This window comes from Centrocercus urophasianus, unplaced genomic scaffold (assembly GCF_019232065.1).
Source record: "Centrocercus urophasianus isolate 14NV4802_14NV808 unplaced genomic scaffold, USGS_Curo_1.0 seq_73, whole genome shotgun sequence".
Classification (NCBI taxonomy): Eukaryota; Metazoa; Chordata; class Aves; order Galliformes; family Phasianidae; genus Centrocercus; species Centrocercus urophasianus.
In genome coordinates this window covers 10,290,681-10,412,576 of record NW_024885344.1, presented here as the reverse complement: position 1 = coordinate 10,412,576, position 121,896 = coordinate 10,290,681, and the positions used below count along the sequence as shown (strand labels likewise).

The 121,896-nt window shown below is 43.1% G+C and overlaps 4 protein-coding genes across 8 annotated transcripts in view; 3 read left to right on the top strand and 1 right to left on the bottom strand.

Annotated features, from left to right (window-relative positions):
* Positions 1-4,447: 4,447 nt before the first annotated feature.
* On the bottom strand, positions 4,448-18,761 carry CCDC77 (coiled-coil domain containing 77). Its single transcript, XM_042838009.1, has 11 exons — positions 18,170-18,761; positions 16,529-16,745; positions 15,668-15,810; positions 14,748-14,844; positions 12,107-12,173; positions 11,249-11,343; positions 10,306-10,454; positions 9,724-9,961; positions 8,669-8,794; positions 8,432-8,584; positions 4,448-6,408 (listed from the first exon to the last, which is right to left on the bottom strand). Exons 1-11 carry the CDS (start codon positions 18,214-18,216, stop codon positions 6,262-6,264), a joined length of 1,479 nt encoding a protein of 492 aa, XP_042693943.1. The 5' UTR covers positions 18,217-18,761; the 3' UTR covers positions 4,448-6,261.
* A 2,517-nt stretch (positions 18,762-21,278) lies between these two features.
* Positions 21,279-71,883, top strand: KDM5A (lysine demethylase 5A). 2 transcript variants are annotated; one of them, XM_042837730.1, is made up of 28 exons: positions 21,279-21,454; positions 23,359-23,436; positions 24,481-24,603; positions 26,712-26,882; positions 27,568-27,702; positions 32,341-32,446; positions 33,001-33,089; positions 36,497-36,655; positions 39,469-39,588; positions 40,676-40,834; positions 42,267-42,448; positions 43,943-44,105; positions 44,910-45,029; positions 45,985-46,179; positions 46,298-46,479; positions 46,746-46,870; positions 47,093-47,243; positions 50,648-50,762; positions 53,931-54,286; positions 54,813-54,951; positions 55,911-56,090; positions 56,347-56,508; positions 57,651-58,202; positions 58,936-59,079; positions 61,886-62,045; positions 62,342-62,562; positions 67,535-67,945; positions 68,853-71,883. In XM_042837730.1, exons 1-28 carry the CDS (start codon positions 21,290-21,292, stop codon positions 69,063-69,065), a joined length of 5,076 nt encoding a protein of 1,691 aa, XP_042693664.1. In that variant the 5' UTR covers positions 21,279-21,289; the 3' UTR covers positions 69,066-71,883. The 2 variants fall into 2 exon arrangements, with proteins under 2 accessions (XP_042693664.1, XP_042693663.1); XM_042837729.1 differs by having other exon boundaries at positions 50,645-50,762.
* Positions 71,884-78,164: 6,281 nt separating this feature from the next.
* On the top strand, positions 78,165-107,443 carry LOC122170694 (sodium- and chloride-dependent GABA transporter 2). 2 transcript variants are annotated; one of them, XM_042837808.1, is made up of 15 exons: positions 78,165-78,467; positions 82,303-82,515; positions 85,222-85,356; positions 86,438-86,578; positions 87,047-87,131; positions 89,735-89,867; positions 92,781-92,915; positions 100,698-100,801; positions 103,416-103,540; positions 104,068-104,180; positions 104,321-104,458; positions 105,371-105,473; positions 106,121-106,221; positions 106,415-106,585; positions 107,067-107,443. In XM_042837808.1, exons 2-15 carry the CDS (start codon positions 82,308-82,310, stop codon positions 107,184-107,186), a joined length of 1,812 nt encoding a protein of 603 aa, XP_042693742.1. In that variant the 5' UTR covers positions 78,165-78,467; positions 82,303-82,307; the 3' UTR covers positions 107,187-107,443. The 2 variants fall into 2 exon arrangements, with proteins under 2 accessions (XP_042693742.1, XP_042693741.1); XM_042837807.1 differs by lacking the exon at positions 78,165-78,467 and having other exon boundaries at positions 82,099-82,515.
* A 4,264-nt stretch (positions 107,444-111,707) lies between these two features.
* LOC122170696 (sodium- and chloride-dependent betaine transporter-like) overlaps positions 111,708-121,896 on the top strand; it is a 22,364-nt gene continuing 12,175 nt past the window's right edge. Inside the window, exons 1-2 of one of the 3 annotated variants that reach the window (XM_042837812.1) lie at positions 111,708-111,926; positions 119,455-119,651. In XM_042837812.1, coding sequence (XP_042693746.1) covers positions 119,459-119,651 — 193 coding nt within the window. In that variant the 5' untranslated portion in view covers positions 111,708-111,926; positions 119,455-119,458. Of the gene's footprint in view, positions 111,927-112,348; positions 112,497-119,454; positions 119,652-121,896 lie in introns of those variants that run through there. The other 2 variants (XM_042837813.1, XM_042837811.1) reach the window with 2 other exon arrangements.

The window sequence follows — 121,896 nt, the reverse complement described above, 5'->3', positions numbered from 1 at the left end:
AGTGGAAATGAAACTCTACACTAACAAAGGGACTGCCTACCCAGAGCACCCTCTTCACACTGGGCATTCTCAGTGAGCATCCACTAGTTCTGTCAACAAGGTATTTTGTGCTTTGCTTGGGGTTTTGTTTATTGTCTATTTCGGCTGTGTTTCCCCACAGTAATACAACACTTAAGGACATGCATCTCCTGTTCCTCTCCGGCTGCATCTCTGCGCATCCCTCCTTTGTTCTATTACACTTGTGCCTTTGGTCATCTAACAACTGTTTCTCTGTTCTGTAAGTTACTTTTAGCTCTGTGCCAACATCCTTTCTCTGCAGTCTCCCCAAAGGTTCAATTATCTGCCTCTTGCTCCTTTCCTTTTTTCTTCCCATGTAACTTTCACTTTAACACCAATTACCAGCCCCACACCCAGTACACCCAAGCATCCTTTACCATCACCAGCCCTGGTAACTGCAGGGCCTCCCTGCTGCCCGCAGCCACGCTCTCAAGCACAATTCCTGACTTCATCTCAACATTTGTACCTGAAATGGCTGAAGTGCTTCTCAGAAAAGGCAGTTCTGAAGATGCTGTTGCCCATTATTTCCCCTCTTGGCTTTTTGGTACCGGACTCCATAAACACGTTGCTGATAGGCTATGCTGGTAAAATCCACACTGATGCTTTGCAGCACAGTAGCAGAATCCACTGGTTCCTCAGTTAAACTCTTGGCAAAAGCACCTTTTTGACCAGTAAAGTTGCAGTGACAGCCCAGGTGTGACTGACAGCAGTAGCAGTCACACCACTGTCTTCCTACAGCTCTGCTGTCTGGGTAGGAAACCTCACCCATGCTTCTGTCTTTTCACAGCGTAACTTTTAATACATCTCAAATTCTAGTTGTGCAGACAAAATGGCATAGAAATGACCCGGCCTTCCTCCTCAGCTGCGAAGAGGACACATTTTGGCGTGACCTTAAATGCAGCCCAGTGCCTCGAGGAACATATCCTTGATATCCATCCTGCCCTAGGAATGGGCCTCAACTGCCTTCTGAGCCTCAGAACTCTCTCAATATTCACAGCACGTTTGCACTTCCAGAAAAAAGAAAAAAAAATTACCTAGTCCATGGTGAGATCTTTCAAAAGACTTTTTAGGATTTATCAAAGTCTATGGTCATTTTGGACATCCACCTCTCTTCAAATCTGACTATAATTTTTCCTGACCTTTCTCCTTTCCTTTCTTAAAAGCACCAGGACTTGCTTTATAATTTAAGCAATCGTGCTCATCACCCTTATGTTTCAGAGGAGCTCTGAAGATACGCCACAGTCATTTTATTATGGACACCACTGAGCATAAAGCCAAACAGCTTCCCCTGGGACGATGCTGATCAGACCTTTCCCCAGCCAAGCTAGCACTAAAGGGAAAGAGTGTTTTACTGAGCAGTCTGGGAGTGACTCATTGCTGAGATAAATGTTTACACTGAAAGAGAGTCAATTTGATCCCTGAATCAATATAGGAGAATTCAGCACATCCTGGATGTGCTTCACCAGGGTAAATCCAGAGCTTTTTATTCAAATTGAACCCATTTCAGCAATTAAGCCCTTCCTAACGGAGCAGTTAAGATTTCCTTGCTTTGACATTGAAACTGGCTGGTGTATAGAAAGCCTCTGTGGGTTTTCTGAATCAAAGCAGGTAATCCCTATTTACACATGTGTAATTTGTCCATGACCCAACAGCATCGTAATTCATAAAACATGCAATTTAGCCTAAGTGAATGCTCAGCCCTTCTGAGGGCCTCATTAATAAAGCTGCGTTTGGAGCTTACTTGAAGCACAGCCACACTAACTCCTGCTCAGAGACATCCTTTCTGCAAATAGTTAATTTGGTACTACATGGCCAGCATCAGAACTCCATCCCCACTATTCTCATGCCAGAAGCATTTTCCCCCAGTAGGTTAAATTCCAGTTACACCTATGGCATGTCTCAAAAAAAAAAAAAAAAAAAAAAAAAAAAAACCCTTAAAGATTTGATGCTACCTAAAGATTGAAACAGTTTTTGTTCCTTACACCAAATCTTATGAATGCAGCCATCAGGAGTTACTGCACTTTCAGCTCTCATCCCTTCTACGAAGCATCTGAGTGTGTTTTGGTACACATGCTAACAGTGTGCTTCTACAGCTAGACTTGCAAGTGTAAGAACAGCTTTTTAAGGGAGCAAAGTGAGCATTTATTACAACCTCGGAATATGAAAGCAAAGTGTTACCAAAAAATAGTAAAAAGAAAAATCTTAAAATGTCCCTTATATGCAAATGAGCTGTTATGCTGCTTTGAATGGGGACAGAAGTGACATCTTTAGTCAGATTTTGACTAAGCAGGCATGAATATGTTCCAGTGTCGCAAAACTAGATGTATTTGTGAGCTGTAATGAAAAGTCTGACCAACATAGTTTTCATCAGTTCATGATAGAACTGATCTAACAAAATGCACGGGATGTTGCTCCCAGCTAGTCTCAAAAACAAGTGTCTCATTATTTACCAAAGAAATACTTCCTGGCCTATGTACAGAGGCATTACAGTTCCAGATTAGGTGCCCAGAGAGTCCACCCATACTGACAAAACGTGTCTCTGAACAAAAATGCAAGCAACTTAAGTTGCATGTGAGCATATATTCTTATCATTTAGGTCCATTCTAAAAGCATTGATTAATTACGCTCAAATTATGGTATAGGAAAAACATGAGGTTACATGGGTTGTTCTTTTCTCCTCCTTTTGTAACCTTGCTGTGTAGGGCAAGCTGACACAGTATACTTTCCTATAATAAAAGCAGTAGAACAAGTGCTGAAAAAAAACCCTACTAATATTGCCCACAAAAAAAAAAATTAAAAAAAAAAATCCTATCTCTAAAGGCACAAGGGACCATTAAATCATTTCCTGTTATTTCACATCATTATATTTCATTACGGTCCAACACGTCAAGCCTGGTAACTTATTAAAACAAGTCATCTTTTCCAGAGGCACAATCTTTTTTTTGTTTTGTTTTGTTTCAGAGACAGAGAATTCATTATCTCCAGAAGTAGTTTGTCATAATGAAAGAAAAAGAACCATCTTTCTGATCAAATGTGCTCTTTTTTCTTTTTACATTGAATCTCCAGGGTCAAGCTGCTTGTTCTTTCTCAGCCTCTCTGCTAAGATAAAGAGGCCTCTGGTAGTTTTTCATCACTGTACATGTATATTAATCAGCCCTAATGAAATACAGTATGAGCTCTTACACAACCTCCTCATCTCTGCTAAATCATCTTTAGTTCTGTGCCTTGCCCAATACTTCAACACCCTTTCTAAAATGCACACACTCCTAAGTAATGCTACACAACTTGTTTTCACCTTCCGCTCACATTTCCCCTGTGTGCAACACTTTTGCACCCCAGTCCCCAATAAGCTTGTTTGTCCTGTTCCAATCCTTAATCCTTGGACTGTCTCCATATTCCAAGAGTCAGCCATTTGAGAGGTAGGTTACAAATTGTTTGCACCTACATAACACAGCACTTAGTTGTATTGAAATGATACAGATCACACATTCACATCGACTGGCCAAAAAGCTCATCTTTGGAGCAAATGATGGAAAATGGACTAACCCAGGGCTCAGAACCTTTTTCAGGAAACCTCTGGGAAATGCCAAAAATGTCTTAAAAGGCAGTTGCAGGTGGTAGAAAGTACTTGACTTTTTAAAGCAGTTCTTGGCCTGAAGGTCCCCATTTGTTTTGGCAACATGAAAGCAACATTTCACATAATCACGTGATGTCACACAGAAAAAGCACATGCAATACTCTGCACTTCCTGCCCTTGGACAAACATTCAAACTACAAATAAAACAAATTCACAGGTCAGCACTATTGTAATTTCTTCCCCTACCCAAGTCAAATAGGAAAGGTTCATAACCTAATGACAAACAAAGAATAAAGTCCAAGATGTACATTGATCCAGAAGCACCAGCAAATATTACGAATGTTGCCAGTTTATTCTGTTCAGTCTTTCAAGTAATAAGAAATATTAGTAAGGAAGACAGGAACTTCAACATTTACATCCTTCTTTCCCCAATACTTCTTCCTAACGCTAAAAATGTGAACATTTGAGCCTACAGTCTTTATCCAGATACACTGCATGGCTTTCAAGTGAGGAAAATTTAACTTAATCAGCAACTTATAGTTTGGAAAAGCTGAAAAGAAGCAGAAGACTTCTTTATACTGGTTCAAGAGGCCTTTTTGCTGGCTTCCTGTCAATTGAATTTAAGCAGATGGATCTTGCTAAGTGGCTAATACTTTATTATATAGCATTTTTTCAGAAGTTGCCTTTCAGGACCTGTAAAATATATATATATATATATCATATACTATTATATATATATTATATACTATATATATATGTATATATATATATATATAGTATTCTGTTTTCAGACTGGTAGAATATTATCTCCCATACAAGCTTCCTTTAATTAGCTAGACTTATCTGAGATAGTATTCAGCAGCTAAGGGATGAGATTAAATTATGGACAGCATAAGTTTATTAACTTCTCCCAGCTATCCACGTGGCATTGGCATCTAAGCTGCCCACGAATCAGTTTCTGAACAGGATCACCATTTTTTAGCTAAACTAGTCAGTGATAATACACTTTAAAAGAGCCTATTTTAGTAGTGGCTAAGCAACCAGATACACATCTACCCACAGTGAAGTCTGTCTGACTTCAATATGACTGAATATGACTTCAAGAATACATGTGCCCAATGAAAGCCAAAGTGTAGGACCATAAGGGACAGCAAAATTTCCAAGACAGGGTACAAAACTGAAGCAGGCCTTGACTTTCCAAAGCAATTTCCCCAGTGTATTGTTTTAGCTGGTACTGTATTAAAAAAATGCATATATTTCTTCAAATTTTGACAGCACAAGAACTCCCGTTGTGTATCTACCTCTCCCAAATACTGAATGGGGATCTCCATTGCCACTACCACATCCAAAAGAAGCTGTGGGCTATCACATGGAGTACTTTTTAAATGAGAAGAAACAGCTGGTATGCTTTAGGTGTATTCTTTAGCAAGATGATATGCTGCTTCTGCCATATTTAAGGTAGAAAAAGGTACAGTAGGAAACTTAAGCTCTGAAATTGCTTTTCTAGCACAGGCATATTCTCAGTCTACCAGGTGGACAAGATTTGCTGACACTGCAGTGAAAGCACAAATACCTTGTGATTAGAAACTGGGCTGAAGCCCACTGTAGCATCCCTCATTATTTCATCTGTTTTCTACAACTGCAATAACCTTATGCCTGCTATGGAGATAATCATTATATAGCTATATACATCACACAGCAACTAGGCAGCTGCTCTTCAACCCCAATTTCAGTTACAGCTGTGAAACAAAACCATCATGAGTGAAAAGTGATCACGACTTGTTGGTACATAACCATAGTATAGTTTAAAGCTACAGAGGCCGATAATAGTGACTAAGGAAGATAGTATGTGCCCTGTTTTTTTTTTAAATGAGCTTCCTGCAGGAGTCAAGAGGCTAGAAAAAAAGGAGATGGGAAGATGATTCTTGATAGTGTGGTATCTCACTTCCCCCAGCTATTCAAAACAAGAGTAGACATTGCTCATTCTTGCAGATAAGTTCCATAAAATGTTATCTTTTTTTACCATATTAAAATCAGTCAGGTTTGCCCCAGCTGGGTTAGAAATAATCAAAGGGAAGCTATTTAAAAGTAGTTGTATTGTAAAAGGCAGAGTTGGATATAATACATCTTAATACAAAATTAGTACAGAAGATCTGTGCAAGGTCTTTTTCAAAGAAAATTTCCAGTTACATCCTGAATTGTCTAGGTACTAAAACAGTCATCACTGAACACACTTTAAAAGCTCTTTCTCACATAGGAAAAGGTGAGCCAAGCAATTCAGATCTTGAACTAGATCTTTTAATGGCCATTAATTTATATTCCTGCTTTCTGATATGCTCCAAATGAAGTTTAAGATCAGTATACACCACTCCCTACACCACAAATATGAAAGTAATAAAAGGCATAAAAATGTTCCTGATGTATCAGTCTTCTGATACTTTCTATAGCAGACTCATCAGGTGCCTATCTACAGACATAGCAATCTAGTTTGGCATGTTAGGAATGGCTTGTATATCACTGATGGATGTTATGATGTTCCTAACTGCAGATTTCTTCAAGCCTTCTATTACTGGATGCCAGTAAACAGGCAATGTCCCATTCCGAAAACTTTGATGCCAACTAAAACCTCAGCAGACTCGTAGTTCATTCTCTAAGCCATAGATTTTTGCTTTTAAGTATTTTAATTCTTCTTGAATTTTACGAGTTAGTCTGTTTCCTTGACGAACCTCATGCAGAACTGCAAGATCCTGGTCTGGTCCAACATTCAGAGTCACCTAAGAAGAAAAGAAAAACAAATTAATTGCACAGAGTGCAATTGAGAGTATACTATGAGTATATGAGAAAGATAATTCCAAAGGAGACCTTTTGTAGCTAGCAAAGAAGATGCTTCAGCTAATGTCAGTAGGCTAATGCATGTCACCAACAGAAAGTTATTTCAGAGCCAAAGTAGCAAAGCCTTTCATTCATTAGGATGCTACAGTAGTGATAAGGAAGAAATCTCAACAGAATATTATCAAGTTTACTGTAACCCCTTGGGTTACTTTTTACTACCTGCATTATTTGGAGAATAAAATGAGGCGAGTTAAAACATTTACTTATTGATGTTTACACAGCAGTGTGTTTTTCCCCTCTTATGAAGATATTTTGTCACCTTATGCTATTAGAACTAGAAATGATCTAACTGCTGTGGCCAGCTTGCTGCCTTCTGAACTGCATACAACTCAAGGGCAGCTCAAGAACAACTCCTAAGCTCAGGTCAAGACATATAGCTGATATTGAGCTGAACTGAGGCTGTTGGATAATCATAGTTCCTGATGGCAAACTAGAAAGGGTTGACATTTCCTGTCACCCTGGAACTGAATAGCATGCCAGCCCAGTCACATTCAACATCGCAACAGCACAGACTTGAAAACTGATCGTAAAGCCCTCTTTCCTCTTGACATTTTAGGGTGTCTCATTGCCACCACGTAGTTCTTTGTCAAAGATTTTAATACATAGGTTAGGTCATTCAGTCATCTATAGCCACTTTGACCTCAAGTGATAAGAAGGATTTAAAGATCAGGGAAGATTTCTAACAAGTATTTTATTCCGCTGCCCTCTTGTGGTTGGAAGTGTGAAGAGATTATGAACACAACTAAGCATCCCCACAGTAACAAAATACACAGGTCTGTAGTAAAGATATCATAGGCAATTCCTGTCTCCCACATGCACATGTGGGAAGGTTAGCTCTTAAAAAGAAAAAAAGTAAACCCACAGTTAAAAAAAAAAATCCAAGCCTCAATTCTCTGAATCATATCTTAGATATCATAACTCAAACTCCAGACAACATCAAGTCTGTGGCTTCCTTTCTAAGCTGTACAGATGTTCGTCTGCACATCTAGAAAATGCATCTTATTTCAAAGTTACACAACCTCAACTTCCAGTCATTGCTTCTGCTGTGATTTCTGCACTATTGCACATGATATATTTACAAAATAAACAATATTCACAATACTTACATCAATATTCCATCAATATTCTATTTGGAACAAAACCAAACCCTACTGCATCCAGAAAAAAAACCAACAAAACAGCATATTCTTCGCAGAACATTCTTCTGCATCAGTCCACTTTACTGCCTTCCAATTTTAAGTCTGCTGAATGAGCCAAAGGTGTAATAAAGCTTAATAAGGCATTACAAGATTGTGGAAGGAGAAGAGAAGGCTCCAGGGAGACTTCATTATGGCCTTCCAGTGCTTGAAGGGAATGTTTAAACAGGAGGGGGAATGACAGTTTATGAGGGTGAATAGTGATTGGACAAGGGGAGATTTAAACTGACACAGAAGAGGTTTAGGTTAGATATTAGGAGGCAGTTTTTCACTCAGAGGGTGGTGACACACTGGAACAGGTTGCCCAAGGAGGCTGTGGATGCCCCATCCCTGGAGGCATTCAAGGCCAGGCTGGATGTGGCTCTGGGCAGCCTGGTCTGGTGGTTGGTGACCCTGCACACAGCAGGGGGTTGAAACTAGGTGATCATTGTGGTCCTTTTCAACCCAGGCCATTCAATGATTCTATGAGAACCTTCATAGCTAATACATAAACAGGACTGTTCCTGGACAAACTTGATGCTCAACTGATTAATGATGACAAATCTTTTTTGCTTAATAATATACAGAACAGGACAAGCTTTATCAAATATTAATATTTGAACAACCATTTAGAAAATAAATTTATTTTAACTCTAGGGAAATCTTAATTCAAATACTGAGGCTACACCTTGATTGGTTAAGCCCATAGCAATTAGCAATGAGCTATTACCTTAAAAAGCTGCTTCTCTACATCTTTCAGTTTCTGCCGGAGCTGTTTAATGTCATTCTTAAAGCCTTCCACTTCCATATTACGACGTCTTTCCAAGGCCTCGTATCGCTGAGTCACCAGCTTCAAACGCTTCCCCATCTTTTCTGAGCGTTGCTATCGAGATGAAAACTTGATGCAGTAACACAACAGAGACGGTAAGATCATGGTGCTGCTAGTCGATGGCTACAGACTAATTACCTTAAAGAGTTCTCTGCCAACATCTCTCTCTTCACAAATCCTAGCCAGCTCACTTTCCAGGGTGATACACTGTTCTCTGTACATGTTTGATAGCCGCTGCTCCTGCGTTAGTTCTTCTTGCAGCGTCTAAGACACAGAAGGAACAGAAACAACTCCAAAGCCAGCGCTCACAATGTTTCCCCTGCTCTAGAAAAACAAGTGCTACATGTAGATAGACTGACAGGCAAATAACTGAAAGCAAAGCTATGGAAGTAACAAGGTTAGGACTCCTTCCACAGTATTATAATGCCACTTCCATTACCAACACCTTTTAATGAGGTGATCAGTTTTGCACGACCGTTCAAAGAACTCTCTCCTCTTTCCCTTAAACATAATATTCTATCATAGTCTGCAGTTCTCCTTTTCACAGCTACTTGCTCAGTACTGCATTTCAGAAGAATCTGCATTCAGCATAGATGAAAACAATTCCTTACTGTCTGTTTATTTTCTACATTCTTACTGCCTCTTTGCCCACTTTGCCCACAGATCTCTCAACGGTGCACTGGAAGTGTATTAGAAGTGGAAGGAAAATCCAGACTACTATAAAAGAGCTAAGGTACACCAATTGAAAGGACTACTCACTTCTGACAACACTGTTCACTTCTGTCTCCACTCACCACTGAAAAGAGTCCGTCCTTGCCATTCTGCCCCCCACACCTTAGATATTTATAGACCTGGATCAGGTCCCCTCTCAGTCTTCTTTTCTCAAGGCTGAACAGACCCAGTTCACTCAGCCTTTCTTCATAGCAGAGATGCTCCAGGCCCTTCACCATCTTCGTGGCCCTCCGCTGGACTCTTTCCAAGAGGTCCCTGTCTTTTTTATACTGGGAAGCCCAGAACTGGACACAGTACTCCAGATTCAGTATTTTTAAACACATTAGTGTCAGCAACAATGCAACTTAGAGCAAGCCAGTAGAGCTTTGAAACAACTACTTACTGCCGAACTTGGCAAGAACCAGTCTTGCAATTTTGGAAAGACTGCTGGAGAGCCTCCCTGGGCCAAAAAATACAATTACCTTTACTTCTCTACTGTGGGGCTTCCCAGCTTCACGATCTGCTTGCAGCACCTTCTTGGTATCTCTCTGCTTCTTCTCTCCTGCCTCCCTGCTGGTAAGCTGATCTGAGTCTTTGTCAATCCTCCTCAACAGATTTTCCTTCTCTACCATCCACGCTTTCTCACTGTCTCGAACATCAGACTTCAGCTGCAGAAAGTCACGAGTACTCTCATACAAGAGATTTTGAGTCTTGTTGAGTCTATAAAAAGAGATCCAAGAGGATTTAGTTCATTTCCTCCCTAGTTCCTACCCTAATTGCCCCAGTCTTTGTTGCAAGTCAGAAGAAAGCAGACAACAAAAATACAAGCATTTTTCCCAACATACTTAGCTCTTCTCATCTCATGGAAGATATACTATACAAAACAGTTTTTCTGGTATGTTGACTACTCCATCTACTTCCACATACTGCCAAGGCCAATAGCTGCACAAAGTGCTTTTCTGCTTGCTTCAGCAAGCAACATACTGAAAGCCAACATAGTTTTGTTGTTTCCCCTCTTCTCATCTCATGACTATATTACATCATGGCCATTCTCTCACACTCACTTATCTGTTAAAGTTTTAATCTTCTCCTGGTCTCTCTGATGCTGGACCTGGGCTTCTTCCATGTGAATCCGCCTGTCCTCTAGTAATGCCTGAAGCTGTTCCTTGGATAATCGTGTCTGTTCTTCTATCTGAGCTTGCAGGGCCTCCACCTAAATAGGCAGGCAAAGATATTACTGAGGAAGATTTCACAACAGGTGGAGCCCCGACTTTGCAAGTGTCTTTAAAATTCCAGAATTCAAATCAGAGACTCTACCCGACAATAACCTTTACAGTTTTAATTTTTCATTTTTAGTTTTTGTTTCAATGCTAACTGTTTTAAATAACTAAAACATTTTAAGAAAAAAAATCATACAAATAAGCAAGATGGGGAATGATAAACAGCAGCAATAGATAAAAGACACCAGAAAGATTTAAACTGCACACAGGATGTGACAAATCCTTTGGAATATGCAAACAGACTTCTGCCTCTACGCTATCAGCTTCCAATGAAGTGGTAATCATTAACCCAAATTCTAAAAAGGCAACCAGTCTACACATCTTGAAAAAAAAGAAGTCTCTCAATGAAATATTAAATGTAAACAAAATGAGTGAAGAATAGAGATGCAAATAGTGCACGTGGTCAGGGAGACAAACTGGAACAAGTAATTGAAAAAAAACTATTTGAAAAAAAACTTTGATTACAAATTCTGTATTTAAAGGCACTACATACAAGTAGGCTCTACTGGAACATCTGCTTATGTAATGGTGCCAGAGTCAGATCCAAGTTCTTAAATCTAAGCTATTCATCACAAAGGAACAGGCAAACTGATAGGGGGAATCAGTAGTAAGAAGAGGGCACTAATAAAATTGATGTGTGTATATCTTATGTAGGCAGACAGCATATTTATCCATCAATTTCCTGAATAGGCAGAAAATAAGTCCTTCACTTAGCAAATAGTTCTACCTGAAGTAGAAGTGTTTGGTTGTCCCTCTGATATCTCTCCGGACTTTCATGTATGTCTCCTTTTCCTGCTTGTTTTGAAGTGCTCCTCTTGGTGCCTATTTGCAGAAATCAAGAAGTAGAAAAGTTGCCTCCAATGTACCTGCAGCACCTTTCCAAACACAAGATACTGTATGTGCTAGATGGCTTCCAAGAACAGGAAAAAGCTTGTAACTGCTACAGTTTCAAGGACTTACGGGAGAGATAACTGGATAGAAAACCATTCCAGAGCTTGTAGTGATTGTATTTCTTTGCCCCATACTATTAAACTTAAATATTTAGGCAACATACTGATTTTCTTGACATATACAGAAAGCAAACGTATTTTCTTAAATAAATGATGAATAAGCATAAAAAACAGCTGCTCGTTTGTCAAATCTTGAACAAGTTTTTGAGCTTGTTAGCTCATTTCAGTCTATTTGAAAATGGCAGTCCTTTCCAAATAGAAAAATCTGCAAGTAGACACAGATCCAAACTACCACCTACACTAAGTGCAAGCAGAGCACCACATCATGGAATGGACATGGGGGGGCTATCAGTCGCTACCTGCACAGTTCCTGAACAGACATTCCACAGTCATTCCAGCTTCTTCCTTAGTTGAACAGATCACGAGCATGAGAGCCAGCTCAGTTTATCTTAAAGGATTCTGAAGTGAAGCTTAGAGTAGAATATGCATAAGGATGCACATATGGATACATTTAGGAAACTTAATGGAAGCACAACAAAGTATTCACAGTAAATCATTATTTCTGTACATTGGACAAACCACAGAGAAACAAGTATCAATTGCTGAGCTGCTGTTAGGTCATCTTGGTACAGTACCTGTTCTAGAATTGTCATTTCCTTCATGTGAGTCTCTGGAACTAGCTGGCCTTTGTAGAACAGTAACCTATAGAAACAAGATTAGATAGCTCAACATCTTGACTTACCATGACTAAGAATAAATCTTAAAGAGAGAACTGAGATATCTAAGACAACAGCAATACCTCACCTCTACCACAAGAAAAGGAAGACATTCACAAGTGTAATGCCTGTGGTAAAAAGAAGTTGCCTTTGTAACAGCAGAATTTTGCCATTTCAGCCTCTATTTTTTCCAAATCAACTGGAAAGTAATCCTGCTTTTGCTGGCTCACTAGGATGAAAATCAGCATCTTCAGAAGGAAAAAGAACATTTTGGAGGCAGACGAGAATAAAGAAGGTGATAATGATAATTATGTTATTTTCTTCGCTCATACTCCTCTTAGCAGCCCAAAGAAACACGAAGAATCGTTTATCAGCACATTCACTCAAGCTATTAAACAAGCCTGGGATAAAAGCCCATACAGCTATTAATGCAAACCATCTGTTGAACAGAAGGCCACTTAAAAATAGGAGGGCAAAAGGGGACAGGTTATAACCCCAGTGTTTACCTCAACACAGATATTATGAGAGCTGCTCCCACAGTAATGCCCTCTATTTTAATATGCTGGTTCACAACATCAGAAGCAGATGTTGGCGATACGGCAGTCGAGGTTGAACCTTCCCCCAACATTCTGTTACATTTTGTTGCTGTACAGATGGCAGCAGAGGGACAGCCTGGCAAAATGGTGTCTGACACAGAAGTACGTGTGAACCAAAGGTGTGTCACTCAATTTCTCCACGTGGAGAAAATGGCACACAGTGACATTCATCAGTGTCTGTTGAATGTTAAGGGAGATCAAACAGTCGATGTGAGCATAATGAGGCAGTAGGTGGTGTTACAATACTGGTGACAGCACCATGAAAGACAAGTCATGTCCTAGACAGCTACATGTGGCTGTCACACCATGGAATGAAGTGTTTCAATCAGCTCATCCACGCTAACTGGATAACCAGAGAACTGTGTTGGAACTGAATATTGGCTTCAAAGCACTGGAGACAATGCTGGCAAGATCAGAAAATCACTAAGTTTGTGCCAGGAGGGTCCCATGAATGCTCACGTGGGAACAGAAAGAACATGACACACAAGTTTGTCTGGACCTATTGAACCACTATGAGGCTGAAGGTGACAAGACATCATTATTGGTGACAAGACATACAGTCACCACTATGAGCTAGAGTCAAAATGACAATCCATAGAGCGGCAACATGAATTCCCCATCAAAGAAAAAGTTCAACAGGTAAAGTGATTGCAGTGTCTTTTGGGACAGGATGATCTTTCTGGCTTTCCTTAATCATCAACTCTGATGCCTACAAGACAACACTAAGCTGAAGGCTTGAAATTCCAGAGTCAGGCCAGAGAAGACAATCTTTCTCTTAAAACACAATAACGCCAGGCCCCAAACCAGTTTGAAGATTGTGAATCACATGGCCAATCTTGGCTGGACTGTCCTGCTGCACCAACTCTATAGTTGGAATATGGACCTTCTGACTTTCGTCTCTCAGGCAGATGAAGGATGGACTGTGTGGGCAACACCTTCCTAGCAACAATGCTGTCGTAGCAGCTGTGAAACAGTGGGTCATCTTCACTGGTGCAGATTTTTCCAAGTTCAACATGCAGGCTTTTGTTCATCACTGGTGAAAATACAAAGCTAATGGTGGTGACTGTGCTGAAAATAGTGTTTTGTAGCTGAGAATCTGCTCCATTTAAGAGTGTTATTGTACTCTTTGTATCTGCTGTAGTTTCCAAGGAAATAAACAGGAGGCATTACTTTCAGAGCAACCTATGTATATAATAGACCTAATTTTAGAAATATCCATATTTTGGAATTTTAAAGCCACTGCAAGATTTTTCCACTGCTTTAACAATGCAGAGCAATCACAAAGAATGCAGGGATCCAGCCTTTTTCCCCTCACCTTACACGAAGAGAAATCCTAACATTCCATCATCCTCTGTATATCTGAATCATGCCATGTATGGCAAGAAAGTGCGAGTATGTTCCGCTACGCTGCTTTTCATATGCATTGCCACATAATTAGTTTGACATTATTTCTGTAACATGCAATACAACATTGCCTAGAGAGGGAGGTTCTTCTGTAATCCCCTGCCCAGGAAATCATAACAGCAACCTTAACACTTCTGCACCCTTCATGGAGGTCCCAAATGCTACTTGTGCTGTTCCAAAGATCAAATATCTTGGAGCATCACACGTACCGACTTTCTGCACTTCCTACTGCCTTTGTGCTCTTCTCTCCAGCTTCTCAATAACCACTTGCCAGATGGATTCAGACTCCTAGCTGACATTTAGGGGGTTAATCTTGAGGTATAATTTGAAGGTAGAAGGGGCTGAATGCTAACAGGACCTAGCTCTGGTGTGTTTGTTCCTACTTATCTGTCAGTAGCTATACTAAAGCCTGATGCTGCTATAAAGCTACAAATTCCTCCCTCTTTTGGGCTTATTTAGCATCTTTTGACTCGGGGGATACATTTGGTCTGTGGTCAGCCTTTGGGGTACACATCTTTTTGTAACAACGCAAAATAGCTCCACAGAAAAATTGAACTTGCCTTATGTGGTGGCTCCTTGTGAAAATATGTAACTTCTCCTACGTCTGTTCCCACTAAAGCCAGGAGATGTTGAATTTTTTTCCTATCCTCCAATTCCCTGTAATGTAAAGAAATGGATCAATACATTGTGACATGCTATATTTCCACCTTACTCATCAAAATCTCCAAGATTTCCAAACTGTCAAGTTCTTGAGAATACTTTAACAAGCTCCCTGAGACACCTCTGATGTTGCACAATAAAAAAAACACCAATTCTGTCAGCACTGAGGAGTGCTCTTCTTTTCAAATACAAGCCTGATAACTCATGGTAGTAAAGAATTTGCATTCCGCAGTTATGAACTGTACATAAAAACCTTGCAGATACTTCAGTGGATTGTATTACCCACTGTTTTTCTTAAAGTAAACTAGATTGAGGATTGTGTCAGATTTCTGTCATGCTCCAAAGAGATGCCAAAGCATACCAACACAGATTTTTTTTTTTTTTTTTTTTTTTTTTTACTTCAATCCTTAAAGCTTTAACAGAAAACATGATGATTCCCTCCTGATGAAGGAGGGAAGATTTAGGTCGGATGTTAGGGGGGAAGTTCTATACAAGGAGAGTGGTTAGGCCCTGGAACGGGCTGCCCAGGGAGGTTGTGGATGCCCCGTCCTTGGATGTGTTTAAGGCCAGGTTGGACAGGGTCCTGGGCAACCTGATCTGAATGTGTATGTTTGGTGGCCCTGCTAGGCAGGGGGGTTGGAACTACATGATCCTTGAGGTCCCTTCCAACCCGGGTGATTCTGTGAAAACTCCCACTGTGGGAAGTGCCGCTTTGCTGCTTCTCTGAATACTCCAGATCTGGATGAGAACTAGAAGGATCCATGGGAGACCCATGCAGTTTCTACTGCCAGTGCCCCAGCCCAATATCCAGACAGCGCACCTGATTTTCAGTCGGTCGTTCTCAGAGTAAAGACGGAGCACGTGTTCCCTCTCCTGGAACAGGTAGATTTGCATGTCACTCAAAGCCTTTTGCAATTCTGCAATCTCCTCTTCTCGCTGACGTACTTCCCATTGCAGTTTGTGCTAGGTAAAGACAACGAGGTACTTTCAGTGAGCACTGGGCAACATTAGAAACAACACACCACATAGGCCAGACCCTGTGTCTGTAAGTGGTGTGTTAAACTGTCAGTTTGAGTGAATTGTGTTTTCCTCTTACAACAATTGACCAGATGAAGGTAGTACTGAGAAATTAGTAAGTAGGTTTCAATAGGGAGCTTACAACACCAGTGAAAAGGCTTATGTTAGGTCTCCCATTTCCAGTGGTTGCATTTCTGCACCAATAGGCAGAAAACCTTAGCAAAGACTATGTAATAAACTTCTTTTCAAGAAGTTACAGAAGGATAAGTATTAAAAGCTTTATATAACTTAGTAGTGAAAAAAGCATTCAGTTACAAAGTTTCATTAATGATTTTCTGCCTAGTGCAGAAAACTAGCAATCCCTTCAGATGACTATTCCCCTCGGACAGATGGCACTATTTTAGAACCCATCCTCTCTTTTCCTATATATTAAATTAGTTGGGATGTCTGAGGGCTTTCAGGCCATTTCAGACATCACCAGTACTTGGGGAGGCACCATAGTCCCCTCAGAAGCGACCATTCTATTCCCAGAGGGTTAAACAAAACGACAGACAGATGCCTGAATAGGAATGAGAGAAAAGGAAGCCCCTTCTCCTCAGATGAAAAGATTTTCAAGTTTCTGATTTATTTATTTTTTTTAATCAAATAAAGCTCTTCTCCTAACCTGCTCATCGTATGTTTCTTTGTATCTCTCCAGCCTTTTTACCAAATCCTCATGCTCTTCATCAAAGTCGGCAATCTTCTTGCGGTAGTATTCCAGCAGCTCCCGGGAAGGGCGGAGGAAGGCCAGGCGTTCATTGATTGAAGGGAGAGGAGTAGAGTCCCCCTGACTCTGAGGCTGAGAACTAGAGTACCTGGATGAGCTGTGGGGGGTTGCCAGCCTAGGCATAAATATTTTCTGTTACAATCAGAAAGGTCAATGCAGTGAAAGGGCAATACAGAAGTATAGTAGCAAAAGGACTAGTGTGAATGGAATGGTGTTATAAAGGAAAACGTGCTTGTCTCCAAAGATCAAGGCTCACAAGGAAAACTGCACAAGGGAAGGAACTCTAAGCAGAGATCCTTCCTCAGTAACAGTCAGCTGTTAAATGAGGTCTAGGAGAGGTGCAGCCAGGCTCCGCCACTTCTGGTCACATAGGTGAATTGCCTCCACCTGTGCTCCCAGGGCTCCCAGGGTCCTTTCTCCAGGTGCTCAACAGTAACCATACCTTTTCTAATAGCATGTACACTTCAGACTACAAAGCATTTTTTAAGCAAAATAGGAGATTTTTGCTTTTAACTTACTAAAATTTAAATACTTTAGCTTATCTGCACTCCAAGAATCATCAGAAGAAAAAAGAAAACAGTACTTAAGAGAACCAAAAGCTTCATTCATTAAAGAACAGTTGGCAGACTTCGGGCACAGGAGATGGAGGAAGCTTATGGAAAAGGGAGAAGGACAAATTGTCAAGGAAGGGAAGTCTTGTGGCTCATTTAGATGAATTTAAAAGAAAGAGAAGGTGGTAAGTAAAGGAGAAGAGATCAAGGAGAACAAAGTCTTTTGTTTTGCAATTACAGGTAGCAACCACTACATGACAAACAGACAACCTTTCATAGTCTCTATCTGGTATATAGAGAGAAAAACACTATCTGAAGCATTTTTTATTTCACTGACTTTTCAGTAAAGATGACAATTTCAGGTTAGTTGATGCCCAAGCCATCCTAACTTTGGATGCAGGATGAGGAGTCCACATGTTTTTTTTTTTTTTTTTCTGGTGTTAACTGTGAGTAACACCCACAGTTTGCCCACCCTTCACAACGAAATGGAAAGCTAGGACTTCTTGAATTTAAATTTAATCAAGGATACATACGTGTAATCACATATTTGGCTTTAAGCAGCATTTACTGCATTCATACATTCAACCTGCTGCAACAAGTATCACGTTTGCATACATAGAGCTGTACACACCATTCAATCCCTGGGAAGAGTTAGTTACTTACATTGAGCTGACAAATACTCTTTAATAACATGATCTGTAGCAGAATTAAAGTTAAGATATCTTTAGAAGAGATCTATTCACCTTAGTAAGAACTCACTCCAAAAGCCCAAACCAGAGCCAGAGCTCTGCTCACAGGTGACACAGGGACCTGCAGGGCTGCTTAGGTCAGAATTCAGATGCACAACATCCACGAAAACCTCATACGAATCCAAGCCATTAATTCCCGACGCTCTAGCACACTAATAATCATTAGCAAAAATATACTTCCTGTAGGAACTTTCCCACGCTTAACAACACGCTTGCAGAAACAACAGCCCCCATATTACCTTCTGGAGCGCGCGGAGCGTCCCACCGAGTCTCCCGTAGCGCTCATGGAGACCGCCGCTTGTTACCCTCCCACACTCAAACAGCGGACAGACCCGCCGCCCGCCGCCTCTGCCAATCACGAGCAGCCTTCCACGCGCATCGGACCTTCTCTACCAATCGGCACTCGCGACACGGACAGCACGCATCCCGCGCTGGCGCCTCTGGGAGTTGTAGTCTTGGAAGGGAGCACTGCGCATGCGCGGCGAGCGGTGGGGCCTGCAGGGGCGGGTGGAGCGCGCAGTTCCAGTTGAGTTGTTTGTTTGGGGGGCTGTGGTTTGGGTTCCGGTGAAACAACGACAGCCTGCTGCCAGAACTTACTTCATGAACACTAGTGGCAAAAGCATGCTGTTCTCCTAATGGAAATAGTAAACAGAATGACGCACAGGAGTCAGGAATCAGTCACAAGATTCACTGTTTCAAGTAACACCTGAGTATCCAAATGTACAATTTTGTATCATCTAGGTGCTTTTCAACCTCTGCCTTCCCCCATGTATCTTCCCATACCCAGCAGCACTTCTTATCGTTGATGCAATTCAGCACTTCCTAATATAGGTACCACGTGTGCTAGAAAACAAACCTAGACTAACTTCCAAAGCTACGAAGTTCTTCATAAATTCAGAAGGCAGCAAGATGGCAGTGGATAATTCTCTGGAGGAAGGCTAGCACAGGTTGTGCTCCCCACCTCATGTAAAACAGTTGAGCACTCTGTATGAGAGGTGTAAGTCTTCAGAGAAGGAGACTCTAGAACCTCTCTGAGCAGCCTGTTCCAGTGCTCTGTCACTCTCACAGAAAAGAAATTCCTCCTTGCATTATTTTGGCACTTCCTGTGTTCCAGCTTGTGCACCTTGTTCTGTTGCTGCACACCACTGAAAAGAGTTTGGCTCTATCCATTTGATTCCCACACTTCAGATATTTTTATAAACAGTGATGAGATAATCTCTCAGTTTTCTCCAGGCTGGAGACTCCCACGTCTCTCAGCCTTTCCTTGTACAGGGGATATACCAGACCACTCATAATCTGTGTCCCTCTCTGGGACTCTTGCTAGATGTTCCATATCTTTTTGGACTGGGGAGCCCAGAATTGAACACAGTACTTCAGATGTGACCCTACCAGGGCAGAGTAGAAGGGAGGATCACTTCCCTCGACCTGATGGCCATGCCCTTTTTAATGCATCCCTTGATTCCACTGGCCTTCTGGGCCACAAGGGCACACTGCTGCTTCATGGTCAACCCATTGTCCACCAGAACACCCAGGTCCTCCTCCACAGAGCTTCTCTATCAGCAGCTCAGCCCCTAACCTGTACTGGTGCATGCAGTTATTAACTCCCCAGGTCCAAGACTCTTCATCTGCACTTGTAGAACCTTATCAGGTTCCTCTCTACCCAACTTTCCGGCCTGTCCAGGTCTTGTTGAAGCATTCTGTTTTGTCAGCCACTCCTCTCAGCTTTATATCATTAGCAAACTTGGGGGGGTGGACTTTCTCTCTTCTTCCAGATCACAGATGAAGATATAAAAAACAAACTTTTCCCAAATCTTCCCAGACTTTTCCTATCAGTATCTGCTGAAATCCTCTCACCAAAACACAGAAATGAACTTTGAACAGCCTGGAAGGAAAACAATGGGCTGTCCCTACAATGAAATTTTGACACAGATTAGGAGCTTTTTAGCATGCAGGTTTTTTTTTTCCACATAGTATTCCTGGCTGAGTCACTGCTTATCTTGGAAATGGAGTATGTTGGCGATTCAGTTGTTGGGAACAGTCTCCATACAAAAATAACCTGCTACTGCTCTTCAGAGAGACACTATGAAAAAAAAAAATATGCCAGTGTTATGTAGAAACACAATTTCTAGTGGCTGGTGGGCGAACATCTGCACTCCACATGTTCTTAGTCATAAAAATATCTGTCACCCATGTCCAGAGCCCCTGCAGAAACGTAGTGAAACATTGCCGCAGCACAGTATCCACTGGCAGGCTCATTTGATGTTTCACAAGATTGGTTTGTTCTTATAAATTTTGTCAAAATTGACCATTTGCTTCCAAACCATTTCTTTCCTGTCTGTAAAATGGGGGCACCGCCTCCTCAATCTAGCAGGGAAACGCTGCTAATGGAAGCGCGTTCATTTGTCTGACGCAGGCACGGTGAGCCTGGAGGGAGTAGGAGGAAATTACTTTCTCTGGGGCTGAAAAGATACGGTGACTGAGTATTAAACAAGGAGAATAAACAGAAGGAAAAAAAACAGAATAAACCTAAAAAAGAGCATGTCAAAAACTAACACACGGGTCCCAAACTGAGCATAGCACGGCGCCACCTGAGGGGAAGGGTCCGCCCCTCCCCCCACCCCAGAGGGCCCAACGGCCGCAAGGGGCCAGGCCTGCAAGGGGGCGGGGCTCCCAGCCTTCCTCCTGACGTCCGGCTCAGACAATGGGCGAAACGGCCCTTCAGCACCGGAAGTGAATGGTCTCAGTATCGTCGCACATTCCTCCGCGCCGGAAGTGGAGGCGGTCCCCTTCCCCCCTCGACCCCAGTTCCCCTCCCCCGGCCGCCCCCGGCGCCGCGTAGCACGATTTCTCTAGAAGCGTCGGGCCGAGCGCTTTCCTTCTCGGTTCCTCCGGAGCAGCGTCCCCGCGAGCGGGCGGGAGCGGCAGGTGGCCGTTCCCACAGTGCTGGTGGCCGCCTGGAGACTAGTGCGGCGGAGGGACTATTTTTCGGGTCGGAAGACAACAACTGCTCCCGCTTCCGGGGGAGGGCTGAAAGAGACCGCGTAACTTCCGGACGAGCTGGAACGCGAGCCAGAGGGGCTCGGCGCGGGGGGAGGTAGCCCCGGGGGACGGGGCGACGACACCCGGCAGGAGCCGCCCCGCGTGCCAGGAGGCCGCGCCGCCCCCCCTGCCCCGCCCCAGCTTGCCCTGCCCGGCCCTGCCCTGCCTCTGCCTTGCTCCGGCCGCCCGAGGATGCGCCTCGGCCGCCTGCCCTGCCCCACCGGCCGCCCCTGAGGGCCGCCCCTCTGTGCCCGTGCCTCGGTGCGCTCCCCGCCCCCCTCCCGCGCCCCGCTGTCGGCAGCGCCTTCCCCCCTTCGGCCATGGCGGGGGGCGGCGGGTCGCGCTACGCGGCCGAGTTCGTGCCCCCGCCCGAGTGCCCCGTATTTGAGCCCAGCTGGGAGGAGTTCAGCGACCCGCTCGGTTTCATCGGCCGCATCCGCGGCTTGGCCGAGAAAACCGGCATCTGCAAGATCCGGCCCCCCAAGGTACCGCCCGCCTGGCGCGGGGGCAGGGCGGGATGCGGCCGCAGCCGGGGCCCGGGGAAGCCGGCAGCTCTGGGGCGCGGCGGGTGGTTGGAGCTGAAGGGCTCTGTCCCTGGGCGGCCCCCGGGGGTCGGGAGCCCCTTCCTTCTCTCCTCGAGTGTTTCCGGCCGAGTTTGCGGTACTCGCTGCGGTTGGGACCCCCCTGGGACTGTTCAGTTCCCGTGCCCCGGTTGCTGGGGTTCCGTTTGTCCCCCTTCCTCAGGCTACGCTAGTGGCGCAGAGACCCTGCGAGGCGGTCCTTGAGCTTAGAAGTGGTTTTGGAGCGGGTGAGAAGCCTGTAGGCACGGTCAGGGCCGGGGCTTGACGCTCCTCTTGGTGTAATAACCAACAAGCTGCAGTGCGTTGTAGCTGAAAGTAGGCATTTGCATTGCAGGGAGGGGGAGGAGGAAGGACATGCCTTGTAAAGGGGCCATTGTTTGTAAACAGCCTTCAGACTGTTGGTGGAAGCATGGCCAGTCCGGTTGTGCGCAGGAGTTAAGTGTTTGTGTTAGCAGGTTAGAAGGTCGGAGCTGAACACCCCTTTCTGCACCAGGCACCAAGTGTTTTATGATGCCTTGCTCTGTGACCATTCAGACAAGAACATCAAGCAGTGTAGGAGCTCAGAGCCTCCTTGGTAATTAAGTATGAACAAACCTATAAAATAGGAGAGTGAAAAATAGCAAAAGAGAGAGAAAAAGAACATGAAAACAAGGAGCTAAGAGTAGCCTGGATATGGCGACTGCCAGTTAGATTCAGTGATCCTTCCTTTCCTGACCCGCAGGGTTGCTGGAATCTTTTTAGGTGGTTTAATGTCATGGTGAAATCTTGACCTCCATGAGGCTGCCCTTTCTAAAATAAGTAGGATGGCTTAGATTGGGGGAGAAGTCGCAAGAAACCGATCCAGATCTGATTCATTGAGAGCACCTAGAACTTTCCTAGCCACTGAAGGCTGCAGTGTTTCTCTGTGATTGTTTGGCCACTGGTGTTGCAAGGCCTTGCCAGATGTGTGCCTCAGGTTGGTTTTCGGTCTGCAAGAAAGGACTGAAAGACACCTGGTGCTAACCTTGCTGATTCGCAATCCTTTTCCATTATTAGAATCTGTAAATATTTTGCAGTTGTGCTTCAGGCCTTCAGATGCTGCAGCCATTCATACACCAAATGTGTTGCTTTTTTTTTGTCCATCTGTAATGTTGTGTCCTTACTCTGTTGTATTTACTGCCTGGCAGACTACCTACTGCAATTTTAAGATTTCTTAAGAGGTTCTAAAAAACTGATCTGTACTTGTTTTGATGTCATAATATGGTTTAGAGAGAGGAGATGGATCTGGGAGGCATGTGTGGTTGGATCTGTGTGATTGAACCAAGTACAGACTGCTCAGAAAGTCATTATTTAAGACTGCATTTCTGTTGAAGTGTTGGTCTCCTAACTGCTGTTGTTATCTTTATTGAAATATGAACGTAGGCAAACAGGGACAAGTTACATGCGTAATATTGTGTGTTATTTGGTGTTTATCGCTGTTGATAGTGACAGTTTTGCAATGTGCAGGAAATACAGAACTTTCCGTCTTTGAATAAATGCCGGCACGATGTCTCTCTCAAGTGAGAGCCCAGTAAGAGATGGGGCATACTGAAATGCACCAAGCCTTATTTTCTGGTTTATTTCTGACTTTGTGAAGGCTTCTTTCATCTGACTGAAATGTTGTAAGAACATTTTAGAAGCATGATAATAGCATAAAACTGGAAAATATGACAGATCCTGCTGAAACTCATTTAGTAGGGGGAGCTTGAATGAGCAAGTTGCTCAAACCTTTTGTGTGTTTTTCAGTGAAGTTTCTCGAGACACTGAAATGTCTTTCTGTCTCTCCTTAGGATTGGCAGCCTCCGTTTGCCTGTGAAGTACAAAGTTTTCGTTTCACTCCACGAATTCAGCGCCTGAATGAACTGGAGGTGAGCCTTTCCACTGTTGATACAGTTTTGTGTTTACACTGAAAGCTGTAGTTCTCCTTACTTGAAATTTACATCTTGTCAGGTTTCTGTGTGGGGAGACTTCAGAAACCTGTAGACCGCATCGGTGTTTATACGTGGCAGTGGCAGACTCCATAGAAAATAACTCTCAGTGGCTTTGAGAAAAGTCTGGTTTTATTTTATTACCCCAAATAACCACAAGAGTCTTTCACGTTCAACTGGAAATGTCTAAAATGAATGCCAAATGCCATGTTGCATAGTAAGAGCAGCCAGTGTCTGGCCTTCAGAGCTCTGCAGGCCATGATTTATTTATTTTTCTTAAAATATTTACTGCTGTTTTGGAGCCTCTGGTTACCTTATAGCCAGCTATCCCAGTAATGCCTCTTAAGCATTAAAATGAGGTTGCTTTGTATTTTATAAGACTAGCTATGGTTGGCTAATTTTGTTTCAAAAATGTAGGGGAGGTTTCTTGAAAACACTGTGAGTAATATTCTGTCCTGGCTTTTCCTTTTCCCTACAGCATTTCTCAAAGCCTTGCACTGTTCCTATACCAAAATGTCATATGTCGTTTGACTTATAAATGGGTCCCCTTATGGAAAGGGATTTGAGTACTCCAAAAATACTCAAGGGAAGAGCTGCTTTTGTATAGTTAAGGCATATAGAAAAGCTGTTTATAACCCTCCTGTTTCCTCCCACAGTTTTTATTAATTGCTCTTGTGTTTCTCCTCCTTGGAATTCTGACTTTAAGTGAACATTTTAGTCTGAAAATGTGAAATTTTTAGGTAAAAGTTTTGGCTTATGGGATTTCAAATATGGAGAACAAAAGCATATACAATTTTATGTTTATAAACATCTGTCTTTTTACTAAATATTCCTTTTTTTTTTTTTAATCTTTTATTTTACATACTGAATTGTGCCTTAAAAATATAAACAGTAGAAAGCTTGTGATGTTTTTTTGTCAGGTCTGAAAAGTATTGTCGTAATTTTTTGGGGATGTATGCATTCGTCTTCTCTTATTGATTGCAGGCAATGACAAGAGTGAAGCTGGACTTCTTGGACCAGTTAGCAAAATTTTGGGAACTTCAGGGATCCAATTTAAAAATTCCTGTGGTGGAGAGAAAAATACTGGATCTCTATGGTCTGAGCAAGGTGAGTAAGCAAGTATGGCAGTGCTTGGTCAGGCAGAGACTTCATTTTTCATTTGAGCCTGAGAAGCCAAGCAACATGGTGGGCTTGTTTTACAGCATCAGTCTCATAAATATGGAGATGAAATGAAAATGGGGAAAAAATTAGAGTGGAAAAAAACCTTACAAATTGCAAGGTTGCGTTAGATGTGTCTGTCACAGTTACTTCAGCTGGCTTTAGTTGAGTCATATCCAGCACACCTGAGTTGCTTGAACATCCTGATGTTAGCTGTTTGAATTCAAGTTGTCCTCTTTTATGTATGGCAGAGCTGTAGGAGTTGAGATGTTCCCTGAGAAGCGTGCATTTCAGCTCCTCACCTAGCAATTCTGTAATAAATTGCAGTAATTGCTCCCTTCTGTCTCCCGGCACAGATTTTCCATGTGACGTAAACATGCATCTTTGGGACTTTATATTGTCAACTTCTGGAATAATTATTTTAATCTGTTTCCAGTACAGGCTGTGCTTAGGGCTAGCTAAAATTTTATGTTGCTGTAGTCATCTCTGATGCGTCGTTTTTTCATATTTTCATGCAAATAAAAACTTCTGGGGTTTGCCACTAGCAAAATGTACATAGTTATAAACTTGTCTGCTAAAGAAAGGCTACTAATATAAATAGGTAGATTTGTTTGGCAAGGTGACAAATTGAGATATGGTAGTACTAACATTTTTGTGTTCAAGCGTTTGTTTCCACTCCCATATCAAGATTTCTTTCTCTTAAATCTTAACATTTTTACTTACCTTCTCTTAAAGATGAAATTACTCAGAAGTCATAGTTCTTTCAACTGTCTGAAGTTGCTGCTAGCATGCAGACAAGAGACAACAATGTCTTCCAATGTTTATTTTTGTGTGTACTGTGCTTTGCTGGGCTACACAAAACCATCATACTGGTTCTGGAAATGTCTGGGTCACTGTTATGAGCTAGAGTGTTTTAGTATGTTCCACACAGGGAGATGTATGCTGATTTTGTTAACTTATTCACTTCTCTGGCCGCAGTTCATATAAAGATAACTTCAGCAATCACATCTTCCTGGGCATGTAAAAAATAAGTTGAAGTTTAGGAATAGCTTTGTTGAAACTGATTTTATCTTTGCTGTAAGTATGAGAAAAGTAATGATCAAGAGTATCATTGTATTATGAGTGCAACTCTCTCTAATAATGAAAAGAAACAGAATTAAGTAATGTGTTTGTCACTGTCACAGACATTTGAGCTTACTGCAGCCTGAGAAATAAATTGTAAGTTTCGCTCCAGTAACCGTTGTTTTTTTGCTTTGAGGTTTTCAACTGTCTATGAAATGTTAAACATGAAATTTGATCGTATGTAAAGACATGAAATGCAAAACCATGCTGTAGTAGAAATGGTATTAGTAATATAATAATGTGAATTAAATTACAATCCATTTGGGTTTTAAACTACTTGGTGAAACCATATGAAGGGAGTGGAGGCAGTGGAAATGTGGCCAGTGTTTCAGATCAAGCAAGTAGTCATTTTTCTTTCTGTTTTCTTGCATGTAAGTAACGGTTCTGTATGTAAACTGCTAGATTCAAAACAATTGACTCCAGGTGTAAAAAGTGAATAAGTTAAATGGAAGGTTAATTCAATTTCCTCTCTTTGTACAGTAGTCTCTCTGCTGTTTGGGGTTTTCTGAGAGTTTTTGTAACTCTGAAGTCCAAAACTCCCTTCTATGTGGGGTCTGTTAGAATTGGCTTCGCTGCTGGCCAGACTTGTGTTTTGCATCAGAGTGTGAGTCTGGTGAGAGTTAACTTTTCCGTTTGCTCTGATGGTGGGTTTGTATTCTTTCCAGCTTGTCAGAAATCTTAACTGTTGAGTTCCTCCTGTCTAGAACAGAATGCAGACTGTGTTTACGAGGGAAGTTGTAATAATAAATATAATAATTAGGGAGGTTAATTGTTTAATTATGGTACTAGTCCTTCAGGAAACAAAAAGCAAACTCAGTTTTCTGCCGTTCTTTAGTAGAACCTTTTAGCATTTGATTGCTGTAGTTGATTTATGATTTATGTGGGGTGGTAAGAGCAGTTCAAAGCCCTTAACTTTTTGTGTGTGTGTGTTTCAGATTGTTGCTGGCAAAGGAGGTTTTGAGGTAGTCACTAAAGAGAAGAAATGGTCTAAAGTGGCAAGTCGGCTTGGCTACCTGCCAGGAAAAGGCACAGGATCATTACTGAAGTCTCATTATGAACGGATCTTATACCCCTATGAGCTTTTCCAGTCTGGGGTCAGCCTAATGGTGAGACACTTCTCTTTCAGGATATGAGGATGGGGTCCAAACTGCACGTGGCTGCTCGTTGCTGCATGCAAAAGTAGAACTTAGGTTCTGTGCTTTTAGAGCTATGTAGACAAATGTGTACCCACCCTAATACTTACAATACTGTCAGTTCTTGACAGGATAGTAGCAGAAGCTGTAATGTGACCTTGTGTTGTAATTTTTTCTCAGCAATTTCTTTATAAGACCAAGCCCAGCCCTATTAAGGAAAGCACCATGAGACAAGGACACCTTCCACTTGATCAGGTTGCCTGAAGCTCCATCCAGCGCTTCCAGAAATGGGGCATCCGCAGCTTCTCAAGGCAACCTGTTCTAATACTTCACCACCCTTGTTGCAAAGATATTCTTTCTTATATTTAATTTAAATCTAGCTTTTTTTTCTTATTTTGAAACCGTTATCCCTTGTCTTCTCACTAAATTGCCTGATAAAATCTGTTTATCTTTCTTGTAGGTTCCCTTTAAGTAAGGCTAGACAGTTCCCACACCCAGGGTGCCTGGATTAATCAACCCCTTGTCCAAATTGTGTATGTAACAGTGCTGTGTGACTTCAGTCATTGGCTTATTTTTCAGTAAAGAGTGGTTTACAGGCTGTAGAATGATCAGCACTACCTGACCAGTCAACTCGGTGTTCTGTGCTTTGATGTTCTAGGGCATCCAGAAGCCTAACTTGGACCTTAAGGAAAAAGTGGAGGCTGAGGACCTCAGCTCAGATGCCCAGACTTCACCAAAGCAAGGTTCAAGAATGAATGTTGTGCTGAAGAGAACCAGACGTGTCAAGTCCCAGGTACCCCTATTTCTTGGTTATTGCAGGGAATCCTTATTCCTTGTACCAGCAAAGCAATACTGGGAGTGCAACAGTCTTTGGTTGTGGAAGCCTGCTCAAAAGCACCACAAAAAATAAATCTTTACTTACATAAAATGTGGAGGAAGATGTCTCTCTGAGACTTCACTTGTGGCAGATGTGCTGTTTAAAAACTTCTAAAAGCTGCTTTTTGTTTTTTACACTTAGCCTGTGTACTTTGGTAGAGAACATAATTGAAAACTATGTGTTCACTATATTTAGTGAAAACTAAATGGTTCAGCTCTAGTGGCTCTCTGCTGACCTTTTGATAGAGCGTAAGTGAAAGGTGGATTTACCTTTAGAACAAATTCTTATTGCTTCATGTCATTCTATATTTGTTTTTAAACACTGTGAAGCAAAGTAGTTAAAATTCTGTTGTTTTTTTTTTCAATACATTTTGCTTGTTGACTGAGTTTATAAAGGGCACTTAATCTCCTCTTTGCCTCTGATGTCATGACTGATTCAGACTAAATTGTCCCTTTTGATCTGTTCTCTTTACTAACAGAAGCTGACTTGGCATTATTTATTGCAGCCACATAGCAATGCATCAGTCACATAAGCTGTCCCTGGCTTTCCAATTCTGTTGTTAGTGAGGTGTCCAAAAAAAAAAAAACCAACTTGAGAAATTCTGCAGTTCCTGCAGCAGTTATTCACTGTGTGGAATTCTGCTTTGAACCAATATTGAGAGTCAGTGCCAGTGTGACTGCTTTCCTCCTTCATGGTGTAGAAGTGTCACTGTCTAATTAAGATCCATAAGATTTTTTTCCGACACTTCTTTGTTTAGAGTAACTCTTCTCATTGGAAGAGTCACTGTGTGGTACTTCTGACACAACATAGCTGCTTAATTTCATCTAAAGATGCTGCATTTTCAAAACGAGAGAGGTGATTTCACGTGAATGATCTGCAAAAAGTTAATGCATATGTATTTAAATACTTTCTAGAAGACCTATACTCACATTATCTTTTAAGCAATTTAGTTATTAAAATAGCTGAACTTCAATAAAGGAAGAACTCAGCCTATTCACATAGCCAGAGAAGTATTTCTAGGCTGTGTTGGAAGCTATGTATAAATCTGTAACTGTGTTTAGAAATAGGGATTTGTCCTCAGGATCCCCAAACTGCAGAAGTGAAAGATCTGGAGAATGCTGAAAAATTGTCCCAGATTTCAGTACCTTGTTATTATAGACAGGACTCTGCTTATTGTTTGAAGTACACATCTGGAATTGTACCAGAAAATTACGTCTTCCTTAGAACACAGGTAATAGGCAAATAATGTAAAAACAAACAAACAAAAAACAACCCAACCTGCTAAATAAATGTCATTCTGCTCTAGCTGCTGTATCTCAGTGATTGTGTTGTTTGCTGAGTTGCCCAATGCCTGGTTAGTGAACATAGCTAATTACACTGAACACTGCATCTCAGGAGATTTTTTCCAGAGTTAAATGCATTTTTCAAAATGATTCACATCTTATTTCTGCACCTGAGAATGGGAGATACATAAGAAATGGTGAAGATGGTAACTGGAGATTACTGAAGTAAACCCAGATCCTCAGAAGAAGCTGACATTTTAGAAAAGCGAATGTTTTCATTTTTAAAGTTACAAAATAAGCGAAGGAAAATAGGGAATGAGAATTCTCCTTTGTGAAACAAGGACTTTTTATTTCCAAGAGACAGAATAGTTTGGTTATGAGATATTCTCCTTAAAAAAAAGAAAGATTAATTTTCTATTCCTTTCTTACAAAGAAAACTCTGAAATAGAATGGAGGAGGGTAACTGAAGTACTTGTGGGCAACAATAACAAAAAGAGAAATGGAATGAATTTAGGTTACGAAAAGAGATAATCTTTAAAGTCGGGTTAAATTCTTTGTTAGGAAAAAAAGGAATGTCTTTGCAAATGATCTTTTAGGATGTATTTTAACTGACAAGGGAATTTATCTAATGAGGTTACATCCTAACAGTTTCTCATAAAGTAGCACGGTGCTGGAAGAAAACTATAAAGAAGTGCTGTCTTTTCAATGGAGATCAATTTGGTTAAATAAAAAGCATATTAACGTCTAGATAAGTTTCTAAAAAAGTGAAAAGGATTATGGGTAATGTCTGCTTTCAGTATGCTGCTACAAACGTGGATGGTTTTAGAATGGCAATTAAGAAAATAAAATTCCATTTTTTAACTTGGAAAAAAAAGAAAGGCAATAATTCTGTGAAATGATAGAACTCTTGTGGATGCTGATGTGCCCACTGCACACAAATACTTGAACTCTTGATTGTAACCACTTTCATCGTATCATAGAATTGTAGACTGGCTTAAGCTGGAAAGGACCTTAAAGCCCATCCAGTTCCAACCCCCTGCCGTGGGCAGGGCTGCCACCCAACAGCTCAGCTGCCCAAGGCCCCATCCAGCCTGGCCCAAAGTGCCTCCAGGGATGTGAGCTTCTTATAAATGATTTTCCTTACAAAAGGAAAGCATTTGAGTTGTATTTTCTGTTGAGAAGGTAAAAAAACAAAGATCTCCCTAAATCTTTAGGAAGAAGAATAGAATTTCGGTATAATCAAGTTTGGTTTTGCTTTTTTTTGTTATGTAAGCAACAAAACAAAACTAAGAATGTGGAGTCTTGTGCTATTAACTGTGGAAAAAATGGAATGCTTTCACAGTTTTTGAGTTGGGTGTTTATGTGCTGTTTTGGACCATACCCCAGAGAATCCAACTGAGGCTTCTGAATGATTTTCTTTCACAACTTAAGCTATCAGACAGCCTTGCAGTATTTGTGAGTTTTATACAGAAAGCTGATTTTTTTTAATACATTTCTCTTTCAACCTGCTTTGTTGTTGTTTTTGCCTGAGTGTGAATACATTACATCCATTTTGCTTTAGTTGAATCCAAATAAATCTGAGCAGTGGAGTTATGAAAACATATTTAGGGAATGCGCTTTTAAACAAAGCTGTAAATCAAAGAGGGGTTGTTGCATGTTTGTCATTTAATTCAGTAAATATGATAGTCAAACTATTTTTCCAAATATTACTGAGAAAATTGTTTTAGATCACAATAGCAGGAGGGAAATTGTGAAGATCATTAATAAATGTTACTGAGGTAATGGAAAATTGCCCAGTGGAAACGTAATGTGAGTTGATTCTGTCAACTTCTGTTAGTTGTGAAAATGGAAAAACTTTTAATGAGTTTCAGATGGAAATAGAATGACTCCAAAGTCTGCAGGTTGTGAGCTTTCCTGTTCAGTGAAAATGTGATGGTGATCCTCTGTGGCTTGTTAGCCAAGAAGTGAAGAGTTTAGGGGGAAAAAAATCACCAGTTGGGATGTAATTTCAGACTGAACTTCAACAATCGGTAACATGTCTAAACTGAAAATAGTAACATCATAGAATTCATAAATATCAGAAATTAGAGTATCAACGTGAGTAGCTGTGCAAAGATGCAGGTTAGCATCCTGTACACAGCTCAGTGAGAGCAGAGACTCTAAATATCACTGAGAAATTCATGAGTAGTAATAACTAGGAGATTAGGTCTTTTGGAGTGTTCTTCTGGCAAGAAGAAAACCAACTGATTTAAGCTGAATAAATGGAAGTAATCAGCTTTTAACTTTGTTAAAAGTGCTTTTGAGTATCCTATTTTTAAACACTTTTTAGGAAAAGGTTTTTTTTTGTGGTGTTCTGGAGGGAATTTATATCATACCTTATTTATCAGGGTGTATTTCTGTGGATAACAGATGAAATATCCTCAGTAATTATGTAAAGGAAACCAGTTCAGAATTAGCTAGCTGCCTTCTAAATTGATGTACTTGCTGAGATCTGAACTGAATTCAATGAGTTTCAGGAGGAAGTCTGAATGGTGGGAGTACAGTGGCTTAGTATACTAGTGTTAGAAAGTGTTTTCAGTGTGTAAGGAGGCAATGTAAAATCCAAAAGATGGTTGCATTGAAGCTCTGAAAAACCAAACATGGAAGTTCTTTTTGCTGTTAGGCTAGCAGCTACAATGTGGGGAAATGAGATAGGTCAGTAATGGGAAATGGGAAGAATACTGAAATAAAATGCTTTGGCAAACAGCTGAACACTGCAGAGCTCTGGAGATGTCACCTAATTGAATGGGTCTTCTGTTCTGTGATTTTTGAGGTTGCAGGGGCACAAAGAGTAGCTGTAATCTCAGAGTTACACTCATAACATGTCATCATAAATAAATCTGGGAAATAGTTTCAAATTCATTAGTGTCAATTTATGTGTCTACTCAAGAAAGTGTGTGTGTTAACTTCCAAGCACCTCATGCTATCAGGACAGAGGAAAATATTACTGTGACATTCTTCTTGTTTTGTTATCCTAAATGTTAATGCTAGGTTTTGCTGTAGAGGTGACTTGCTGTAGTTAGTCTGTGTTACTAAGTACTTATTTGTCTTTCATTCCATTTGCTTTTGATTGTTGGCTCTAGGAAATGAGAATCATGTCTTTTCCCACCTGTTTCCTTTCTTTTGATGAGCTGACGTTGGGTACTATGGGAAAGTGAAATGCAAATGATGTTGAGAGTTGGAGCAGAAGTATTGTTAGTTTGTGCTGATCTGGCCTTCTTTTTATTCTTAGGTGGAGGCAGGAGAAATGAGTAGAAATACTGAACTAAAGAAGCTGCAGATCTTTGGAGCTGGACCCAAGATGATGGGTCTGTCACTGGGAGCAAAGGATAAAGAGGGTAATTAAATCTCAGGCTCATTGCTTTGTAAAGTAATAAGGCTATTAAATCTTTTAGCATGACTCTAGAGGCAACATTAAAAAAGAAGGTAAGGTGTTGTAACTGGAAATAGAAAGTAAATATTTTAGGTTTTAATTCATGAGAGATTTTCGGGGTGCTTCATGTAACTTGGCATAGTTGCAACTTTTTATGTACTGTATTGTAACCATAACAGTTATGCAGCTGTTGCCTGAACTGTGGCTGGAAGGAAAAACAGGACTTTTTTTTTTTTTTTTTTTTTACAATTTTGAAGCTAATCCTACTAGCTGAGTAAGCTAATTCTCTCTGTTCTTTGAGGCAATTGGGATGACCTGTGAGGATATATGAAATATGTTTTCCTAATTCCTATTTATTTTAGAATGATTGGGTACAGCAAGGCATTTTACCGTTTGCTGGGTGGCCATGTACTTTCAGATATTAAAGACAGGTTACCAAACTGGACCTCTTTGTTGTTTTTGCAAGTTGCATCTATCTTTGTATGTTATTAATAACACTTAACTTTATTTTCCTTAAAGATGAAGTGACACGAAGACGCAAAGGAAACAGATCAGAAGCATTTGGAATGCAGATGAGGCAGCGCAAAGGAACTCTTTCTGTCAACTTTGTAAGTGTGATTAGCTTGCTATGGTTTCTGATAAGAAATTCATTGATTTACTAAGGTGTTTTTTTTTTTCCAAAACAAAGAAGAGTGAACAGTGTTTTATAAAATATTGTATAGCTTTTAATTCAGGCAGGAAGGGTATTACAATGTAAAGGTTCTTGATGATTATAGGTTTAAAGACTTGCTTTGCCATGTACTTCTTGCATGTCTTCCGTAGCTTGCTTTCCATTTGAGCTCCTCTTTGTAGAGCAATAATATATATGAGATGCTCCAGTACTTCAGCTTTTTGATTATAGCAATATCAGCTTTCATCTTCATCCTTGCTGTTCTGAGTTTAAACTAGTCATTGTATCATGAAATTGAGTTGGAAGGAACCCTTAAAGGTCATCTGGTCCTGCCCCACTCAATGAACTGGACCATCTGCAGGTAGATCAGGTTGCTGAAAGCCCCATCCAGCGTGACCTTAAGTGTCTCTAGGAACAGAACACCTACCACATTTCTGGACAACGTGTGCCAGTGTCTCACCACCTATATTTTGAAAATATTCTTCCTTGTATTCAAGCTAAACTTCCCTCTTTTAGTTTGAAACCGATTTCCCTTGTTCTGTCACCACAGATCGTGCTGAAAAGTTTGCCCCCTACTTACTTACAGTCCCCCTTTAGATACTGAAAAGCTACTCCCCAGAGCCTTCTCCAGGCCAAACAGACCCAGCTGTCAGTCTGTCCTTGTAGGTGAGGTGTTCCACCCATGGGATAATTTTTATGGCCTTCCTCTGTATGCACTCCAACAGGTCCACATCTCCTGTACTGACGACTCCACACCTGGATGCAGTACTCCAGGTGAGGTCTCACCACTGCGGAATAGAGGGGCAGGGTCACCTCCCTCACCCTGCTGGCCACATTTCTTTTGATGCAGCTCAGGATACAGTTGGTTTCCTGGGCTGTGAGGGCACACAACTGGTTCATGCCCAGTTTGCTATTCATCAGTACCCGCAGGTTCTTTTTCACAGGGCTGTGCCCCATCCTTACACCCCCCAGCTTTTAGTGATAGTGGGGGCTGCCATGACCCAGCTGCAGACCTTGTGGTTGGATTTGTTGAACCTCATGGTGTTCACCTGGGGCCGTGTAAGTCCATGCAAAAGGCAATGAAGAGCAACTCTAAGGGGAGAAGTGAATTGTTTAGTGTTCTGATGTTTGACTGTCACTGTCACAGGCTGTGAAAAAGCAACAACTTTTCACTTTTGAAGTGTCAATTTAGCCTGTGTATACAACAGTGAGAGAAGATGTATGACTAATGTTTCAAGTAGTAGGCTCCTACCTACAAATTCAGCTGTTTGTTTTATCTTAGTCTGAGAACACATAGAAAAATTAATTTTAAATTAAACCACAGAAGGTCAAGGCAACCAAAAATCTCCAGTAATTACATGAAAATGCGTACTGGAGAAAGAAGATGGAGAAGTTGGACAATTTAAACAATCAAAGCATATCATTGTGATGTTGTAGCTAAGTTTGAATCTGTAACTTGAATTTCTTTTTGTCTTACTACCAAGTATACAGTATTCCTTGGCTGTTTGAGTATCATCACCATTTTGTTTAAGGATGTTTTCATTAAAAAATATATTGTCCAGTCTCTGTTTCTGTACATAAAAGGTGATATATTAGCCTTATGTAACTTCTAACTGAAGAATACTTTGCTGCAGCATTGTTTATAATTTTTCTTGATTCATTTATGCTTTTTTTTTTTTTTTTTGAGAGGTGCTGTGAAATAATGCATAACTTTTAATCACCTCCCCCTAGATACCAATCATTGTGGTTCTACTGTGTTTTAATTATGTGGGGAGGAGGCTTGTTTGTGGTTATGGTGTAATCACAGGTCTACATTTTGTGAGTAGTTTTTGTGGTGTAGTCTTTCTGTTTAACAAATCATCATCTCTTGGGCTGACAAAAAAAAAGCAACACAACAAACCAAACATACATTCATATGTAGAAAAAAAAGCATTATGAGCAGTAGCTAACTAGTGAATATCATAGATCAGCCTTGTATTGTAACTGCCATTTTAATGCTTTTTAGTTTTCGAAAGAGAGCCTGAAGATGTTTTCTGAAGCAGCCTTTCTCCCTTACATATACTTGCAACCAAAGTAACTAGTTTGGTAACTAGTTTTAGATCTGCCATATTTGTTATGTGTTTTCACTTTTTGTCTTAAAAAGAAATAACTGTGTTTCCTAATAGATCTACAACATTTAAGAACATTGTTTCTTAAGATAGTTACTGAGCAATCTTTCCCTTGAGAAGTGTACTGTTGCATATTTAGGAAGTTGCATAGGCTAACTAGGCTGACGTAACTAAGATGGGGTTTATTTCAAGTATTTAAGCTCACTGTGTGAATGTGGGTTGTTTGGTTGTTTCTTTTTTTTTTTTTTTTTTTGTGACAATGTAACAATAAAAACCCCACCTAAACAAAGAAAACTCCAAATCGAACCCACCATTTCTGGTGGGCTTTTAGCTCTGTGGGGGAAATATGCAGAACCCAAGTTGCTCGATGACTGAAGGTAGCAGTGGCAGAATTTAGAATGTGTGTTACACAGAAGACATTTTTTTTTCAGTTATGATAAAATAAGTTTCATTTAGATTACATTTGATTATGTTACAGATCTTTGGTGCTATTTTAAATGTTTATATTAAAAGTCCTTCGGACAGCACAAGATGCAGTAGCAAGCAAAATTTGAAACCCGATGATGTCTAAGAGACACATTTCCCAGTCTGTGTTGTTGTTGAGAGGTGATCATAGACCTCTGCAATTTTTTTTCTGTGGTTGTGCTGGGTTTAATTTTCTTCTAGCATCTGGAATTTCTGTCCTTTATTTTGGAGAATATGAATAAGGATTTGGTACCTTTATGTACACTTTCCTCCTCTTCTGCTTGGAATTTGATCGAAATATGCAGTCTTGGATCTTTTTTGTTATTCTTTCTTGTCCATTATAAGCATAATCACTGTACTGTTGCAAGTGATAACACGTATGTTTCTGAAACATTTCTTGAAGATATTCTTCAGTTGTGTATGACCTGTAAAGACTTTGAGTTGTTTTCAGCACATGAAATCCTAAAAGCTTTATTCTGCTCTATTGCCTTGGAATAACATAAGTGAGATGCTCCGTTGAGTTACCTGGATAATTATTACCCAACTGAAAGGAATAGTTGTTTCCAGCAGTAATTTCCAGTTGCTTCCTCTACCCCAACTGAAGCACAATTGATTGTTAGCATTGCTTCTCAACAAGCAGAGGAGGTTGCATTCATGTGTACATTGAGTTTTAGGATTACATCCTTTCTTTGTTATTTAAAGGAAGGCAGGTTCTGGATGAGGAAACTTGTTACTGCTTATAACAGTGTATGGGTTTTTTTTTTCTCCACAGGTTGATTTGTATGTTTGCTTATTCTGTGGCAGAGGAAATAATGAAGACAAACTGCTGCTCTGTGATGGATGTGATGACAGCTACCACACTTTCTGCTTGATTCCTCCTTTACCTGATGTACCTAAAGGTGACTGGAGGTGTCCAAAGTGTGTTGCAGAGGTACAGTTGAGGAAATACTCAATTTTTTGTATTTCTAGTTGTGCTCCAGAAAAGAGCAGAAGAGTTGCAGTTCAGCTCTTGTTGCTGTTCCATCTGACTAGGAGATGTAGTTTTGTTTGGGATTTTGGTCAAGATATGGGCTGTGAATCTCCAAGTGTTGCCAGCTGATGAGCTGTAAGAGAAATATTTCTCCTGGAGCTTGGGCATAACCTTTGAGACATAGCTATGTAAAAGTTAAAGCTCAGGCCTTTATATGGCCTTTAACTGGAGTTGAAACTCGCTCTGATGAGTGGGTAACAGGAAATTAGGTGAGAATTAAGGTGGCAGTAGATGTTTAAACATAACGATGAAACACTTTCTAACCAAGAAAGTAATTGAACCATGTAATGTGGGCACAACGGGGAGCTCTCTTTATTGAGAAGCCATCATGACATTGTTCAGAATAGCTTTTTGCAGGTGGTGAAAGAACTAATTTGAGGAGTAACTGTTAGTTTTGTTTTAGACTAAGAAAGGAACTGGAAAGACTTAGAAATGGAGGCCAGTTTGAATTTAATTGCTTGAGAAATACGAGTGACTGTATTCAAAGAGATAACTGATCAACAGCATAAAGGTAGAAGGCATAATTTGACTGGCTTGATATTTGTCTCAAAAATTTGCAAGTTCAGGAAGTTTGCAGATATAGAATTCATATTGAAAAAGCTTGCCATTTCTAAATCTGTAATTTTGTAACTGGCTTTAACTCTTTAAAAAAGAAGCTTTTTAGACTTTTTTTTTCAGGGAGGAGCAGTAACATACATGCACGCTTCTATATTCATTTCCCCCCCAACATCCTCCATGCCCTTTCCAGCTGTGGGTTTCTGCTGTTTTCTTTATTACAATGTTAATAGTTGTGCAGCCACATAATGATGTGGCTCTTTGCTCTCTAAATGTTCCTTAAGAAAGATTAAGTTGTTTGATGAACACAGGTTAATGCTGTTGCCAGGTGGAAATTTCTAGTTACAGGCAAGGGTGACTGACTTATCCTTTGGGCTGTTGCTCATGTAATAGATGAAGCTTCTTGTTAAACCTTCTCTTAATAGAAAATAATAACGGAGCATTAGCAAAGTAGAGCAATCTGACATGGAGGTAATGTAGAGAATATAGCAAATAACTGTGTCTGTTGTGAATGATTTAAGAATGTACAGAATCACAAAAAATTTCAGTAGTAATTGTACTGTTACTAAGGTGTCTTAACTTTGCTTTGTAGTAGTACTACTTGTAATAGGAACAAAAATGCATTGTTCCAAAGGGAAAATCACATACTGGGAAAAAAAGTGGCGAAGAGGGCCAAGTCAATTGTTGCTAGTTTGTGATACAGAAAGTATTTGAAAAATACCTTGTATAGTGAAAATGCAAAGTCGTGGCTTGAACCGGTGATTGAACACCTGGTGGGAAGGCAGGGCCATCCCAGGGGAGCTCAGGTGCATGCAGTGCACCTGAGTGACTGGAATAGTGGAGCCAGGATGCATCCCTTCCCAGACCTCATTTAAGGGTTGGTAGTGGAGGTGATGGTATCTCTCTAGAGATCTCTGCCTACCTGAGGACCTTACAGGTCTTCTGAAGGTAAGCAGCTTCTTTCCCTTATTTCTGTGCCCTTTGTTGTTGTGTCTGATTGGATCCTCATTGCTGTGGCCTGAGATCTTGTTGCACTTTCCATTACGTTACACCATGAATGCATGGGAAGTAAGAGAGAGGGGGGGAAAGAAAAGAGCGTAAGTGTGTGTGTGTGTGTATATATATATATATATATATATTTGTACCTCATAGAGATGTTTGAAATGATTAGTAGTACTTGTTGTCTCAGTTTTTACTTCAGAAACTAACTGTGCACTATTGGTTGATGTAATGTTAACACCAGAGTGCCAAAACAGAAGCAAAACAGAGGGACAGGATAAGGACTCTTTATTTGCATTGAGGTCAGCATTGTCTTAACAGTGTATAAATCTTCTCTCGCCAGCTGCATTTAAGAGCAGCTTTGATAAATGTTGGTAATAGTCTAAGGATAGTTTCTCTAGAAAAGAATGGCTGATCTCTCGCACTCCTCTTCGGACCATTTTCATTGTGATACTAAACAGCTGACTGTTAAGTTTGATGGCAAGTTTGTGATCAAATACATCTTGTAGATGTTCAAAATTGTGTCAGCCCCTTTGTCAGCAGGAACTGAAAAAGATGTAGAAATGAGTGGGGACAGCAGCAGGAGTGGTGAGCTGGTCTTCTTGGATTTTTAGGTTGATTATAGGTAGGACAATAGAAGACTTGAAGGTTTTGTCAGAGGGGCTGTATTAGTCAGCTACTTTGGTATAAGTGATGCATTGTTTTAATTTCCTTTCCTCTTTCCTCCTGTGTGCTTGTGCTAAATCATTTGATATATTTTGTTGATAGGACTGAAACACTAACAGGATTTGTTTCTGTGCATCTATTCTGCAGGTATTTGAATCCAGCGTGTTTAAAAAATGCCTTTAAGGCTAAGATTTTCTTTGTCTCACTCTGCTGCTGACAGGAATAGATGGTGAAACTTAGTTCATGCAGGAAGCAGAAGTGTGCAGTATTGGGGTTTGCTTAGATTAACTTTGATACAATTAATTCGGTTCTATTTCCATTATGGTAAGACTTCCTCAGCTGAGAAAAGCACTCAAAACTGATAGCTTATTGTGTTTGTTAAGGACTCAGATGGTCAACTGTTTTGTTTTCTTTCCTCTTTTTTAATTTTAACAGAAGTATGACTGTGTCATAATCTGCTGTAGAGAACAATGTTTTTATGTTCTGTCTTTTAGGAATGCAACAAACCCCGTGAGGCCTTTGGATTTGAACAGGCTGTCAGGGAATATACTCTCCAGAGCTTTGGTGAAATGGCTGATAACTTCAAGTCTGATTATTTCAACATGCCAGTCCATGTGAGTTCAACTTTCGTTGTCATTCTTTGTAGGGGGAAAAGAGGTTTCAGCTGATCCTGGACTTCTGCTGAGGCATCTTAGCTTTCTGTGAAGAGGCACAATAAACTCCAAACATGTGAACGAATGATATAACTTCCTGGCATCTGGTCTTGCTTCAACTTCATTTAACTTTTTTCCCCTGATCAATAGACAACTTTATTGTTTGTAAAGGCTATACTCCATTTCAGTTTTTTCCCTTTTTGATTATTTGAACCAAATCTAGAATTGTTCTTCTGAGACATTGGGATCTTTCCACTGTCCTTTCTGTGGCTTTTGTCTTGATTGTTCAGTGAACATACCATTATTTTCTTCCCTATTAGATTCTTTTCTTGCAGATGTATCAGTAGATGAAGTCTATCTGATAATTCTTTTCCCCCTGCATCTCAGCAGCATTTTTAAAACTGATGTGTCTCTGTTGGCACACTTCTGTGATTCCATTGTCCTACAGACTGCATGAAATGACAAGCTTCTTCTCTCACGGTTTTTGAGTAATTTGTGGACAGTCTTCTCAAAACTTCCAGCTTTTGAGATCTCTGCTTCATTTCAAGACATTAGGGGACAGATCAAAACAAGAAATAAAGCTTATTTTATAAACAGACTTTAATTAAATGCATGTAAAAAAATATGAAATATATGCAGACTACAATCTTGAACACATTTATCTGAATTTCCTTTCTGTTTTTCAGATTTTGGTTATTATTCTCTGAAATAGTTTGGAATATTCGTATTCTTCATTCTTTTTGCTGCTTGGCTTCTGCTGTACTCCCTTTCTAGTTTTCAAGAATATTCCTAAGCTGTACTCCTGAAAATCCCTTTTTTTTTTTTTTTTTCCTTCATTCCATCTTTCATGGTGTGGCATTTTATTTCTATTGTGCTGCAGCTGCTAGTAAGGAAAACAAACCAAACTGTGCGACAGTGAAGAGATGGAGTGAGGGAATTTGAATTGGAATTTGAGGATATCCCAGGGGTTGCTAACAGTATATATCCTGAATGATAGTTTTCAGGATGGATCTAATCTGTGCAAACCCTAACAACGTCTTGCTTTCAGATGGTTCCCACTGAGCTGGTAGAGAAAGAATTCTGGAGATTGGTGAGCAGCATAGAAGAAGATGTCATTGTAGAATATGGAGCTGATATATCATCCAAGGACTTTGGAAGTGGCTTTCCAGTGAAAGACGGCCGACGAAAGCTGATGCCAGAGGAGGAAGTAAGTAATAGAATGTGCAAGCTGACCCTGTTCTTTGCTCTCCATGAGATTTCACAGTAAGAATTTGAGTCTGAGATCGTTGTGAATTTTTTTTTTATGAAGATACTAAGACTCACACTGAACATTCTTCTTGAGCAGGGCATTAATCTGATAGTGTATGTTCTTTTTGCAGATCTTTGTTTCTGATAGCTAAGCTGCTTGTAATGATCGAAGTTACACCTGTTTTGTATCACTAAATAGGCAAAGATATGCAAATTGTTACAGTATAGCCAAATATGAGGAAACATCTGATAAGATTTTCCTTTCTTGTTTTGAGGAGTTAACTACTGAAACATAATACATACCTCCTTAGGAGATTTGTAATAGATAAAACAGACTAATCAGATTTAGCTTGTCCCTCTGACTGTGCATACTGTAAGAGTGAAAAAGCTTTGATACAGCATCAGTTACAGGAAATTAAATAAAGAATGTCTGGTGAGTGTGTTGCTTATTTTCCCTCAGACTGTATTGTAGAATATCCATTTTTTGTCTGCTTATTTGTTTAAATTCAGATTAAAGGGGAGAGTAAGATGTGATTTCATGGTTATGCAGGCTCAAACTGGTTCGTACCAATCTCTGAAAAATGTTATTTTGCTTACTGTTCAATCCATGTCTGCACCTTCTTACTTGTACTTTTTGTCTTGGTGGTGCAGAGATTGGCTGTCTACTCGCTGAGTGAGAACTGCTTGTTGATCTCTTTGTATAAAAGTAGTAATTTAAAACAAACAACCAGCCACAATAACTTTCTAGCCTGGTCATCATCTCTCTCTGTTGTCTTTATGTCAGTGCAGAGGAAACAAAGTAGAGGCAATCTGAATTTATCTTTTTTTCTTTTATAGAAACTGGGTGCATTTTGAAGGAAAGGATGAATTTCTTAACTGGTGGTGCTGATTTCCGTGAAGTAAATGTAGAAGTTTATTCTATTGAGGGATTTCTAAAATAATTTATAGAGATCAAGTTAAGCTATAGTGCAGTAAAACAAATTTCTCACAAGAAATCTCATTATTATTTCAGCTTTTGATGTTTGCGGTCATTGTATCCAGTTTTAGGGAAGAGGTCTGTCTTTGTTTGCTAATGTTACTGGTACTGTTTTTCTTTTCAGTCAGAAAAGCATGAAAGTTAGGCATAGGATGGAATCAAAGTCTGTCAGCACTGATCCAAAGAATGTGTTGAAATACTAGGATTGGCCTTAAATGTTAGTTGTATTGAATGCTGGCTAAAGAGTTTAAATCTTTCCTTCTTTACGTGCTTCACTGTTGCGGAATACTGTGCATCATCTGCAACAGGAATGGATAAGTTGATCTCTTAGTATTTTCCTTGTCTAGAGATGGTGTCCTTATGGTCTTCTGATTTGCTCAGAATTCTCTCCTTTTTCTTTTTCTTTTTTTTGCAGGATTATGCACTTTCTGGTTGGAATTTAAATAACATGCCAATTCTAGAACAGTCAGTCCTTGCTCACATTAATGCAGATATCTCTGGCATGAAGGTACCTTGGCTATATGTGGGGATGTGCTTCTCCTCATTTTGCTGGCATATCGAAGACCACTGGAGCTATTCCATCAACTACCTGCATTGGTATGGACTCTCCTTTGCACATCTGTGTTATACTGCTTTCTTTACTGTTAGTAAATTTGTAATTTTATTTGAAAATATCTATTCATGCTGATGACTTTTAACCAAAAAGCTGTATGTGATAAGTAGCCCATATTCTTAGCTGAACTTGATTAAAAGAGAACACAAATACTGCTTTAATGGTGTTGGTATTTTTCATTAACTGATTGAATATTCTTGTGTTGCAAGCAATCTAGTACCACTGTAAAATAATTTTTTAGAGGCTCACATCTTTTCTAACAACTTCTTTTGTTTTAAATTGAATTACAGTTCACTGGAGTGGAATGTGCTTTGTGTTCTAAAGTTGGTAATCCCCTGCTGGAAATGAAGGCTGCTGTCTAGTGGCTTATGCAGGCATCAAAACTGAAAGTTCATGAGCAGAGTTATGCATACACAAAGTATCCCTACTTCAGAGAACAGAAATTTGAAAGTAATTCTGACTTCCAGAACATTTCTTATAGTGTTCTGGTGTTTGTTTTGTATTTGAGAAGAATCATGACAGATTAATTCTTTGCACTGCAGTCAGTCTTCATGAGAGGAGACAGTGGGAAGCACTCCTTCAGAATAGGAAGTTAGCTGTGTGCTAAAGATGAGTTTTGATAGCCTTTGGCTTATCAGTGCACATTTCTGAAGAACTGTTTGCTAATGGATCTGGTCCACAGGCTGCGAGGGAGTATTTCATTTGTTTTGAGTTCACTTATGGTCCTCAGCATTCTATTGACTGGGTCGGTGTGTGAAAGTCTTGTCAGCTGGTGAATTCCAGCAGCTCAGCCAGAAACAGCAGTATTTCCTGAGGCTTGCTAGTTCTGTCTTACCAGCAGGTGTCACTAAAGCCTGCAGGAATCATAGAAAACAGCATTATCTAAACTTCTGGGATGTTTGGTGTCAGGGTAATTAATATTGTTACCTATTGTGCTATTGCTACATAAGTGATATGCAAATTGATTCAGATATTTTAACAGACTACTAGTGGTACTTAAAAAATTAAAATAAAAACATAATACAAACCTATGAACTACAGATTCTAGATCATTACAGCTCCCTTTCGTTGAGACAGGACTGGAAGGTCTAGAATAATACATTCTCAAGATGTTCTCTGTTATTGGTCCTATTTGTCACGTTTTTCCCCCATTCTTAAATAATTCATGTGATTAGGTATCTTCTGTCTTCAGAATCTAGTGAACTACTGGTTTTCAGTAACTGGTTATGTGTATTAGAAGGGCACGTCTGCTTATGTGGTATAATATACCTTTTGTTTCAGACATAAGACTTCTCCAAGGTCGATTGAGAGAGTGGACAAGTACCACAGTGTATTTCTATTAAGGGTGTTTTTTGTGTCTTCACAGAAAAAATATTTGGCTTACACTTTTAACTTCACTGTTCACATACTTTGCAGTTGGGTGCCATCGTTTGTTTCCTTTAAGTAATGCATCTGTTTCTGTGGTATTTTTTTGGTAGGGGAGAGCCAAAAACGTGGTATGGTGTGCCCTCTCACGCAGCTGAGCAACTGGAAGATGTGATGAAGGAGTTGGCTCCTGAGCTATTTGAATCCCAGCCTGATCTCCTGCATCAGTTGGTCACTATCATGAACCCCAACGTGCTGATGGAACATGGTGTACCAGTGAGTAGTACATGGGCGTTTTATCCACTCAGTTTCATTTTGTGCCAGACTTGTGTTAACAGTAGTTTGATGCAACTCTGAAGAACTTTTGTGGTGGCCACCTACATCTCCAGTTCATTAGTTATGAGGTGGCACTGAAGTCTATTTTTTGAATCCTTTTCGAGCCTCACCATGAAATCCAATTATCTCACATCAGAAGAGGATGTGTCAGGCTTCTTACTTAAAATATCTTACAGAATAAATGTACATTGTGTTACAGTTCATTTCAATGGAAAAAACCCTTCTACTGTATTTGTCTGTGAATTAGTTCTAATATCTTTTGACAGTCAAACACTGTTTTATAGAAATTTCAGTTTTACAAACTGCTTTGACCTAGCCTTACTGACAGCAGACCTTTAAGCAGCAGTCACTTTGACTTGCTTTTTGTGTTTTTAGGATAAATTTTAGGATAAATTGCTTTACTGACAAATACTCTGGCAAAGCAAATCATAAAGTGTTTCTAGAAGCCTTTGCAGGTTGTGATGCGGTGGATTAAATAGTGATAGTCAATAATCCTTTTTTGGAATTCATGAGGAGAATTTTAAGCTGCTGGATTAGATATCTAGTTTTTACTTTTTTTTTTTTTGATTGACACTATAAACTGAGGATTCATTTTAAGAAGACAGAATCAAACTTTACCACTTAGCTGCATTGACTCTGTTGTGTTCTACAGGTAATGCAAATGATGTTCAATATGTTCTAACCTCTCTTGCAAGTTTTTTAGTGCTTTTTTTTTTCTCCCCTTTTTTTCTTCACTTACATTAGGTGTACAGAACCAACCAGTGTGCTGGCGAGTTTGTCGTGACCTTTCCTCGTGCCTATCACTCTGGATTTAACCAGGGATACAACTTTGCTGAAGCTGTGAACTTCTGCACTGCTGACTGGGTCTGCTCTTCTGTATATGTTTTTTGTGTCTCTACTAGTTGTCCTTTGCAAGGAGACTGTTAATCATTTCTTATCTGAAAAGTAGTCTTTTATGCTGCACAGTGTGTTTTATACTTATAGTTCCTGGAACAACTGTGAGACTGTTGTTAATTTTCATAGCAGAAAATGCTTTTGATCTTCACACTATTTTAAGCAGCTTCAAAATGAAACTTTTTCATGTGGTCTTCCTTTTCAAATATTGATCTTGTAGTACTCCAGCTAGTTTTTCTCTAACGCATCTTCCTGGATTTCATATAGATTATTGTACTGTTTTGAATAGCTGTTGTCATTTGCATCTTGGAGGTAGGCATATAACTCTTTTGTTCTCCTTCTGTGTCAGCTCATTGCATCTTTTAATTGTGTTAATCCATACTCTAATAGCCATGACACACCAGAACATAACTTACATGGATTCCTCAGTAAGTTGATAAAAGTGCCTCATCACTATTCAGAGTTTACAGATGAAAGATAGGATCCCATCTGTAGTTTATCTGTATCCAACTTCTGCTTTGATACATTGAAATATAAATTCTAGAAGTTAAGACATTTATTTGTTTATCAGATAAATTGTTTGTGGAATTGTCAGATTTCTTCTATGCTCATGATATAATCTGTGTGTCTAGGAAAACTCCTCGTCTGACACTATGCAAAATGTAACCCAGAATTGCACAGCAAATTTATCTAGTAATACTTTCTTTTTGTGCTTTAAAAGACACAAAGTGATTGATGCTAGCTTTGGTTAACTTCAGTGCCAGCATAGTTATTTCTAGACGGCAGTGCGTTGCACCTTTTTCCCATAATATATTTTTCTGTTTCTTAGTCTGTCTTTCCCCAGATTTTGTGAAGGAAAGTGGGTGGTGAGAGGTTGTCTCAAAATGTTTTGTCCCAGAATGATGAATGACGTTGATTTTTGTAGCTTCCGATTGGACGTCAGTGTGTGAGTCACTACCGAAGGCTTGGGCGTCATTGCGTTTTCTCCCATGAAGAACTGATCTTCAAGATGGCTGCAGATCCAGAGTGCTTGGATGTCGGACTGGCTGCCATGGTCTGCAAAGAGATGACTCTGATGATAGAAGAAGAAACACGCTTAAGGGAAACTGTTGTACAGATGGTAAGTAATGAAAGGCAACTCTTTTGCTTTACCTGCAAAAGAAATTTTGCTCCCTTTCCCCATTTCCTCTGCTTTGTCTGTGCTAGCGTTTCTAACAGGTGTCTAATTTTTTTTTAAGGGAGTGTTGATGTCTGAAGAAGAGGTGTTTGAATTGGTTCCAGATGATGAACGTCAGTGCACAGCTTGCAGAACAACGTGCTTCTTGTCAGCTCTTACGTGTTCCTGTAATCCCGAGCGCTTGGTCTGCCTATACCACCCATCTGATTTATGTCCGTGCCCCATGCAGAACAAGTGTTTAAGGTATGCCAGCAGTTGGTTTTTTTCCCTTTCCAGATCAATGCTGTATTGAAGACTGATTGCCAGATTTGACATTTGGCCACTCTTTTCTCTTCCTTTATTTAAGGAGTGCTTTTATCCTCTTTGTTTGATTCTTGAGTTCAAGGCAGAGGATATTATACGTATTCTGTCCTGACCTTATTTTAGCTGAGAAAACTCGACAGTAAGCAATATCCTAGGTATTGTGCAAGCATTAATATTCTTGCTTTATTTTCCTTTCGTATCTCCAGGTATCGGTATCCACTGGAAGACCTTCCTTCTTTGCTGTATGGAGTGAAAGTTAGAGCACAGTCTTATGACACTTGGGTCAGTAGAGTTACAGAAGCTCTGTCTGCTAACCTCAACCACAAAAAAGGTTAGACTTCTGTTCTTTGTTGCAGGAGTTGAAAGGCATCCTACTTACTCTTTTTCTGATTTAATGAGAGAAAACGCTGTGTTGTTTAGTGAAAAAAGAAATGAGAAACTCATCTTTGTGTGTTTGAAATTGAACTAGCCTGTTGGAACCTTGATGTAAGGGTTGGGAAGCAGTCTAAAATGTCTTTTGTTTCTACATTCAAACTGTATGCTGTTACTACAGATGTAATTGAGTTGAGAGTGATGTTGGAAGATGCTGAAGACAGGAAATACCCGGAAAATGATCTCTTCCGTAAGCTTAGAGATGCTGTGAAAGAAGCAGAGACCTGTGCTTCAGTAGCACAGCTGCTTCTGAGTAAAAAGCAAAAACATAGGTAAGACTGATTTTTTTTTTTATTTTTTTTTTTTTTTTAATACAGTTTTTATCTATCTGTTTTGTTACTTGGTTGGACCTGGAAATGTAAGAAAACTGAGCTCTCACTGTCTACTAATTACCTCTAGTGTTTGCCTTTAGTGCTGTGACTCATTGAGAGACTGGGGAGACATACACTTGTAACAAAGATCCAAAAAGCAAACTTGAAATGCATTAAATATACTGTTTTGAGCTGACTTATGTACTGAAATGTGAAATCCTTTGGAAAAATTGTTTGATCTCTGATCAGGCATTTGTTTAAATGTATGAGAGAGTTGTAGGAAAAGACAGCTGGAAGAAAAAAATGCGATGGAAGTAAGTTCTTGACATGAATGTTTATATTTTAGTCAGCATGGCTAAGTATATAGCTTAAATAAAAAATGAGTTGATAAAACTGCTTTAGGAAAGAAAATTGTTAAAACGTTGTACTGCAAAGCTGAGTGTAAGGAAACTAGGAAATGGCAATTATGATTGGTGAGGCAAGCTTAGTTATGCCTTCTGGTGCAGCATTTCTCAAAAATGTTTGATTTTTGCCAGCTGCTTACAAGTGAATTGCAGAATGTGTTGGTATGCTGGTGGAATTACTGGAAGATGAAGAGGAAATGTCTTGCCAGCAATGACTAGGAGGATGGGATCCTGAGGAGCAAAGCAGTGCAGAGAGCAAAAATTGATTCCCTAGTTGCAGGCAGTGATGTCTGGCTGAACAGTAGTGCCTTCTCTTTATATCTTCTGGCTCCCTTAGGTCTTTGTATTGCCTGCCTTGCTTATGACCCTTCTGGAATGTTTTGCTGTCACTACCTCAGCATTTTCCTTGTTGCATATATAGTTTTTGGTGTTAAGCTTAAGGCTTCTTTAAGGAATGGGGTGCAAAGTAAATTCTTAGCTAGTTGTAATACCCTGCTTTCCTACACAGGACATAATGGAGTGTTCAAATGCAAGCCATGATGATGAAATGTTGTATCATAGATCCAATTACACTTCTCAACAGACATGCCTTAAGTTAATTAGTGAGTTTCCAGGGTTTTCTCAAGAAGTAGAATGGAGGGAACTGGCAACTTTCAATGATGTATCTGAACTAGAAATTAATCAAATCCCATGGGGCAAAGAAAGAAACTTGTGTAGTCTAAGACTACTGTTGTATGCTAAACCATAACATGATATAAAGTAGAGGTTTGAGAATTTTTCAGAAGATCTTAAATCCTCCTTAAACAACACTAGGAAATTTAAATCAGAAATTGCCTTCAGCTAGTTCTTTAGCACTTGTATTCGTGTTTAATACAGTGAGAGGGATCACATTTACACTAAGGATAAGGTTAGAAATGCATTAAAAATGAGTGCTGAAACAGAACAACTTGGCAGAGAATAAAGCACCAATAGAGTTGTGATCCAAATGTAGCTAATGATGTTGCACTTGTTTTTGGTTTTATGTATAGTCAGATGGCACAGAACTATGGAGTTGGCTTCAGTATATCCACATTTTCTCTCCCCCTTATTAATGCTGAAAGTTGTGAGTTTTTATAGGCAGGGATATGTGAATGCTTGTGTGACACATAGTGCTGTGGCAATGTATGGCTGCACTAGGGTTGGAGTGCTTAGGAGGTGGGTCCAAGTGCAGCTACCATTCCTTCTCACTGTCTGCTGCAGTAAATCAAAGTCTGCAGTATTCTTTTTTTCTCTGTGACTTTTACACAGTGTAATTATATTTGATGACTCATCTACATTTTCTTTTTAAGTCCACAGAATGAAAGATTAAATTTACTACTTATTTAATGTGATAAAATGTATATTGATTAGCAGGGAACAGCTATTCAGTGTTTAAAATCTGTCCTGCTCATGAGATTGCTGTGCCTGCAGTGATTATTATACCAAATATTGCATTAGTGTAGAGCCACTTAGCTTTTCCTGCATTCAGTGGGCTTGTAACACTTGCTTCTAGTGGTACTTAATGGAAGGATGTGTCGTATGCAGTACCAGTCTTTTTCTTCTGCAAGTTTCAGTGGTTCTCTGCCTGCAAGAGTGGCGACTCTAGCAAACAAGATTTATTTTCACAGCATGTTGCTGTTGTATATCGGAGACCTTTTGCCAGTGCCTGTCATGGCCATTAACTGCTTGAGCAAGTATAGATCTTCACATGGCTCTTGTGAACAGTCCCATCTGTCAAGTTGACCGGAAAGGGAGGTTCACTGCTGAAATCAGTTCCTTAGCAATGGGTTCCCCTTATCAACTTAAAGACAGAGAGTCAGCGTTACCTTTTTTCCTTTAAATGTTTTGGCCCGTGTGGTTTCCTCCATATTGTTGTCAGCGTTACTCTGTCTCTTGATCAAAATCTGAATTAATGACAGAGGTTCCCCCAGAAGCTGTGGCATCAGTGCCACTGATCATGTTTTTTAACTCCATACCTTTCACTTCCCAAAGCAGTTCTTGGTTCCCACAGATTGGTTACCGCGGTTTGAAACAATATCCTTGTAGGTAGAGACATTCCTTATTAGCAGTGCTGAGGACTTGAATTCTGAAGATGCTTATTTCAAATACCAAGTCTGCAGAGACTTCTTCAGTTTCAATATTTTTGGAAGAGGCTTCTATGTTTGAATAGCGAGCTGCTTTGGTTTTTGATTTTTACTGTATGTAGTATAGTAGACTCTTAGGAAAACAGTTTCTGCTTTGGATGTGTCTTCCAGTATATGGAACATCTTGTAGATCTTGTGCTTCAGAGCAGTCTTGTTTTTTTGTTTCTGTTTTCAGAAACTTGTCTTTCTCCCTGTTCTGATCAGCCTTAGTAAGTTTTGAAAGAATTTCACCTTTTATTTCCTTTTCAGTCACATCTAAGGCATCTTGTTTGACTTTGTATTTGAGCACTTGAAACTGTGTGTAGTTTGTAGCTTTGTGTAGTTTGTTCAGTAGTTTCTTTTCTTTACCTGTTTCAACCTCTACTATTTTGCACCCAATCCATTTGCTTATGTGAGGAACAACTGGAATTCTGTCATCCTTGCTTGCCCTGGTCATGATAAGGAGCTGTGGCCAATATTTTACCTAAGATAATCTTGAGTTTCTGAAGAATCAAGCATTTCTACTGGAAAAAAGAAGCAACACAAAAAACCCTGACCTCTTCGTGCTTTTGTTTGTTTAGTTGGAGCAAAAAAACCAATTAGAAAGTCAAAGAGTAGAGTAAATTCTCTTTATAGCAGAGTGTTTTACATTAAATCTAGTTTTCAAGGGTTTAAATTCTTGGAGATGTTTTGTTTTGTTTTGATTGGCCTTTTTTCTTGGGGTTCTTGAGTGATTTTGATACGTGTCTCTTACTGGGAGTAAACCTAGGTGTCATTGTGTCTTTCATATAATGTTTTCTTGTGTTCATTCATACAGCAGACAGAGCCAAGATAGTGGAAGGACACGGACCAAGCTGACTATGGAGGAGCTGAAAGCATTTGTACATCAGTTATTTAGCTTGCCCTGTGTTATCAGCCAGGCCCGACAAGTAAAGGTAGGTTTACATCTGTGTATCTTTATGTCTGTATATCCTTGGATATACTGTAAGCATTGTGCTTTTTTTCTGGATTTTTTTTTTTGTCTGTTAGTTTTGATTTTCATGTTTTGTTTATTTTGTGTATGTGTGTTTTGGTTGCTTTTTGTTTTTTTTTTGTTAGGTTTGTTAGTTTGACTGATGTACAGGACTTCAGCTTTTACTGTAAAGCAGATAACTGCTTCATGGTGATATTTGTGGCCTCAAGAAGGAAAATACTCTGGATTCATTTAGCTCAGTGTCTTCCTGCTTCAAGTAATCTTACTATTGTGATTGAAGTTTTGCTGATTACATGATGCTATTTATCCACGATAGAATTAATGATAACGTGTAATTTCTTCTCGTTTTCCTGCTTAAAGCACCTAAGTGGGCAAATATGGTGTTTGTACTACAATAGTATGCTCATGTAGTCATAACAGCTTGATACGTAGGGCTCAATGTTATTGCCTAAGCATGGATGTCTAATGCCCTGTGAATGACTCAAACCTATGCCATCTGGCCTTCGTTCCCATTTTGGAAGAATACTGCTGGTCTTGTGTGGCCTTCATGTGGCACATGACAGCTTTTAGGCTACGGAACCAAAGTGTTTTATGTGAATAGACATACACTTTTCAAGATGGTTGTTACGATGGATGCAGTCCGATGTGGTGGTTTCAGGGTTAAACTAAGAGAAAAGATTGCTTGTGTCTGTCACTGACCAAGCAGCCCAATTTTATCTCAGTGAACCAGTTGCTTTTCTTCCAGCATCATTAAAGCTATCTATAGCAGTGACATTTCCTGTTAAATCCTACCCTTCATATGTTTTTGCAGGAACTTCAGAAGGCTGTATTGCTGTGCTCCTTTAGGAGAGCAGGGAGGCAGTAGCACACTGGCAATTTTGCACTTGAATCTGTAAATCTTTTTCAGCCTTTGCTTTCCAGGTTTCAGTCTCCTTAATCTGTATGCATGGCCTGTACTTCTTGTCCTTCATACATTTCTTTGCACCTGTCTTTGAGTGAATCTAGACTAGTAAGTGATCCAGATCATACTGATTCTCCTGGCTGCGATTATCATTTATCACTGTGGCAGTTTGTATTACAGCAGGAGTTTTCAGCAGTAAACTTGATTTGTTTCTGTATCTCTGATGAAATGTTAAATACTGTTTGGCCTGCTAACCAACCTCCAGGAAACACTTTAGGAATCCTTGGTAAATATTTTTTTTTCATCTTGAGAAATAGTTCTTGATGTATGTCAACCATTTATTAACTTGTGTTTTCCGTTGGTACAGTTTTAAGAAGAATGTTGTGTACTGCTAAATTGAGGTCCTAAAGTTCTAGATGTCACCATGTGTGCAGCTAATTCTATAAGCAAACATATAGTAGAGGGATTTAATATTGGGCTTTCTTCCCATCTATTTGATATTGGCACGTTGTTGTTGAAAACAAGTATCTTCAGTAAACTATAGGACTGCAGGATACAGATTATCCAAGCCGGCTGACTCTAATCTTTATCCTTCTGAGATGCTCTTTAACGTGTTTCCCAGCAGTTAATTGAGTGGAAAGTATATGATCGGAAGATATTTCCAAATATTTACTAAGTATTTTCTGCCTCATGAAATTTTATCATCATATATTAATGGACCTGTGAGACTGTTAAGAGTTCATTGATTCTAGTGCATTTGATTCTAATGTATTTAAAACCTGCTTTAAATTAAGGCATGGTCCATAGATGACAGAGCTGAAGACATCTTCTAGATTCTTTGCCAGTTTTCTGATTGCATATTATACAGCAGTTTTCTTCTGTGGCATCTATTTTCTGGGTGGCTTACGACTTTTTGTTCATATAATAAACTCTTAACAGTTCTGATTTATGTTTTATCAAAATATTTTCTCCCAGCTGGGGAGGTGTCTTTGTTTTCTGTTTCTAAGTAGCCTTAGAAAACTAATTGTGTTGAAGTACTCTGTGTGCATGTGTAAGTTCCCGTGGCTTCAGCAGTTTCTAACTAGTAAAATTGATACATCTCATAGTCTTGCTGGTTAAAAATCATAGTGTTAGTTCTTGAATGAAGTCAGATAATGATCACTTAAACCTATGTACTCACTAACTTTGAGTGTGGTTTTTGACTGCAATTATCCATCATAATGAATTAGATTGGATGATGAGTATTTTCTAACACAAAAGGCTTGATAATTACTAGACTGTAATAATTTATTGTTGTTGCTATGAAGCATTCAGCATCTGTTTCCTATATGAAAAACCCTGTAATGTGGATCATGGTTGTTTTGTTTTGGTTTTTTTTTTTTGTAAATGTCTTTGGTTTCTACATGGGCATGAAAAGCAACATCAGACAAGGGCAGTAAGCATAGGTGTAGGAAATGTTTTGTTTTTCATTGTGGCACTGACTTGCCATCAGTAGCTTCAGATTCTGATCTTTTGTTAAGATATTCAGGAGTGAATCAATCAAGTATACAGGTTGAATGTCCTTGAATAAGTCTCCCATGGAGATATTCTCCTGTCTGATCTTTGATTTTTTTTCACTGCTGTTCCAAAACATGGAAATATGGACAAGTACAGAAATGTGGTTACATTGCTGTGGAATTCTCCTTTCATTGGAGGGTGTTCGCATTTTCATATCTTTACTTTTTAAGTTAAAACTCTGTCATGCTTCAGTGGTGAGCATGCTTTAAATGATTGCAAACTTGACTATTGTTCTTTTAATGCTCCTTTAACTCTGGTTTGTTTTTTTTTCCCTTAGCATATTGTGTTCTGTTACGTATTATCAGCATTAGTGAGTGCCTCCAACAACTGATTAAATGGATGACATCTTTGCAGAAGTCCCTCCTCAGCCCACTGTTTTAAAATAAGCATTATCTGGGCAGTCGATAATATCTTGTTCTGTAGGGATCTCTAGATGGTTGCAGCTATGTTACTTCAGTTGCAGATTTTGTTATAACTAATATGTATGATGAATGAAGTAGTCCCTATGTGAGACTCATTGGCTTCTGATAGAACAGTTGACACTGTGTGTAGAAAGTTTGACCAACGATGTGATGATCACATACAAACTCATATCTGACTGATCCTACAGCCAACTTTATTTTGATTCTGTGGTCATTTTTTCTGAACGCTTTTTATTGTATGTTACTCCAGAATCTACTTGATGATGTGGAGGAATTTCACGAGCGTGCTCAAGAAGCTATGATGGATGAGGTCCCAGACTCGTCCAAGCTGCAGGAGTTGATAGACATGGGCTCTGGCCTTTATGTAGAACTTCCTGAGCTGCCAAGGCTGAAGCAGGAACTGCAGCAGGCACGGTGGCTGGATGAAGTGAGGTCCACCCTCTTGGATCCCCAGAGGGTCACCCTAGATGTGATGAAGAAGCTGATCGACTCAGGTGTGGGCTTGGCACCACATCATGCTGTAGAGAAAGCCATGGCTGAACTTCAGGAGTTGCTCACAGTTTCGGAGAGGTGGGAGGAGAAAGCCAAGGTCTGCCTGCAGGCCAGGTGAGTGTTCCTCTGTAAACTTTTCTTACAGGTCACACTCTTAAGGGATTCTCAGCCTTTGTTAATGAATTGTGAAGAGTGGTGGCTTTGAAGATGTAGTCTACTTCTGTCATTGCCCAAGAGTTGGGTTTGAGGTTATTGATGAGTTACGGAAGGGCTGATTCCCTTTTGTATTGTACAGTGGCTGGAAGGTGTGACTATTGTTGCTGCCTTTGCTATTTACTTGTCTGCCCCTAAGCAAGCAAACAAAAAAATGCTCAGTATGGTACACAACAACTTCCTCAATTTTAAGGATTTCTGATGCTGTGGCCTTTTGATGGACTTCAGACAATCAAGTTCAGCTTTCTGACCTTTGCTGTTACTTGGTATCCAGTAGCACACTCCAAGAATAGAGCCATGATATGTTCTAGGCTTCTACACATAGGGATGAAGTCCCGAATTTGCCTGTCAAATTTGTGGCTTTAGATGGCTGGCATTTTGAGAGAAGGCTGGAAATAATTTTTTGTTTGTTTGTTTTTTACTCTAGGCCACGCCAAAGCATGATGGCCCTGGAGGGCATTGTGAATGAAGCAAAGAACATCCCTGCTTACCTGCCCAATGTGCTGGCACTGAAAGAAGCCCTGCAGCGGGCTAGAGACTGGACAGCCAAAGTGGAGGCCATTCAGGTAGAGGTTACAGCAAGAATTGGACCCTTCTGTTTGCATCCTTTTGTTTAGACATAGTCTTTATTCCTAGCCCCTCTACCCACAGGTATGACCCAAAGGGAATCCTTACTGTAGTTGTTCAGTGTAGTAGTCATAGATTATGTGCTTGAATTCCTTTTCTTCTTTTTGTTTAACTGTTTCCCCATTCACTATTCCATTTTTTCCTTCCTCTTGCCCATTTCTTAGGAGATGTAAAAACTGACAATTTTGTTATGATAGAAATGTAACTCTAGAGGGCTGTATTTATTATTACTGTTCTATGTACTATCACTGGCAATACTTGCCGCAGTGGAGAATGTTCTCCTCAAAGGTCTTTACTTTTGGAGATGGTTATGGGGATGTTTTGTTTTTTTCTCCCCACTGTGTGTTGAATAGTTTTTTTTTTTTTTTTTTTTTTTGTCTCAGATGTAATGGCACTGACAGCTGTAATGCTTTTGTCTGAAATAGATTGAAGTTAGTTATTAGTTCAGTAGAGCCCCCCTTTTCTATTGCCCTATTCAGATAACATGGACTGAAATTGATGCAGTCTCTGTGATATTCACAGTATTAATCTCTGGACTGCAGCTGCTTTTCTTGTATCAAGTATTTATTGAGAACTGAAGTGAAATCTCATTTGACTTTGCATCAGCCCTTGTAGAACTCTAGATATGTAGCTTGCTATTGAGCAGGTAGGATTTAAGACTGCCAGCTTGAAATGAAGTGTCTTACTCCCTAAGCCAGTTGTCCACATCAGAATAGATGTTAAAGTAGAAACTGTATGAGAGAGAGTTTTAAAAGTAGCAGTGAGATGGCAACCCTGCTGTCCTTTCCATTCCATTTCTGTTTTTTGTCACTGACTAGAGTGGTATATGGCTTGAAATCAAACTGGCCACTGACACAATGGTGCAATCTTTGACTCAGGGAATTTTCTTTTACCCCAGAATGGGAACAACTATGCCTACTTGGAGCAACTGGAGAACTTGTCTGCCAAAGGCCGCCCGATACCAGTGCGCCTTGATGCCTTGCCACAACTGGAGTCACAGGTAGCTGCTGCGCGGGCTTGGAGAGAGCGCACAGGAAGGACCTTCCTGAAGAAGAACTCGAGCTACAGTCTGTTACAGGTAAGCAACAGGAGTACAGTGTCAGACTTCAGAAGTGGATCTTGATGCTCTTCTGCAGTATTGGAAGGCAGAATAAATTATCAAATTCCATTTGATAATAGAAAATAATAAGTTTCACCTGAACAAAGAACAAAAAAGACAAGTCTGTGTTTGGCTAGTCTTATTTCATGTATAAACAACCTCAGCTGTTGCTTTTTTAAGAAACAGATTAAACCTCCAATTCGTGGGAGTAACAGTGTAAGTTTTTTGGTTACAGGTTCTGAGCCCTCGCACTGATATTGGTGTTTATGGAAGCAGTAAGAATAGACGGAAGAGGGCAAAGGAGTTGATGGAGAAGGAAAAGGAGAAAGATCTTGATTTGGAATCCCTGAGTGAGCTGGAGGATGGGCTGGAGGAGGCCAGGGATACTGCAGCTGTGGTAAGGAGCAATGAAAGGTAGTGTCTCCTGATACGTAGATTTAACTTGTCTCTAATCTGTGTAAAAAAAATCTTCAGGGAAATCTGATAAATTTTGCTGAAGCAAATATTTAATAGTACTAGCACAGTAATATAGTTTGTTTTTTTGCAGTGAAAGTAGAGGGAAGCACAGTTCAGCAAATAAGTGCAAGTATACAATATGTATCTGGCTATGTAAATAGCTTAGATGCTCTTGGTCTAATAACGTGTGGGTGTTCTTCTAATATTCTGATAGGATTTCAATACATATGAAATGGAATGTAACTCTTAAGCAGTACCCAGCATAGTACTATTCGTGACATTTATGCATTATACTAAACTGAAGTAAATTCTGTTTTGGATTGTTTTAGCAATCGTTCCTTTGATTCTTAAGATTTATGATAGTGGTTTGCTGATAGGAGTCAACAGATTTTAAAAGTGTGCTCTAAATTTGCTGACCTTAGACATTGCCTACCATACTGTAGAAAGTCTTTTTATTTAAGCACTGTCCTTCCTTGTTCCTATGTGAAGAATGTCCGAGGGCTATCTGTAAGGCTTCATCCTGGAAAGTGGGTAGGAAACAGTGTTACATTTGTTCTTCTTTGTTGGAAGGATATTGATGCAGCTTATCAGAAGAACTTGCTGTCATTTGGCTGCCCTTCCTCCACAAACAAAGAAAATACATGCAGAATCTTTAATATGGCTTATATACAACCAGTTTTATCTTAGTATGCTGCATTATATTTATTTGAATAGAGACACTGAGGAAATAGAAGTTGCTTCAGGAAGATAAACTGTCACTCAGAGGTTCCTGCTGCTGTCAGCATTTAAACAATGAATATCTGTTTCTCTTGTGTTTTTATAATGGATTTAATTATGGATTTCGGACATTTTTTAAACAGAGAACATTATCTAATATTTGTACAGTGGTTCTGTCAGGAGGACATAGAGGAGCAATATGTAATTGAGGAGGCATTTTAAATGAAGTTTTAAATAGGTTGCACAGTCCCATAATTTTGGGCTAGTTTAACTAAGAAGATCTCCTGATGTGTTTTTTCTGTGCTGCTAATAAAAAGTGATCTCTCCTTGCTGTGGAGGTCATGAACTGTTTCTGTCTTTGGATAGGTGGCCATATTCAAGGAGCGGGAACAGAAGGAGATTGAAGCCATGCATGCTCTCAGAGCAGCTAACCTGGCCAAGATGACTATGGTGGATCGTATAGAAGAAGTCAAATTCTGTGTCTGCCGCAAAACAGCTAGTGGATTCATGCTGCAGTGTGAGCTGTGCAAAGACTGGTTTCATAGCGGCTGCGTGCCTCTCCCCAAAACAAGCTCTCAGAAGAAGGGCTCTAGTTGGCAGGCCAAAGAAGTGAAGTTTTTGTGTCCGCTTTGCATGCGTTCTCGAAGGCCACGTCTTGAGACGATACTGTCTCTGCTGGTGTCCCTGCAGAAGCTGCCTGTACGGCTGCCGGAAGGGGAGGCATTGCAGTGCTTGACAGAGCGTGCCATGAGTTGGCAGGATCGAGCACGGCAAGCTTTGGCTACTGACGAGTTGTCCTCTGCTTTGGCTAAGCTTTCTGTGCTCAGCCAGCGAATGGTGGAGCAGGCAGCACGGGAGAAAACAGAGAAAATAATCAGTGCAGAGCTACAGAAGGCAGCAGCCAACCCAGATCTTCAGGTAGGGGTGTGAATATCTTATGCGCTGTGCTAGTCGTTCTTCATTGTGTCAAAATGCCTTTCCTTGCTTGGAGAGGAGAGAGCAGTTAGGCTGAGAATTCTAGTGTTTAGGCAGTTGTTAGTTTCAGGCTGTTCCTGGCTTTTCTGGCAACAGGTCTGTTACTTTGAACTCATTGTCAGGAGCAACTGTGTAAACACAAGCAACAAGCGTAAAGGATGCTGGTTCAAACATTACAGCCAGCTAAATGGCCTGAAGATTTTTAAAGTGGTGGCTACTTTGGTGTCCAAGTTCCATCTGCCTCTGACAGAATCATAAGTATCTGTATAAGTTCTAATAGATTTCATTCTTGGGATTTTGATATCTTAGGAAACTTTGTCAAGGGGTATAGGGAATCACTGATACTTTTTGCAGTCAGCTTGCTCATCTTGAGATCAAGATCAGTAATCGGATGATGCTGTGGTGAAGAAACTTGTACAGCTCCAACATGGTATAATTTGGTACCAATGAACAACAGTAGCTGGATCTTCCTAGTCACTGTTACTCAAAAAACTTGGAAATAAAGTCTGAAAGATCCTATTTCTGTCTTTCTTCGCAACTTGCTGTGAATGGGAGCCAGACAGTTGTCTTCAGGATTAAAGAACCATCCTTTTCTTAGTGACTGTGACCTCAGTTTTTTAAACAGATTTTTCTAGAAGCTCCATTGTTTCAGCTTCTTACTCTGTTTTTCTTTCAGGGACACTTAACTAGTTTCCAGCAGTCAGCCTTTAACAGAGTGATAGGGAGTGTGTCCTCTTCTCCTCGGCAGACTTTGGATTATGATGATGAAGAGACAGATTCTGATGAAGACATCAGGGAAACATATGGCTATGACATGAAGGTAAGTAATCCAGTGTGGCTTGTCTGTGTGGAGTTAATTCAGAACACCTGTTTTCGATTTGTTTCAATTTATTCTGGAATATTTTAAGCTACTAAGTATATTCTGCCCTGGCTTCTGATGCACAAGAGGTACTTCTTAGTTTAGAATGTCTTAGCTTTGGTGTTTTGGAAAGTTCTGTAATGTTTTTGTTCAAAATCCTTAAATGTCCTGTGATTGAGTTTCAGAAGGTTCTTTCTATTGCTAAAGAAAAAACTGTTTCTCAGGGGATTGGTATTCATAATACCATTGAGATTGGACATTGTCCTTATGCCTCTTCCAGAGATGTTAGGAATCATAAATATGAGTAATATTTGGAGAGCTCTTAATTGGTTTCCACTGTAGCAAAAAATAAGTCTTTGAAAACTTTGTGCCCTGTAAGAAGCTTCCCGATGCCAGAGCTGCTCTCACGTTTTCATACCTTTATCTTCATTCAACCCACATATAAAAGGAGGTACATCTGTTGAGTTCTGATCTGTGGAACTGTTCAGGTCTCAATCTCTGGTTCACATTGTGAAACTAGTCCAGTTCAGAAATTGTCATTGTAGTTATACTTTATATACATATATTTTTTTTTCTAGAGAAAAAAAGTCATGAGAGAAAGCAATTATAGAGCTAGCCAAGCATTGTCTGTATGATGTATTTCATTTTAGTACTTCTGAAATATCTTTTTTGTATGTATACAGATGACAGTGATGTCACCGATTCTTCTTACTTTGTGGTTTCTATTTAGTGATAGTGTCATTTCTACTTTAAAGAAATGTGATTGTACAGATTCTTTTAAGGCACACTTTCTGCTTTCTAGAGGAACAGTGAATTTTTCAGATATGCTCTGCCTCAATCTCCTGTTGTTAGTAACTTGTGTCTAAGTACATAACTGCATGAAGCTACATTTGTCTTGCAGCCCTGTGAGATGCCAACAAGAGTAAATTGTATTTGAGTATTACAACTTTTATTAGAATGTCTTCATTAGAAAAATGCTGCAAACTGTTCTTTGCACTGGAAGTTGTAATAAGGCATTTCTGAAAGATGTGGCACATTCTGAGGTTGTGATGAAAGAAAGCGTATGTTGAGAAAGATGGCATATGCTTGTCAGGATGTGAGGGTATTGCAGGAGTGTAATTTCATTTCTGTTGAGTGCATTCTGTTGTCATGATTTGAAAATCTGTTACTTGTCCTTTTGATTTGGATGTCCATCGTTATAAAAATCTAAAGTAAAAATCTGTCAAAACAAATGCAGATAGGGACCAGAAATGTCTTTTGTTAGGTCAGCTAATGTGATTGGAAGAGCAGGCACATTTTTACGCAGCCAAATTACTCAGTTCTAACATAGATGCAGCAGAGTTCAAAAGAAATGGCAAAGTTACTCAGAATTTAATTCTTCATACTGTTGGCTTTCAAGTGTTTCTTCCCATTTGTGGTTTATAAATGTTTTCCGTGGGAATGATGGGTTTAAAAATAATGTATAGAGATTATGCTGTGAAAATAACTGGTTGAGGAGTTTATTAATTTCACCTGTAGGAGTGAGGAAGGGATAAGTGAATATTAGCAGATGTCAGGGTATCTACTGAGAAGGGTTTGTGCCTTCAGATTTTCTGCCTACTGTAATGCAAAATCAAAACAAAGTTTTTTCCCCACTGTTAAGGCATTCCTAACCTCTTTCTGTTTGTGGATCCACTCGCATCGATGACATGCATCACATTCATTCTATTTGTTTTTGTAACACATTTGAGATGTCAAGCAGCCAGCTTTATGCAATGCACTGAGTGCAAACCAGTGCTATCATTAGTCTTTTCCTGAAAGTATTCACAACATTCTTAAGTATTGCAGCCTTTCTCTTTTTTTAGTGTTTGTATCTTAAAATTATTCAAAATTGCCATTAAAATCCTGATTTCAGGGCAAAAATTGATTTTTATTTATTACTGCCATTTTGTGGCCATCTATCTATTGATATTTAGATCCTGAGATCCTGTGCTGGATGAAACATGCAGTTTTTTCCTTTCCCTGTAAGATCTTCAATCATTTCACAGAATCACCAAGGTTGGAAAAGACCCACAGGATCATCCAGTCCAACCATGCACCTGTCACCAATAGCTCTCACTAAACCACGTCCCTCAACACAAAATCCAAACATTCCTCAAACACTTCCAGGGTTGGTGACTCCACCACCTCTCTGGCAGCCCATTCCACTGCCTGACTGCTCTTTCAGAGAAGTAGTATTTCATAACGTCCAGCCTGAATCTCCCCTGGTGCAGCTGGAAGTCATTCCCTCCAGTCCTATCACCAGTTACACAAGAGAAGAGGCTGACCACCAGCTCACTACAGCCTCCCTTTAAGTAGTTACAGAGAGCATTTCTTTCAGTAATAACCATTATTTACTTTGCATACCTCTGCTTTATTAAAGATGCAGTCTTTATAGCCTTGCAGTCAAATTTTTCAAACAAAACTATAAGCTAAGTGAGAGTGTTGTCGTGTTGACTTCTGAAGACCTCATTTGAAGGACTGCTTAGGGAAAAAACTTGACAAATACATCTCATGACTCACTGATTAGAGAATTAGAATTCACTTGCCTCCACAGCTGCTGCGTTCTTCTATTGTTTACATAGGGATTTAATTTCTACCTTTTTCCAGCGGTGTTGGTGTCTATGGTGGGGATACTTTGAAGGAGGGTTTTAGGAACAGCAAACTGTTTGGCCTTAGTAGAATTTACTTTGAGGTAAGCATTTGTTAGAGCCAGATGTTACATTTTTTTTCTGTGGGTCTTTTTCAGGACAATGCCAGCGTAAAATCTTCTAGCAGCTTAGAACCCAATTTGTTTTGTGATGAGGAAATCCCCATTAAATCAGAGGAAGTGGTGACACATATGTGGACTGCTCCCTCATTCTGTGCCGAACATGCGTATTCATCTGCTTCTAAAAGCTGCTCTCAAGGTATCTGCTTTCCTATGCATTGGATAAAATTGAACAGACAACTGGAATGAGCAATCAGAGAGCAAGAGAGGAACTACTCTTGTTGCCTCTGCTAGTTGTAGAGGATATGCTCTCTATAAGGAGTAAGAGAATAGCATTGCAGTTGGGATGGCTGGTATATAAAGCTGTGTCCTTGATTTTTGTTTTTGTGTTTTTTCTTTTGCTTGGGATTGCCTCCGTCTTTAAGTAGCTGTTGTACAAAGTATGTAACTTCTTTTTTTGTTTTGATCTCTTGCAACTTGTGTCCTGTCTGAAAGGTTCCAGCACTCCAAGAAAGCAGCCTCGGAAAAGTCCACTGGTACCTCGCAGTTTGGAGCCCCCTGTATTGGAGCTGTCACCTGGAGCAAAGGCTCAGTTAGAAGATTTAATGATGGTAGGAGACCTACTGGAGGTATCACTGGATGAAACTCAGCACATCTGGCGGATTTTACAGGCTACTCATCCACCCTCTGAAGACAGATTCCTTCATGTAATGGAGGTATGATCTTGTAGAAGTAGTCTAGTACAGGAAAAAGATCACGTCATTTATAGCTGTTCTTTTTAAGGGTTCGTGAGGAAAGTGTTTAACATGCTTAATTTCTTTTTATGACAAGGTTACCAGTTAGCTGACCAAAGGAAATGAGTTGATTTAACCTTTCTGGATTTCAGCAAAGATTTCAGTGCTGTCTATCTTAGTATCCTTCTGGACAAAATCCCAGCCTGCAGCTAGACAAAAAGATAATGCAGTGGGTGAACATTTGGCTGGTGGGTCAGGCTGAAGGGTTATGGTAAATGAAGATGCATTAGACTGACAGGCAGACAGTAGTGGGGCTTTATTTTATAATCAAAGGATCAATTGAGCTGGGAAGCAAAGTGGCAGGTGTGGATCTCTTCTCTAATGACACCAATAGCACCTGAGGGAACAGCATGGAGCTGTGTCAGGGAGAGTGTTGTTGGGTATTAGGTGTAGAACCTTCTCCTGAGAGTGGTAGGCACTGTAACAAGCTCCCTAGGACAGTGGTCGTGGCATCAATCCTGACAGATTTCAAGAAGCATTTCAACAAATGCTTTCAGACATAGGGTCTGAATGTGGGAGGTCGTTCTGTGTGGAACCAGGTTATGCGTGGAGTGGACCTTAATAAGGACCTGACCTGAAGAACAGACCATCGAGTTTTAACCCCCTGCTGTGGACAGGGCTGCCACCCCATCCAACCTGGGCTTGAGGTCCAACAGGGATGGGGCACCCACAGCTTCTCTGGGCAGTCTCTGTGCTAGTGTCTCATAACTCTCAGAGTAAAGAATTTCTTCTTAACATCAAACCTAAATCTCCCCTCTTTTAGTTTAAAACTGGTGCCTCTTGTCCTGTCATAATCAGGCCAAGTGAAAAGTCAGTCTCCATCTTGTTTAAAAGTTCTCTTAAATTACTGGAAGGACACAGATATGTTTCCTTGAAGCCTTCTTTTCTCAGGACTGAATATGCCCAGGTCCATTAGCCATTCTTTGGGAGGTTCTCTAACCTTTTGATCATCTTTGTAACCTTGTCTGGACCTGTGCCAATAGCTGCATGTCTTTCTTGTGCTGGTGGCCACCTTTTAAGCTTGTCCAGGTACCTTTGGATGGTATCTTTACCTCTGTCATACCAGTTGCACTACTCAACTTATAGTCATCTGCATGCTTGCTGAAGGTGAAGGTTGTAATGAAGATCTTAAAGAGCACTGATCCCAAGGCCAATGGGAGTCATGACTTGTCACCAGCCTTCACCTGCCCGTGGATCTGTTGACCACAGCTGCACAGTTAGTAAGTACACAGAGGTTAGGCTTGGTAAGATGTAAGATCAATAAGTATACAGATGTTAGGCTTAGTAAGATTATCACAATGGAAAGAGAATCAAAATAAGTGAAAATGTGTGCTGATGTTGCAGTAAACTCCACAAGGAGCGGTCTTCAGAGAGAGAGATCGTTTCTCAGTGATATTCCTCAAATGGGGTCTAGAAGAGGTGGAGCCAGGCTCCACACCTTCCTGGCAGCACAAGTGAATTGCCTTCACCCATGTTGCCACGGCTGACTCGTTGCTTTCCTCAGATGGTCAATCAGAGGTTCAGGCTGTGATCAACAGTTCCCATACAACAGCACTCTGGTTGCAACCATCCAAACAATTCCTTATGCATTCAACAGTCCTTCAGATCTGTATCTCTCCAATTCTGAGGTAAGGATGTGGTGTGGGACCACATCAAAGACCTTTCAGAATTCCAGTATAGACAACACCAGTTGCTTTTCCTTTGTCTACTGATCTTGACACTCCATTGTAGAAAGCCATCAGATCAGTCAGGCACAATTCTGCCCTTGTGAAGCTGTGCTATTTAACTTGGATCACAACCTCATCCTGCATATAACTTGACATAACATCCAGGAGAATCTGATCCATGACCTTCCTAGGCACAGAGGTGAGGCTCAGTGGTTTGTAATATCTTGGGTCTTCCTTTCTACCCTTCCTAAAAACGGAAGTGATGTTCCCATTTTTGCAGTCACCAGAGGCTTCACCTGATAGCTGTGACCTTTCAAATATGATGGAGAGTAACTTGACAGCCATGTCAGTTCCTTCAGGACCCTGGGATGCAAGTTGTCTTGCTCTGTAGACTTGCACACATCCACTTCCATCAGGTGGTTCGGGACTTGCTTCTCTTACAGTGAGAGGGGTTTTGCTCTCCCCAGCCCCCACTGTAGATATTCATAGATGGTAAAAGACATGGGAAGCCTGACTGCCGGTGAAGACTGAGGCAAAGAACTTGGATACCTCAGCCTTATCTGTGTCTGTTGTAGCCATATCTCCCTTCTTGTTTATCATGGGCTAGGTGTGGGAGGGGGGAGAGACCTTGACCTTTCCCTTCTGTCCTGTGTACTTGTAGAATTCCTTCTTGTTTTTCAGATACCTCACCAAGTTTAGTTCCATTTGTGCCTTGGCTTTCCCAATTCTGTCTCTGTGTGTCTGGATAGCATCCTTGTATTCTTCTCAAGCCACATACCCATGCTTCCTCTGCCATCCAAAGGTACCTGAGCAAGCTTGAAAAGTAGGCCCATGAAAACCTAATGAGGTTCAACGAGATCAAGTGCAAGGTGCTGCACCTAGGTTGGGGCAATCCAAGATACCTTTGTAGACTGGGAGAAAGACTCATTGAGAGCAGCCCTGTGAAGAACCGTTTGGGTGTCCTGATGGAGGAAAAAGCTAGATGTGAGGCAGCAGTGTGTGCTTGCAGCATGGAAGGCCAGCATCATCCTGGGCTGCAACAAAAGTGATGGCCAGCAGGGAATGGGAAGGGATTGTCCCCCTCTGCTCTGCTTTTGTGAGGCCTGTCTGGGGTACTGCGTCCAGGCCTGGGGTCTCCAGCACAAGAAGAGACGAAGCTGTTGGCATGGGTCTAGAGGAGGGCCACAAAGATAATCAGAGAGCTGGAGCATTTCTCCTACAAAGAAAATTTGAGGATGCTGGGCTTATTCAGTCTGGAGAAGGCACCAGGGAAACCTCATTGCAACCTTCCAGTACCTGAAGTGAGCATATAAACAAGATGGAAACTGTGATAGGACATGGGAGAATGGATTTAAAACTAAAAGAGGGAGGTTTAGATTAGCTATTAGGAGGAAATTCTTTACTCAGTGAGTGGTGAGGCAGTGGTCCAAAAAGCTGAAGATGCCCCATCCCTGGAGATTCTCAAGCCTGGGTTGGAAGGGACTTCTTTAAGACCTCTTCCAAGTCAAGACATTTTATGTTCCTGTTAATATGGACAGCTTGTACTTACCTTAGATAATATTTGTACATTGCCAAGTTTCTGTTGCTGGGGAAAGAGCATTGTTTTTAATGTAGGTAAAAAGATTCCAGTTCTCGTCAAATTAGCCCACATACTCCTATTTTTTGAAAATATTCTATGAAAATGTGCTGAGTTTTCTGCTAGTACTGAATAAGTCAGGTATATATGGTGATTCTAAGGACTAGTTCAAATTGTTTATGCCTCATTCACGCTGTGGCTAACGTGTATGAATGAGGGCTGTACATTAGAAGAGAATGTAAACTCTTGTGTTGGAGCTGTACTGCCATCCATCCTTCATCCTGTGTCACCTGAATAGGGTCATTTTGACCATGTATAGTCACAGAGTACATTATTGCTGTTTCCTGTACTGAGCAGTACAGGAAATGCACTGAAGATTATTCCTTATTGACAATAGCATGCACCAACATAAAATGGGTTACATTTTTTGAACAGTAATGCATGCTGATCAGTTATCATTCTTTTGAGTGCCATCCAGTACAGTGGGTAAGTCAAGATGTTGCCAAACTGCTGGCTTGTAGGGTGGTAGCATAAAGCAGATCCTTCTTCTGGAGAAGTTCTGCATTACTATTTTTAGATCTAGGGACTTCATTACGTAAGATTAATTTTCTTTTAATGTTATGTTTTGGTTATAGGTTTTTTTGATGAACAATTTGAATGCCAGCAAATAGCACTTTATAAATAGCATGCCACAGTGTTGGACTGATAGTTAAAAACAGCTTTGTGGGTGGAGGGTAGTGTTCAACATTTTTGTGATTAAGCTCTGCGAATACTTGTTTGGCCAGAATTACTCATTTTGAGTTAAATACCTTTCTTTGTCTATTTAGATGCAAAATAGGTAGACTTCTGCAAATTAGTCTTCAGAGAACTTGTTACAGGGTGGAGAAGCTATATTAAGTCATGTACAGTAAAGAGACCCAGTCTTTACTGGCCTGTGGTATGTCCTTAATCTATTAATATAATTAACGTTAAAATACATAGCTGAACTAACTCAAACTGAATCAGTCTTGTTTGTTTGAAGTGGTTCTAAATAGGACTTGTCACCTACAATGACAGTTTGCTAATTATAAACCCAATTTTTGATCTGAATCTACTACTTAAGAGTGTTTAATAACACCAGTTTTTTTTGTAGCGTGTCCTGGTTTGGGAGCTATTCAAGTAATGGATCTGTTGCAGTCTTCTCTTGCTGGAGTTGATAATACATTTTAAGAATTCAGCAATTGTTCTGTACTAATTTCCAGGATAGCAATTGCTTTCTTCAAAAATAATTATAGGCAAGACTGACCTAGGATGAAAAACAAGCAAGAACACCTAGCCATCAATCTTCCTAACTTTTATTGAAAAGCACCGTGAGTAGGGAGTTGTGATTACTGCCTGTTTTTTCTCCTTGCTCTTGCTGGTATTTTACATTTTCCTACTGGACCTTGTAAATTCACTATGCTTCGGGTACTTAAGACTTTTTTTTTAGTATAGTGAAGATAAAGGTGAGCCTCTTTTATTTAGAATTCGTGACAGTATGTTGCTGGATAAGTTTCTTCCCCCATGTTATGGTAATGGCAGAGGTAAGTATGTTTTTAACCACAGATTTATGGTACATGGGAATTTGTTTGGGAAAAAAACCCCAACAATCTCTTTTCACCCTTTTATGAAGGATGACAGCATGGATGAGAAACCGCTGAAAATGAGAGGGAGAGACTCGTCTGAGAGGAAGCGGAAACGAAAGCTGGAGAGAGCAGAACAGTTCTTTGGAGATATGAAGCAAAAATCTAAAGAGTTGAAAAAATTAGAAAAGCCGAAGAAAAAGAAGCTAAAACTCACCATGGATAAGACAAAGGAGCTGAACAAGCTGGCAAAGAAACTGGCCAAGGAAGAGGAGCGGAAGAAGAAGAGGGAGAAGGTGGTTGTGGCAAAGGTGGAGCTGGCAAAGGAGAGCACAGAGAAAAAAAGAGAGAAGAAAGTCCTAGATATTCCTTCTAAGTATGACTGGTCTGGAGCTGAGGAGTCGGATGATGAGAACGCAGTATGTGCTGCACAGAACTGCCAGAGGCCCTGCAAAGACAAAGTGAGTTTTTGCTTAGTCCCATCACAGTCAATTTCACGCAAAGTGAATTCAATGAGAAGGCTGAACAGCTTGAGTAACAAAAGTAGAATAATTTGAAATGAGAAGGTATTGAATAGTACTTGGGTAGGTATGTAAATGGGAATAAAACTTGACAAACTCATCTCATTCTCCTAGCCACTTTAAAACATGAGGGGAAGATGAAAAATTACAATCTGGGAAAAAGTACTCTATCTTGGTTGGGAAGTTTAAACTCTTCAGACTGGACTGATGAGTATTTTACTGGTAATGGAGAACACGCATTGTCTGATTCAAAGAATTCTTTGCCTCAGTGATAAAATGTTCCAGATCACATGCTGTTTCTGAGCAGAAATGGGATGTGCAGCACTCCTAAGTGTAGCACATTTTCAGTGTTTGCTGCACACAGCTTGTGAGCAGTGATGCTGCTGGGTCTACAGACTGCAGTGCTTCACGTTGCTGTTGGGAGATGGATAATCAGCAAGTTTAGAATTGATTGGTTTATTACAAAAAAATTTGATCTGCTTTTCTGTGTGATGCTTTCTGTTCTGACTGTCAGCTTATTCTCCTACAAACTCCATCTTAGATATGTTGCCACTACTGTTATTTTTACTAATGTATTTTTGTTTTCATGTTGCTTTGTAAGTCAAAAGTAGAACTACAGCAGCAGTAGCTGCCATGGCCTAAGGATACAGAAGGAGCAGCGTTGCTGGGAAAATACTACTTTTTAAACTGAAGCAGCTTATTAAAACAAGTTCTATAGTTCATTAATTTGTGCCAAACACTTTTTGCGTTCTCATTCTATTGGGTGGATTTAATAGAAGACATTTTCTTCATAGAACCTCTGCTTTTCTGTCTCTCCTTCTAATGTTGCTGATACAATCTCTTGCAGGTAGACTGGGTGCAGTGTGATGGTGGCTGCGATGAGTGGTTTCATCAAGTTTGCGTTGGTGTCTCTCCAGAAATGGCTGAGAATGAGGATTACATCTGTATAAACTGTGCAAAGAAAACAATGCAGGGCCCAAGTAGCCCTGCTCATGCACCACCTCCTTCTTTCTTGTTGAGCTACAAACTCCCAATGGAAGATCTTAAGGAGACAAGTTAGCAACTGCTTGATGTCTGGAACTTGCTGAGAAATGGACTGCTGATACCCCTACAGAAAGAGAGGGTTTGAATCTAATGTAGCCACTGAGCTTCACTTCCAAGGATGTACAGACCTGCAGCAGAGTTGGTCCCTTCCTTACAGCTGGCTTCCTTCATACAGCAGGGACGTCAAGGCACAGTGGTTCTGACTCATCTATGCAGACACCGCCTCATTAGGAGCTGCAGCCAGTGTTTTGACTTGAGTATTTCCATCTTTGAGAGTGGCTGTTGCTCTTAGAGACTGAGCTAACCCGAGGCTGTTAGATTAGACGCTTCAGGGTGTTAGAAGTCCATGTTGGCAGCAGAGCTGGCCTGAAATTGGTGGCATGGGCTGGAGCTTTTTAGCCATACCACGTTGCCCTAAGGAGGTTTTGGAAGTTATCTTTTGCCTCCTCCTGCCAACCCAGTGAGAAGGGCAATGTCATGAGAGAGTTGTCTCCGTATCCAGGCGGCTAACACTACTCTATAAGGATGGGAGCAAGTGGATGAATGAATGAGTTTCTCTTTTGTAGCTGAAGGGCAGAGGAGCTCATGATCTCAGAAATAGCAAAGGTTCTGTGTACCAAAAAGAAACCCAATTCTACTCTGCTAGCAAAATTTTTACCTTAGTGGGGGACAACTGATCTTCCTGTCCTGAGGGGGGCCGGGAAAAAATGATGTCCATCTTGACCAGAGCTTGTGAAAAGCAGAGTGCTTCCCTTTCTGCAGGGGTGCCCTCTCCTGTTCTAGGCTTTGCTTAGAGTTCCGCACTCCTGCACGTTAAAGTTGTCTCACGCAGGATGGAGCTGGCAGGGAGGTACAGGGCACCAGCTTCTGTGATCTGTACCCAGGAATGGGAAGGAAAGAAGACAGCCCACTTACCTCAGAGGTTACACTGACATGTGCTTCTGTGAAAAGTTTCACTCACAACTATTTCCAGTATCACCAGGCTACGGGCATGGCCTCGAGAGATACCAGCAAGCAGTCTGCAGATACTGTTCACAGTGCAAATTCCCCTCCCTGCTGGCCTTGCTGGATGCGTACCAGTCAGCAACAGTTCTTGTTGAAAGTTACCCCTGGCTTTGCCAGAGGACCAGAGGGCTTGGGGTCATCCTGGGTGACAGTTGTTTTAGTAAATCCATTTTTAAAGAAGGACTTGTTTTTACTTTTTTCTAAATGTCTCAGACTACTGACTTGTTCTATAAATAGATTATTTTTCTTTGATTTTTTTATACTTACCACTGTTAACCAGCAGCACAGACAGAGGTTCACAAAGCAAAAACCTGCCCGTGGGCTTGGGTTTTTTTACTCCATTCCTTCCTTGTAGTACAAGGAATTAGCAGTTACCTTCCCCATTCTAGCCTGACCAGCTGCCTGTGTTTAAATAGGTAAATACATTTCACGTGCTACCTTTGTGTTTGGGTTTGTTCCTATTTAGTGGGGCATCTGGGCCTTAATGACTCCAGTCAGTGCTGGCTTTCGTGTATGTGAATGTCTGAAGCTAGCCACTGGGCTGTCTTGTCCCCCCCCCTTCCACTCGCTCCCTATTGTGTTTCCATTCTTCTGCAGTTCTAGGAGTGTTGTAAGTAGTGTCCAGTCTTACTAGGAGCTGGATTGGGATTTAAAAGAAAATTGACAAAAACAAAAGTGTTCTGTCTTGACTGTTCTGTGTCCATTCTCTTGTTCTCTGATATTTGGAAGTTTATTTATCTGGCAGAATTGTCCGTCCAAAAAGAAAAGCAAACAAAACACCAACACCTCAGCTCAGGTAGATGAACTTTATTGGTTTATTTGTGCCTGCTACCTGGGGAGAGGAAGATGTGCAACAGAAAAGAGCTAGGGCGGAGGGCAGAAAGTGCAGGATCTTGGGAGTTTTTTGAGTGCAGATTGGTCACTGGCTTCTAATTCCTGCTCCTTAAAGACGAATGTGTTAAATGGAAGCTGTGGTTAAGCATGTGGCTGAACAGGCACCCTAGCAAACTTAAGAGTATTATTTGTTTACTTAGTTATGAAGGAGTCTATGCTATAGCTAGACATGCCCTCTTTTTTGCATCCACTTACATTTTTTTTCTTCTCGATGTACGTTTAGTTTTGGTAAACTGGTTTAAACAGTTGTTACTTTCCTTCAGGCTTTAACTGATGGTACTACATAAATGTTTCCCTATATGGAGTGGATAGACTCTCTGTCACAGATGTTTAATTGTTCCAGAAGTAGACTAGTACAAGATTTTGTAAAGAATCCCAGTGTCTGTATTCTTTCATGACTCCTAGAATTCGTGACACGACAAGGAAAATGTGGTCAGCATATCCTGTTAACTGTTGAGCATATCCTCTTAACCATTCTTACATTCTCTGTCGTGATAAAAGTCATTGTTATATGTAATTTACCATCAACTGGAAAGAGTTCTTTTAGTAAATCTGCATTGAATGTTCTTGTTTCTCTGAGTAGAGGGTGTGATCATGAGCAGAAGGAAGCAAAGAGCAATACAATGCAGTGGTCAGTCGTTCTCCTTGTAACAGGTGTAAAAAACAGTGAACAAGAAATGGGCAAGTAGTCACCTTCTTAGTAGCTGTTTTCACGTGACCATATGAGGAGGTTTTTACCTTCTCAGAAGGAGATTACTGCACTTCTTTAGCTGTGTGTTTTGTTTCCCATCTACTTTTGGGTAAGGTGTTCATAAACTGAAGACCATTATTAGCTTTACATCTCTCTGTTTAAACATTTATTTTTAAAAGCATAATTCTTCCCAAAGGATTGCTGATAGTATAAAATTTTGAATAAATGTTGACTTTTTGAAAAATCTGTAGAAATGTAGTTAGTGGTTTTAAAAAACAACAACAAAGCACAACAAATTTCAGCTGTGATACCATCCCCACATCTTAGCTTATAGAATTTTTATGAAAATATGCAAACAAGTAAACCAAAGTTAAGCTAAGGAAATCATTTTCATAAATGCTTGCTGCAGCTGTAGGAGAAAATTTCTCGTGCTTTAGAGACAACATGTCAGTGTATACAAAATCTTAGCTCTTGTGTATCTAGAACAGTACACGACTTAATACTGTATTCCACAAAGAGTATTAACCACAGTTCTTGTTTCTCTTCACGTGTCAAATAACCAGAGCTGTTGGATGGAAGGAAAAATGGCCAAGACTTGAGTTGTGCCTGGAATTGGGCTGCTTTACTTGCATAGAGATAAACATCGCTCCTGAACTCTTCAGTGCTATTACTTTTAGGATTTATGCTTTTTACAAAGTATCTGTACCTGAATGCATATGTGGCCTGGACTATTTGATAGTAAGGGCTTAAGTTAAAACTGATGATGCTATGAAAACTGTCTTGAGTTATTAGAGTGCAGTGTTACACAGCATAAGATAACAGAAACAGATGTCTGTGTGCTTTGTTAGCCACACTGTGAAGCTTGCATTCTTATTTTCAGCTTTTAGAATCATTGAATAGTTTAGGTTGAAGAGGCTACAGAAGGTCATCTGGATCAACCTCTCCTTACCAAAGCAGGGCTGACTTGAAAGTAGGTCAAATTTTGTGTATTTCCAGGATGTTTGAAGGCCTCTACAATTTCCTGTTCCAGTTTTATAGCATCTTCAGTGTGTATTTTTTTCTGATGCACAGTCAGATTCATTTGCTGTAGCTTTCCTGCCTCTTCTAATTTTACTTTGGAGAAGAGCCTGGCTCTCTCTTTTCTATAATTATCCAGTAGGTGTTTGTAGTCTATAGACCCTGCAACCCCCTTAATTTCCGAGGTGAACAGCCCCAGCTTAGCCTCCTTTGGGCCATGTTAGTCTTATAGCAGTTTTGTTGGTTCTCTGCTATACTCTGCTGTTTGTTAACAACTGTTTTCGTACTGGGAAGCCCCAGACTGATCATGAACTCCAGATCTGCCTTACAAGTGTTGAAGTGTACAGGAGAAAAATCACTGTAATCTCCTGACAATGCGTTTCCTATGCAGCCTGGTATGGGTTTGGCCTTCATGATAGGCAGGAGGCATGCTGCTGACACTTAATTTATCCACCATTATTCCCAGATCACTTGGTTTATTTTTGTCCAGATGCAGATGCGGTTAACTTAATGAATTTTCTGTCAGCCCATTACCCCAATCAGTAGCGATGCAACTGAATGAACTTTCCTCCCATGTTTTAGGCTGTTCTGCTCTTCTCCTCTTCCTCCTCCCATTATTCAGTTTGGTGCTACCTGCCAGGTTGCTGAGGGCACAGTGTATCCCATCACCAGGTGAGTAAAACATAAAACAATGTTGCTTTCCCTACCAGCCCTGGAGGTACTCCATTCCCAGCTGACTGTCTGATAGACTTCAAACTGCTGATTGCTAGTCACAGCAGTGCACACAGTTTTCCATCCATTTTGTTGGATTTCCATCCACTCCACATTTTTGTTGTAAGACAGGGTAAACATCCACTGCTTTCTCCTTGTCCAACCCTTCACAGAAGGCAACCAGATTGGGCTAATGCTGTCAGTGATTCATCTTATCCTTCATGGCCCTGAATGTGACTTCAAGGAGAATTCATTCCATAATCTATTCAGGGATCAGGGTGAGGTTGGCTGTCCTGCATCCACATCTCGTTTCCTATTCTTCGTTGAATATGAACATGATGGCAGAAGAGTTCATCAAAATCCATCAGGAAAATGATCCTCTGTACAGACGTTTCCTTGGCTGCATTCATCATTGTGGCATGTAAGATTAGAAGGAAAAAAAAAAAAAGAAACTACATGAATTGCAGTTTGTGAGATGCATGAAGAACCTTAAATGGCAGAACTGGGCTGCTTTGAGTGCTGCTCACACCTATGCTCTGTGAGCTAACAAGCAGTTGTGTCGGTCCGTACATCTAGGAAAGTTCTGGGCTGGCTGTGTTGAGGTCAGTGTTACTGATGAATGGCCCTTTTCCATGCAGCTCATTACATTAAAAGAAAGGCATAATATGAATGAGAATGGAGAAGGGCAGCTAATCTTTGCCCTAGTAGAAATGAGAGAGCCTACAGCTTTGTTCATTCACCAGTACACTGCTTACTAGGCAGCTGCACAAGGATAGCTGTCACCTTTGTTTTGTGTTGTTCTAACAACAGTTACTGGAATAAACAACTTCATAGCAAAGTAAAGCAAAAACTATTTGGATTTTTCATCAGTTGCCCACCAGACATCCCTCGCTCTCATAATAAGTATCTGCCTGCCTTTTGAAGACAGTGACTGGCTGAGAGAAACACTGTACATCACTGGTCAGTTTTGTACTCTGGAAATGAAAAATTGTTCAAAGGCACAAAGTTTCTTATTTGTTCTCTCTGAGAACTACGGTCTTGCTAAAAGCAGGGTTTGAGGGTTTTCTCCCATTAGATGAAAATGGAAAGCAGGGAGCTCCTTCAAATCCTGCCCAGCTGCAATCACTAAGAATGTGTTTGGTCAGCTTGCCTGGACCAAACAGGAACTCTGCTTGGAGCGCCAATAGTCAGCAGGGAGATGCAATAAATTCAGCCCTTATCAAAATTCTAGCCACGCTGGCTTTAGAGGAGTGATAAATGTGTAGGACAGCTGGAAACTGCACAGCAAGAGATTTAGACCGTTGTACCAAGACATCTCATTACATAAGGCTCAAATGAATGTTAAGTTGCAAGGTAAAGGCATTGAAAGTAACAAGGCTTTATTAAAACCCGGAAATATTTGTGAGGAGACATGCTCTGAATAGCTTCAAAACAAAACCTTTGCTGCAGTGAACGGTTTTAATCATAGATGGGGCATTGTGTCTAAGTTGGAGCCTTTTCAAAGGCCAATTTTTGGCAGTCACAACTCCCCCAAAAAAAGGAAAAGTCCTTTAAAGTTATCTGAGTAACTGCTGTGGGTACTGGTATCTAAGCAGAGCAGCCTCCTCAGAAGGCAGGACCTGAAAAAGCTGGATTGCCTTGGCCAGCCCAGCATCTGCTTGTAGTGCCTTGGAGATGTGCCAGCAGATCCAACTGCTGTATCAGCTTCCCAGTTGACAAGGTCCATACCATCTCAGCAACTCAGTCTCCTGCCAGGCTCCCCAGAAGAACAGGATGTTTGCTACTGCTGTTACTGCTTTTTTATGATAATAGCAGTGAAATTTCCACAAATCCAAATGGTGAATCACAAAATGGGTTGAGTTGGAAAGGATCCCAAAGCCAACCAGCTCCAACCCCCTGGCGTGGGCAGGGCTGCCATCTGGCAGCTCAGGCTGCCCTGGGCCCCATTCAACCTGGCCCTGAGCACCTCCAGGGATGGGGCACCACAGCTTCTCTGGGTAACATGAATTTTAGAAACAGCCCAGATTTTGAGCAGATGTGAGATGGGTAGCAGTTCTGATAACTGGTAATTTAACTTTTCCCTTTATACAGATGAAAATGTATTTAACTCACTCTTCCACATCTGCAGTGGCATTTATCAGAGCAAAATACAGTAAAGATTAACATCAAGGACCAGGAATCAGTGTATTGGTAACATTTTGACCCATTATCTCCTTGCCAGATTTTCTGATAGTCTCTTAGACAGATGAGAGGTGGGAGATAAGTGCCTTATCTTTGCCCAGAAGCATTATTGTGAGAGAAAATTGATGCACACCAGTGCCTGAGAGTCTCTGGTAAAGAAGTGGAACTGTCTGGAGGCACTCTGGCCTTTTTCTGAGCGTGTGGGACCTTAACATCTCCAGAATTGTTGCATGCTATGTGTTAGAAGGGTGAGGGTGGACTGGAAAGTAAATGTGCAATCAACTGCAGCTTCTGGATGTCCATGCAGACACAAGGAGTTGAAGGCAGGAGATCTGATTTCCTCAGGGTCCTGGTAAGAACATCCTTGGTCTGTATAGACCTCACATTTCAAGATTTGATGCTGTTAAAAAATGACAGAATGCACAAAAGTAAGTAAATAGCAAATAATGGAAGAGTCCACACAGTAATAGAAAAATTACCAACTTGAAACTGAGACTTTTTTTTTTCTTGCTAAGTAAAAGGCAGTTTTAGGAAGTTGGCTGGTCAGATTCCTGTTGCAGTCAGCAGCTTCTTCCCTTAGGCCTTCCCATTACACCATGGGAAATTCAAAGTAAGGTGAGGAAATAGGGCTGCATTCCCTTTGCAGGCCCTTTATGCAACTCCCCACATCTTCTCCCTTACCAGGGGGAAGGTCTCATCTCTAACCCCTCTAGGGCTCCTAGTTACCAGACCTCTTGAATTGAAGAAAACCCTTTTACTTTTTTTATATAAATAATTATGAACCAGATGCTCTCTAAGTATTACCCTAACCTTGACTGTTTAAAAGCAGATTACAGGTGTTCTTCAAAGGAATTGTTTAAGCAGGTGCAACCCTATCTCACCTCTGAGTGAAGCTTTCCCTTTTACCCCCAGAGCATCTCTCTTCCACACAGACAGAGAGCAGGGGGTTCATATAATCTCAGCCCTCTCAATAGCTATAACTGCATTCTCACTGCAGTCTGTGTCAGCTTTATAACCTTCACCACAGAGCAGTCAGGTGCACAGAGAACAGGAGAAGCCCATGATCCCCAGAGCAATACCTAGGTCCTTCTCTACACTCTATACTGTACATAAATCTGCTGGACTTTTCTGTCTCACTTCTGGGCCACTTGAACAGTAGTGCTATCATTTGTCTGAAAGCGTGATATCCTTTGGCACATGGTTTTGATATGAAAACATGCTCTAATTAGCTCTTTAGCAGCCAACAGCCAAAGGGTGGATTTATCTTTTACATGCAAGCTACCCATTTTCACACCAGGAAGTAGATGGCTGGGCTTCAGAAGGGTCATGGTTCCTGCCTCCTCCCTGAGGCTCTGCTCCTGCAGTTGCTCTGCTCAGGCTGCCCAGCCTCTGGCAAGGTGCAGCAGGAGCACTGAGAGCTTGTAACAGCTGCTGGAGAGAGGAAGTGGGAGATGCCAAAATGAATGAAGTCTCCAGCCTTAGGAGTCTTTGTTTGCCATTCATCTATTGCTTATGTTGCATAGTATGTTACAGGCATATATGTAGCTTGCCTAATTGTGTTGTCTTGCAGAAAACCTTTAACTGGTTTAATTTCTCATAGAATTTTTAAGGTTGGAAAGGCCATCAAGATCATCCAACCATCAGCCCATGCCTACTAACCACGTCCCTCAGTGCCATATGACATGTTTCCTGAACAGCTCCAGTGGTTGTGATTCCACCACCTCCCTGGGCAGTCTGTTTCAAAGCATCACCACTTTCTCAGAAGAAATTTTTCCTAACATCCAACATTTTTGTCCAGAAATTGAGACAGTTCTGAAATCTGAGCAGAAAAAAAACCCTGCAAACAGGGAGAGGGAATGGCAAGCTTTGTCAGTTCATGTGCTGAGCATCCCTACTATTTCCTGCATGCTGCAGGCTGTGGGGCAGTTCCCCAGCTGTCCCTTTATCTTCCACAAGCAGAGCAGGCTGTTCTCAGGCCAGCCTATCTAACACTTCCAATGTGAAGCCTCTGCCACCCCACAGCTATCCAGTGTGGATGCAGATTTTCTTGCTTTGGGCCACGTCTGTTTGGGCAGTTGTCTGGCAACCCATATCCTCTGGGGCAACTTTGCTTGTGGGAACCTGCCCAAATGACCATGGTAGTGTTTTCTCTCGCTGTGGAACCTGCAGACTCTTGCCATGACTTTTGGTTTCTGCCACTGCTATTTTGAAATAAAAGTGCCTTTCTTTGAACCTGGTGGCTCAAGCAAGGGATCGATCCTTTGTGCTTATTTTGGGTTCTTTCTGTGCACTATCAGCCCCTATATATCCCCTTATTTCCCCTTATTGCTCATATTTGTGAGAATTGTGCTTTCTGTACTGCCGTTTCCACTTAAGCTCAATAATGTTTTCAGTTTGAAAAGGCTGCTAGCATGGTGGTTATCAGATGGAGAAAAGGCATTGCATTTGCTCTGGCCTTTGGTTCCCAGATAGCCTAACGGCAAATTGTGTTCCTGGAAGCAGGGAGGTGGCTTGCAAGATTACACAGTGCTGGGGTGGGCAGACATTGTCACACATGGTGGGGGACTGAGGTGGGAGGTGGAAAAGCTTTGTGTGCTCAGCTCACATATGGAGCCACAATCCAGCATGGATCCAGCAATGCTCTCTGCTCCTTGGGACACCGGAGCTGGGCAGTGGCCAGGCCCTGGCTGCTCTCCTACAAGTCTCTGGATGGGTTAGGAGCAGCAGCCATCTCCCTTTTGCCCTGTCATCAGCCACCAGAAAAAGCATGGAGGAGAAGACTGATGTGCCCTTACCCCAATGTTCCTCAGCACCCAGGGGAGGCATTGCTGAAGCATGGACAGTGAAACAACCCAGCGGCATATGACCAGCAGAAATGCACTCACCTCATCTTGGCTGGTTCATATATTTATCCCCAAGGTTCACTTTATTCCATATCTCTTATTTGTTTCTAGCAGATCTATTTCCCAAGTGTTTGCTTCTGCTCGTCCTTGTTCTTCCATTTAGGCTTAGATATCCATACGGATGCATAATCTTAGGCATCCAGGCTGATTTCATCATGTGCATTTTTTCCCTTTGGATTTTCATTGCCTCTGATGGGCTGATTAATGCCCCTCCCAGTTTCCTTTCCTTCTGCAATTTTAAAAATGTGTATTCAGCTCATCTTTTTCTTCACTGATTCTTTGTGATACATGTTGGCCCTCTTCTCATCTTCAGTAAAAAGATCAAATTATCTTTTTTAAGCTCTCCAATCTCTCAAGGAGTATCTCTCAAAACCATGCTGACTTTTCCCTTTTTCTCCCCAGAAGGCACTGAAAGAGATGTTCTATTTTAAACACGCTTTGCTCAGGATTTTACAGCTTTCTTTTGTATTTGTAGATTTAATATTTCTCCTTGTTGCTTATGTTTACACTGAAGATTTGTTTTCATTTTAAACTTATTGTAGTGTTCAGCACAGTCTTATCTATCCAGGCAGAAGCTGAATAGTTTGTTATTGATTACACTGTTTCCTATCGTAGTCCATTAGTTCCTGCCCATTAGTTTGTCTTCTGTATAAATGGTTGATAAGAATATTGTTACTGGTGCACTGTAGTTATCATTGTTATCCAGGGACATTTCTGCAGTGATGCTGATGCACACCACAGTTTTGAGAATCTATATAAACACTTCCTTGTTCAATCTCCTCTCTGCCTACAAGGATCCATTGCACAAGGCAAGGAACTCTTTGGCTTTGCTTTCTTTATTTTTATCACTGTTGCCTTACCTTCAGTATTTTACTATGTCATTGACTGTCAGGAGGTTTGTCTCCAAGAACATTTTCCCATCCTCATGCTCCAGCAGAATTCCCCACTGCAACATTTTCCCTGGTTTCCAGCCATCTCCAGCTTGAAGAGGTGGCTCTTTTATTTGGGCATCTGTTAAAGCCCTACAGCAGCAGAATCCAGTGTGAATTGACCAGGTCACGCTCTGAACAATACTCCATGGCAATGGCCATGGATATCACGCATATTAAATTATGCAGTATGTGCGAAGAAACTATTTCCTTTTTTTTTACATCAGAGTATTTCAGCCAGTGCCATTACTTACTGCACTGTAAGGTGCAGAGGACGATGCCACTCTCATATTTCCTAGACCTCTCTTCTCGTGACAAAGGTACATGTAGTGTACTTGATCATCTTTTGAGTGAATCCATTCCTGCTCCAGATTCCTATAAAGGAATCCATTAAGGTGATGAGGCACTGGATCAGGCTGCCCAGAGAGGTGGTGGGTGCCCCATCCCTGGAGACACCCAAGGTCAGGCTGGACGGGGCTCTGAGCAACCTGATCTACCTGTGGGTGTCCTTGTTCACTGCAGGGGGGTTGGACTGGATGGCCTTTAAGGGTCCCTTCCAACTCAAACTATCATATGATTCCATAATTCTCTTTCCCTGTTTCTCTTGTGGGAAGTCTAGCAGTGTGGATGCACACTGTTGATTGATTAACATGGTGTTGCTCCAGTGTTTTCTTTCTCTTCTTTCTTTAGTAATTCTATGATCTGCCTGCCTGCCTACAGTTTAAACTTTGCCACTGCTTTGCAGGCCTAGCTCTATACCTAAAATCACGATTTTTTCTCTTGCCCCAGATATTCACCAGCAGATGCAGTAAGTATTTTTTAAAGCCTTGCCTCATTTACATCCTTGCACTATCACAGCTGTAACATGCCTACTGTGAATAATAATATCCAGTTCTGTGTACCTTATTTGTGGCCTCCAAGCACGGACCTGATGCCTTCAGTTAATGACCTGCAGCAGGATGAGGACCTCCTTCCAGTGCCTTGACTGCTGGTGCTGCAACCCTGTGCGGATCCAGGGCTGGTTTTCACAGTTATGCTTGATTGCAGCTCATGTGGTGACGTGTGGCATGGGAGCTGCCCCATGTCCACATTCCCTGCAGACCCCATGGTATGAAATTCCCATTCAGCCAAGATTCAGCTCTCACCTTGGCTAGGCTTGTCATTTTGGGTCATGCTTTTTCCTGCAGTTCCACAGCCAGTGATAGGCAGCGGCACCACCAAGTGCAACTGCACTGGAGCCAAGAAGTCCTTGGCCAGGAGTGCTGCAAGAGACTAATGGCACCAGCAAGAGCTTCTCACAGGCAGGCAGGGGGAAAGAGCCCCTTTGCACTGGCCATGAAATCAGTCATGTGTAGGTTTTTGTCCGGCCCTGGGGGGTGGGGGAAGGAATGTGGGTTGGGCGAAGTCTAGGATTACACCACTGCTGAATTTTTTCTTTCCACACTTTAAATCGCCAGCACCTTTCAGTCCTGCCTTCACCTCTCCTGCCTGCTAGTGCTCCGACAGTGCCATCCTCCAGGTAAACCCGTTCCTGCCCCCCATGCCCACCTGAGTCTCATGTGGATGAGAGGTCACCTCGCGTTCTGCTCGTTTAATCATTTTCTAACTCTGACTCTTCTACTGACGGTTCCTCCGATCCTTCTAAGCAGCTGCTGTCAAACTCCTGTGAGAGCTCCTCACTCCTCTTTGCCTCCCCAAGTGCTTTATAGGGGGCCGGGCAGGGCAGGGCAGGGAGGGAGGGAGAGGGTCAAAGTGCTGCTTTGCCTGTTGTTTTTTTTTTTCCCCTCCCCTCGTGAAGAGTGTCATTTGCTGCCAGTGCCTTTTCCTGCTCTCTTGGTGACAGTGTGAATGGATGGCCAAAATTTCCTGCATTACGCTGAGGCTGGAAGGGCTGCTGAGAGCCTGTGGCAAACTAGTGGAAGAAGGTGTCCTTGTGGTGCAAGGGTCTTCAGCAGTCCCAACTTCAGTACCAGGATTTGGTGCAAACAACTGCCCTCAGCCTTTGCCCTGCAGGGCTCTGTAGCCAGGAGGGCATCATGCCCACGAGGAACAGGCTGAAACCTCCAGCCTCCTAAATTATAGAATCTTAGAATGTTTTGGTTTGGAATGGACCTCAAAGTCCACCGGCCTCCAACCCTCCTGCTTTGAGCAGGGCTGCCACCCAGCAGATCAGGCTGCCCAGGGCCCCATCTAACCTTGCCCTCAGTGCCTCGAGGGATGGGGCACCACTGCTTCTCTGGGCAGCTGTGCAACCACCTCACCGCCCTCTGAGTAAAAAAAATTGGTGGCTGCAGAGTCACTGCCAAAGCCTCCTCAGAATAGGCAGAACCTTGGGGAGGCTGTGGCATTTGTAGTTTTTCAGCACACGGAAGGATAGCACCATCCTCAAAATCAAATTACTCTTATGTCACATCTAGTAAATCACTCTTAACAGCTGCCACCACTGAAAGAAAAACTCTAATTTCATTTTGTCCTCTTTCTACATCTAAAAAATTTTCTGTGCTTTCTGGCTTTCACTACATGGTCTGTGAAGCCAGACCTTAGTAAATGGCAAAAGAGGTGACAAGAAACCCATACAAGACCTCTCATTAAGTTTCAAATCCTACTCTCACCCCATTCCAGCTCGAGCTCTGTTCCTCAGTCTCTGCTGCTGTGGGAGATTCTGCAGACAGATGGGCTTCCAAAAGCAGGAATGTTTTCAGATGGGTTGATTAAAAGTGATGAAACTAATAATGGCTTGCCCAGGCAAAGTTCACATATGCTCTTGGCACCTTTCTTCTAGCAGGAATCGTTATAAGGAACAAGTAAGGGTTTGGCACGCAGGTGTTTGTGCATCTCTCCCGTCTCTTGCCCTCCATAGCCCAAATTTTGGCCTTATTGCACAGCTTGTTTTGAACATAACAAAGGAAACTCTTTCTGAAGGTGGGATGGATTACAGTGTCCCTGGTGCTGTTAGTAATGGCGAAACGGTGCCTGCACAACCCAGCATGGAGAAGAAGAAGGAAGAGAAGGATGAGACTCTGGAGCGAGGGCATTGGAACAACAAGCTGGAATACATCCTGTCGGTGGCTGGGGAGATCATCGGCCTGGGAAATGTCTGGCGCTTCCCCTACCTCTGCTACAAGAACGGTGGAGGTGAGTGCAGCCCCAGCCAGCTTCACTGGTCACCACATTCCCACCATGATACCTGCATTGAGCCTTGCTCACCACTGGCAGCAGCCGTGCAGTGCCTGATCCGTAAGACTCAACCCAGGGGCTCCATTGCAGGGTGATGAGGCACAGAGCAGTGTGCGTAAGGGTCAGAAGGAACATGGCTGTCACCTGGTACGTGAATGCTACACAGTCTCTCAGCTCAGCAATGACCCCTGGCCTCCCTCGGGCTGCACTTGTTCAGAATCTTGTGCCTGCTTTTAAATTAAGGCAGCCTTTTAGGAGAGAAAACTTTATTTAAAACATGAAAGCCCAAAGCAATTCTCAGGTTGGATTTGGTGGTATGCAGGGAGGGAACTTCTCTCTCAGTTTGGTGATTAGTTGTTAATTGGGCTCTCTGGAAGGGCAGAGGTGAGGGGATGCAGCACTTGGTGTGGAGTTGGTGGGCACTGGGGAGCCAGGGCTGAAATCCCCTGCTGTTTGCTGGGGGCAGTCTCATGGGCCCCGCTAAACTGCTTTCCTCCCAAGGGCACAAAAGAGGATTAGCTGCTGTTTAGCTACTTTCACGCTGTGCTTTGCTTGGTGCTTGTTCCTTTTCACCATGAGCTTGGGAATGTTATTCTCTGTTGAAAGGGAGGGCTGTTCTTGCTCCCCTTCCCGTGGGGCTGTGAGAGAGCAGTGCCTGCTCCCCTCCCTGCATGGATCCTGTCAGGCAGCAGGGCCTGAAGCCTGCCTGGCATCACTGCCTGCTGAGCCCTGTAGTGCTGGTGGCTGGGGACAGTTCAGAGAGGGCTTGGGAGAGTATTTAGCAATGCCATATCTAAGTTCTGTGCAATGGCAGAAAAAAAATGTAAACAGGAAAAAAAAAGTTATTTCCCTATCGTCAGGCCCTCCCATGGCAGGCAAGTCTGGCCGATTGGGAAATACTGGGGCAGCCTGTCTGGTGTGCAGCCCTGGTGCTGCGGGGAAGGGAGCGGGACGCAGCGTCCTACATCTGCCAGGCAGTGGGTCTATGCTGCAGTGCATCACCTCATCCCACTGTGGCCCTGTAACCCACTGGACTGAATGTGAGGTGGGATTTGTGGCTGAACCCCAAGCCTCTTCCCTCTCTCCATGCATGCTGGCTAAGCTTCTTAATGAAATCTCTTGAGTTTTTAGTTTGCTTGTGTCTGAGGATTGTTATTCCTTCTGAACTCCTGTCAGCTTGACGTGAGAGCCAGTTAGCATCTGTCTGGCACAGAAGAGGACTACGTAGGGGGAAGGCAGGGCTTGAGTCTCCTCAATAGGTCATCAATGAAGCTGGGCTCTTGAGCAGCTTGTGGGACCATCCTTCAGGCTCTGCAGGATGAAAGCTGTTACTGCAATTAATGCCAACCTGGGGTAACAAACACCTGATGGGTTTCGTCCTTCTCTGCCTGGTTTCATGGCAGGTCTTGACTGTAGGGCAGCCCTGGCTGCTGGTGCGAGCGATATACATTTCTGTAACTGCATGTAATGCATTTCCCTTTGCATGTTGTTTTGATCAGCAAACCCAGGCTGGGTGGAGGTATTACTCTACATGTATCCTCAGTTTTTTGGTGCTTTTATAGTCAGAATAATCAGCATAAAAGGAACTGACAACTTGTTCCAAAACCATAATGACTTTATAGCAGGATGTTCTCTTTTATTTATATGCAAGTACTGAGACCTGTTTTCTGCGCACACACACACACACAAAAAAAAAAAGGCTAGAGACTTTCCTTCCTTATCTTCTTTCCCATGTACTAAGTTTCTCAGGCAATCACATCGCTCTGAGCAATTGTACTTGAGGAAAATCCCTTTTTCCATGCCCTTCCAACCCTCCTCAGCATACATCCTTCTCATGCTGTCCCCATGTGGTATCTCAGAGGGACTTTCTCAGGCTGAAGATCACAGAATCACACAATTGCAGGGGTTGGAATTGACCTCAAGAGATTATTGAGTCCAAACCTCTTGCTGAAGCAGGTACATTTGATTGCACAAGTAGGCAGCCAGATGGGTCTTGAATATCTCCATAGAAGGAGACTCCACAGCCTCTCTGGGCAATGCAGCCTATTCCAGTGCACCATCACCCTTACCATAAAGAATTTCTTCCCCATGTTTGTGTGGAACTTCCTATGTTCAAGTTTTAGGCCATTGCTCCTTGTCCTATCCATCACTGAGAGGAGCCTGGCCTCATTAATTTGCCTCCTGCCTCCCCTTAGATGATTATAAACATTAATGAGATTCCCCCCTCAGTCTTCCCCAGGCTGAACAGATGCAGGTTACTCAGCCTTTCCTCATATGGGAGATACTCCAGGCCATTTGTTATCTTTGTAGTCTTCCACTGGACTCTTTTGAGGAGATCCCTGTCTTTTTTGAACTGGGAGCCTAGAACTGGACACTGTAGTCTAAAATGTAGCCTCATCAGGGCAGAAAAGAGAGGAGGACAATCTCCCTTGACCTGCTGGCTATACTGTTTTTAATGTATCCCAGGATGCCATTGGCCTTCTTGGCCACAAGAGCTCACTGCTGGCTTGTGGCCAGCCTGTTGTCCACCAGAACACCCGGGTCCTTTTCTGCGAAGAACCTCTGCAGTAGGTCAAACCCTAACCTGTATTGATGCTAACTGATGAGCTGAATCCAGCCACGTGAAGGAGCTTATTTCTCCTCTGTGCTGCTTGAATCTGCCAGGTGCCTTTTTCATCCCTTACCTCATCTTCCTCTTCACCTGTGGCATCCCTGTCTTCTTCCTGGAGACGGCACTGGGACAGTACACCAGCCAAGGAGGTGTAACAGCCTGGCGGAAGATCTGTCCCCTCTTTGAAGGTGAGTGGGTTTGAGGTCCGGGGACCTATGGGGGGACACTGCGCTCATCCTCTGACCACGCACTGTAGATCCCAAACCTTCCCAAAATTACGCCTTCTCACCAAACATTGCGTCCCGGATTCCTTCTTCATGTCCAGATCTCTGGACAGAAGCTTTGCACCCAATAAAAATGATCTTCAAGATCTAATGATGAAAATGCTCCTGGCAGTTATCAGGAACTTACTTAAAATATACTACTGTCCCTGTAAATCGGTGCTAAGTCATTTTCCCGAGTTTGTGGAGGGCTTAAAATCTTCGTGGTGAAAGGTGTCAGCTGTCTTAATAAATCATTAGCTGTCAGATCCACTTCTTGCACTATTTCAGCATGATTATCCAGTTTCAAGTCACTTTCTGTGATCTCTCAGGTCTTAACAGTAGCTTCTATCCTACATACCGAATCTTTTAGGTACTCCTCTGGCATCTATCAGGGAAGTTGCATGTTAACACAAAAACTTCCCCAACAGTGTAGAAGGAAGAAGGATGAAAAAATGATGGGAAACTGAATTTTGGTAGAATAGGTATTATTCAGCAGCTGGAGCACTGTCATGTGTTTCTGTCCCTCTGGGTGGTTTTCCAGCCACACACTGTCTATCCCCTGTCCAGACTCCCAGCCCTTCCTTCTGCCTTGGGTCTGGACTCCACATACTGCTTCATGTGGACTGCCCATGGCCTGGAGATGCTGGGCAGATTCAGCTGTCTGCATTGCTGGCCAGGCAACACCTGATGCTTAGAACCTCAGCTCCCTGTAAGGCTGCATTTCCAGTAGGTCTGAGGCCCAAAGAGCACATTCATCCCAAAGTGACTGCCCTCCAAGTCCATCTGCTGGTGAGGGTTGTGTTAAAGTACCTGCACAGATGGTGGGATGTGGAAAGGAGATGATGGCATGAGTGGCTAGCTTGTTGGTGTAGATCCAGCAGCACAGTCAAGATGTGGGGCAGGGATGCAGCACAGTGCGGGCTGTCAGATGGAAAGGCACTGAGCCTTTGGTGAAGCCTGCTTCCATCTTTCAACATGTGGTTCACCTGGGGCCTCCTTTCTGCAGGAATTGGTTATGCCTCACAGGTCATCGTTGTGCTCCTGAACTTCTACTACATCATTGTCTTGGCCTGGGCCTTGTTCTATCTCTTCAGTTCATTCACCATCGACCTTCCCTGGGGCAGCTGTGATCATGAATGGAACACAGGTAGGTGTGGAGGACCCTTTGGCTCCAGGAAAAGGTATGCCCATGCTGAACCCATGAAACCCAAAACTGAGTCACAGTGGGGCTTGTAGGTGTGGGGAGCCCCCAGTGATTGTGCTGCTGGTGCTTTGGGGAAGAAGCTGCAGCCACTGAGGCTATCTTCCTCTTTGGCAGTGATGAAAAATCCCATCATCCTGTTGTGTGTTAGCCACAGAGCCAGTGCTGGTTGGGACTGCTCTCTGTGCCTGCTGGAAGGAAAAATTAAATGCCATCTTCTTGATTGTCCCAGGTTTCTTGCCAGCCTTGACCTGGAGGGTGCTTTGGTGCGTCTTTGGGACTACTCAAAGTTTGTCTCTGAGTCAATACTAATGAGTGCTGACACTGTGGATGGAAAGGGAGCATTTTTTCTGATCCTTCAGTACTCCAGCCACTACTACTCACACTCCTTCCCTCCCTGGGCTTCTCCTACAGGGAACTGCATGGAGTTTCAGAGGGCGAATTCAACCCTAAATGTGACCAGTGAAAATGCCACCTCCCCAGTCATCGAGTTCTGGGAGTAAGTAAAGGACGGGCTGGTATCCCTCTTTCTTCCAAGACAAGCAATCCCTGGGCAATGAACCAACCTGCGGAGGTACTTCCTATTAAACCACGCTGGTCAGAAGAGGTCACAGTGAGCAAGCTGGTCAGATCAGGGCAAAGGCTCTTGGGGACAGCACAGTCAGTCAAGGATGGCATCACTGAGCCTGTGGTGTTTGTCCAGAGCTGTGCTGGTGTGTCTCAGTGCCAGTGGACTTGTCCAGAGGTGTCCAGCCTTTTGGTTTGCCTGGGATGCACTGAGTGAAGAGGAATTGTCTTGGGCTGCATATAAAAAATAGAATCCTGCTGATATATAAAATTAAGAAAATATTTTAAAAAATATGTTTTTCATTAAAACTTATAAAGAGGGCAATAAAGCCAGTGAAATGGACATGTAAGTCTTACACTGTATTCACATACCCCGGGACTGTTTCAGCTTCTTTCTCTCACTGACTTCAACGAAGGCCAGCTGACTCTGTGCAAGACCTTGCTTCACTGTTGCTTTGCTTCCTCTGATTCTCGATCTTTTTTCTTCTCCTTTATTCCTCTGCTGTTGCTCTCCCCTTTCCCTGTTTGTGCTGCTTCTCTTCACTGCCACCCATGAACTCCCTTATACAGTTGTTTTCTCCTGCAATGCAGGTGAATTGGCTGTATGTTCCCTATCTTCAAACCATGGATCAGACTCACCAAGGGTACAAACCTCATTAAACTTCATTACTGCCTCAGGAAATGAGAGCCATAACCATGTGCTTCGATCAGGATTTATATATAGGTTGCAGCCCTTGACCTGCCTGGTGGCTGTGTCCATGCTCAGGATATGGGTCCTAAGACTGCAGCTGGAAGCGGGGTGAGATCTGCGGTGATCCACTCTGCAGCATCACTGTGGTGGGTCTTTGTCTGCATGTTTTGTGAGCTTTAGCATGGTAAGCTGTTGAGGAGGAAACCTTAAAGCCTTTTGAATTACTAAAGGGATCCATACTAGTGATGTTTTTATAGTAGATAATGAATATTAGATATTAGACATTTTTATTTCAGAGTGGCTAATATGCAAGCCATTCTAAGGGGAGAAGCTTACCAAAATGAGAACAAAGTACCGAGTTCAGCTCACAGCCTGGTAAAATCTGTGCCCTCATTTTCATGGTCTCCTTCCCTCGTGCCCATGCACTAGTTTACTCCAAAGTACAGAGTTCCTTTATTTCTGGCATGAAGGCTTAGACCTGCTGGCTCTCTGATGATGGACACAGACCAGTACCAAGTCCTTGCTGAAAGACTGAGAAGGCAAGCCCTGCTGCCACCACAGATTACCTGGTGAACAGTGGCTGGTAGAGAGCTGTGCCCTCACTGCTGTGTACCACCAGCACAGAGCACATCATGTCCCTAGAGCATCCCTGGGGCAGCACAGGGCGAAGCACTTCACTTGCATTTGCCTGTGAGCAGAGAGATCATTACAGGCTGGAAGACACTGATTGCATACATTGCTGCTAATAAGCTTATGGCATTTATTCCTTCCGTAGTTGGTATTTTCCTCTTCTCCTACAGTTCCCTTTTACTTTTTTCCTTTAAACTGCTTGCAGGCAGTTAGATGCTGTTATGAACTTAGACTGCTCTTCCTGAGGCTGGCTGCTGGAAAAGCTGATGCTTACTTCACCACTGTGAGCATCCCTGTGTTACTGAAGTGCCAGCACACAGGACTGGAAATTTCCAGTGTAGTGTTGGGGAAAGGGTGCAGGAGGCAGGAGTTTCCTAGGGAAGCACTGACCTGCCACTGGGGTGAAGGCACACTGCTGTGGCCGTTCCTGGCTGTGGTACAGTGTCCTGTTAGTTACACACTAACTGGTTACTCTTCCCTCACTGGTTACAGAGTCCATGCCCCTAGAAGCAGGAAAGAAAGCAAGATGAAAATAAAATATTCAGAGGAACAGCCTGATTTCCTGTGAACCCCTCTTATCCTCTCAATCCATCTCAGACTATGGTTCTCCAGGAATGCAAACTTGATTTGGGGATAATTGCAACAGGGTGGGTTTGTGAGCGTGCTGTACACACTGCTGCTGGGGCTCTAAGGTAGCACATGTCCTTCTCTGCTCATCTCAGGACTTTGGGGTTTGGGACAGTTTCACACTCAGATCCATCAGTGCAGCATAGAAGACAGAAGGAGAAGAATGAGTTGTTGCTTCTGTAAATGGTGAGGAAGACCTGCCATACCCATAGCTCAGAAAGCTGCTTTAAGGCAAGGGTGAGATTGTAAGTCCTTGGCCTTGTAAGCTGGTAAGTGCAAGAGGGAGCAGAAACACTAAAGGTTGGAGGGGGAAAGGAAATGTCTTGACCCAACAGCCCAGCTTGAGAGCAAGTGTAGAATCCATGTGTGAACCTCCAGGCTGGTAGTACTGGTCCAGTAGTCTAATTCCAGTAGTGGGCTACAGTTTGACACCTCTGCAGCTTGCAGCTCAGAGCTGGGTCTTGTTTGTAGAACATCCTTTCTCCTCAAAGTTGTTAGGTGCTCTGGAGATGTGGTGAGAGGTGTGTTGGGAACACTGGTGGCCGACACTGGAGACACTTGGGTGCTGTTTTCTTCTCCCTCTACAGAAGGAGAGTGCTGAAGATTTCTGATGGCATCCAGCACCTGGGCAGCCTGCGTTGGGAGCTGGCCCTGTGTTTGCTGCTGGCGTGGATCATGTGCTACTTTTGCATCTGGAAAGGAGTCAAGTCCACAGGAAAGGTGAGTTCTAGGCTCACATTGAGCCTCCAAGTGCTGGCCCAGGAGCCATTGCTATCTTTGTGTGTAAGAGGTGGTTCAAGTTCCCTTCCCTTCTGCCACAGTATGAACAGTTTGTGCCCCTGCTGGATATTTTCTCATTTATTAGATAGTAAACGCCCATATACTTAAAGCTTTCTCTGCCTCAGCATCATGGGGATCTTCTTTTTGTCTTTCCTGTTGGTCCTAGCTCTTCCTATAGATGCTTGCATTCCCCATGTATAAGATTTCCTTTTTTAGCCACGCTGGTTATCACAGAGGTATTTCTCCGAGGCAGGTTGGTGAGACTATCCAGCTCCATCCTGAGCTGCCTCACCCCTGCCTCCTCCCTCTGTTGCAGCACTGACACAATTTGTTTCTACTTCTGCCTCCTGACCCATTCCCAGTCTGGAGGCAGCAAAAACAGATGGAAGTGAAATTGTTGAGTATGTTATCTAGACGGCGTCTCTTCAGTGTGGTGGGTTGTAAATTGTAGCTGCATCCATTTCCATCAAGTTGATGGCATGGATGTTATCAGTTCCTCCTGCTTCCAGGATAGTCCAGAATTGTGAAACATGAAGGCAAAGTCAAGCAGCTTGCAGAGACAATATTTCCTGGTTTCCATGGAGTAAAATTAGAAGAAAAGAGCAACTGCTTGCTGTAGTGGCCTGGTAAAAGAAAGCAGAGGCAGTATAATAACAGCAAAAATGATATGAAAGTACAGCAAACATAGTGTGGGAAGTGCTGAGAACAAATCCAATCTATTTCAGATCTGAGTTCAGTGCTAAATGCAAGTGACTCTTAGCAAAAAGGACTAGCAATGGTGAGATGAAAACAGAAACCTTCCAGTAGAGATACATGGCCCATTGGTTTATCAGCCCTTGAACTGAATTTGTCCTACACAGAACAGTTTTACACAGCAGTTTGCATCCTCAGATGCAGAGATTGCCTGTCCCCAGGGAGCTCTCACAGATGCAGGAGGTTGTCACAGATGGAATCACTTTGCCGAGGCGTGTGGATCAGGTTCAAATAAACCCTGGATGTTGTTGACCAGCATGTGACAGAACGATCACACTGGTCCCGGCAAGGTTCCTGGTGATGGAGCTAGAGCTAACAATGCCCAAGAAATAAAAAGATTGGTTTTGAGCCAAGCATTGAGTAATATCTTATTGGATCCAGATGTTCATGTTGTCAGATAGTTTGGAAGTTTGGAACTCTCCATTCAAGAAAACATTCTCCAAATCCAGGCCGCTGGTCTCAGTGCAGATGTAAGTGACTGTTGAGTGAAAAGCTCAACATGTGAGCACTCACAGGCACACAGGACATTACCAAGTCCAGAATCTGAACCATACACACGAGAACAAGCAGATTGCGTTCTGAGCTCCTAAAATTGATGTTTTTTAGAGATCCATCTGAAAGTATGCAGTTTGCCACCCTGGAAGAAAATGCACCAAGGCTGAAAGGCAATGGGTTATTTTTAAGATTTCTGTTTCAAATATTTTGATTTCGTGAGCTGAGAAATATTAGACTTTCATCCTGTCATATCCTGAAGCAATAATTTGGTTCTGTGGTAAGTACAGAGATGACTGTTAAACTCGCAGGACCCATAGATTTGATTAACTGTCACTGAGAAGCTCTAAATCAGAGCCTTCTTGAAACCTTGAGATTGAAATGAATGATGGCATTTGCCAGTGTTGAAGAATGCTGTCCCCGGGTTCCTTCAACATCTAGGATGCAGATTCAGACAGACAGGGATGGAGCTGCTTGCGCAGACATCTCAGGCAATCATGAGCCCCAGCAGGGAGATGTTTTTCACTGATCTCTGTGACATTACCCCAGACCGCTGTGATATATAGAGCAAGGTGTATTAAATGCGTAGAGAACTTGGGGCTGCAGGCAGAGGTGATAAGCAAAGAGTTTGTTTTTCAAGGGCAAGACATCACTCAAATCCTTCTGTCCTTCTACATAACAAGACTGAATTACCAAAACGTGTATCTCAACTTAGAGCAGGGCTCCCATGGCAGTGTCAGGTTCTTTGGATGTTGTTTTATTCAAATAAAGTATATCAACAGGATGGATCCAGAAAAAATCTTTTTGAAGCACTGCTTGTCTCACAAGAATTATCCAGGGAAGAGGGAAGGTGGTTGTGTTGCTCAGGGAAATCATCCTCTTGCTGCTGGCAGTACTTCCTCTGCTGCAGAAGCCTCTCCCTGCCATCAGGGAATGGTGTGCTTTAAGGGGATTTTGAAACAGCTCGTTCTGGATGGATGGGCAGGTGGGAGAAACAGATGATTTCACAGCATCACATATTGTGGTTCCTCTAGAGAAGTTCTTCGGTTCTTCAGTGCGTAACTGCTGAAGCTGAGAAAAGAGCTGTAAGGTAGCATTAAGTTGAAGTGTGCTGATCAGCACGTCCACACAGGAAAAACCTGAAGGAGCAACATTTCTTTGCTGGCCCAGTGTGATACAACAAATTGAGCAACTGTTTTAAAGGTGATCAATAAGTCTTGAATGTGCAGGAGCAATGCAAAGGCATTAAAGACGCTACTTGAACTGCTGGGGAGGCTGCATCAGACCTCGACTAGTTTGACAATTTGGAAACACAGAGCACAATGTGGTATTGTGGCACACTACAGCAATTAGCAACTGAGCTGGGGATGCACAGCCCCTCTGCTGATGCAGACAAGTATTACTGCTGTCTTCGGTGGAGTTGCTCTCGTGACAGCCCAACTCTCACTCTGGTTCACTCCTAGGACTAGCAAGATTTTCTCTGGCTCCAAACATGCTGTGCCACACCACGCAGTTCCTGGGCACATATAAAAAAATGCATTTCTTCTCAGTGTAGGCAAAAGCAAGGTGCTTGGAGTGCTCATGCGTGTTCCCACGTTCCATTTCTAGGTGGTGTACTTCACAGCCACATTCCCGTACCTCATGCTGGTAGTCCTGCTGATCAGGGGAGTCTCCCTGCCTGGGGCATCCCAGGGAATCCTCTTCTACCTTTACCCAGACCTCAGTCGACTCGGGGATCCTCAGGTAAGACCGGTGAAAAAATGAACGGCTGAGTTGTGCTTGCCTGGATGCCTGTGGCTATCTTCTTTCCTTCTTTTTTCTTTCCATACTATCTTTCTCCCAATTCCTTCCATCTGTCTCCTCTTTACCTACACTGGATATAAGGCAGGACTATGATACGGATGGCCCTTGGCCTTCCCCTGTGCCCTTCCTGTATTTTCTCATCTGAGGTGGGTCTGAACTGCCTGGGAGCAAGAAGAACACAGGTGGCAGAAGCCATCAGTGGGTTTACCCCCCTCAGAGAGAGCAATGTCAACTGAACCAGTCATTTCTTGGGGATACCACTGTGCTTGGGGGCTCTGTAATGTCTGGGGTTGCAGGGGTGAGGAGGAGGAGGAGGTAGGAGAGAATGAGGATGACTTGATGCACCCTAGGACCTGGCTGTCCTTCTCCCCCCCCCCAAGTCCTTATTGAGAAATTCCTGCCTGCCTGGCTGGACAGTCTGTGCCTGACTGCTGCTGTTAATCTCTTTGGGACAAGTTCTTCCACATTAAATCCTGGCTCCAGCTGAGCTGCTGTACCAGCCTTTGTGTGAAGGTGTTTCCAAAGGAGATTAAAGGGTGCCTGCTTGGAAAATAGGCCAGCAAAACCCTTTGTAACCCCATTAACTCTTTCTGCTCTAGCCCTAGTGTTGACTCTGCTGTTAATTTTGCAAGTGTGGGCATCTCTGCCTGATGCAAGGAGCAAGGGTCAGTGGAGTGTGGTGACAATGTGCTAAGGCTGCTGGGGGCTCTGAATTTGCCAGTTCCTCCAGCACGGTGTGACTCTGGTTGAGCAGGTTTAACTTAGGGCTTCCAGTCTGCAGCTGAAGGAGATCTGGTTTTCATCGTGTGAAGTGCACAGAGATCCTGTCCAGCATTCTGGAAGTTGCTCTCATTTGTGTGCCCAAGCAGTGGCTGAAAGGCTTTGTTTTGCATTACCAGCTTCTCTCATTCTCTCTTGGCTGCAGGGAGGAGGTGGGCAGGACAGCCCTGCTTCCCTGTGGGGTAAAGAGAGGTTGAAGGGGGTTTTCTAAAACTCTCAAGAGAGTGAGGACAGGTCTGTGTGAGCTGATGTGATGTGAGATCCTTCTGCCACTTTCCAAGTGTGCTTCCTTGCTTCTGCAAAGCCTTGTGCTTACAGGGCTCTCACCAAACCGGGTAGCAAGTCTTGCATTTTCTTCATTTTTCTCCTATTGGATAGGAAAGGTAAGGGTTAGTGCCCCAAGCCCTGCATGCACACAGTTTGCCCCTGCTGCCATGCAGGAACAGCAAATGTCCTGCCAGCCAAGCTGATGACAATCGACTTGTGCTCACAGGACAAGGCTGTGACTGCTTACTGCTGTCCAGTGCTGCCTGGAAAAATGCAAAGTTCTGCAGTGCCTAGGAAGGGATGCTGGAAATTAGAAAAAAAATATAATAACCTCTTCGATCTGAGCCTTGTAATAAGGAGTCTCAAGGGGAGGTTTAGATAAAGGGAAAACAATATACAAGGGGACAAAAGGATAACTGCTTAAAAGTATATGAAAACATATGTGAAAAGAAGGGATGAATTATTTAGCAGATTCTACCAGGGGAGAAGCAGCCAAGATGTGATTAAGTGTCTGTGTGGAAATCACTGCTTTTCACCTGCTCAATGACCTTGGACAGAACCATGAAATCCTGTGCACGAGAGCTGACTGATGATTAATCATAGAATATCCTGAGTTGGAAGAGACCCACAAGGATCATTCAGTCCAAGTTCTGGCATGATGGTCTCTTCCAGCCATAAAGTCTTCAATTCCTTATATCTTCCTGCACCTTCCTCTTCCCATTCTATAAAATGTTTACAATTAAAAGGTTAAATGCAAAATATTTGATATAAAGATAGATCAGACATACAGTGAAACTGCTGAGCAAGTTTTACATAATAAAATCCACTTCTGCTCAAGTAGAAGCAGGTAACAGCAAAATCATCTGAGAGACTTTATTTTGAACTGTAGGCCACAAATCTAAAAATTCCCCCCAAACCAACCCTAGTGTTTGTTTCTTGTTTAATATTGTGTATTTTTAAAGTAGCATACCAGCCAATTGCTGAGCTCGTTTCTTTTTGTCCCCCCTTGACTGCATTTTTTGAACTCCAGAAGGTTCCTATATTTTCCGCAGTACAGACTGGGTTTTAACAGACAGGGGAACTCAGGGTTGCTCACCACTTCCTCTCTTGCTCACTCCACCCTTCCCAATGTTTTCTGTGGTGATTTTATGACTTGTTTATTTCAGTAGATAACTCTGGGATTTCCTGATGTTGATTATGGAGAGAGATGCGGAGTGGTCCACTTGCAGGAAGCTGAAATGAAATAATTCACACTAAAAATAGGGGTGAAGTGTGGGCAGTTTGTTGGTGGAGCAACTTTTTTTTCTGGCACTGGCAGTTTCTCTATCACTCAATGCAAACCATGACCAGGCACCATTGTAACGGACAGAGTTGAAAAGATAGCTGATGGGGTTGATGCAGAAAGTGCTAGCGATGTATTTGCTCTTGCTTGAAAGAGAAAAAATGCAGTGGTTTCCTTTCACTCTGGTATCAGTCTCAAATATTTCTAGTTAAATATTAGAAGGTTTATTGATTGAGAAAAGGAGAGTAAAACTTAGAAGCCTTGGAGAATGTCCCTCTCTGCACAAGAAAGTGCTTCTCAGAACATGTCCAAGACCTCTCACTTTTGTTTTCCCCCAGATTTCCCCAAAACACAACTGTCTTGTGGTGTCTGCTTGTGCTTTACCCCTCGAGCCTCAGAAAGTCTTTGTACAAAGAAGAGCTTGCCATAAGGAGCTGCTTCCCCTGTGGCCTCTGAGAACTTCTTGGCGATGGGCCCCTGCAGCCATGCTGGGGATGGGGTCAGAGCCTTCAAATTTGGGTCCCTCCTGCTGCTTGCTCTGCCGCCAATGAGAGTTGCTGCTTCCCAGCAAGAGGTGAAGGCAACCATGGGCATGCTAAATATTATTTGTTCCCCTTATTTGTTTATTTTCCCCCAGCAAGCCTTCAGCTTGACCCTACGTGCTCGTGTCATGCTGTTGCTGGCCCCGTTTCCCCTTTCTGAAGGCAGCATGTTTGGCAGAATCATACAGCCTGGAGTCCAGGAGCATCCTTCTTGCCTCCCCATCACCTCGGGGAGGAGGGCAGAACAGCTGTGTTTTTTGGATGAGCCAGAGCTTGTTTTTTTTTTTTTTTTTACTTATAGTGTTTACAGAAAGTGTAGAGGTGGGGGGCTCTCCTGGACGCAAAACCATAAAATCATAGCATCATTAAGGTTGGAAAAGACCACTAAGATTATCTAGACCAACTCTAACCCGTCACCACCATGCCCACTAACCACATCCTTCAGTGCCACTGCTACATGTTTCTTGAACACCTCCAGAGATGGGAGAACTGAAGGAGGTGGCCAGGTAACTCGGCATAGCTCTCTAAAAAGGTACTCATTGAACAGCAGCTGAAGGCTTGCCTAAATTTTGCTCTTTGCTTTGCACTGCCCCAAGAATGATGCCTTGTGCAGCAGAGACTTACTCTGCTGCGTCTTCTGCTGACTGCTGGGGGCATCTCAGCGCTTGCCAGCATGGCCCCTGTGTGTGATGTGTGATGCATGCACTAGGCTTCTTAGAATAGAATCATTTGAGTTGGAAGGGACCATTAAATGTCACCTAGTTCAACTCCCATGCAGTGAACAGGGACACCCACAGGTTGACCAGGTTGCTCAGAGTCCCATCCAACCTAGCTTTGAGTGTCTCCAGGGATGGGGCATCCACCACCTCTCTGGGCAACTGGTGCCAGTGCCTCACCACAAAACCTGATTGCACTGATTGCCTGATTGCACAAAACCTCTTCCTTATCTTCAATCTAATCTCCCATCTTTTGGTTTGAAACCATTTCCCCTTGTTCTAACATAGCAGACCCTGTGGAAGAGTCTGCCTCCTTCCTTCTTACAGAACACCTTTAGATACTGAAAGGCTACTCTCAAGTCCCCCAGAGCCTTCCCTTCTCCAGGCTGAACAGTCCCAGCTCTCTCAGCCTGTCCTCACAGGGGGCTGGGTGCACTCCAGCTGGTCTACATCTCTCCTGTACTAAGGACTGGGACACAGTGCTCCAGGTGAGATCTCACCAGTGCAGAACAGAGGGGCAGAATCACATCCCTGACCTGCTGGCTGTGTTTCTTTTCATGCAGTCCAGGATACAGTTGGTACTCTGGGCTGTGAGGGCACATTGCTGACTCATGCCCAGTTCACCATCCACCAGTACCCCCAGGTCGTTTTCAGCAGGGCTTTGTTCCACCTTGACATCCCCCAGCCTGTACTGACAGAGGGGTTTGCCACGACTCACATGCATACCTTGCAGTTGAATTTATTGAACCTCATGAGGTTCACCAGGTGCCTCAGGATGGCAACTCGTTCCTTGAGCGTGTTGACTGCACCACACAGCTTGATGTCATCCGTGAACTTGCTGAGCGTTCACTCTGTCCCACTGTCAATGTTCAATAGCATTTTGCTCTAAAATGCTCTTTACTGTTATTTATAAGTGCTCTGAGGTTTTCCTAAGGAAGGATCTGTTTCAGTTCAGGGGCCTATTAAATTCTAGTACATGTAATAAAGCAAATATTGCTAAGAAAATTAAGGGAGGAAGGAAAATGTTCTCTGCTAGGCCATAACCATCTCAAATAACTGCATCTCAGGTGTGAAGGTTTTGGTTAAAAACATAGAGTAGGAGGTTATTACAAACTGGAGTAAACAACATGTTCAAGGAAATTGAATTATGAATTAAATAAACTTGGATGGCTTGAAAAACTGCAGACAGCAATTGCAGCAAAATACCCAGTCTGCCAACGTGCCAGCAAAATCTGAACAACAGGATGAACTTCAGCAGCGGAGCTGCAGCCAGAGAAGAGCAGCATGCTTTTCTGCAGGGAAAAGAGAGCCCTCCGTGACCCCATCAAGCCCCTGTAGTTGGAGTGGAAATATTAAAATAATGAGAGGCTGTTGTTCAGCAGCGTGTGGGGAGGGGAGGATATTGAAAGGGCTGGAAGGAACATTTCTCTGAGTCACAAGAGGGAGAGGAGTGAGCACAGGAGGCAGCTCTGGGAGAGTAGATGTGGCTACTGTTTTCAGGAGAAGGTGCTTTTTGTAGGACCCATGAAACTGTGGGGCTGAGATGGGGTGAGCTGAATACCTTTCCCACCCCAGGTCCTGAGTCATGCTGCTGTTGCTCGTCTCCATAACACCCATGGCATCAATCTTGTTGGAGTCCAGCACTCAAAGAATGTGGGAGATGCTAGGGGTCTGGGAAGGGAGTAGAAGTGGGTGGCCTTTCACCCAGAGCTTCAGTAGCCTTTGAAAATGAGAAATAGAAGTGTGTACAGTCTGAGCTGGTGCTCACAGTCAGGATGACTGAGTAGGATCAGAATCTCCATGTATCATACTTAGCTTTGTTTGCACTGGTTCAGCCACAGGCTGCCTTGCTTCAAATGGGAGCACATGCTGCGGCAGGACCCGTATTCCCTACAGACATCCTTCTGGATGTGCACCCCAGGCAGTGCAGCAGGAACCTGCAGACCCCATTCTTAATCTCTGCTGCACATCAAGGGTATTGCTGGCTGTAGGAACAAAGCCACTTCATGAGTCACAGAGCTAATGAAGCTTGGTGTCTTGATATTTGACTTCTACCATCATCTGGTAAAGCACCAGTTCTTTTCCTGCCCTTGGGATGTTTCTCATGTCTCCCGCTCGTGTGATTTATCTGATATTTAACACTGGTTGACTGCTCCTCCCTGTAGCTTTCCTCTCAGTGGGGATGCTGAGTCTTTCCTGTTCCCTGGTTGTTGTGAAATTCTTAAGTAGTTGGTATCTTTGAGATTTCTGACCACTGTTAAATCAGTTTGAGCTGCAGAAATGGAGCCAATGTTATGGCAAGGGTGGGGAATGCTGTTTGATGGCAAAAGTCTTTTTACCTGAACAAACTGATATGAAAGTGCTTCAAAAACCTCAAGAGAGTGAAATTCAAGCTGGAATTTTATTGAAAAAAAGGCAAAACACAGCACAAGCAATCAACAGCAGAAAAACAAATCAAGCCTAACGGAACTTTCCATCCTGACCTGTAAGAAGATGCTTAAATTATTGATGCACGGATGTCAGCTGGATAAGCCTGTCTCAGTGCCTTGCTGTGCCCAAAAAGCAATGGAGAAGTGAAGCCCGTGCCCTGGCTGCTTACAAACACAGTGATTAGGAATTTATTGCGAAGAATATATGGTGAAGAATCTTTAGGAATTAATTGTGAAGAAAATAAATAGATAAATAAAAGACTTTGTTTTTTCCAGTCTTTTTCAAATGCAATAGTGAGCTAATATTTTGGTTTCTAAACTTGCTTCCCTACCCCACTCCTCTGAAAAAAAAAAGTACAGAAGACTAAAGCCAACTACTTTTTCAATATCCTTGTGCCCAGAACTAGCTGTTCCAGTCCAACCCCATCATCTGTCTCTTCCCATTCTGCAAATCAAAGATTTGATCTGACTTCCCGTAGAAGGGTTTCTTCTTGTCAGTTTTGACTGATGAGAAGAAGATGGGGCTGAATGTTGACTGAGCTATTTGCAGGATGGCTGGGGAAAGCAGTGACACCAGTGAGTGCTAGCTGGTTGCCCCTCAAAACGTGAGGCCTTGGTTGAGCGTGTACGGATATAATTTGGAATCACCAAAACCACTGTGTTCCCCTCTGGTGCTTCTGTTCATGGGATACATCCCCAGGCAGGGCCCTGAGCAAGGTGAGTGTTTATCTGAGGACTCACCAGCACTGCTGCTCCAAGGCATAGCCACTTGGAGACTCTTCTTATTAAATTTACCCCAATAATCACTTTTTTCCACTTTTCTTTCCTCACTGCTTTCTCTTTTGTCTGTAGAAGCACAATTGATTGAATGCTTGCCTTATCTCTATTTTATAAACCCTTTAGGAAGAAAGATGTTAGATAGCAATCTTTGTCATTGCTTCATTCCTCACTGCTGGTCCCTGCTTTTGCTGTTCTCTGCAGAAGATGGTGGCTCTGATTGCATCAGTGACTTTCAAATAGTCTTTCAAATCTAATTTGTCATTGACAAATGTCAGGCTCTGAGCACCGGGATGCATTCTTGACAGAGAGATCGAAGTGGAGTTCAGGCTTCGTGGGACTAACATCATTCTAGTATTTTCTTTTAAGAGATGTCCTGTGTGAGCAACTCTGTTTATTTCTAATATTACTCCCCAGTTGATTTGCTTTTACATTTTGGAACTTTTGAAGTTAGGTCTTGGAGAAAAGGCCACCAGCCATAGATACCTGTGCCACTCAGTGGGACACCAGGCTTGCCCAAATCATATCCCCCTCCTCTTCTGGGCTCCTTCAGCTCTCCTGGATAATGCTCACTCAGTCTCTTGCTACCAAGAGACTATCGAGAGTCACAGTTTTCTGCACACTTGCCTGAGAAGGATAGAGATGATGATGAAGGTCCCTACGTGCTGTGGGTTTGCAAATCTCGCATCACCTCCTTTCCCTTTGGCTCTTGCTACCCCAGGGTGCTTTAGAGAGCACTGCAATTCCTTGTACTGCATAACCTGTTCCTACCAAAGGTTTGTCTAAATGCAGGGTATTGCTGACTGCCTGAGCACTGATTTTTTCTGCTGATTATGGTGACCCTTGGGTCTCTGCCTCTTCCCACTGGTGCACCATCTGTGCTCTGTGCTAGCCTTGTCTTCTTACCTCTGTTTGCATCTCCCTTGCAGGTCTGGATGGATGCAGGCACTCAAATCTTCTTTTCGTATGCAATTTGTCTGGGATGCCTGACAGCTCTGGGCAGCTATAACAAATACCATAACAACTGCTACAGGTAACTAGAGCACAGCTCTGCTGCCTTGAGCCTTCCCTTCCCTCGACATCAGTGCAATTAGGCTGGTGAACTGCTGAGGGCCTTTTGAAGTATCATGCTTTCCATTTCTACTCAAGATGTAAGAAAACACTTTGCAGGTGTTTTCTTCTCCAATCCATCTCTCTGTGCTTTGTACCCAAGGGAAATGTCAGGAACTTTCTGTCCATGTCATGGATGACAAATTCCCTTTTCCAGACCATATGAGACCCATCAAAGCCAGATCCTCTTCACTAGCCTTGGGATCCCAATCCACACCACAACCTCCCCTGTTTACATAGGTAGGGGAAGCAGAGCTGTGAGATCAAATGGCTCTAGATTGGAGTCTTTTCACCTTGTGATTTATCCTCTGTAAGTTCTTTTAGACCTAGTGTCTTGCACACTTTTCAGTGCTCTGGGTGCCTACGTGCTATGTACAGTCTGTATATAAACCTACAGGTGTGACTCCTGCCTCTTGCATTCTCTCCCCATGCTGGGCTGCCCTCAGGCAGAGGTCAGCCCAGCTGCCAAATTGCATCAGGCTGTCAAGTTGAAGTGTTCAGGTGAAAACACACTCAGTTTGCTGCAGATGTATGCATCATCTGAGGCTGTATATCCAGAGGCAAAAGGTTAGTATGAGGGGAGACCAGAAAAGCTACCTGCTTCCTTTCTCACCTTTCTCTGCTGACCATGTTGCTCCCCACACCTTTTAAATTCAAATTTGTTGTCATTACTGTGGAAGATCCAAGCAGACCACCGTGTGGACCTAGCTTGGCATCTTTCTCATCACCTTAAAACTTCACACCTGCTGTAGGGATGCCTCTGCAGCAGCTGGGCTGGGACTTCTTTTTCTTTTCACATTGTCCCTTCTGTCAGATGCAGTTCTGAGAGAAAAGGCTGTGGGAAGAGAAGACAAAATGGATTGGCTCTGGCCTGTTGCACATCCTTGAGCATTGTCCCTGTGCATCTCCAATCTGGAAGTGTGACATGGAGGTGATGACAGGGACTGCTGAGCAGCAAGGTTGTGAAAAGCTTCTGTAGCTTCAGCTGGGAGAGGCAGAAGAAAAGGAGACAGGTCCATTCGTGCACAAGCCCTTCATGCCTTTGGCTTTGCTAGGGAAACTGTGCTGAGTTCTGGTATCAAGACTTTGACCAGCCTGTTTTTAGACATTTACCCAATTTTAACAAGTTGATACTATACTCTGCAGCTTTGGTTTGTGCAGAAAGACAGGGCCAGGCTGTAATGACACAGAGGGACACAAGCTTGATGTCCCACACAATTCTCTCAGGTCAGATGTAACCTTTGGAGACCTGGGTAAAGGAAAGAATGTGGGGAGGATGGACCACCGTTCATATGACAACAGTCCAAGACAGCACCGTATGGGATATTTCTCACTTTCTGGGATTGCAAGGGAGGCTCCATGGCTTCCTTCTAGGTGAAAATCTGGGGACTCCTTTTTCTCTGGCCATTTCTTGCATATTACCCCCACCGTGACACCCCTTCCCACCTGCCAGGTGATTGGAGAGCATCTCTCAGCCCATGCCTTTCCAAGGAGGTTCTAACCTCATACATACAGCTGGGGGAAGGAGGGAAGAAACACTGGGAAGGAAGAGGAGCTATTGGAAATAAATGTGAGTTTGTATAAAATAACTGAGAACATAAATGGAAATTAAATGGCTTACAGCAGGTGGAGAAAGGATGTTCTGGCACGAGCATCCCATGGGGCTAGTTGAGCTTGGCAGAGCATGAACCTTCTGGGTGATTCTTTGGAATGCACCCTGAAGGTTTCATAAAGTCTCTCCTGCCTTAATAAGGAAATTAAGAAGTGGAGCAAAGATTTTAGGTGTTGGGTAGTCCTTCATCACTCAAAGTGCTGTGATATGGGGAGGAATAATCTGAGCCACTTGTAGGGCATCAGGGCTCTGCGTGAGCTAAGATTTATCTCTAGAAATGGTTGCAGACTGTGAGTAGATTCAGTTAATGTGCAGGGAGGAGCAGAATACTAGAGACCTAAAGACTGGTAGAGAAAATCACACTGGATTTGCAGAGTAGCATTTAATAAAGCATTTAATAAAGTCAGAGTAGGCCATGAAATGCTGGAAGGGTGTGTTCAGTTTTGTTCAGAGTATTTTGGAAAGATTCTGGAAAAGGTTAGAGTTGTCCCCAGGGCTGCAGTCACAGGAGGCATGGGGAGACTGAAGAATAAAAAAAAATTGGATAGATAAGAAATGCTTAGTTTAACGAGTAGATGGATGAGAATGAGATGAAACAGAGACAAAAGGGAATAGATCAGAGAAAATAAATTGGATGGCTCTGTTCATCTTTTTCTCCTAATGTGAGGGCCAGGAGATACCTTGCAGATCTGAGAGCTGAGAACATTGTAACTGGTCTGAGAAATCTATTAAGGAAAAATAACTGCCCCCCTCTCAAGCAGAAATAGTGTCTGCTACTGTCCCGTAATTGAGGAACAAGGAGAGGAAAAACATAAGGTGTTTAGATATGTAGCAAATCTATCTCAAGGGTGAGGAGAGCAGGGGCTGCCATGGGGTATGGGTCACACCTGAACCCTCCAGCTGATGCTGTGCTTCCTCCTCCCAGGGACTGTGTGGCCCTCTGCTTCCTCAACAGTGGCACCAGCTTTGTGGCTGGCTTTGCCATCTTCTCCATCCTGGGCTTCATGGCCGAGGAGCAAGGAGTGCCTATCGCTGAGGTGGCTGAGTCAGGTGAGTGAGAGCTGTGGTGGGATGATGGTGTCATGGGAGGTTTCTGTTTTTCCCCTGGGCCAGGAGGCATGCCCATGGGGTATCTGCCCCAGAGAAAACAGTGTTGCAGAAGCAGGCTCTTGTCCTGTTGGGAAGCTCTGCTCTTTGCCTCCAAAACCCATGGAGAAACAAATGCCAACTCATGAAATGTTATGATGCTGTGGCCATGTCTTGAGGTCAACGTAAGCTGCCTACTGGGGCTATGTTAGGCAGGTAATGTCTCTCCAGAAGGGATGCAGTAACTGCATGGCATATACCTAGGCTTGTGCTGGGCTCAGAGGCTCATCTGGACCCCAGTAGTAGTGTAGCAGTGATGCAGCCATAGCTTGCTGTGCCCCATTTTCCTCTCTCCTTGCTCCTTCAGAGCTCCTCCACTCTGCCTTAGTTTCCCACATGGCGCTTGGCCAGGTGTCTGCCTCATATGGGTCCACAGGGATGTGCCATGCTGTGCCATGCTGCTGCCTGCTCTGAAGCCCTTCTCCCCGCAGGACCTGGCCTGGCATTCATCGCCTACCCTCGGGCTGTGGTCATGCTGCCCTTCTCCCCACTCTGGGCGTGCTTCTTCTTCTTGATGGTTGTTTTACTGGGACTGGACAGCCAGGTAAAGGTGCTGGATGCTTTTCTGCTGGACTAAAGTCACTACCCCTTCAAGACAGGCTTGAACTTGACAGATAGAGGTGTGGGGCTGCTGGCGAACTGCTCTGGTTGGGCTGACAGAGGTGGGATCTCTGCTCTTTGCAGTTTGTCTGTGTGGAGAGCCTCGTCACAGCTCTTGTGGACATGTACCCCACCATCTTCCGCAAGAAGAACCGCCGGGAGACCCTCATCCTGCTAGTCTCCATCCTCTCCTATCTGGTGGGGCTGGTGATGCTCACTGAGGTATTTTGGGCTCAGATCACCTGCATGGTGTTTGCCGGGTCTAAGTGCCTTCTGGCAGGGACCTGTCAGGTGGTGGGATTTATACTGGAGATGGGTGAGCTTCATCCTGCTGCTAAGTGCCTGAAGGAGGCTGCCCTGCCCTGCTCTGCCCTGTCCTGCCCTTCCCTGTGGTGTTTGCCTTCCTGTCCTAATCGCTTGTGCCAGTTACAGTTCTGTCAGCTTTCCTGCCAGGACTGATAATTGGAGCTCTGAACAGCCAATATTTTGGTTATAAATTTATCTCTGGTTATAAATTTATCTGCATGAGTTAAACATTTACTGCTGTAGCTGGTACATGGTTTAGAGTGAGCCTTTATCCTTTTCTTTGCTCCTGTATGGAGCTATAAAAATGGTTGAAAACTTGGGTGGAAAATGGATGGAAAATTTAGTGAGCCAGAGTGTGCCCTGTATCTATTACACTCATTTTCTATATATTTCCCTTGTGTATGGCATTAAAACTTAGTCTGTGTCTGTGTGTTGTGGTGTTGATGCTGCCAAATCTGCCTTCAAAGGGGATTTCCACCCTTGTTTCCAGCTAAAAGAGTTGCTTTGTTTTTGTCTTCTCCTAAAATATCCCCACCATCTCTGATGGTCACTTCCCATCTCCTGCCCTGCCCAGGACGGAAGGGTTGCTGAGGCTCCTGAGAGCAAGAAGTCTCCTAGATCTGCCACACAGCTTCATCAGGCCTTGAGCACAAGGGAGATGGCCTTTGTTTTTGGCTAAAAGTGTGCCTGAGGGAGAGGGTGGTCTCCTAGTCACGGAGAAGATGCTGAATTCCTGCTCTTCTCTGGCTGGAGCTCTTGGCTTGTGCCTGACTCCTTTCTCCTCTCTCTTTCTCCACTTCTCCTCACTGCCCACTTGACCCTCCCTAGGGTGGGATGTATGTCTTCCAGCTCTTTGATTACTATGCTGCCAGTGGCATGTGCCTGCTCTTTGTGGCCATCTTCGAGACACTCTGCGTTGCCTGGGTCTATGGTGAGTATGAACCAGGAAGGCTCAATTCTGCACCCTCAAGCTTTCACTTTCCCCACCCTCAATGCACCTGTCAATATTTCCTCTTGGAAATCACTTCATAGTGCAAGGCAACCTTCTAAACCCTTGCTTTGTTGCCAGTGGATTCAACTGATGGGACATTCCTCACAGCAGTGCCATAGGGGAGCTGCTTGGCAGACATCCTCAGTAGGTTCCTAAGTTCCCCTCAAGTTGAGGCCCTCCTTCTGTGGGGATATGAAGCTCCCTGGGGGAACAGTTTCCCAGTCTTTGCATAGAGGAGACTGAGATCCTCATGATGCTTTTGTGTGCCCTCTTTCAGCCCTGACATTCACAAGAGATGGATAAAATATGGTTCAGGTCACAGCCTCAGTTCACGTACTAGCACAGGGCACAGGATATACCAGCTGAAGGGCTGTGGCGACCCACTGAGCTGTTCTGGGGTGAGCAGACATTAATCCAGGACTGAAGTTCCTAGCAGGGTTCTTGGCTATGAAGAGGTTACTGTCTCATTTTTGGGGGAGCTCCCAGATGGTGGGGAAGCAGGGCCCTCACCTGCCATCTCCTCAAGACACACAGACCCTGCTGCCCTTGTTCCCTCAGCAATGAGACATCATTCCCCTCTCCTGTAGGTGCTGAGCGTTTCTACGACAACATTGAAGATATGATTGGCTACCGGCCGTGGCCCATCATCAAATACTGCTGGCTTTTCATCACTCCGGCAGTTTGCTTGGTGAGAGATGGGCGGAGCTGGGTGCCTCTGAGATACATAGACACATATTTAAGGAGGGATCTGCACATGTGTTGAGGCTATGTAGCCTCTCTTTTACCACATAATTCTGTGCAGGTGTGGAGTAACCAGACCTATTTTGACTAACAATGTTGATTTTCTTGCACTTTTCTCTTGGCTTCTTTCACCCTGTCAGGCAACCTTCTTGTTTTCTCTGATCAAATACACCCCACTGACATACAACAAGAAATATGTATATCCGTGGTGGGGGGATACGCTGGGCTGGCTGCTGGCCCTCTCCTCCATGGTGTGCATCCCTCTCTGGATCGTCTACAAGCTCTCCACCATCAAAGGTTCTCTCAAAGAGGTGAGACAGAAGCTCTGGGATCAGGGCAAGGGCTGTACTGCTGTCCAGACTTTCAAGAGAGTTGTTTGTGTGTTGCAGGTTGATTAGTAGGGATCCTAGAATGAATCCATTGAATGAGTTCATTGCTATAACTGAACTGTTGGTTTTGTTGAGTTCTGCCTGGCTGCCCCAAGCTGATGGTTGCCTCTTGGTGCCCTTTGTTTATTGCTTCTGTCTCTTTGCAAACGCCATTAGGAATAAACTCATTAGATGATGAGGAAAAAGATGATATCCCATGCTTCAGCTCAGCATGGAGGCTGCCCTTGACAGCAGCTTGGGGTCTTGCTCCAAGAAAACTCCAGATCCCACCTGTTCTCTGGCTCCTGCAAATGCTCAGGAAGGCGTGGTCTGAATGACTGAATGATACCCATGACTGGAAGGGGAGGGGCCAAGTTACCTTTCATCCTTGAGACCATGTTCAGTGCCTTCTTTTGCCTTCCAGAGGTTCCATCAACTCACCTGTCCACTAGAGGACTTGCCTTCGAGGCCAAGCACGGGACAGCGTCTTCCTTCCACCAGATCTGGCCTCCTGATGCTGACAGAGCTGGAATCTCACTGCTAGGACCAGTGGGGCTCTCCCTCCCTCCCCCAAGATGGTTTCATATGCAGCTTTTACCATGTGTTGGACAACACAAGGATTCACTCACCTAGGAGAGAGGGATTTCTGGGTTGAATTCCCTTCCCTGGAAGATCTGAAGGGCTGAGGGAGAAGCTGCTGTGGAGATGGTCTGCGTGGAGTTAGCAATGCACCTTAATCTTCTCCCTAAGAGGGCTCTGAAGGGGCAGATCGAACACCGGTGTTTCAGAGCACCCCCAGCCTTCTGGTGGGCAGAGAAGAAGGACTGATCATGGAGTGGAGAGTGCCAGAGTCTCAAAGTTGTGGCTCTGGTGTGGACTTTGGGAGCTCTCCATTCATTCCATTAAATTCTTGTCTTTCCTCTCTAGTTGCAGACTGTCTCATTTTTTGTAACCAGTATCCTTTGCTTACACTGTGTTTAGTGGGGTGTGTACCAGTGGAGCTGTGCTGGGTATCTGGGTCTGCATCTCTGTTGCTCTGGCACAGGAGGGTAGCAAGAGAAGAAGCTTGGTTTAAGTGGGAGGGAAAGTGGGGAACACTGACTGGGAGACCTCTGCATGCAGTAGGCTTGGGGTTCTTGGTGCAATGCCACCTTCTGCTAGAAGCCATCACCTGCTCCCAGCCAAAAGAGTCATCTGGCTGATGAATCACTGGGCTATTCCCAGGGCCTGGGAGAAGTGTGTGGGCTGGTGTTTCTTCATGCAAGAGAAGGATCGTGGGAAATTGTCCCTCATCTCTTCAGGTCCAAGCCATTTTTATTCTGACTGGATTCCAGGTTCTCCAGAACCTGCTATTTTTGTTTCCCTGCATATGGAGAAAAGGCTTCATGGCTGAGGTGGGATCTGTATGTCATGTCAACTCAGCCACAAATAGAGCCTCTCATTTTCAGGCTGTTTGGGTGAAAAAAAAAAACAAACAATAACAATCAAAGAACAGTTGTTTTAAGTGTTGAAGTCTCAGCATCTGAAGAGGGCAGCCAGAGGACATGTAGCCCTGGGAATCTGGATAGCTCTCAGGTAACCCTGAGAAAGCCAGAGCATAGGAAGGGCTGAGTGAGTGAATGAAGCTTGGCTTTCCCAAGGACTGGCAGGCATTGTGCTATACGGCCTGGTACGGTGCTGCTGGAGCACCCAGCACGGAGAGAAGAATTCAAACAATCCACGTAATGAACCACCAGGTGGCCCCAGGACCTCACCTACTGCCGGCAGCAGAAAGGCGAGGTGCAAGGTTACCTTCACGGGCAGGCTGGTGGCACCGGGTGCTCCTGTGGGGCAAGGGGACAGGTCCCCAGCACCACTCCTTGGGACAAGGGGATGTGGAAGAGGAGAGCTTCCTGCTGTCTGCTTCCTTCTGGGGCTGTGGGGCACTTGGATAGGTGTGAGCAGTACGTGGTAGGGGTTTCTGCAGGAAAAGGTTAGAGAAGGAGACTGATAGAAGACCCTTTCCTCTGGTACAGTGCCAGCTCTTGCTTTCCACACAAAAACAGCATATAGTTGTCTATGGGAAGCGATGCTGATAAGTGAACAGTCTGGCTGTGCTCCAGGGGATTTCTTCTTTCCCCTTCTGAAAAGATGATGGTAGACCTCAGCTGATTGTACCTCAGACGGGTCTTTGAAGTGGATCAGCAGACCCTCCGAATTGTGAGACTCTTTGGCCCCACTAGCATGCTGGGTGAAGGGCAGTCCACCAGCTGTAGAGCCAGAGAGGGACTTTCCCTGGCTTGGGGTGAAGGAGGCACTTTGGCTCCTGCTGCCTATTGGTGTTTTCCAAGCTGCAGTCAGCTCTCTCCCACAGGGATCGTATTCATTCCCAGCTGTGGCATGTGCTGTTTTAGCCTCCTGAGGACGTGCATGTTGATGCTCGCCTGTGAGATGAAGGTAGGAAAGAGCTCAGAAAAAAGAAAAGGAAAATCCCCTTTGGGAAGAGACCTCCAGTGTGTGAGGGTGGATGGAGCCATTCCACTTCATGCAGTGCTGGCTGGTAGAAATTATTTCCAGAAATGAACAAATGGAGTTTAATACGGAGGATAATGTTCAGGCTTTTTATATGAATCATACTTGAAGCTCCAGAAACACATTCTCTTCCATGTCTTACTAATTTCAAACAAAATTATACTTTCATTTTCCAGTAATACCTATAAGAGATTTGGTCCACTGGTGAGGTACATTAAAGCTAATAGAAAATTGACCACAGCTACCTCCAGAAAATGGCTGAGGTAGAAAGTCCGCTCAGCTGCAGATAGGCAAAATGGGTGCCTGCCGAAAGGCTTGTGACTTGCTTTGTTTCCAAATAGCTTGGTGTCCATTGAATTGGGCATGTGGTTTATTGATCTGGTTACATATGAGCCAGGAAACCTCCCAAGCCTGTGTTCCTAAATGACCTAATTGCTGTAAAGCTTTGGATGAGCTCTGCAGGTCAGATAAGCAAAAAAGAAAACCAGCAAAAAAACCACCAAAGGCTTGTTGGATATTCTTATTTTCAATAGGACTTTGGGATGAAGAATTGAAAGCTGTGATGCCTGGCTTGAAATCTAAATTGAGTAGATTCTCATTATTCATTGAGCAGATTGATAGACTAAGTCTGAAATGAGTACACTTGAAACTTCCAAATATGACATTTCTCACACCGTTTTTAAAGACTCCATGGTTAAATCAGCAGCACCTCTTATTATACAGCACCCCAAATGTAGGTGAAATTTGGAATGCAGTAATCTTTTTTTGACTTGGAATACGGTGAATTGAGTTGTTTTGCATTCAGGATCAGCCCAGCATTCCTCCTCTCACAGCCTGTGGCACATACCCCAACTCAGACCCTTCCCACATGGGGAAGACACAATGTCCCATCAGACAAGAGAGACCATTTTTTGAAATTTCCCTTCACATTCAGAATCTAAAATCTGTAATTTAGTCTAAGAAGTCAATTCTTAAGCTTCAGGAGCATGGGGATAGGATTGAAGACCTATTTTTTTTTTTTTTTCATGTATATTCTTTTACTTTTTTTTTGTATATCTTTTTACTTTTTCCAGTTTTACATAGAAATAAGGGAGTCCCACAGATTTTGCCTGGGCTTATTAATGCATCAAGTTGTTTTGGGCACCAACATGTGCTACTCTGTCCCAACAGCCACATAGTGTCCTTTGCATCTTTGTGACCTATGCACTGTAGATGTTTGCTGTCACCTCGTGCACCCCATGGCAATAGGATTCGCTGCCCTGTGCCCTCTGCCTGATGTTTTTCCATAGTCCTCCTTGGTCTCTGATCACCAGCAAGCACTGCTGTTAGACTCAAAGAGTCTGTTAGACCAAGGACGTCGCCCTAGCATCTCTAATCCTCCTCACAGCCCACTGTTGTTGCCAACACTGAGCTCCTGCACAATCTCCCCTTGCCTTGTCCTCTCCTTTACCATGGGAGCCGTAGGAGAGAGGGACATTTCGCCCTGAATGTGCTACTGAAGCAGGAGACTCCTGACAGCCTCCTCTTCTCTAGAGCCCTAGGAAGAGGCTGTCAGTGATGGGCAGTGCTGAGAGGGGCACAAGTGAGGCCCTGTGTTGGAGCAGCACTGCAGCTGCCAGAGCCCATTACGGTACAGCAGGGCCTCGTTAGCACTCGTTACTTTAGTTATGTTCACTTGTGATTAGTTACGGTGGAATTGTTGTAGGACAGGCTTGCTTAAGCAGAAATTAACCATAAACATAAAGCATAAATTATAAGAATGCATAGGGGAAGCTCCTCTAAAAATACAGTGTTCAGCCGACAAGGCAAATTCCTGATCAAACAAGCAGCTGTTATTACAGCGTTATTTTGGTTTCATTAGCAAAGGTGTCAAAAGATGGATGGGCATTGGCTGTGGTGGTTCCTCCGGCTGAAGCCCAGTGGGATGGGAGCCAGACTGCACCATGCTCTGGCCTGGAAGAGTGAGAGAAGAAAGGAGGTGAGGAGTGCTGCCAGCCAGCAGGGAGCAGGAGAACTTTGCTGGGGTGCAGGGTGTGCCCAAAGGCAGGGACAGCCACTACTGGGAGTGCAGCATGGACCAAAAGTCCTGGTCTTTAGTGGTCCCTGGGGTCTGTGCCACCAGACTGGCAGAGGATGAAGATCAGGTTGTTGGGATCTGGGCTGTGACAATGGTGAGTCCTTAAGTGGATGCTGCCACAGCAGGATCAGGTTGCCCCGTGAAAACTACGATGAATTATTAGCAGGGGAGAAACTCTGAAAACTGAGTGTAACTTCTGGTATTTTCTGGTTTGAAGAGTAGAAATAACAGCCCTTTTTTCCCTGATGGAGAGTGATTTTCACTCATTTCTAGATAAAGTTTTCATTTAGGTTGGCTTTCTTCTTCTTTTGCCTGAATGTCACAAGTCTTTTCCCATCTACAGTTTTGCAAAAAGGCTGTGATGTTCTTGTGAAATACTTCAGTGTGGATAAATGAGGTTTTTAGGTCAGTTCTGCTTACCTAGGCTTATCTCAATCCCCCTCCATATCTGGATAACCTCTTCTGTCCCTCTTCCCAGCTGCCCTGGGTGACGTTGGAGCGCTGCAGCAGGACAGGCGGCAGTACGGTCCCCCATCAGAAGAGATTGTGGTGCTCATGCTGCGGTCTCTTGTGACCCAGAGGGCTGCTGTCAGCTCTCTGATGACCAGAGGAAGCTCTAACCCTGGTGTATGGTGGACACGTCCCAGTTTCAATCCTGCATGCGACTCTGGTTTGACGGCGTAGATACAAGAAAAGGTCAGTAGAAATTTGGCAAGCGTGTTTATGGGCAAAGTGATAGATGAAACAGTAACAATCATTTTAAAAAAATTTATGGAGCTGAACTGTTTTGAGAAAAGTAGCAGAACTGGAATGCCTGCTGCTGGCATAGCACTCAATCAGCCCTGGAAAAGCACGTTGGTGCTGAGATGGGTGCAGAGCAGGCAGGTGGCTGGGGACATGCTTTGGAGTCGGTGGGCTCACTGTCGATGGTTGATCTTTGCAAATGTAGGGCCTTTGCCCTGTCCACCCACAGCTGCTTGCTATTCTTGCTTTCCTATCAGGGCCACAGTTCAAGGTCTGGAGAGGCACATGCAGAGAGAGTTCTCCCTCCCCGGCACACCTCCCTGTGCCATCCCACCACCCACCTGAGAGCAGGGTGACAATTTGATGGGGGGAGTTGGTGGAAGGGGAGGGACTGGAGGAGGAGAGAGGGGAGCCTTTCCCTTAACTCTTGCTGGATCTCCCTGGCGTGCAGTGCAGTGGATTCCCCATCTGGACACTGGTGAGACGGGACTGGCTTGCCTGGCAGATCCCACATGGGTGCAGGTGAGCTGGGCATCTGCTCGCCTGCAGGTCTGGCTGGGAGTGGGCCAGTGAATTTGTGAGGGAAAACAATTCCCAGCAAAAGGATAGAGGGCTGGAGGGTGGGGAGCAATTATCGGTTTGGATCAGCACAGGGAACAGCTTGCTCCTAATGGTTCCTGTCGGACAGAGCAGGCAGTTGTGCTGCCAAGAAGCGGTGGATACCTGAAGGACGGGCAATTGGCACTGAAGGCTGCAGTAGAGCGAGAGAAGGCCTCATGCAGAAGAAAGGTGGAGAAAGACATAAGAGGGGGCCAGAGAGGGATGGGAATGAAGAGCAGCAATAGCTAGGTAGTGATACGTAGGGGAAAAGCTTCAAGGCAAGCAGGAGGCAGTGACTCCTACCATGCTACCCTGCAGATTGCTGACCCTGTGCTAGTGCGTGGCTCGGCGGTGCAGCTCCAAGAGGTGCTTTCTGCTCCTTATCCTTCCTGCTCAGGGTGTCCTTGGATCTGTTCCCAGTTAGGGGTGAAGAACCAGCCTGGGGGAGGGCAGGGAGAAGGCAAGATCTGTGCATGTGCAGAAGCCCTGATCTGAGGGTGTGTTTGTGAACAAACCCAAGTAGATCACGTGGGGGTTTCATAACATCTGATCCGCATCTCCTTAAATCAACAACAGTGCTTTTAAAGCAATCACTGTGGTGAACGGGGGCTTTCATCCAATGTCATTGGAAATGCTATTGCCTTAGTTTTCTTCACTGAGAACTGGAAATATAAGGGTCTGAACCTTGGACCTGGCCTTCACAGCTCTGCAGAAGCCCATCAGTGCTGAGCGTGGGGCTGAAGATGTGGTCCCTGATGAGGTCTGCCCAGCAGGCCCTGTGCCTTACTGCTGTCTGCTGGTGCTCCGGGCAGGGCCCCAAGGCTTCAGTGCACATCCGTGTGCTTCCCGAGCTTGAAGCTCTGTGAAGGAGCCGCCCTGCAGCCACTGTGTCCCCTGCCTTGGACTCTGTCCTGTCCGTGTGGGTCTGCACGACAGGTCACTGTCCTGCCCCAGTAGAACCTCTCTGCTGCCCGTGCGCCTCGGCTGGCTGCCAGGCGTCCAGCTAGGCCCAGGCTCCAACCAGCATTTGGAGACTCCAACCAGGCCCAGGCTGCTGCGGGGCTCGGGTCTTCATGGTCTTCTGTGGCTTTGCCCTCTGCAGCAGGAACGATGAGCTGCAGGCACCAAAGAGCCAGTGAGAGGAAGAAACAAGCCTGCACTGCTCTTAGCATGGGTTGTGTTTCTCTGCTAGTAGAGGACAATGAGGAAAGGCTTGGTCCTTTCCTGCAAGGGACTGCACTCTGCTCACCTTGCAGCTTGCGTCATAGATATACATGTCATTAGCATCTTTACAGATGCTCCTACTCTCATTCTTGCTGGTGTCAGTAAGCAGCAAAAATGCTGAATGCAGGAGTATTGCCCTTTTTTCATGTTGGAGAAAATGCAAGCAGGGTCTGATCCTCATGGCAGGATGGCATGGATCCTCATGGCATGGGTCCACTGTGCCCCAAGAACCTTGATGGACAGATGCCTTGAGATACCCTGTATCACCCACACCACTCAAAAGTTAATCAAGAATTGTAAAGAAGACAGGTAGCTTTCAACATCTAGAAAGAAAGGCATTTTAATTTGAACCGATGTCCGGGAACTGATCACTTTTCTCTCGCTATACTTTTCCTTGCCCTTCTTCTTGCAGCTGGAGTGAGCCATGCTCCAGACAAGTTCAGGTTTGGGAGCAGCAATCACTATTCATGTTGCTGGGAAGAGGTACTGCTCCCATTTCCCTGTACATCTTGCGTCTTTGCCCTGCTCCAGCAGCAGCACTGCTCCTCTGGACTGCTCTTTCAGCTGTACCCTGGCACTGTACCCTTGTTCTCTGTCCTTGTTCCCTCCTTACCATTGGCATGTGGTACAGGATTCCAGCTGCCAGTTCATATCATGCAGCCAACAAATTTCCTGCATCGTCCTGCTCCTCCTTGCATAACCCAGCACAGCCTGCCTTTCTGATTCCTCCCTCCCCACCTCAAATTGCAGTTCATGTGCTTGACTGCTACTTCTTCCACAGTAAAGCCAGGACACATAAATGCAGTGCTGTCTTCAGCCATCAACTGTGACTCTGCCTCCTGCAGCTCAAACAGCACCTATCAGTGTCCAAAGGTGCTTTACATTGCGCTTCCTCTGGTGAGCGTTATCTTCTGCTTTTTGATATGGTATCAATTGCTGATTCACTGTTTGCTCCTGAGACTGCCCTCTTCTCGTTTGCCTCGAGATAAAACAGCAGAAGAGGGTCAATCAGAGGAGGTCAGCTGCCCAGAGGCAGGGCTCTTGAGTGGTGACACTGGGCTTGTGGGAAGGCAACCTTCTCCCTCCTATGCCAGAACTCCTGGTGGCTTCCTTCTCTTTTTACTCTTGTTCCTCATCTCATATGAGCAGTCCTCAGTCCTTTTTGCCTTAGGAGGGACTGAGGTACCACTAGGATTTGCTTTCAAATGATGCTTTCATTCTCCTCTTTCTGATTCTTGCCTCTCTCTTTAATGACAGTTTGCTACCAAACACAATGAATAAGTATTGCTTTTCTGCATAGTGCTTTTGGCATGTGGGACTGAACTGGCTCACAGCACTTCAGTTGTGTCCTGGGCCTTGCTTGCCTTGAGTGGCCATATGGGAAAGATCCCATGGCTGCAGGCCAACAAAACCCCAAAATTGTGAACACTGAGAGACGTGGTTACCTCAGCCAGCTTCTGAGGAAGGGACTTGCTTGAGGCTGCCTGCGTGCTGTCTGCTCTCTTTTCAGTGACAGGCAGAATCCAGGAGGATTCTGATTGTTGCAGCATTTACACCTTGTGGAGAAAAAACTTGGCTGCTGGCACACACCATGCCCTGTTCCAAACCTGCCCTGTTCCCTCTGTGGGGAGAGGACAGGTCATATCTGCAAGGCCTGGCCTGGAAAATCATAGAATTGTTTGAATTGGAAGGAACTTTTAGAGGTCATCTGGTCCAACCTCCATGCAATGAACAGTCACCCACAGGTAGATCAGGTTGCTTAGAGCCCCATCCAGCCTGACCTTGATTGTCTCCAGGGATGGGGCATCCACCACCTCTCTGGGCAACTTGCTCCAGGCACCTTACTGATGGACTGGGGGTTGAAAATACAGTAGGGCATCTCTGAAAGTGGCTGGTGAGGTTGGAAGGAGATGAGGTCAGAGGATGGAGGTGGTGGATGAGTGGCAGAACTGTGGGCTATGCCAGGGGCATCTCAGTCATGGGAAAGACCTCGTGGCAAAGGAACAAAAGAGACAGAGGGAAGGAGCCAGTTTTCTTCAAACTTTGATAACAAGAGAGCAGAAGAATTGCAGGCAGGCAGTGAGAAGCAAAGTATTTTTTCCAAGCTTGTGTATTAAGGACAGAAATATCTAAAGGAAGAAGAAAATGCACGTCAGGAAAGATGTAACACAGTGGGTGTCTGGGCTGCTGTGGGAGACTCATATTATTCCTAGCTGGAAACAAGAAGCTATTTGAGTCCCCATCTGGCCTGGGAACATATAGGGCAGGAGCACAGTGGGAGTAGATGTTTCAGAAAAGAAGCAGGAGTTGTGTGAATAGGCTTCTTCATAGAAACAGCAGGCAACGCAGAGGAGGAAAATCTGATGTGTAATGCTGTGTATCACTTCGCTTGGGAAGGGAGAAATGGGAGCTTGAGACACAAAGGGCCCAAACTTTGGGCACTGGTTTAATCTACCAACTATACCTAGTTGAAAAGGTTTATTTCCATAACTTGGGTGCTTCTCCCTTTTTTGCAATTGGAAAATAAAGCCACAAGCGCAGCATCTCCCCTGCTGATCCATGCTTTCCCAGGGTGGCATTCCAGATTCTACTCTTCATGTTGGCCTGTTCTGGGGCCATGGGATGGGGTCAGAGCAGGTCAGAACCCATGTCCTGCTCCCAATATCCCTGACAGCAGCACTGGGGCTCTGGGCTAGCACTCAGCACTGCCTCCTGGGCTGGGCAGAGGAGGTGGCTGCTCATCAGTGAGCTTCCCTGCCCCTTTCAGAGACAGGGCTAACACACAACCAGGGAAAACACAAATATTAGTAGAAATAGACTGCTTCTTGGATCTCCTTGCATTAAAAGAACAAAAGCAAAGAATTAGCCAAGTCTTCTCCTGTCAGCTTTTCATGACATCCTCAATAAGCCCAGACTTAAGCATCATTGTACTTGATAATGTGCCCTGGACTGCAGCAAATTGGGACATGCCAAGGACTGTGACAGATCAAACATGTTTCATTAAGTACGTGCTATTTTTTTCTCTCCCATTTGACAGTGCGAGGAGCTCTGCTACTCTCAGAGCCAAGGAGGCTGTGCTGCAGCATCTGAATGAACTGATGAGCCAGCTGGCAGCCCTGCAGCAGGCAGGCAGCAGGGAGAGGGTCCTTCAGAAGCCAGGATAAGGCCGGCGGCAGGGCCTGGCCCTTCCCCTTCACATCCATCCCAGCAGGGAAGCAAAGTGGAAGGGGCAAAGGTGGAGCTGAAAAGCTTTCATGTTTAATGGGGAACCAGAATCTTTGTGCAGTGTTTTTCAGCAGGCAGACACGTAGCCTTGAAAATGGCCTCCAATGGCCCCTAACTGCCCTTCTCTGTGCTATGAGCCCCACTGCTCTTGCTGCAGCTCATCTTACTAAAGGCAGTGTTAGAGCTTTGTATGTGATTCAGTCTTCTGCTTTCAGAGTCTGTGGAAAGGCCAACCCTATGCTGGGGTGCATCGTGCACAGCATTGCCAGCCAGTTGAGGGAAGCGACTGTCCCACTCCACACTGCACCAGTGGAGCCTCACCTTGAGTACTGTGTGCAGTTTGAAGTGCCACAGTACAAAAAGGGCATAAAACTATGAGAGCGTCCAAAGGAGGGCTAAAGAGATGAAGGAGGTTCTGGAGGGCAGTGTGTGAAAGTGAGGGCCCTGGGTTTGCTCAGCGCAGAGGCTGCAGCTCCTCACAGGAAGCGGAGGGGCAGCGCTGAGCTCTGCTCTGTGTGACAGCGACAGGGCCGAGGGAACGGCATGGAGCTGCGTCAGGGGAGGGCAGCTGGGGGTCAGGGACAGGGTCTGCAGCACAGGGTGGTGGGCGTGGAACGGGCTGCCCAGGGCAGCGGGCACAGCCCCAAGTGCTGGAGGTCAAGGGGCATTGGGTCACCGCTCTCAGACACAGGGTTTGGTGCTGTGTGGAGCCAGGGGTTGTGCCCAATGATCCTTATGAGTCCTTTCCAACTTGAGAGATTCAGTGACTCTATAAAATGTGCTGCTGATGTCAAAGGGAAGTGTAGGGGCCCCTTGGCATGAAGGCAGATGGGGACGCAAAGGCCTGGGTATTTACAGAGCAATTGATGTTTTACACTGTGGTCTGGTTTCTTTTCTGTACTTGAATGACAGAAAATATGCCTTCTGCCAAAACCTGCTTGCTTTGCTATGCACATTCACTAAAAATTGCCTTTTCATATGCAAGTGTCTTTCTCTGCCTGAGGACCTGATATATCCAGAGGGTTAGCATTTAGGAAATAATTTCATTTGCATTAGGCAACTTGCAGAAGCAAATGAGACCCAGTGATAATGATGCTGTCTTGTGTGAAGCAAGCTCAAGCATCAAGGATCAACCTGATCCTGCTTCCCTCTCACCCTGTTGAACACTGCACCAAAAGAAATGCCATGGTGTTTTTATGCTACCAGGCCAGTTTGTTAGTAAGACCATACCTATTGTTATTCCCAGTTGCCTCAGGCTTTCTGATTGTCCTTACACACTAGCTAGCCTTAAGTGAGAAAACTGGAGAGAACGTACAAAGAGAGAAAGAATGGTGTCCATATGAGACTGCAAAATGTTAGATTGGTTTGGAGGTCCTGTAAGGTGGAGTAAAATGTGGTGAGGTATTGCTCATTCTATTGGCTTGGAGAGGTCCCTGGACTGAGCCACTTCCAGAACCTTGCCTGGATTTCACCTGGGCACTCAATGGTCCAGGGGAGATCCGGGGACAGAGGAAGAGATGAACAGCGTGGGCAGCACAGATACCTATCTCTGCTGATCCTTGGTAATGGGGATGGCCCCTTAGGATGGAAGGGGGAAGAAGTAGAAGTGATGTTAAGATACCTACCAAATCACCAGCAAGCTAATGTGAAGAGAGAAAGCCCTCGTTTCTTTACACTTAAGATAGTGGGGATGGAAGCCTTTCAGAGACGTTGTTACTTTGGAGAGATTTGCTTCCAGTGCAGCTTCCTAAGTCAAGCAAGGGAACATGTATCCCTGATGCATGTTGCTGATACCAACTGGCCCTTCTAAGGCCAACTTCTGAGCAAAGCCACCAGCAAGATGTAGCTACAGCTAGGACTTCCCTGGCACAGTTCATCATCTACCCTGTTCACGTTAAGGCTGTGCTCCCCCTGTGCATCCTTACACCAGGTAACCCATTAGGGCATGCTTTTGAGGAGGATTATTTCAGATGGGTAAAAGAAGATTCCTATCTTTACACTTATTCTCTTTATAATCAAATACTGGGAATCAATGTGAAGATGTTGTCAACAAGAAGATTTATTCTGACTTGAGTGAATTTTGGCTAGATTTAGACTGACTCTGTGCACAGTAGAAAACTGCATTTTGCAATAAGCAATGACTAATCTTGTTTAATTAAGATGACGCTACGGATAGCTCATTATTCTGTATAGATTAGAAAATGTCTTCCTTGTTCCACCCCTTAGGCCCAGCCACATTCAGTGTGGCTTCTCAAGCAGTGAGTGAATTTTCTCTGTGATTCCATAGCTCTGCTTTCTCCTGCAAATTTTTCTTTCACTTTTGCACTCAAGGTGACAGTAGGAATGGGTCTGTTGTTGCGGCTGGTCCCCTCACTCCTTTTCCCACCAGTGGCTCCCTGCACCTGCATTCTGTTTCTCCTCTGTCCCACAGAGCCATGACCAGAGCCACAGTCAAGAAGGCAGAGCCCAATGGGGCACTTGCAGTTCCTGAAGAGACAGAAGAGGAGGAAATGGAAGAGCGAGGCCAGTGGAGCAGCAAAGTGGAGTTTGTGCTGTCTGTGGCTGGAGAGATCATTGGTCTGGGTAATGTGTGGAGGTTCCCATACCTCTGCTACAAGAATGGCGGTGGTAAGTTGTTAGTAAGAGTTGTTCTTGGTCTGCAGACACTACAAAATACACTCATTTCTGGGCCTATTTCTCCTAGTGGGTGCTGCTTCTCAAAGCAGCTCTGCTGAGTTTTAATTACAAATGAATCTTTTAGGAGAGGAGCTCTACCTCTCAGGAACTGTTTGAGGCTGTTGGGTGTTCAGAGACACATATGGTCTTCCAAAATGAGCTGTAAGGGAACAGAAAGCCAGCATCAACCTCCTTCTGCACCATTACCTTTCCCACTCTATCTATTACCCCCACCTCTCTCAGGACCTTGTTATAGAGGAGGAAAGGCTTTGATGGTGCCAGTATCCTTGCTAAAGCCTGGTATGTCATTCCTGGCACCTGGGTGCCCTCTTCCTTCTTCAGAAAACTTGAACTCCCACTTTTAATTCTCACAGGGCTGGCTGCCCTGTGGTTATGAGGGCAACACAGTGTTTTATTATGCCACCATAACTTAGCTCCAGAAGTGATGGAAGCTGAAGCATCTTATCTTGTTGTATGGGGAAATATAAGACAGAAGAGACATCTTTGAGAATATATGAGAAGGGTTTTCTGAGGATGGAAAGAAGGATGCAGCTACCACTTTCCCAGGAGCAGTTCTGCCAGTGGTCAATACACTGCTAGGGAAATCTGTCCCCAGGAATAATCTATTCCCTTCCCTTTTGTTTCTTATGTGGCTGCCCCTTTCACAATAACAATGCAATAAAATCATTAAGTGGTTAAAAAATAAGCTTTCTCATAACAATAAAACATAGCTGGGGAGGAAAAAGAGAATAATTGGCTGCCACTAGCTTTTGTTAGCATGTTTCCCTTGCCTTAAGCATTTTCCCCTGCAGACTATATCTCAAAGGCCATTCTTCCCCCATGTGCTGTAAGCTGTCACCAACAGATTACTGATTCAGCTGTTCTTCATCCCAAGATTACCAAATTCTCATCCCGTGTGTTGTTTCTGGAGTTCTTCCAAATCAAGCTGGAGTCAGTACAATGTCACCTCTGAGCCAGATGGGGGTTGGATGAGAAGATGGTTTAAGAAAATAGAAAGAGTCTTTACTTGAACCTGGGGTAGTTTTTTAAGTAGATTCTTTAGTTACCTTCTTTGAGATTGTGATGGCAGTGAGTCAGAAAAGCACAGGATACTTAACGCAGGTGCTGCACATTATTGAACAGCCCATTCTGCAGTGATGATTTGAGAGAAAGGTCATGTCTTTTGCATGGAAGTTCTTTCCTGGGCTTGGATGATACCTTTACATAGTATATGTCTATATTATCCAGTCCAGTAGTCCTGGACTGTTATGACTATATGTTACGAATGTAGGGGAAACATTTCTTTCTCCAATGCTCCAGGGAAACAAATGGACAACAAACTGGTTTGTTGAGACAACCTGCTCTCTTTCCAATGACACTAAAATATATCCTTACCATTGGAAAAGCCCTTCACGTTGTTGCAAAAAAAAAAGGTATTTTTGCCTTTTGTTAGTTCTCCACTGCTGCCAGCCTGGGAATGGTGTCCTGTTACCTTTCTCTACCTTCCAATGCAGTGAAACAGTTATAAAGTTGTGAAGACCGATGACATAAAAACAATCATGTTAATTTTTTGTAAATCAACTGATTGTAAGCTGTGTATGGTTTCACTTCAAGTTTGATCTAATTGCTCAGCATCCTGTAGTTGCTATAGAATCATAAGGAAAGGAGGTCTGTTTCTTTCATAAGGAAAGGAGAGCTTTCTTGCTGAGCCTCCTTTAGTGGAGAAGCAAAGAGGGGAGGAGATGGCAGGTGGAGTATCAGCTGGTAACAGCCGGGGAAGGTTAAGGGAGACAAGGCAGGAAAGGTATAAGAAAGCTCGCATTGCTCAGAATAAAACAGGTCAGCCTTTGAGACATAATACCAAAGGAGAGGGTCTGGCCTGCTGGAAGGCTCCCACATGCACAGGATAATAAAATTGTCCTGCAGATTTGTCGCAAAGGGGTCTTGTAACAGCAAAGGAGCAGCTGCCTCTGTTTTAGCTTAAGCAGTTCCCACTGCCTGCTCTGCAAACCTGTAAGGAGGCTGTGAACTGAGTTCCCTGCCTCCACCCTCAGGTCCCCTGTAGCTACAGCACAGCTGTGTTTAGAGAAAATCTGGATCAGCTTGTTATTGTAACATTGCTGGCTTAAAAACAAGAGGAAATGCTCCTAATTGCTAATTATCCTTCATGAGAAGGAATTTCAGCATGAGTGGCAGT

Excerpts from the sequence above, each read along its gene's own strand:
- CCDC77 (XM_042838009.1), bottom strand. The coding sequence starts at position 18,216 with ATGAGCGCTACGGGAGACTCGGTGGGACGCTCCGCGCGCTCCAGAAG. Across the intron at positions 12,174-14,747 it reads ACAAGGAGCCACCACATAAG|GTTACTGTTCTACAAAGGCC; the intron begins GCAAGTTCAATT and ends TTGTTTCTATAG. Across the intron at positions 10,455-11,248 it reads ACCAAACACTTCTACTTCAG|GTGGAGGCCCTGCAAGCTCA; the intron begins GTAGAACTATTT and ends CTGCCTATTTAG.
- KDM5A (XM_042837729.1), top strand. The coding sequence starts at position 21,290 with ATGGCGGGGGGCGGCGGGTCGCGCTACGCGGCCGAGTTCGTGCCCCCG. Across the intron at positions 46,180-46,297 it reads GGGAAACTGTTGTACAGATG|GGAGTGTTGATGTCTGAAGA; the intron begins GTAAGTAATGAA and ends TTTTTTTTTAAG. Across the intron at positions 62,563-67,534 it reads GATTCCTTCATGTAATGGAG|GATGACAGCATGGATGAGAA; the intron begins GTATGATCTTGT and ends CCTTTTATGAAG.
- LOC122170694 (XM_042837807.1), top strand. The coding sequence starts at position 82,101 with ATGAAACTAATAATGGCTTGCCCAGGCAAAGTTCACATATGCTCTTGG. Across the intron at positions 86,579-87,046 it reads TGATCATGAATGGAACACAG|GGAACTGCATGGAGTTTCAG; the intron begins GTAGGTGTGGAG and ends CTTCTCCTACAG. Across the intron at positions 105,474-106,120 it reads CTGCGTTGCCTGGGTCTATG|GTGCTGAGCGTTTCTACGAC; the intron begins GTGAGTATGAAC and ends CCTCTCCTGTAG.